This window comes from Lampetra planeri, chromosome 66 (assembly GCF_965212315.1).
Source record: "Lampetra planeri chromosome 66, kcLamPlan1.2.h2, whole genome shotgun sequence".
NCBI classification, from domain to species: domain Eukaryota; kingdom Metazoa; phylum Chordata; class Hyperoartia; order Petromyzontiformes; family Petromyzontidae; genus Lampetra; species Lampetra planeri.
The window spans coordinates 864,733-1,003,826 of NC_136172.1; the positions used below are offsets into that span (position 1 = coordinate 864,733).

The window sequence follows — 139,094 nt, forward strand, 5'->3', positions numbered from 1 at the left end:
TGGAGCCTCGAATGCTCGCGGGTGGCCTTCGTGTGGGGTCGTCTTGTAGCCACGGTAACGAGGAGGGCTCCTTTCTGCAGGCGGCGCGGGCTCTGGCTGCTGGTGCGTCCTCTCCCTCCTGGCGCCGGTGGTCGCCTGGACGGCCGTAGGGCTTTGTCTGCTGCTGCTGCTGTGGCGAGGGGCGGGCGAGGTAACGATGCAGCTGCCTCCATCGTGTCTGAGTGTGGCGACTGCCGCCCCTCTCCCCAACTCCAGCCTGTCTGTCACCTTCCGCTGCTACCTGTTTGTGGTTTGTTCAGGGAACAGCTCGAGATGGATCTTGGGTCCTGACAGGGTGGTTCCAGCAGCAGGTTGTACGCGCCAGGGAGTTGAGCCGATTGGTTTTCCGCTTTGGTTCAGGCAAAGCGCGAAAACCAATTGAACCGGTTACAGTTCACTTGGTTCAAAACGGTCTCGTAAGGTTGCGAAAAGCAGGGTAACCACGTTCACATTTGAACTTTTGCTCAAAATTAGCTACGTAAATTCAGATAAAATTACAAATGACAACTTCTCGGCAATGTGCAATGTTGATGTAGTGACCCAGACCAAGACCAAGGGGATTGAGCTCACTGCTGGTTTTATTGTCCCGTAACCTCCACCGCTCAAGAGCACTTCCAAGTCCCATAACCGGGAACAAGTCGCATGAGCAACAACTGAAGCAATGCCCGCTTCACAGCCCTCTTCAACAGTAGCTATATCCAACACACAATTACACTGAACATAGCGCCAGCTTGCACAGCACGCTTCAAGGGTCGGTGTATTCAGACAGTCGGTTTCAATTAACACCGCACGGTCCTGCACAGTGCTGGGTGGAGTTTGCGTCTCTCTCCGTGGTCGCGTGGTCGCGTGGATTTTTTCTCTCCGGCTCCTCCGATTTTTTTTTCCTCCAAATTAGAAACGTGCATTGAGGTTAATTTGATTATTTTGCTGCTGTAAATTTCCACATGATGAGCCACTTTGTTGAGCTCGCATTTGTCGCCAGGAGGCTTCTGAAAAATAAGTGAATACCCCAGTGGGCTTTGTCTGGTAAGATAAAAAAGAGTTTAGTTTAACTTGTTTGTTTTCAAGTGATTTGTTTACCTTTCCTATACTATGCACTCCTGTCGTGTTTGTGTTTTGTTTGTTGTTGTAACGTTCTTACCCGTCCCTACTGGGCATTGCTGAACAACAGATTTCTAGCTCACCGGATTGTCCTCCAGTATAAATACATATTAATTTTGGAGCTTTCGTGACTGCAGGAATTATTCTTTGGTTCTTTCGGTAAAGTCACGTATAGAGATAATATAATACATTAAATAATAGCATACTACGACGTTTCGATTGCAACACAGGCAATCATCATCAGGTATAAAAGAAATAGCAACAAAAATCTTATATGTCTGTCTATAGTTTTCTGGTTAGATTTTTGTTGCTATTTCTTTTATGCCTGATGATGATTGCTTGTGTTGCAATCGAAACGTCGTAGTTTGCCATTATTTAATTTATTATTTTATCTTTATTCGTGACTTTACCGAAAGAACCAAAGAATAAATACATATTTTGATTCTCCCCGTACACCCCCTTTGATTCTCAGCACACCAACCCCCCCCCACCCCCAGCTGAAGGCCACCTCCTGTTGCCATTGTTTAGAAACCGTAAATACTTGTCTTTCTCCCCACCACCACCCCCCATCTATCACTGCCGCTTGGGTTCACGACTTGTACCCCCATGGGTCGCTAACATTTACATCTTCATTTGATTGCTGGCCGTGCACGCGTTGATTCACGGCCTGCACTTCCACGCCTGCGGGAACGCGCAGAGCGCGACATTCAGACGAAGCAACAGGCATCGCGCAGGGCGCAGCAAACGCGGCGGTATAAGCCCTGTTGACTTACCCACAAAGCGGAACTTATTTTATAAACCTCAGGAGGGATGATGGGCTGAGTAAACCCCCAACCAGGATGTGAACTCGTCACTTTCCGACCGCGCTCCCGCTAAGCCACCCGCGTTGAAAGGTGAAGGAGCAGCCCTGGCACTGCGTGCTCACGCCACTGCTGGCGGAAGGGACTCCATTCGAGGGAGCCGTCTCGGGTATTTGGTTTACTCTCTAAGATAGCGGACGTGTTGCTCGAGGTGGGCTCACCCACACGTTACCCCACCACACGCGACCTGCCGATCGACCAACTGTGATCTTCGCATTCACACCACCGCCAAAGTTTGCCAATTGCGTTGCTTTGCTGGGAGATGGAAAACGAACGAGCGACCTCTGGATTGCAAGTCCAGCGTGCAAACCCTGGCACCCAGAACATCTCCCTGAGCCAGCTGAGGGAGCGTAGCCAATGTACCATCGAGTGTACGAAAGTGAAACTGGCCAATAAAAACAGATTGTAAATATTACATGAAAAATTATTTACCATTTAAACCTTTTTAAACTGATATATTAATTTTGTTTTAGGGTTTCATTCAAGTGCAGATAGTTTAATTTAGCATATGTGTTTTATTTTGGTTCATGAAAAGTGTTTGATACCAGTTTCCCGTTCCGGTTCAAATTAAAAACTCACCTCATTGGGAGCCCCTCTGCCTGAAGGCCGTGATCAAGCTGAGCCCTGACACGTGCGGTCACTGTGCTGAGCATTGTCCCTGAGCCCCCCAGACCAATTCTGATTTAAATGTCACCTCTGTACCGGATGATGTATCTACATTAATCTATCAATGACTGTAAGTGCGACATTGTTAAGTTTCTCTTCAGTATAGGACAGTACCCGAAGGTGCGTTTCGTATCGTGGCGATGTGTCTGCCTCTGTGCAGGGTGGCGCTGGCGCCCATGACATGGCTCGGCCCGTCCATGGCACGGACACGGAGGGCATTCGCATGGAAGTGGCAACTCCAGCCACGGACCTCCGTTCATCACCAGATTAGGACAGCAAGGCGTCGAGAAAATCTCCTGGGGCTGTTCGTTAACACAGGGTGGTTCATTGGTAGCTAAATCAAGTCTTGCATTGACACATTAACAGTTGGATAATTTGAATTAAATTCGGATAAAAAATATAACAAATAGAAATGTAAGTCTCAAGTGTAGATTTCAATAAACCCGGATTAGACTGGGGCCTGGGGGTTTTTTCTGCCCTGCTTTGACAAGAGTTCAGGGATCTTTATTGGAGCAGCAGTTGCACCACAAGCGAACCACTGCAGAAGGTCCTCTAGACATCGTCATTAGCATTGTTTTATGCAAACGTTTCCAGCAGCGTCTTTCAACCATGATTGTGCTTTTGTTTTGTTTTATTGAAAAGACGAATATTAATCATGTTTACTACAACCGAGCTTGCTGAGAAATTGTGATAATTGTGCATAACTTGACAATGTATTTGTAGCAGCCAGAAAGCCGAATGTTACAGTATCTCGTCGGACGGTGATTGGTCTGCCCAATGTAAGCGACCCTCTTGTCTCGTTGCCCACACCGGGCCTCTTGTTGAGTAGGAGCGCAATTTGAGGGGGGTGGAGTGTGGCAGTCAGAGAGGGGATAGCTTTGGGGGCAGGGCGTCTCCTGCTTGGGGAGGGGTTCAGATTGATAGGGGGGGTGGAGCTTGGATAAACGGAAACCGGTGACAGAGATGAAGGGGGAGGAGGAGGGAGAGACGCGAGGGGGCGGAATTTTGCGGGTTCCGTTCCACGTCTTGATCGACGCGTCTGTTGCGCTGCGCTGCAGACTTGAGACCACGCCGACCACGGTGAAACTCCTCGTTCACGGCAAGAGAGTCGGCCGTGTCGTTGTGTCATCCCTGCAACCCTCGTCTCGGAGCCAGGAGTCCTGGTGACAACAACTTGCTGGCCTGTGAGCGTGATCGACTGGGGTTCTGCTGTTGACTGCTGGACTGGTCGCCAGTGTATCATCCCAGCAACCCTCGTCTCGGAGCCAGGAGGACCACCCGCCGCTGCCGTGAGAGTTGCCCTCCGCGAGTGCTGGGGACTGCGGGGCGTCGGCAGCTGGGACACTCGCGGGGAAGAGGGGGGGAGGTGACTGCCGGAGGGCCGTGAGGTTGTCCCTGGAACGTTTTGTTTAATCTGTTCCAGAACTGGGGAACACTTCACAGGTACCCTGGACGGTTGCTCCGCAAGTGTCTCCCGTCAGCGTTTGTGTTTGAGCAGATCCGTGAAAGCGGTATCGTCAGATTGTTGTTTGATTGTATTGTTTGTTGTTGCTGCTTTGAGGGTGATGTGGGTTGCTATCATGGCTGGTGATATTTTCACTCCACCGGAGAAGTAGCAAACTTGTTGTTGTTAAACTCCATGATTTTGTAGATTACTGGCCGTGATCCTTGTTATACTCCGCACACGGTCATCGGGGGCGTCGCGTGAAACAGGGGCCCCACCATAAACTAAACCACAGCGGTGCGAGTACTGAGAGCTCGGGTTTCGATTATAGACCGAAACCTCCAAAGCTCATGTCGCAAATGAACGCACCATTACAATATTCGGCCTGATTAGCGCTTGTGCATTCATATTAAAGTTGTAGGGACCTCTCACAGCACTGACAATATTCTAATTTTATTCCACCGATGTACATGTTTTCTCTTTACAGCTTTTTTTGTTATAATCCCAATGTTTTCCTTTGGACATGGATTTTGCGTAAGCGGAGATCTAACATGCTGAGTGGCAGAATTTATGTTAAGCAAAAAACTACAAATATGATGCAACTCTGTTGACGCAAACATGGATATGCGAGCTTTATTGTATTCTGCTGAAAAATAAATCAAATGTGATGGTCAAGTCCCTGTTTCAATTAAATACATTTCTAGTTGTAAAAGCAACAGCCAGGCCTCGCCTTGTGTGACCGAGCAGTAAGGACACTGAACGCCTCAACGGGGTCTCAGCGTGACCTCGGCCTCCGGGTGACCCGGCCCCCTACGAGATGCGGGTGAACGAGGCACTCGTGGCTGCGGGCTCTGCCATCGCAAGCGCGTTCCTGCTCCTAGACACAGAGAGGGCGAACGTCACCACGAGCATCACGACGCGTTACACACGCAGCGTGCATGGAGGACGTGGCACGGGTGGGCAACGTTAAAACTGAAAGTTCAGAAGGGAGAAGTGGTAAAGAGTTGCAAAGCTGCATCCTCACTCACGCTGTGCACGCCGTCCCTCCCGAACCCCGCGTCTCCACTGGGTCCACGAAGAGCTGCGATCTCAGCGGGACACTGCCAGGAGACTCCTCTCCTGCAACCAGACAAGTTGATTCGAGTGCTTGTGTCTGTTGAGGCTGTGTCTTGTGAATCTGTCTTTGTCTAGTGAAGCTGTATAGTGAGCCTGTTTGTGTGTATTGAGCCTGGCTGTTAACGATGAGTCTGTCTAGTGAGCCTGTAGCGTGAGCCTGTTTGTGAGGCTGATGTGTGAAGTGAATCTGTGCAGCAAGCCGGTCTGTGTCTAGTGAGTCTCTCTGTATACCGTGAGCGTGTGCAGTGAGTGGCGACGTGGGGTGTCCATAGTGGAGCCTCCGCGGTTTCGGTGTTTGTCAGCAGCTCGAGTGGCGCGTCCTGTCTGCGTTGTGGACAGGAATTCAACGCGCCCGTTGTTTTTCCTCCTGCATCATAGCAGATACACGAGTTATGTTGCCGTACATTGCACAAAACACAGAACACGTTTACCAATAACGCTACATTGAAGGGGAATAATGTATCTATTATGAAAAAAAATGTATTGTTATTTTATTCATCTTTTGCACCACTGTTAAGGCACGGTGGGTGACATCAGAACAGTCGCTGCAAGAAACAGTGGAAAGAAAAAGTGGTCTAGAATCGGGAAGCCGAAGCAAACCGCAGCAGACTCGCCACACTTCCACACTGCCCACGCCTTCTGCAAACCCCTCACCCCGCGTTTCCCAGCAGGTGCAGGGAGAGAGCTCTGGTCACTCCAGATTCCTCTCTTCACATGTGTAGTGGTGATACGCGCTGGGTGTGTACGTCATGTGCCAGCGCGTATGTACGTGTGTGTGTGGTGACGCGCGCTGACGGGGAGGAGCAGGCGCCAGTGCGCGGGTGGGGGTAGTGCTGCTGATTGGCTGTGTGCCGGTGACGCGCTGAGAGGGAGTGATCGGGTGGCAGCGCGGTGTGATTGGTCGAGGAGTGGAAACACGCGCTGGGCGGAAACGGATCGTAGAGATAGCGCGTGGTGATTGGGTAACTGAGGAGCGGTGCCGACGTTGAGGTCCGCATCCGCTCCGTCTCCCGGGAGGAAGAGATATATAAGATGATGCACAGAGGAGTAGGGGGGGCAGAAGTGGAACCATCTAAGAATGAAGACGAAGGTGCAGAGATAGAGCCCGGAGAGGAGAGTAATGGAGAGTAGAGGAGAGTAAGGTATAAGTGTGTAGCCAGAGAGAGAGAACGGTCTACACGAGCTGAGTGATGTGTAGTGTGTAGCCAGAGAGAGAGGAAGGTCTACACGAGCTGAGTGATGTATAGTGTGTAGCCAGAGAGAGAGAAAGGTCTACACGAGCTGAGCGATGTATAGTGTGTAGCCAGAGAGAGAGAAAGGTCTACACGAGCCGAGTATGCATACGGTGTAGCCAGAGAGAGAGAAAGGTCTACACGAGCCGAGTATGCATACGGTGTAGCCAGAGAGAGATGTAAAGTCTACACGAGACAAGTAAAGAGTGTAGCAGAGGCGTAAGGTCTACACGCGACGAGTGAAGAGTGTAGCAGAGGCGCAGAGTCTACACGAGACGAGAGAAGAGTGTAGCCGAGGCGCGGAGTCTACACGAGGCACAGAGAGCCAGCAGCACAGAATCTACGAGAGTCAAGAGAAGCGTAGGGCGGAGAGAAGAGGTCACGAGTTGTACCGTTGTATGGTGACCGCATTGTGAAGAAGAGAGGCCACGCGTTGTATCGTTACAAGTCAAGATTTAATAAAAGAAGTGTGTTCCCGTCAAGGAGTTTCCTGCCGTCATTTTCCAATACTTCATCTGGCGTCAGAAGTGAAACGGGCTTCCAAGCATGGAGACAAGGAAGACCCGTAGGACCCACGGGATTGACCGCGAGGAAAACCTGGACGACTCGGGGCCGCTGGTGGCGGGGGGCGAGGAGGAAGACTTGCCCACGCTACAGGATCCGTCGACGGCGCCGGCCGAGCGACCGGGGACCGAGGCCGTGCTTCGTGAGGCGCACTCCCGACTGGCGGAGCTGCTGCTCGCCGCCGCGTCCATCTTGGCGGAGATCAGCTCGTCGGGAGGAGCGGGGACGGTGGGGGACATTTTACAAGGTCGCCCCGCAGATTCCCGCCAAAACGAATGGGGGATTCCCGCCATTGCGCCTGGGCCTACTTTTGGCGGGAACGGCGAGCGCCACGTGGTGGTGGGTTCCCAAGCACGCGCATCGACGTCATCAGCGCGCGAGGGGGTCCGCCATTTTACGTCTGCCGCTGGAGCCGCCATCTTACACACCGACGGAGAGGCGGAGAGGAACCACGAGGCGGATGACTTCATTTTTCAGCAGCGTCTGCCCACGTTGTCAGCCTTCAAGGCGGAAGGCGGAGACTGGGGCAAATTTCAGCGAAGGTTTTTGGCGCATCAAGAGATGTCAGCGTGGTCCGATGCTACGGCGCTGCGGGCGTTGCCTGCCCTGCTGGACGACGACGCGCTCGCGGCCTTCAGGTCTGCACGGAAGTCGGACCGCTCCACGCTGAAGGATGCGCTGGGTTTGTTGGCCAGGGTCTACGGACCTCCCTCGGCGTGCCGCCATCATTTCTACGCAAGACGGAAAGCGGCCACGGAGACCGCGCTGGCCTATCGCACGGCGTTGCTGGCTCTTGCTGATGCTGCGTTCCCTCGGATGGACGAGGAGGGCCAGGACGCGATGGTTTTGGAGCAGCTGCTTAAGTTGGCGCAGGACCTGGGGGTCCCTATCAACACAGCTGACGAGATTGATATTTCTTCTTTGAGAGTCGCCACGAGTATTCAAGCGCACGAGGCCCTACAACGGAAACAAGGAGTTGGTTGCAACGCTGCTGTCGTCGCAGCTCCGGGTTCGGTGGTCACCGAACCCCAAGTCGTCAGCCCACGAGAGGAGGCGTTCGCCACGGGACGACCAGGGGACTGGAGGCCGGGGGCTCGGTCGCCTCTGCGATCGGGCCGAAAGTCGGAGCAACCAAGATCTACTCCGACCCTCGTCACGTGCTATAACTGCGGCCTCCGGGGCCACGTGGCGTCCGGGTGCCGCGCTCCGCGTCAGCGCGCCATGGGTGCTCGGCTGGACGACGACCGAGATCCCAAGTCATCTCTACAATCCCCGGCAAGTCGCGGCACCTCACACGCTCGGCCTGTTTATTCGGCACACATGGGACGCCGCGTTGCGGCGGAGGAGGGCCGGTTAAGGGTCAGGGATTCGGTTCGGCGAGGGGGGTTCGGCCGGGACCAGGGAGACATTGAATGGGCGGAATTGGGGCATAGAATTGTGGCTGCTTCGGCGGGTTCGTCCGTTGTTACGGGATCTATTGATGGGGTCGAGATTAGGGTGTTAGTGGACACGGGGGCATCGGCAACTATTATATCGGACCTCATTTATGATATTCTCCCAGTCCAATGTCGTCCGCTGCTTCCAGTGGATGTGCCATTTTACGCCGCTAATGGGGGATCATTGGGCATTATCGGTCAGATTAGGGCGTCCATTTGCATTGGAAATATCAAATTGTCGGGACCCGTTTTCGTTTCGTCTTCTTTGGCGGTTCCGTGTCTTTTGGGCACTGATTTTTTGGCTAAAATGCCCATTAAAATTCTTATCGATCAACGATGCATTGAACTGCCATCGGGTCGCCGGATTGCATTTTTGACGAGCCCTACTGACATTCGGACGGCGTGCGCTACGATACAAGCGGTGGCGACACAGACCGTGCATGTGCCCCCGGGTTCACAGATGTTGATTCCCCTCCGGTTGCGGAAACCATGGGTGAGGGAGGCTTCGGAACAAAGTATGCTTTTGGGTCCTTCTAACAAGGCTGTCGGGGGTCTTGATTTATCGGTGGCTCACACTTTGGTGCGGGCTGACAGGGATCCGTTTGTGATGGTTTTGAACGCGGGGTCGCGGCCAGCTGTCATTCCACAGGGCACCGTGCTGGCTCACGCGGCGCGGGTCCCTGTGGATGATGGGTTGGTTGCGCAGGTGGGCTCGAGCCCCGCGCGGAACGTTGAGCCAAGGGAAGACCTTGAGTGGGTCCATTCGCTATGCGCCGCCTCGGACGATTTGTCGGCGGCGCAGTCGGGTGCGCTGCGCGAGTTGCTCATATAATTCTCTGATGTGTTCAGTAAACATGAGTATGACATTGGGTGCACGGATTTGTTGCACCACCACATTGAAACGGGCGATGCGGCGCCGGTCAAGCTAAATCCCTTCCGACTGAGTCCCGTGGAGAAGGAACATGTTCAGTCGGCTGTTAACGAAATGCTAGAAACCGATATTATTTCGCCCTCCTCTAGCCCGTGGGGAGCGCCTATTGTGCTGGTTAAGAAGCAGGACGGGTCCCTGCGATTCTGCGTTGATTTCCGTCGCCTGAATAAGATCTCTGTGGCTGACGCGTATCCGCTCCCCAGGATGGATGAGTCCCTCGATGCATTGTCTGGTGCGCGATATTTTTCGACTCTTGATTTGTTATCGGGGTTTTGGCAGTTGCCGCTCGACGAAGAGTCGAAACCTAAGACAGCATTTCGGACTCCAGGGGGGCTGTTCCAGTTTAACCGGTTACCCAGGGGACTTCACTCCTCTCCAGCGACGTTTCAGCGACTTATGGAGTTGGTTTTGTCGGGCTTGCAGTGGGATACATGCTTGATTTATATGGACGATGTCATTGTTTTCAGTAAAACGTTTGAAGAACACCTCCAGCGATTGAGAGGGGTGTTCTTGCGAATGCGATCGGCTAAGCTGAAATTTAAACCGGCCAAATGTCACCTCCTTCGGAAGTCGGTTAGATACTTGGGTCACATTGTCGATTCTTCGGGGATCTCCACCGATCCCGCGAAGACGGATTGTGTCGGTTCGTGGCCGACACCTACGTCCGTTTCCGACGTGCGTAGTTTCATCGGGTTTGCTTCTTATTATCGGCGGTTCGTTGAGCACTTCGCCACTATTGCAAAACCCTTGCACGCTCTAACGGCGAAGGGAGTGAAGTTCAAATGGGGACCGGAGGAGGAGGCCGCGTTTCGCTCCCTCCGGGACGCCTTGGTGGGTGCCCCACCCTTGTGTTATCCCGATTTTGCGAGTCCCTTTTTGCTTTACACGGATGCTAGCAACACGGGCATTGGGGGGGTGCTATCCCAAGTCGTTGGGGGTGTCGAAAGAGTTGTCGCCTACGGTAGTAGGGTGTTGTCTCCGGCGGAGCAGCGCTACTGCGTCACCCGTCGCGAGCTGCTTGCCATTGTCTTTTTTGTGCAGCAGTTTAGGCCATATCTCTATGGTCGTCACTTTACGGTCCGAACGGACCACGCGGCGCTACAGTATTCATTGAGGGTCGCCCAACCCTCGGGCCAGTTGTCGCGTTGGTTGGAAGTCCTCCAGGACTATCAGTTTACGACTACGTACCGTAAGGGGTTGCGACACACAAATGCCGATTGCTTGTCGGGGTTGTTGCCTTGTGATGAATGCGCGTGTTTGTCGGGATCGGCGCGCTGTAAACCGACGCTTGCGGGGGGGATGGGGGCACTGGCTGCGACAGCGGGCGCACCGATCGTGGATGATTCCACTGCCTCTCAGGGTCGGGACTCGCTGCTCTCGTTGTCGCTCAGCGAATGGGGCCGTCTCCAGATGGCGGACAGCTCGCTGCTAGCATTGCGCCGCAAGGTTGGGGGTCCCGAGGGGGACCAGGAGCGTACCGGCTCCTATGTACTTAAGCAGGGCATGTTATTGAGATGGGACAGTTTGTCCCGGCGGAACGCACTCGTGGTGCCTTCCGCTGTAAGGGGGAGGGTTGTCTTGGCGGCACACGAACGCCTCTTGCATTTGGGAGTTAACAAGACGCTTGCCCTGCTTCAGCGTGACTATTACTGGCCGGGAATGGGAAGTGATGTGGTAAATATTCTGAAGGGGTGCGTTGAGTGCGCCAGGCGTAAACCACCGCCCGTGGCAGCTAATCCACCGCTGCAATCTATTCAGGTCTCGCGTACTAACGAGCTCGTTGCACTCGATATTTTGGGGCCCTTCCCAGTCACGCCGAGAGGGAATAAATATTTGTTAGTGGGGGTCGAATACTTTACCCGATGGCCTATGGCGTGGCCTCTCGCTAACCAGTCGGCAGCGGCTGTGACGGACGCCTTCGTCCAGGGCTATGTCCTGGACAAGGGGGCTCCCGAACGCCTGCTGACCGACCAAGGTAAAAATTTTTCGAGTAAATTGTTGCAAGAGGTGTGCGATCTGTTGGGTGCCAAGAAGGTGCGTACCTCCCCGTACCACCCGCAGACAGACGGGAGGGTGGAGAGACTCCACAAAACTTTGACTTCCATGCTGTGCCAGCAGGTGTGCGAGGCACATGTAGATTGGGACCTGCAGGTCCCGGGAGTCCTTGCCGCGTATAGAATGGCCCCCCATGCAGCTACGGGGTTTTCCCCATTTTATTTGATGTACGGTCGGGAAGCTGACCCGCCAATGGAAACGCAACTTGGCCTGTCCGCTCCACGAACTAATTCTAAATTGGCAGAACATATTAAGTTTAATATTCACAAGCTGACAGAGGCGAGGGAGGCCGCACGGCTTAATTCGCGGGCTCGCCAAATTGCTAATGAACGGTTGCGGGCACGGAAGGTGTCCGGGCACGATTGGAAACCAGGTGACAGGGCCTGGCTGCATTGCCCTCAGGCACCCTTGGCTACGTCGCCTAAATTGTTGAGACCGTGGAGGGGACCCGTGGAGGTCGTGCGCGTTGCACGACCCCAGTGCGTTCAGATAAAGTGGGGAAAGCGCCGTTGGTACGTTCACCCCTCCCGACTGAAACCGTTCTCGCCTCCATATGGCCTCCCCTTGTGTCGTCATGGCCGAGCGTGTGACGTGACCGGCGACCCACAGGGGGAAATGTCTCTGCCTGATCCACGCGTATTTTCGCCTGATCTGCTCCCAGGTGTCTCGGATCTGACAGCTGCCGACCACCGGCGGCCGGATCTCCGCGGCGGGGCCGGTCCTTTCAGGCCCGTTCCGCGCCGTCTGGAGCAGCCGGAACCGTCGGACGGTCGTCAGTGTCCCGCCCCATACGACGGACCAGCCAGACGGACTCGCGCCAAGTCGTGCTACTTTGCGCGACCCGCCTCGTGAGGAGTCGGGGCTGTTGGTGCGCCTCGTCACTGCGTGTAGTCGCAGGGGCGCGGGGCGCGTTCGTTTTCTGGAATTTGCTTGTATTGTGTTGTTGTTGACTTTTCGTGTTCATTGTTAATTTGTACATAGTTGTTCTTGTTGTTGTTGTTCTTGTTGTTATGTTACGGGGCACACTGGGGGGTTACGGGGTTTTTTTTTGGTTGGTTGTCATCTTATCGTAGCGGTTGGTTGTTGTTAGCAGCCGGGCCGGCTGCGAGCTATGTGGGAGGGGGTGATGTAGTGGTGATACGCGCTGGGTGTGTACGTCATGTGCCAGCGCGTATGTACGTGTGTGTGTGGTGACGCGCGCTGACGGGGAGGAGCAGGCGTCAGTGCGCGGGTGGGGGTAGTGCTGCTGATTGGCTGTGTGCCGGTGACGCGCTGAGAGGGAGTGATCGGGTGGCAGCGCGGTGTGATTGGTCGAGGAGTGGAAACACGCGCTGGGCGGAAACGGATCGTAGAGATAGCGCGTGGTGATTGGGTAACTGAGGAGCGGTGCCGACGTTGAGGTCCGCATCCGCTCCGTCTCCCGGGAGGAAGAGATATATAAGATGATGCACAGAGGAGTAGGGGGGGCAGAAGTGGAACCATCTAAGAATGAAGACGAAGGTGCAGAGATAGAGCCCGGAGAGGAGAGTAATGGAGAGTAGAGGAGAGTAAGGTATAAGTGTGTAGCCAGAGAGAGAGAACGGTCTACACGAGCTGAGTGATGTATAGTGTGTAGCCAGAGAGAGAGGAAGGTCTACACGAGTTGAGTGATGTATAGTGTGTAGCCAGAGAGAGAGAAAGGTCTACACGAGCTGAGCGATGTATAGTGTGTAGCCAGAGAGAGAGAAAGGTCTACACGAGCCGAGTATGCATACGGTGTAGCCAGAGAGAGAGAAAGGTCTACACGAGCCGAGTATGCATACGGTGTAGCCAGAGAGAGATGTAAAGTCTACACGAGACAAGTAAAGAGTGTAGCAGAGGCGTAAGGTCTACACGCGACGAGTGAAGAGTGTAGCAGAGGCGCAGAGTCTACACGAGACGAGAGAAGAGTGTAGCCGAGGCGCGGAGTCTACACGAGGCACAGAGAGCCAGCAGCACAGAATCTACGAGAGTCAAGAGAAGCGTAGGGCGGAGAGAAGAGGTCACGAGTTGTACCGTTGTATGGTGACCGCATTGTGAAGAAGAGAGGCCACGCGTTGTATCGTTACAAGTCAAGATTTAATAAAAGAAGTGTGTTCCCGTCAAGGAGTTTCCTGCCGTCATTTTCCAATACTTCACATGTTCTCACGTCTCTCGCTCTGGTGTCCTCCTTTCCTCAATCTCTTCTTAATATCTGCTCCCTCCATGACGTGGTAGACTCCTCTATCTCCAGTGCACGAGGAGTTGTCCTGGGTGACCCCTAAGCTCAAATCTTGCTCTTTCAACACAAAGCCAACTAATGCGGGCATCTCTCACTCCCTCGGAGGCATTTCATCGCTCCTCATTTCCACGTGGGACATGTCTCCATTTGTCACTTGTACTTTGTTCAACACACATCACTGTGATGCGACTTCATGTCTCGTGTGCCCCTTGTGTCTTGTGCTCTCAGAGGCTGCAGGCAATGTTTGGGGAGTAAACTATGGACAGTTGGTGGTGACTGCAACAGAGGGAGCAGAGGTGGAACTCCATTGCGCGTTCTCGTTCCGCTCGGGACAAGGACCCATTGCACGATTGAGGTGGATGAGAGATGGCACTGCAGCCACAGCAGATAACATCGTCTACAGCCTCACGCCAACAGAGGTGGCTGTGAGCTACAGAGGCCGGACCTCCTTGAGCAGAGATCTCTGCAGCGGTAGCTGCACTCTCAATATCAAGAATTACACAGTCTCAGATGCCACCACCTACTACTTCAGATTTGAGTTGAAGACCCAGGCATCCACTGGGACAATAGAAGCTCTGCATCATGTAAAATGTACGACTACAGCTGCAGGATAAAATAATATTAAGGTCACATGGGCTCTCATGTTACTTGCATAATAATTTACATGCATTTCTTAGAATATGGATTCGACCCGCTTTCATATTTTAGGAATATTCACTTAAATGCTTTATGCATTTTATTTAATTTATATTTTGTAATTTGCTTTATTTTTCTCTATCTTGTACTCCTATCGTTTATTTGTATTGTTTGCCGTTGTAAATTGGTGACCTACCTGCCCCTCCTGGACATTTTTCTAAAAGAGATTTATAGCTCATCAGATTCCTCCACTCTAAATAGTGAATCTGATTCTGATATTCAGGGGAAGGAGTAATCAGTGGGATGTCTTATGCACTTCAATGGCGCGACATCTCCAATTGCCCCACGTAGTTTCCTGAATGCGACTGTGGTCGCTGATGCCGGAATCCACGGCCACTGGGTCCTGCAGGGGCAGACGCGGTACAGGAGAAGTTCACCGCCATGTGTACGGTCACTGTGTGCGTCTCTCACAGTCGGTGTTGAGTTGACTGCTGCCTATGTGAGCTACGGACACTCGGTGGGGGTGCGGCAGGGAGACCGCGCGCTGCTGCCCTGCGCCTTCTGCTTCGTGTGTAGCCGCAGTGACCACATCGTGCTGGACTCCTGCCTCATTAACGATGCCTTTGACAATGAAGTATTGGAAAATGACGGCAGGAAACTCCTTGACGGGAACACACTTCTTTTATTAAATCTTGACTTGTAACGATACAACGCGTGGCCTCTCTTCTTCACAATGCGGTCACCATACAACGGTACAACTCGTGACCTCTTCTCTCCGCCCTACGCTTCTCTCGACTCTCGTAGATTCTGTGCTGCTGGCTCTCGGTGCCTCGTGTAGACTCCGCGCCTCGGCTACACTCTTCTCTCGTCTCGTGTAGACTTTGCACCTCTGGCTACACACTCTTCGGTACCCGTCTCGTGTAGACCTTACATCTCCGGCTACACACTCTTCAGTACCTATCTCGTGTAGACCTTACACTCTCTCTCTGGCTACACCGTATGCATACTCGGCTCGTGTAGACCTTACACTCTCTCTCTGGCTACACCGTATGCATACTCGGCTCGTGTAGACCTTCCACTCTCTCTCTGGCTACACACCATACATTACTCAGCTCGTGTAGACCTTTCTCTCTCTCTGGCTACACACTATACATTACTCAGCTCGTGTAGACCTTTCTCTCTCTCTGGCTACACACTATACATTACTCAGCTCGTGTAGACCTTTCTCTCTCTCTGGCTACACACTTATACGTTACTCTCCATTTCTCTCCTCTCCGGGCTCTATCTCTGCACATTCGTCTTCATTCCTAGATGGTTCCACTTCTGCCCTCTACTCCTCTGTGCATCACCTTATATATCTCTTCCTCCCGGGAGACGGAGCGGATGCGGACCTCAACGTCGGCACCGCTCCTCAGTTACCCAATCACCACGCGCTATCTCTACGATCCGTTTCCGCCCAGCGCGTGTTTCCACTCCCCGACCAATCACACCGCGCTGCCACCCGATCACTCCCTCTCAGCGCGTCACCGGCACACAGCCAATCAGCAGCACTACCCCCACCCGCGCACTGACGCCTGCTCCTCCCCGTCAGCGCGCGTCACCACACACACACCCGTACATACGCGCTGGCACACGACGTATACACCCAGCGCGTATCACCACTACAACAAGAACAAATGCAAAGAACATCGTCTACAGCTCAGTGTGGGATTTTAGCCCCAAGAACGAGTACAGGGGGAGAGTGGCGCTGGTGGGGAGTCTGAGCTCGGGGAGCTGCTCCCTGGAGATCAGAGATGCGAGGAGGGGAGACTCGAGGACATATTTCTTATGCGCCAACATCGATGGAACTACGTTCAGGGGCACAGAAGTAAGTATAGTTAGAGGTATGGACCCAATTGAGACGCGGGTTTCGGGAGAGACGGCGTGCACAGCGTGAGGGAGGATGCAGCTTTGCAACTCTTTACCACTTCTCCCTTCCGAACTTTCCCGTTTTAACGTCGCCCACCCGTGTCACGTGCCCCATGCGCACTGCGTCCGCAACGTGTCGCGCAACGCGTGTTGACGTTCCCCTCTCTGTGTCTCGGGGCAGTAACGCGCTGGCGATGGCAGAACCCGCAGCCACGAATTCCTCATTCACCCGCATCTCATAGAAGGCCGAGCACACGCAGCGAACCCGTTGAGGCGTTCCGTGTCCCCACTGCTCGGTCACACCATGCGAGGGAGTCCTTGCTGTTGCCTTTACAACTTGAAATATATTTAATTTGCACGGGGCCGTTACTGTTAAATTGTACTTATTTTTCATCAGAATAATACAATAAAGCGCGCACGTCCATGTTTGCGTCAACAGAGTTCATCATGTTTGTAGTCATTCGCATAACATGAATTCCACAACTCAGTATGTTACAACTTCGCTTCTGTTGAATCCACGTCCAAAGGAAAAACATTGGGATTATAACAAAAAAACAGTAAAGCGAAAATATGTTAATCAATGGAAGGAAATTTGAATATTGTCAGTGCTGCAAGTGGTCCTTACAACTCTTATATTAATGTGGGAGCACTAATCAGGCTCAATATATTGTCAAGTCAAGCACAATTATCACAATTTCTTAGCAAGCTCGGTTACAGTAAAAACATTAATATTAGGCTTTTCGATTTAAAGCTTTCATAACTGCAGGGATTCATCTTATTGGTTCTTTCAGTAAAGCCACGTAGAAGGGAAATAATACAATAATTATTATGTTTTATTTTTATTATTTTATTACTTCCCTTCCACGTGATATCTGTCTGCTTATATATCTGTCTATAGTTTTCTGGTTAGATTTTTGTTGCTATTTCATTTATACCTGATGATGATTGCTTGTGTTGCAATCGAAACGTCGTATGCTATTATTTAATTTATTATTTTATCATTATACGTGACTTTACCGAAAGAACCAAAGAGTAATTCCTGCAGTCACGAAAGCTCCAAAATTAAGATTTTACCAAAAGAACCAAGAAGATTAGGCTTTTCAACAACAAAAAACGAAAGCACAATCATGGTTGAGAGATGCTGCTGGAAATATTTGTATAATACAGTGCCGATGACGATGTCTAGAGGACCTTCTGCAGTGGTTCGCTTGTGGTTCAACTGCTGCTCCAATAAAGATCCTTGAACGTTGTCAAAGCAGGGCAGACAACCTCCCAGGCCCCAGTCTAATCTGGGTTTATGAAATCTACACTTGAGACTTACATTTCTATTTGTAATATTTTTTCCTCCGAATTAAATTCAAATTATCCAACTGTTAATGTGTCAATGCAAGACTTGTTTTAGCTACCAATGAACCACCCTGTGTTAACGAACAGCCCCAGGAGATTATCTCGACGCCTTGCTGTCCTAATCTGGTGATGAACGGAGGTCCGTGGCTGGAGTTGCCACTTCCATGCGAATGCCCTCCGTGTTCGTGCCATGGACGGGCCGAGCCTTGTCATGGGCGCCAGCGCCACCCTGCACAGAGGCAGACACATCGCCACGATACGAAACGCACCTTCGGGTACTGTCCTATACTGAAGAGAAACTTAACAGTGTCGCACTTACAGTCATTGATAGATTAATGTAGATACATCATCCGGTACAGAGGTGACATTTAAATCAGAAATGGTCTGGGGGGCTCAGGGACAATGCTCAGCACAGTGACCGCACGTGTCAGGGCTCGGCTTGATCACGGCCTTCAGGCAGAGGGGCTCCCAACAAGGGGAGTTTTTAATTTGAACCGAAAACCGAAACAGGAAACCGGTATTAACCACTTTTCATGAGCCGAAATAAAAATTTTTAACTATCTGCACTGGAAGGAAACCCCAAAACAGGATTAAGTTAGCAGTTTAAAAAGGTTTACATGATACATAAAAATGTAATATAGTGTTTCTTGGCCGGTTTCACTTTTCGTACACTCGATGGCACATTGACCATGCTCCCTCAGCTGGCTCAGGGAGATGCTCAATGTGCCAGGATTTGCACGCTGGACTTGCAATCCAGAGGTCGCTCGTTCCTTCTCCATCTCCCAGCAAAGCAACGTAATTGGCAAACTGTAATTAACTCGCCGCAATCACCTCCATCTGGCAGTGATGTAAATGGGAAGATCGCAGTTAGTGGATCGGCCGGTCGCGTGTGGTGGGGTAAAGTGTGGGTGAGCCCACTTCTAGCAACACGTCCGCTCAGTCTTAGAGAGTAAACCAAATACCCGAGACGGCTCCCTCGAATGGAGTCCCTTCCGCCAGCAGTGGCGTGAGCACGCAGTGCCAGGGCTGCTCCTTCACCTTTCAACGCGGGTGGCTCAGCGGGAGCGCGAGCTTCTCGCGGTCGGAAAGTGACGAGTTCACATCCTGGATGGGGGTTTACTCAGCCCATCATCCCTCCTGAGGTTTATAAAATAAGTTCCGCTTTGTGGGTAAGTCAACAGGGCTTGTACCACGAGAGACTCGTCCCGAACCGTGGTGATGTGCCGCGTTTGCTGCGCCCTGCGCGATGCCTGTTGCTTCGTCTGAATGTCGCGCTCTGCGCATTCCCGCAGGCGTGGAAGTGCAGTCCGTGAATCAACGCGTGCACGGCCAGCAATCAAATGAAGATGTAAATGTTAGCGACCCATGGGGGTACAAGTCGTGAACCCAAGCTAGAGTGATAGATGGGGGTGGTGTTGGGGAGATAGACAAGTATTTACTGTTTCTAAACAATGGCAACAGGAGGAGGTCTTCGGCTGGGGGGGGGGTGAGCATCAAAGGGGGTGTACGGGGAGAATCAAAATATTGACTTATACTGGAGGACAATCCGGTGAGCTAGAAAGCATTTTTTTCAGCAATGCCCAGTAGGGACGGGTAAGAACGTTACAACAACAAACAAAACACAAACACGACAGGAGTGCATAGTATAGGAAAGGTAAACAAATCCCTTGAAAACAAACAAGTTAAACTAAACTCTTTTTTATCTTAGCAGTCAAAGCCCACTGAGGTATTAACTTATTTTTCAGAAGCCTCCTGGCGACAAATGAGAGCTCAACAAAGTGGCTCATCATGTGGAAATTTACAGCAGCAAAATAATTAACCTCAATGCACGTTTCTAATTTGGAGGGGAAAAACCGGAGCCTTAGAGAAAAAATCCACGCGACCACGGGGAGAGGGGAGAGACGCAAACTCCACCCAGCACTGTGCAGGACCGTGCGGTGTTAATTGAAACCGACTGTCTGAATACACCGACCCTTGAAGCGTGCTGTGCAAGCTGGCGCTATGTTCAGTGTAATTGTGTGTTGGATATAGCTACTGTAGAAGAGGGCTGTGAAGCGGGCATTGCTTCAGTTGTCGCTCATGCGACCTGTTCCCGGTTATGGGACTTGGAAGTGCTCTGGAGCGGCAGAGGTTACGGGACAATAAAACCAGCCCTGAGCTCAATCCCCTTTGTCGTGGTCTGGGTCGCTACATCAACATTGCACATTGCCGAGAAGTTGTCATTTGTAATTGTATCTGAATTTACCAGCTAATTTTGAGCAAAAGTTCAAATGTGAACGTGGTTACCCTGCTTTTCGCAACCTTTCGAGACCGTTTTGAACCAAGTGAACTGTAACCGGTTCAGTTGGTTTTCGGCTTTACCTGCACCAAACTGGAAAACCAATCGGTTCAATTCCCTGGCGCGTACAACCTGCTGCTAGAACCACCCTGTCAGGACCCAAGAGGCATCTCCAACTGTTCCCTGAACAAACCACAAACGCGAAGCAGCGGAAGGTGACAGACAGGCTGGAGTTGGGGAGAGGGGCGGCTGTCACCACACTCAGACACGATGGAGGCAGCTGCACCGTTACCTCGCCCGCCCCTCGCCACAGCAGCAGCAGACAAAGCCCTACGCCCGTCCAGGCGACCACCGGCGCCAGGAGGGAGAGGACGCACCAGCAGCCAGAGCCCGCGCCGCCTGCAGAAAGGAGCCCTCCTCGTTACCGTGGCTACAAGACGACCCCACACGAAGGCCACCCGCGAGCATTCGAGGCTCAAGGCGGACAGCGAGTGCGGTGGCGAAGCAGCAGCTCCCTGTGGCTGGCCAGGGGAGAGGGGCGCGTGCAGCGCGGTGCCTCTCCCGTGCAGCCGCAGCCCTCACGGCTGCACGTGGCTCTCCCCGTCACGGCCTGGGCGGCGTGGAGCCGGTGGCTTCCTGTGCCAGCCCCTCACCACGTGCCTCGCCACAAGTCACGTGCTTTTGCCGCCACGTGTTTTGTAAAGAGCTACAACATTATCAGTGTTGTGCTGCTCGGTTGGCCCGTGTCACAAGAATGGAATGAGCCCCCTTAGCCTGCTAGATTAATATTGTACACTTCACAATTTGGATATTTTACGATGAAATAAGAACGCGATAAAAACCTAAAATGTGCAAAACCCATATGATTTATGCAGTCATTTAAACTGAGAAATCTCTGTTAAACACGCCCTTCACTCATTCGCTGAGGTTAACCTTCACACTGCACAGACTTAAATTGAGCGAAGTCATTAATGAGGGCAATCCTGAGTGAGTAAATTCTGGAATGAGCACCTTGAATGTCAAATACGGCCTCGGTCTCGCCGACCTCGTTTGCCGCCACACACGTAACAATGTGTTCCTGTGATCGATTCATAACCACGGAGCTCCGAGTCAGGGTTCTATCCCCATGCTGGGTCTGGTTCCATTCTGATGCATCGCTCCCCACGGTTCTCCAGGTGATGGTGGCAGGAGGATTCGCCTTCACCTCACAGAGGATGCAGAGGTCACCCCCACACGTCTCGTCCTGAGACAGGTTCACCACCACCGGTGCATCTGCCAACAGAGGAGAATCCGACAGTCATTGTCTTGACAACTGGATGGGAGTGGAGAGGGAGCCTCTCATTACTCCATTGTGCAACCACACAGGGCTCAGTGAGTGGGGCTTGGTGACCTTACAGACGGAGTCATCTGTCAAGGCTCTATCTGACAGACTCACAGCATTTACTGTCTGCCCAGCAGGGTTGTTCTGTGCTGGCACTGAGGAGCTTTGCATCTCATGTCATCTGGCCCTGTGTGCAGACTAAAGACCACTGTTCAGTTTCTTTCACATGCAGCAGCGATGATCGCCTGTGTTATCTCACCTCAAGTAATTAAGTGGCTTACACTCACTGGAGGGCATCACACAAAGCCAGCAATTACTGTGCCACCCATAGCACGACACAGTGGCACAGTCTGTACACGAATATAAACACAAGGGCAACAACTACTGCTGGAGACTCACACTTGACGTCCAGGATGAATTCTTGGACCATCGTTGAGGCTAGGTCGCCTCCCGAGGCTTCACAGCGACATTTCCTTCCATCGTCCTCGGCTGATGAGGTGAAGCTGAGCCGGCTCGTCACGGTGAACGTCCCATCTGGAGATCGACTCCGGGAGGTTGAGTTTGTCCACTTGTTAAACTGAGTTTGTCCACTTGAGTTTGTCCACTTGACGACGTCGTCCAAGACCCAGCGGATGGCGACGGAGTCCATGGGGACCACGGCGTCCACGCTGCAGCCCAGGGTGGCCGGGACGGTGGCACGGAGCTCTGACTGGGCCCGTAGAAAGGCTGAACACCAGGGGCATGGGTTACTGACATGAGTTGACATGGGCAGGTAGAGTGATATTAACAGTCCAGAACATCATCCACAATGCACAGAGGCTGTGAATGAAAATACAATATCCCAAATATTACTAAAATATTGGAATTTAAATATATATGTGACTGTTATATTTGTAGTGACTGGGAATGTCACTGTGTGGTGCCGGGCTTGCGAGGCCACGGTGGATAATATGTTGTCATTATGAGCAATCCGGTTACTGGGCGTAGTACCAGCCCTAGCGGGGCTTGGGTGAGCGCTGGTTAGTGCGGAAGCACCATGTACAGTGTGCGGTGTGGGCTCCCGGTGAGGGAGCGAGAGGGAGTGTCAACCAGCCAGGGTTACGTTGGGGCATGATACGCTAGTTGGCCTGCCGACACATGACCGGATGATATTGAAGGGGAGCCACCGGTGGAGGGGGTCCGGTGGGTGGTCACGTGGTATAGAAGAGCTCTCCGGAGCCTTCGGGAAAGGGCCAGAGAGATCTAGAAGGTGGGCGGGGCGAGTGGCGGAGCCAGCCCCAGCCGGGGCCGATATAACAGGGCCCTGTGAGGGGCTCGAGGTTTTTGCCTGTTGGTGAGAGAAAATCCACGTCGGGTTGAAGAAGCCTCTAGCCACGTGGTCTGGGACCGAGATTGTGGTCTAGACCGGAAGAGCGGGACCATCGTAGTTCTGCCGTAGCGTGGCTAGAATGTAGTTCACCACCCGAGTGTAGGTTACATTATGTTATGTCGTTGTTAATAAAAAGTGTTGCTCCCAAGACAACGTCTGCGACTCAGTTGGACTCAATACATATTGTTACTGAAGTACAAAACTGGGTGAACACAACAACCGAACCTCACATCACCGCACACACAGGAACCAAACAGCATCAACAATGATCTTTCAGCAAAAACAGTAATCACACATCACACACAGTAATCACACACAGTAATCACACAACACACAGTAATCACACATCACACAAAGTAATCACACATCACACACAGTAATCACACAACACACAGTAATCACACAACACACACAGTAATCCCACAACACACACAGTAATCACACATCACACACAGTAATCACACATCAACACAGTAATCACACAACACACACAGTAATCACACATCACACACAGTAATCAGACATCACACACAATAATCACACATCACACACAGTAATCACACATCACACAGTAATCACACATCACACACAGTAATCACACATCACACACAGTAATCACACATCACACACAGTAATCACACAACACACAGTAATCACACATCACACACAGTAATCACACATCACACACCACACACAGTAATCACACATCACACACAGTAATCACACATCACACACAGTAATCACACATCACACACAGTAATCACACATCACACACAGTAATCACACATCACACACAGTAATCACACATCACACACAGTAATCACAAACAGTAATCACACAACACACACAGTAATCACACAACACACACAGTAATCACACATCACACACAGTAATCACACATCACACACAGTAATCACACAACACACACAGTAATCACGCAACACACACAGTAATCACACATCACACACAGTAATCACACATCACACACAGTAATCACACAACACACACAGTAATCACACAACACACACAGTAATCACACAACACACACAGTAATCACACATCACACACAGTAATCACACATCACACACAGTAATCACACATTACACACAGTAATCACGCAACACACACAGTAATCACGCAACACACAGTAATCACACAATACACACAGTAATCACACATCACACACAGTAATCACACAACACACACAGTAATCACACATCACACACAGTAATCACACAACACACACAGTAATCACACAACACACACAGTAATCACACAACACACACAGTAATCACACAACACACACAGTAATCACACAACACACAGTAATCACACATCACACACAGTAATCGCACAACACACACAGTAATCAAACATCACACACAGTAATCAAACATCACACACAGTAATCACACATCACACACAAGAATCACACAACACACACAATAATCACACATCACACACAGTAATCACACAACATACACAGTAATCACACATCACACACAGTAATCACACAACACACACAGTAATTACACATCACACACAGTAATCACACAACACACACAGTAATCACACATCACACACAGTAATCACACAACACACGCAGTAATCACACAACACACACAGTAATCACACATCACACACAGTAATCACACATCACACGCAGTAAATCACACATCACACACAGTAATCACACATCACACACAGTAATCACACAACACACGCAGTAATCACACATCACACGCAGTAATCACACAACACACACAGTAATCACACAACACACCCAGTAATCACACATCACACACAGTAATCACACAACACACACATAAATCACACAACACACACATTAATCACACAACACACACAGTAATCACACATCACACACAGTAATCACACAGCACACACAGTAATCACACATCACACACAGTAATCACACATCACACACAGTAATCACACATCACACACAGTAATCACACAACACACACAGTAATCACACATCACACACAGTAATCACACATCACACACAGTAATCACACATCACACACAGTAATCACACATCACACACAGTAATCACACATCACACAGTAATCACACATCACACAGTAATCACACATCACACACAGTAATCACACAACATACACAGTAATCACACAACACACACAGTAATCACTCATCACACACAGTAATCACACAACATACACAGTAATCACACAACACACACAGTAATCACACAACACACACAGTAATCACACATCGCACACAGTAATCACACAACATACACAGTAATCACACAACACACACAGTAATCACACAACACACACAGTAATCACACATCACACACAGTAATCACACAACACAAACAGTAATCACACAACACACACAGTAATCACACAACACACACAGTAATCACACAACACACACAGTAATCACACAACACACACAGTAATCACACAACACAAACAGTAATCACACAACACACACAGTAATCACACAACACACACAGTAATCACACATCACACAGTAATCACACATCACACACAGTAATCACACATCACACACAGTAATCAGACATCACACACAATAATCACACATCACACACAGTAATCACACATCACACAGTAATCACACATCACACACAGTAATCACACATCACACACAGTAATCACACATCACACACAGTAATCACACAACACACAGTAATCACACATCACACACAGTAATCACAAACAGTAATCACACAACACACACAGTAATCACACAACACACACAGTAATCACACATCACACACAGTAATCACACATCACACACAGTAATCACACAACACACACAGTAATCACGCAACACACACAGTAATCACACATCACACACAGTAATCACACATCACACACAGTAATCACACAACACACACAGTAATCACACATCACACACAGTAATCACACAACACACACAGTAATCACGCAACACACACAGTAATCACACAATACACACAGTAATCACACATCACACACAGTAATCACACATCACACACAGTAATCACACATCACACACAGTAATCACACATCACACACAGTAATCACACAACACACAGTAATCACACATCACACACAGTAATCACACAACACACACAGTAATCACACATCACACACAGTAATCACAAACAGTAATCACACAACACACACAGTAATCACACAACACACACAGTAATCACACATCACACACAGTAATCACACATCACACACAGTAATCACACATCACACACAGTAATCACAAACAGTAATCACACAACACACACAGTAATCACACAACACACACAGTAATCACACATCACACACAGTAATCACAAACAGTAATCACACAACACACACAGTAATCACACATCACACACAGTAATCACACATCACACACAGTAATCACGCAACACACACAGTAATCACGCAACACACACAGTAATCACACATCACACACAGTAATCACACATCACACACAGTAATCACACAACACACACAGTAATCACACAACACACACAGTAATCACACATCACACACAGTAATCACACATCACACACAGTAATCACACATCACACACAGTAATCACACATCACACACAGTAATCACACATCACACACAGTAATCACACATCACACACAGTAATCACACAACACACACAGTAATCACACATCACACACAGTAATCACACATCACACACAGTAATCACGCAACACACACAGTAATCACACATCACACACAGTAATCACACATCACACACAGTAATCACACAACACACACAGTAATCACACAACACACACAGTAATCACACATCACACACAGTAATCACACATCACACACAGTAATCACACATCACACACAGTAATCACGCAACACACAGTAATCACACAACACACACAGTAATCACACATCACACACAGTAATCACACAACACACACAGTAATCACACATCACACACAGTAATCACACAACACACACAGTAATCACACAACACACACAGTAATCACACAACACACACAGTAATCACACAACACACAGTAATCACACATCACACACAGTAATCGCACAACACACACAGTAATCAAACATCACACACAGTAATCAAACATCACATACAGTAATCACACATCACACACAAGAATCACACAACACACACAATAATCACACATCACACACAGTAATCACACAACATACACAGTAATCACACATCACACACAGTAATCAAACATCACACACAGTAATCACACAACACACACAGTAATTACACATCACACACAGTAATCACACAACACACACAGTAATCACACATCACACACAGTAATCACACAACACACGCAGTAATCACACAACACACACAGTAATCACACATCACACACAGTAATCACACATCACACGCAGTAAATCACACATCACACACAGTAATCACACAACACACGCAGTAATCACACATCACACGCAGTAATCACACAACACACACAGTAATCACACAACACACCCAGTAATCACACATCACACACAGTAATCACACAACACACACATAAATCACACAACACACACATTAATCACACAACACACACAGTAATCACACATCACACACAGTAATCACACAGCACACACAGTAATCACACATCACACACAGTAATCACACATCACACACAGTAATCACACATCACACACAGTAATCACACAACACACACAGTAATCACACATCACACACAGTAATCACACATCACACACAGTAATCACACATCACACACAGTAATCACACATCACACACAGTAATCACACATCACACAGTAATCACACATCACACAGTAATCACACATCACACACAGTAATCACACAACACACACAGTAATCACACATCGCACACAGTAATCACACAACATACACAGTAATCACACAACACACACAGTAATCACACAACACACACAGTAATCACTCATCACACACAGTAATCACACAACATACACAGTAATCACACAACACACACAGTAATCACACAACACACACAGTAATCACACATCGCACACAGTAATCACACAACACACACAGTAATCACACAACACACACAGTAATCACACAACACACACAGTAATCACACATCACACACAGTAATCACACAACACAAACAGTAATCACACAACACACACAGTAATCACACAACACACACAGTAATCACACAACACACACAGTAATCACACAACACAAACAGTAATCACACAACACACACAGTAATCACACATCACACACAGTAATCACACATCACACACAGTAATCACACATCACACACAGTAATCACACAACACATACAGTAATCACACATCACACTCAGTAAACACACATCACACACATTAATCACACAACACAAACAGTAATCACACAACACACACAGTAATCACACATCACACACAGTAATCACACAACACACACAGTAATCACACATCACACTCAGTAATCACACAACACAAACAGTAATCACACAACACACAGTAATCACACATCACACACAGTAATCACACAACACACACAGTAATCACACATCACACTCAGTAAACACACATCACACACAGTAATCACACAACACACACAGTAATCACACAACACAAACAGTAATCACACATCACACACAGTAATCACACAACACACAGTAATCACACAACACACACAGTAATCACACAACACACAAGTAATCACACAACACACACGGTAATCACACAACACACACAGTAATCACACATCACACTCAGTAAACACACATCACACACAGTAATCACACAACACAAACAGTAATCACACATCACACACAGTAGTCACACAGCACACACAGTAATCACACAACACACACAGTAGTCACACAGCACACACAGTAATCACACATCACACACAGTAATCACACAACACACACAGCAATCACACATCGCACACAGTAATTACGCATCACACACAGTAATCACACAACACACACAGTAATCACACAGCACACACAGTAATCACACAACACACACAGTAATTACCCTACATTGCTGGGGTCACAAAAAAGATCTCCAAAATCCTGATTAAACACAAGATCCAGGTCCGATTCAACACAGTACATAAAATCCGTGATCTGGTACCGTCTGTAAAAGATGTGGTTCCAGACATACAGTACCCTGGTGTCTACAAACTAAGTTGCCTCTGTGGTAGCAGTTACATTGGGGAAACCAAACGACATGTCTCGGACCGCATCCGTGAACATAAAGCAGACCTGAAACACGGTAGGACAAACACCTCAGCCGTGGCAGATCACTGTTACAACTCAGTGGGCTCTCATGACATTGACTTCTCCAAGACAGAGGTTCTCTGCAAGCCATCTGGCTATCATGAGAGATTCGTACATGAGGCGATCCACATTTACAAACACAGAGACAATTTTAACCGAGAAGATGGATTCTGGCTTAGCAATCACTGGAAGGACGTAATACACCATTTTGATACACATTAGGGTGGGTAGAATAATACATAGTGTTATATTAAAAATGTATAAGGTATAGGGTGGTTTATAGCAATACAGTATGTAATTTAATGTTGGTTTTGCCTATGGAAGTATATAGTACGGTATAGACGCGTGTGATGTAAGAGAATAAAGTTTAGATGGAAGCATATTATATAATTTTTTACAACGTAGAATTTTTCATGTATTACTTACTGTTAGTAACTCAGCTTATTGTAGAGTATAGTAAGTTTACTGATGATGCTATGTAGTTTATACTTTAGTTTGTCATGCAGTTTATACTGTAGTTTTTTACGTGGTTGTTTAGTAACTACAGCTACATACTATTAACATTCCTTTCCTTTGTTAATGCTCCCCCCCTTCCCCCCCCCCTTTGATGCTGCTAATCCTGCATAATGCACGGGCATAGTATTGATTTGGAACCCCCCCCGCCCACCTCCTACGCATTTTCCATATGCTGAATTCCTCTTGATATGCAAATTATTTTGTGTAGGCGCTCTTCTTCCCACCTCCCCCCCCTCTAACCCAGCTTAAATATACGCTCCAAGCTTGGGGTGTTTCATTCTTCGCCTGAGGATGGCTGCTTGCGTTGTGGCCGAAACGTCGTGAGAATTGTTTTATTATGTTTTATTTTTATTATTTTATTACTTCCCTTCTACGTGACTTTACCGAAAGAACCAAGAAGATGAATCCCTGCAGTCACGAAAGCTTTAAATCGAAATTTAACCGCCTCTACGGGGAGGGTTTCCACATAACTTTGAGATCCTTCAACAAGCTCCGGGACAAGAAGGCTCAGCTAATCGAGTCTCTCACCTTTCTGAAGAGATGCCGCGACTCTAAGGTAATACCGAACGCATTTACACTAACATCTGCTGCTGTAACTTCTTCTAATGCGAAACGAATTCTGTCTAGAACTAGCTTAGCTCTTATCTCAGAGAAAATCAGACTTACGCGCACCGAACTAGATCAGTTAGACAAGACACTCTACAAATCACACTTATCCTTGAGTGCAACAATGTCCACATCGGATTGGGAACATGTGGAAAAAATGACTGCCTCTTCAGCTGCCGCTATGTCGACTAAATGTAAGGACAACTTGATTTCCAAATTCAACCGCCTCTCAAACAAGAAACCGGACCCACACATTGAAAAGCTAGATGTTAACAAAGTCGTAATTAATCGCAGTAACAGTCCTATTTCTGAAGGTTTGAAATCCGTTTTAGCTAAAGGACTAAACTTTGCAGTCACACCTAGACACATACCAGTTAATGATATAATTGCTCGAGTAGATGTAGCTCTCAAGGGCTTGAGTCACATCGCTGCAGACGTAGCAAGATCGGAAATCTCTGTAACCCTCAAAAACGCTAAGATGCCAGCTAGCAACATCAGCAAAGATGAGCGTTTTGAATTAGCTCAATTAAAAAAGAGGGATGACATTGTCATCCTCTCAGCCGACAAAGGCAATGCCACTGTCATCATGGACAAAATAGAATACAACAACAAAATTCAAGAACTACTCACCGATGGCAGCTATACAAAAATAAAAAGAGACCCCACCAACAGCCTCGTCTCCAAAACCAACAACATCATTTCTGCTTCAACCGCATTAATTGATCAGACCAAACAGTTCTCGTTGAAACCTTCTGCAGCCAGGCCACCAAGATTGTACGGCTTGCCAAAGATACATAAAGAAGATACACCTCTTCGTCCCATTGTCTCTACTATCAACTCCCCCACTTACAAACTGGCTCGTTTTTTGTCCGAAATCCTACGGCCTTTCACTGGAAAAACCACCTCTGCAGTACTAAACTCTACTGACCTGGTATCAACAATCAAGGGGATTGCCCTGTCCCCAGACGACCTGCTTGTCAGTTTTGATGTGGTTTCCTTGTTCACCAAGGTGCCTGTGCCTGACACCATCGCAATCATTGAAGACTTGATTCATCAAGGACTGAATGCTGGGGTACCCCCCCTGGTGAGACACTGCTTAACCAATACATACTTCACCTGGAATGGAACCTTCTACAAGCAAATTGAGGGCACCCCAATGGGCTCCCCCTTATCTCCGGTTGTAGCCAACATCTTCATGGAGAAATTTGAGACGGACGCCATCCAGACTGCCACTCTACGCCCGACCTTATGGAAGAGGTACGTAGACGACACTTTTGTCATCTGGCCACATGGCCGGCCTGCTCTAGACCAATTTCTCGACCATATCAATTCCATACACCCAGCCATCAGATTCACCATGGAAGTCGAAAATGATGGCAAGCTACCCTTTTTGGATGTCCTAATCAAAAGGAGACCTGATGGTTCAATGAGCCACTCTGTCTACAGGAAAGCCACCCACACGGATGCTTATCTAAAACCGGATTCCCACCACCATCCATCCCAGAAGAATTCCCTCATCAAGACTCTATATCATAGAGCCCAATGCATCTCCGACCATGAACACATTTCCAGTGAACTCAAACACGTACGCCAAGCTCTTAAGGCTAATGGTTACTCCGACTACACAATCCGCAAAGCCATCACTCCAACCACCAAGAAGGATCCTGTTGAGGAGCCTTTCAAGACCATCACCTTACCCTACATTGCTGGGGTCACAAAAAAGATCTCCAAAATCCTGATTAAACACAAGATCCAGGTCCGATTCAACACAGTACATAAAATCCGTGATCTGGTACCGTCTGTAAAAGATGTGGTTCCAGACATACAGTACCCTGGTGTCTACAAACTAAGTTGCCTCTGTGGTAGCAGTTACATTGGGGAAACCAAACGACATGTCTCGGACCGCATCCGTGAACATAAAGCTGACCTGAAACACGGTAGGACAAACACCTCAGCCGTGGCAGATCACTGTTACAACTCAGTGGGCTCACATGACATTGACTTCTCCAAGACAGAGGTTCTCTGCAAGCCATCTGGCTATCATGAGAGATTCGTACATGAGGCGATCCACATTTACAAACACAGAGACAATTTTAACCGAGAAGATGGATTCTGGCTTAGCAATCACTGGAAGGACGTAATACACCATTTTGATACACATTAGGGTGGGTAGAATAATACATAGTGTTATATTAAAAATGTATAAGGTATAGGGTGGTTTATAGCAATACAGTATGTAATTTAATGTTGGTTTTGCCTATGGAAGTATATAGTACGGTATAGACGCGTGTGATGTAAGAGAATAAAGTTTAGATGGAAGCATATTATATAATTTTTTACAACGTAGAATTTTTCATGTATTACTTACTGTTAGTAACTCAGCTTATTGTAGAGTATAGTAAGTTTACTGATGATGCTATGTAGTTTATACTTTAGTTTGTCATGCAGTTTATACTGTAGTTTTTTACGTGGTTGTTTAGTAACTACAGCTACATACTATTAACATTCCTTTCCTTTGTTAATGCTCCCCCCCTTCCCCCCCCCCCTTTGATGCTGCTAATCCTGCATAATGCACGGGCATAGTATTGATTTGGAACCCCCCCCGCCCACCTCCTACGCATTTTCCATATGCTGAATTCCTCTTGATATGCAAATTATTTTGTGTAGGCGCTCTTCTTCCCACCTCCCCCCCCTCTAACCCAGCTTAAATATACGCTCCAAGCTTGGGGTGTTTCATTCTTCGCCTGAGGATGGCTGCTTGCGTTGTGGCCGAAACGTCGTGAGAATTGTTTTATTATGTTTTATTTTTATTATTTTATTACTTCCCTTCTACGTGACTTTACCGAAAGAACCAAGAAGATGAATCCCTGCAGTCACGAAAGCTTTAAATCGAAATTTAATCACACATTGATCACAGTAATCACACAGCACACACAGTAATCACACAACACACACAGTAATCACACAACACACACAGTAATCACACATCACACACAGTAATCACACAACACACACAGTAATCACACATCACACATCACACACAGTAATCACACAACACACACAGTAATCACACATCACACACAGTAATCACACAACACACACAGTAATCACACATCACACACAGTAATCACACATCACACACAGTAATCACACAACACACAACACTAATCACACAACACACACAGTAATCACACAACACACACAGTAATCACACATCACACACAGTAATCACACAGCACACACAGTAATCACACAACACACACAGCAATCACACAACACACACAGTAATCACACAACACACACAGTAATCACACATCACACACAGTAATCACACAACACACACAGTAATCACACAACACACACAGTAATCACACATCACACACAGTAATCACACATCACACACAGTAATCACACAACACACAACAGTAATCACACAACACACACAGTAATCACACATCACACACAGTAATCACACATCACACACAGTAATCACACAACACACACAGTAATCACACATCGCACACAGTAATCACACAACACACACAGTAATCACACAACACACACAGTAATCACACATCACACACAGTAATCACACAACACACACAGTAATCACACAACACACACAGTAATCACACAACACACACAGTAATCACACAACACACACAGTAATCACACAACACAAACAGTAATCACACAACACACACAGTAATCACACAACACACACAGTAATCACACAACACACACAGTAATCACACAACACAAACAGTAATCACACAACACACACAGTAATCACACATCACACACAGTAATCACACATCACACACAGTAATCACACATCACACACAGTAATCACACATCACACACAGTAATCACACAACACACAGTAATCACACATCACACACAGTAATCACACAACACAAACAGTAATCACACAACACACACAATAATCACACATCACACACAGTAATCACACATCACACACAGTAATCACACAACACATAGTAATCACACATCACACACAGTAATCACACAACACACACAGTAATCACACATCACACTCAGTAAACACACATCACACACAGTAATCACACAACACACACAGTAATCACACAACACACACAGTAATCACACAACACACAAGTAATCACACAACACACACGGTAATCACACAACACACACAGTAATCACACATCACACTCAGTAAACACACATCACACACAGTAATCACACAACACAAACAGTAATCACACATCACACACAGTAATCACACAACACACAGTAATCACACAACACACACACAGTAATCACACAACACACACAGTAATCACACAACACACACAGTAGTCACACAGCACACACAGTAATCACACATCACACACAGTAATCACACAACACACACAGCAATCACACATCGCACACAGTAATTACGCATCACACACAGTAATCACACAACACACACAGTAATCACACAGCACACACAGTAATCACACAACACACACAGTAATCACACATTGATCACAGTAATCACACAGCACACACAGTAATCACACAACACACACAGTAATCACACAACACACACAGTAATCACACATCACACACAGTAATCACACAACACACACAGTAATCACACATCACACACAGTAATCACACAACACACACAGTAATCACACATCACACACAGTAATCACACATCACACACAGTAATCACACAACACACAACAGTAATCACACAACACACACAGTAATCACACAACACTCACAATAATCACACAGCACACACAGTAATCACACAACACACACAGCAATCACACAACACACACAGTAATCACACAACACACACAGTAATCACACATCACACACAGTAATCACACAACACACACAGTAATCACACATCACACATCACACACAGTAATCACACAACACACACAGTAATCACACATCACACACAGTAATCACACAACACACACAGTAATCACACATCACACACAGTAATCACACATCACACACAGTAATCACACAACACACAACAGTAATCACACAACACACACAATAACCACACATCACACACAGTAATCACACAGCACACACAGTAATCACACAACACACACAGCAATCACACAACACACACAGTAATCACACAACACACACAGTAATCACACAACACACACAGTAATCACACATCACACACAGTAATGACACATCACACAGTAATCACACAACACACACAGTAATCACACAACACACACAGTAATCACACATCACACACAGTAATCACACATCACACACAGTAATCACACAACACACACAGTAATCACACATCACACACAGTAATGACACATCACACAGTAATCACACAACACACACAGTAATCACACATCACACAGTAATCACACAACACACACAGTAATCACACAACACACACAGTAATCACACATCACACACAGTAATCACACAACACACACAGTAATCACACATCACACACAGTAATCACACAACACACACAGTAAGCACACAACACACACAGTAATCACACATCACACACAGTAATCACACATCACACACAGTAATCACACAACACACACAGTAATCACACATCACACACAGTAATCACACAACACACACAGTAAGCACACAACACACACAGTAATCACACATCACACACAGTAATCACACAACACACACAGTAAGCACACAACACACACAGTAATCACACATCACACACAGTAATCACACATCACACACAGTAATCACACATCACACACAGTAATCACACATCACACACAGAAATCACACAACACACACAGTAATCACACATCACACACAGTAATCACACAACACACACAGTAATCACACATCACACACAGTAATCACACATCACACACAGTAATCACACATCACACACAGTAATCACACAACACACACAGTAATCACACATCACACACAGTAATCACACATCACACACAGTAATCACACAACACACAGTAATCACACATCACACACAGTAATCACACAACACACACAGTAATCACACATCACACACAGTAATCACACATCACACACAGTAATCACACAACACACACAGTAATCACACAACACACACAGTAATCACACATCACACACAGTAATCACACAACACACACAGTAATCACACATCACACACAGTAATCACACATCACACACAGTAATCACACATCACACACGGTAATCACACATCACACACAGTAATCACACAACACACACAGTAATCACACATCGATCACAGTAATCACACATCACACACAGTAATCACACATCACACAGTAATCACACATCACACACAGTAATCACACAACACACAGTAATCACACAACACACACAGTAATCACACATCGATCACAGTAATCACACATCACACACAGTAATCACACAACACACACAGAAATCACACATCACACACAGTAATCACACATCACACACAGTAATCACACAACACACACAGTAATCACACATCACACACAGTAATCACACAACACACACAGTAATCACACATCACACACAGTAATCACACAACACACACAGTAATCACACATCACACACAGCAATCACACAACACACAACAGTAATCACACAACACACACAGTAATCACACAACACACACAGTAATCACACAACACACACAGTAATCACACATCACACACAGCAATCACACAACACACAACAGTAATCACACAACACACACAATAATCACACATCACACACAGTAATCACACATCACACACAGTAATCACACATCACACACAGTAATCACACAACACACACAGCAATCACACAACACACACAGTAATCACACAACACACACAGTAATCACACAACACACACAGTAATCACACAACACACACAGTAATTACACAACACACACAGTAATCACACAACACACACAGTAATCACACAACACACACAGTAATAACACAACACACACAGTAATCACACAACACACACAGTAATCACACAACACACACATTAATCACACAACACACACAGAAATCACACAACACACACAGTAATCACACAACACACACAGAAATCACACATCACACACAATAGTCACACATCACACACAGTAATCACACATCACACACAGTAATCACACAACACACACAGTAATCACACAACACACACAGAAATCACACAACACACACAAAAGTCACACATCACACACAGTAATCACACATCACACACAGTAATCACACAACACACACAGAAATCACACAACACACACATTAATCACACAACACACACAATAATCACACAACACACACAGTAATCACACAACACGCAGTAACCGAACATCACACACAGTAATCACACATCACACACAATAATCACACATCACACACAGTAATCACACATCACACACAGTAATCACACAACACACAGTAATCACACATCACACACAGTAATCACACAACACACACAGTAATCACACATCACAAACAGTAATCACACATCACACAGTAATCACACATCACACACAGTAATCACACATCACACACAGTAATCACACAACACACACAGTAATCACACATCACACACAGTAATCACACATCACACACAGTAATGACACAGCACACACAGTAATCACACAACACACAGTAATCACTCAACACACACAGTAATCACACATCACACAGTAATCACTCTTCACACACAGTAATCACACATCACACAGTAATCACTCTTCACACACAGTAATCACACAGCACACACAGTAATCACACAACACACAGTAATCACTCAACACACACAGTAATCACACATCACACAGTAATCACTCTTCACACACAGTAATCACACATCACACACAGTAATCACACATCACACAGTAATCACACATCACGCAGTAATCACATATCACACACAGTAATCACACATCACACACAGTAATCACACATCACACAGTAATCACTCATCACACAGTAATCACATATCACACACAGTAATCACACATCACACACAGTAATCACTCATCACACAGTAATCACACATCACACACAGTAATCACTCATCACACAGTAATCATACATCACACACAGTAATCACACATCACACACAGTAATCACACAACACACACAGAAATCACACATCACACACAGTAATCACACATCACACACAGTAATCACACAACACACACAGTAATCATACATCACACACAGTAATCACACAACACACACAGTAATCACACATCACACACAGTAATCACACAACACACACAGTAATCACACATCACACACAGTAATCACACAACACACACAGTAATCACACATCACACACAGTAATCACACATCACACACAGTAATCACACAACACACACAGTAATCACACAACACACACAGTAATCACACAACACACACAGTAATCACACAACACACACAGTAACTACACAGCACACACAGTAATCACACATCACACACAGTAATCACACATCACACACAGTAATCACTCATCACACAGTAATCACACATCACACACAGTAATCACACATCACACACAGTAATCACACATCACACACAGTAATCACTCATCACACAGTAATCACACATCACACACAGTAATCACTCATCACACAGTAATCACTAATCACACACAGTAATCACTCATCACACACAGTAATCACACAACACACACAGTAATCACTCTTCACACACAGTAATCACACATCACACACAGTAATCACACCTCACACACAGTAATCACACATCACACACAGTAATCACACATCACACACAGTAATCACACATCACACACAGTAATCACACATCGATCACAGTAATCACACATCACACAGTAATCACACATCACACACAGTAATCACACATCACACACAGTAATCACACAACACACACAACAATCACACATCACACACAGTAATCACACATCACACACAGTAATCACACATCACACACAGTAATCACACATCACACACAGTAATCACACAACACACACAGTAATCACACATCACACACAGTAATCACACATCACACACAGTAATCACACATCACACACAGTAATCGCACATCACACAGTAATCACACATCACACACAGTAATCACACAACACACACAGTAATCACACATCACACACAGTAATCACACATCACACACAGTAATCACACATCACACACAGTAATCACACAACACACACAGTAATCACACATCACACACAGTAATCACACATCGATCACAGTAATCACACATCACACAGTAATCACACATCACACACAGTAATCACACAACACACACAGTAATCACACATCACACACAGTAATCACACATCACACACAGTAATCACACATCACACACAGTAATCACACATCACACACAGTAATCACACAACACACACAGTAATCACACATCACACACAGTAATCACACATCACACACAGTAATCACACATCACACACAGTAATCACACATCACACACAGTAATCACACATCACACACAGTAATCACTCATCACACAGTAATCACACATCACACACAGTAATCACACATCACACACAGTAATCACACATCACACACAGTAATCACACATCGATCACAGTAATCACACATCGATCACAGTAATCACACATCGATCACAGTAATCACACAACACACACAGTAATCACACAACACACACAGAAATCACACAACACACACATTAATCACACAACACACACAATAATTACACAACACGCAGTAATCACACAACACGCAGTAACCGCACATCACACACAGTAATCACACATCACACACAATAATCACACATCACACACAGTAATCACACATCACAAACAGTAATCACACATCACACAGTAATCACACATCACACACAGTAATCACACATCACACACAGTAATCACACATCACACACAGTAATCACACAACACACACAGTAATCACACATCACACACAGTAATCACACATCACACACAGTAATCACACAACACACACAGTAATCACACATCACACACAGTAATCACACATCACACACAGTAATCACACATCACACACAGTAATCACACAACACACAGTAATCACACATCACACACAGTAATCACACATCACACACAGTAATCACACAACACACACAGTAATCACACATCACAAACAGTAATCACACATCACACAGTAATCACACATCACACACAGTAATCACACATCACACACAGTAATCACACAACACACAGTAATCACACAACACACACATAAATCACACAACACACACATTAATCACACAACACACACAGTAATCACACATCACACACAGTAATCACACATCACACACAGTAATGACACAGCACACACAGTAATCACACATCACACACAGTAATCACACATCACACACAGTAATCACACAACACACACAGTAATGACACAGCACACACAGTAATCACACATCACACACAGTAATCACACATCACACACAGTAATCACACAACACACACAGTAATCACACAACACACACAGTAATCACACATCACACACAGTAATCACACAACACAAACAGTAATCACACAACACACACAATAATCACATATCACACACAGTAATCACACATCACACACAGTAATCACACAACACACAGTAATCACACATCACACACAGTAATCACACAACACACACGGTAATCACACAACACACACAGTAATCACACATCACACACAGAAATCACACAACACACACAGTAATCACACAACACACACAGTAATCACACATCGATCACAGTAATCACACATCGATCACAGTAATCACACAGCACACACAGTAAACACACATCACACACAGTAATCACACATCACACACAGTAATCACACATCGATCACAGTAATCACACATCGATCACAGTAATCACACAACACACACAGTAATCACACATCACACACAGTAATCACACATCACACACAGTAATCACACATCGATCACAGTAATCACACATCGATCACAGTAATTACACATCGATCACAGTAATCACACATCGATCACAGTAATCACACATCGATCACAGTAATCACACATCGATTACAGTAATCACACAACACACACAGTAATCACACATCGATCACAGTAATCACACATCGATCACAGTAATCACACAACACACAGTAATCACACATCACACACAGTAATCACACATCACACACAGTAATCACACATCACACACAGTAATCACACAACACACACAGTAATCACACATCGATCACAGTAATCACACATCACACACAGTAATCACACATCGATCACAGTAATCACACATGGATCACAGTAATCACACAACACACACAGTAATCACACAACACACACAGTAATCACACAACACACACAGTAATCACACAACACACACAGTAATCACACATCACACACAGTAATCACACATCGATCACAGTAATCACACAACACACAGTAATCACATATCACACACAGTAATCACACATCACACACAGTAATCACACATCACACACAGTAATCACACACAGTAATCACACAACACACACAGTAATCACACAACACACACAGTAATCACACATCACACAGTAATCACACAACACACAGTAATCACACAACACACACAGTAATCACACATCACACACAGTAATCACACATCACACAGTAATCACACAACACACACAGTAATCACACAACACACACAGTAATCACACAACACACACAGTAATCACACAACACACACAGTAATCACACATCACACAGTAATCACACAACACACACAGTAATCACACAACACACACAGTAATCACACATCACATAGTAATCACACAACACACACAGAAATCACACAACACACACAGTAATCACACAACACACACAGTAATCACACAACACACACAGTAATCACACATCGATCACAGTAATCACACAACACACACAGTAATCACACAACACACACAGTAATCACACATCACACACAGTAATCACACATCACACACAGTAATCACACAACACACACAGTAATCACACAACACACACAGTAATCACACAACACACACAGTAATCACACAACACACACAGTAACTACACAGCACACACAGTAATCACACATCACACACAGTAATCACACAACACACACAGTAATCACACAACACACACAGTAATCACACATCACACACAGTAATCACACAACACACACAGTAATCACACAACACACACAGTAATCACACAACACACACAGTAATCACACATCACACAGTAATCACACAACACACACAGTAATCACACATCACACACAGTAATCACACATCGATCACAGTAATCACACAACACACACAGTAATCACACAACACACACAGTAATCACACATCACACACAGTAATCACACATCGATCACAGTAATCACATAACACACAGTAATCACACACCACACAGTAATCACACAACACACACAGTAATCACACATCGATCACAGTAATAACACATCACACACAGTAATCACACATCGATCACAGTAATCACATAACACACAGTAATCACACACCACACACAGTAATCACACAACACACACAGTAATCACACATCACACAGTAATCACACAACACACACAGTAATCACTCATCACACACAGTAATCACACAACACACAGTAATCACACAACACACACAGTAATCACACAACACACACAGTAATCACTCATCACACACAGTAATCACACAACATACACAGTAATCACACAACATACACAGTAATCACACAACACACACAGTAATCACACATCACACAGTAATCACACATCACACACAGTAATCACACATCACACACAGTAATCACACATCACACACAGTAATCACACATCACACACAGTAATCACACAACACACACAGTAATCACACATCACACACAGTAATCACACATCACACAGTAATCACACAACACACAGTAATCACACAACACACACAGTAATCACACATCACACACAGTAATCACACATCACACAGTAATCACACAACACACACAGTAATCACACAACACACACAGTAATCACACAACACACACAGTAATCACACAACACACACAGTAATCACACATCACACAGTAATCACACAACACACACAGTAATCACACAACACACACAGTAATCACACATCACATAGTAATCACACAACACACACAGAAATCACACAACACACACAGTAATCACACAACACACACAGTAATCACACAACACACACAGTAATCACACATCGATCACAGTAATCACACAACACACACAGTAATCACACAACACACACAGTAATCACACATCACACACAGTAATCACACATCACACACAGTAATCACACAACACACACAGTAATCACACAACACACACAGTAATCACACAACACACACAGTAATCACACAACACACACAGTAACTACACAGCACACATAGTAATCACACATCACACACAGTAATCACACAACACACACAGTAATCACACAACACACACAGTAATCACACATCGATCACAGTAATCACATAACACACAGTAATCACACACCACACAGTAATCACACAACACACACAGTAATCACACATCGATCACAGTAATCACACATCACACACAGTAATCACACATCGATCACAGTAATCACACATCACACAGTAATCACACAACACACACAGTAATCACTCATCACACACAGTAATCACACAACACACACAGTAATCACACAACATACACAGTAATCACACAACACACACAGTAATCACACATCACACACAGTAATCACACAACACACACAGTAATCACTCATCACACACAGTAATCACACAACATACACAGTAATCACACAACATACACAGTAATCACACAACACACACAGTAATCACACAACACACACAGTAATCACACAACACACACAGTAATCACTCATCACACACAGTAATCACACAACATACACAGTAATCACACAACATACACAGTAATCACACAACACACACAGTAATCACACATCACACACAGTAATCACACAACACACACAGTAATCACTCATCACACACAGTAATCACACAACATACACAGTAATCACACAACACACACAGTAATCACTCATCACACACAGTAATCACACAACATACACAGTAATCACACAACACGCAGTAATCACTCATCACACACAGTAATCACACATCACACACAGTAATCACACAACACACAGTAATCACACATCACACACAGTAATCACACAACACACACGGTAATCACACAACACACACAGTAATCACACATCACACACAGTAATCACACAACACACACAGTAATCACACATCGATCACAGTAATTACACATCACACACAGTAATCACACAACACACACAGTAATCACACAACACACACAGTAATCACACATCACACACAGTAATCACACATCACACACAGTAATCACACATCGATCACAGTAATCACACATCGATCACAGTAATCACACATCGATCACAGTAATCACACAGCACACACAGTAAACACACATCACACACAGTAATCACACATCACACACAGTAATCACACATCGATCACAGTAATCACACATCGATCACAGTAATCACACAACACACACAGTAATCACACATCACACACAGTAATCACACATCACACACAGTAATCACACATCGATCACAGTAATCACACATCGATCACAGTAATCACACATCGATCACAGTAATCACACATCGATCACAGTAATCACACATCGATCACAGTAATCACACATCGATCACAGTAATCACACAACACACAGTAATCACACATCACACACAGTAATCACACATCACACACAGTAATCACACATCACACACAGTAATCACACATCACACACAGTAATCACACATCACACACAGTAATGACACAGCACACACAGTAATCACACATCACACACAGTAATCACACATCACACACAGTAATCACACAACACACACAGTAATCACACATCACACACAGTAATCACACATCACACACAGTAATCACACAACACGCAGTAATCACACATCACACACAGTAATCACACAACACACACAGTAATCACACAACACACACAGTAATCACACATCACACACAGTAATCACACAACACACACAGTAATCACACAACACACACAGTAATCACACAACACACACAGTAATCACACATCACACACAGTAATCACACAACACAAACAGTAATCACACAACACACACAATAATCACATATCACACACAGTAATCACACATCACACACAGTAATCACACAACACACAGTAATCACACATCACACACAGTAATCACACAACACACACGGTAATCACACAACACACACAGTAATCACACATCACACACAGAAATCACACAACACACACAGTAATCACACATCGATCACAGTAATCACACATCACACACAGTAATCACACAACACACACAATAATCACACAACACACACAGTAATCACACATCACACACAGTAATCACACATCACACACAGTAATCACACATCGATCACAGTAATCACACATCGATCACAGTAATCACACATCGATCACAGTAATCACACAGCACACACAGTAATCACACAGCACACACAGTAAACACACATCACACACAGTAATCACACATCACACACAGTAATCACACATCGATCACAGTAATCACACATCGATCACAGTAATCACACAACACACACAGTAATCACACAATACACACATTAATCACACAACACACACAGAAATCACACAACACACACATTAATCACACAACACACACAATAATCACACAACACGCAGTAATCACACAACACGCAGTAACCGCACATCACACACAGTAATCACACATCACACACAATAATCACACATCACACACAGTAATCACACATCACAAACAGTAATCACACATCACACAGTAATCACACATCACACACAGTAATCACACATCACACACAGTAATCACACAACACACACAGTAATCACACATCACACACAGTAATCACACATCACACACAGTAATCACACAACACACACAGTAATCACACATCACACACAGTAATCACACATCACACACAGTAATCACACATCACACACAGTAATCACACATCACACACAGTAATCACACAACACACAGTAATCACACATCACACACAGTAATCACACATCACACACAGTAATCACACAACACACACAGTAATCACACATCACAAACAGTAATCACACATCACACAGTAATCACACATCACACACAGTAATCACACATCACACACAGTAATCACACAACACACACAGTAATCACACATCACACACAGTAATCACACAACACACAGTAATCACACAACACACACATAAATCACACAACACACACATTAATCACACAACACACACAGTAATCACACATCACACACAGTAATCACACATCACACACAGTAATGACACAGCACACACAGTAATCACACATCACACACAGTAATCACACATCACACACAGTAATCACACAACACACACAGTAATCACACATCACACACAGTAATCACACATCACACACAGTAATCACACAACACGCAGTAATCACACATCACACACAGTAATCACACATCACACACAGTAATCACACAACACACACAGTAATCACACAACAAACACAGTAATCACACATCACACACAGTAATCACACAACACAAACAGTAATCACACAACACACACAATAATCACATATCACACACAGTAATCACACATCACACACAGTAATCACACAACACACAGTAATCACACATCACACACAGTAATCACACAACACACACGGTAATCACACAACACACACAGTAATCACACATCACACACAGAAATCACACAACACACACAGTAATCACCCATCGATCACAGTAATCACACATCGATCACAGTAATCACACAGCACACACAGTAAACACACATCACACACAGTAATCACACATCACACACAGTAATCACACATCGATCACAGTAATCACACATCGATCACAGTAATCACACAACACACACAGTAATCACACATCACACACAGTAATCACACATCACACACAGTAATCACACATCGATCACAGTAATCACACATCGATCACAGTAATTACACATCGATCACAGTAATCACACATCGATCACAGTAATCACACATCGATCACAGTAATCACACATCGATTACAGTAATCACACAACACACACAGTAATCACACATCGATCACAGTAATCACACATCGATCACAGTAATCACACAACACACAGTAATCACACATCACACACAGTAATCACACATCACACACAGTAATCACACATCACACACAGTAATCACACAACACACACAGTAATCACACATCGATCACAGTAATCACACATCACACACAGTAATCACACATCGATCACAGTAATCACACATGGATCACAGTAATCACACAACACACACAGTAATCACACAACACACACAGTAATCACACAACACACACAGTAATCACACAACACACACAGTAATCACACATCACACACAGTAATCACACATCGATCACAGTAATCACACAACACACAGTAATCACATATCACACACAGTAATCACACATCACACACAGTAATCACACATCACACACAGTAATCACACAACACACACAGTAATCACACAACACACACAGTAATCACACATCACACAGTAATCACACAACACACAGTAATCACACAACACACACAGTAATCACACATCACACACAGTAATCACACGTCACACAGTAATCACACAACACACACAGTAATCACACAACACACACAGTAATCACACAACACACACAGTAATCACACAACACACACAGTAATCACACATCACACAGTAATCACACAACACACACAGTAAGCACACAACACACACAGTAATCACACATCACATAGTAATCACACAACACACACAGAAATCACACAACACACACAGTAATCACACAACACACACAGTAATCACACAACACACACAGTAATCACACATCGATCACAGTAATCACACAACACACACAGTAATCACACAACACACACAATAATCACATATCACACACAGTAATCACACATCACACACAGTAATCACACAACACACAGTAATCACACATCACACACAGTAATCACACAACACACACGGTAATCACACAACACACACAATAATCACACATCACACACAGAAATCACACAACACACACAGTAATCACACAACACACACAGTAATCACACATCGATCACAGTAATCACACATCGATCACAGTAATCACACAGCACACACAGTAAACACACATCACACACAGTAATCACACATCACACACAGTAATCACACATCGATCACAGTAATCACACATCGATCACAGTAATCACACAACACACACAGTAATCACACATCACACACAGTAATCACACATCACACACAGTAATCACACATCGATCACAGTAATCACACATCGATCACAGTAATTACACATCGATCACAGTAATCACACATCGATCACAGTAATCACACATCGATCACAGTAATCACACATCGATTACAGTAATCACACAACACACACAGTAATCACACATCGATCACAGTAATCACACATCGATCACAGTAATCACACAACACACAGTAATCACACATCACACACAGTAATCACACATCACACACAGTAATCACACATCACACACAGTAATCACACAACACACACAGTAATCACACATCGATCACAGTAATCACACATCACACACAGTAATCACACATCGATCACAGTAATCACACATGGATCACAGTAATCACACAACACACACAGTAATCACACAACACACACAGTAATCACACAACACACACAGTAATCACACAACACACACAGTAATCACACATCACACACAGTAATCACACATCGATCACAGTAATCACACAACACACAGTAATCACATATCACACACAGTAATCACACATCACACACAGTAATCACACATCACACACAGTAATCACACAACACACACAGTAATCACACAACACACACAGTAATCACACATCACACAGTAATCACACAACACACAGTAATCACACAACACACACAGTAATCACACATCACACACAGTAATCACACGTCACACAGTAATCACACAACACACACAGTAATCACACAACACACACAGTAATCACACAACACACACAGTAATCACACAACACACACAGTAATCACACATCACACAGTAATCACACAACACACACAGTAATCACACAACACACACAGTAATCACACATCACATAGTAATCACACAACACACACAGAAATCACACAACACACACAGTAATCACACAACAGACACAGTAATCACACAACACACACAGTAATCACACATCGATCACAGTAATCACACAACACACACAGTAATCACACAACACACACAGTAATCACACATCACACACAGTAATCACACATCACACACAGTAATCACACAACACACACAGTAATCACACAACACACACAGTAATCACACAACACACACAGTAATCACACAACACACACAGTAACTACACAGCACACACAGTAATCACACATCACACACAGTAATCACACAACACACACAGTAATCACACAACACACACAGTAATCACACATCACACACAGTAATCACACAACACACACAGTAATCACACAACACACACAGTAATCACACAACACACACAGTAATCACACATCACACAGTAATCACACAACACACACAGTAATCACACATCACACACAGTAATCACACATCGATCACAGTAATCACACAACACACAGTAATCACACATCACACAGTAATCACACAACACACACAGTAATCACACATCGATCACAGTAATCACACATCACACACAGTAATCACACATCGATCACAGTAATCACACATCACACAGAAAATCACACAACACACACAGTAATCACTCATCACACACAGTAATCACACAACACACAGTAATCACACAACACACACAGTAATCACACAACACACACAGTAATCACTCATCACACACAGTAATCACACAACATACACAGTAATCACACATCACACACAGTAATCACACATCGATCACAGTAATCACACATCGATCACAGTAATTACACATCGATCACAGTAATCACACATCGATCACAGTAATCACACATCGATCACAGTAATCACACATCGATTACAGTAATCACACAACACACACAGTAATCACACATCGATCACAGTAATCACACATCGATCACAGTAATCACACAACACACAGTAATCACACATCACACACAGTAATCACACATCACACACAGTAATCACACATCACACACAGTAATCACACAACACACACAGTAATCACACATCACACACAGAAATCACACAACACACACAGTAATCACACAACACACACAGTAATCACACATCGATCACAGTAATCACACATCGATCACAGTAATCACACAGCACACACAGTAAACACACATCACACACAGTAATCACACATCACACACAGTAATCACACATCGATCACAGTAATCACACATCGATCACAGTAATCACACAACACACACAGTAATCACACATCACACACAGTAATCACACATCACACACAGTAATCACACATCGATCACAGTAATCACACATCGATCACAGTAATTACACATCGATCACAGTAATCACACATCGATCACAGTAATCACACATCGATCACAGTAATCACACATCGATTACAGTAATCACACAACACACACAGTAATCACACATCGATCACAGTAATCACACATCGATCACAGTAATCACACAACACACAGTAATCACACATCACACACAGTAATCACACATCACACACAGTAATCACACATCACACACAGTAATCACACAACACACACAGTAATCACACATCGATCACAGTAATCACACATCACACACAGTAATCACACAACGATCACAGTAATCACACAACACACACAGTAATCACACAACACACACAGTAATCACACAACACACACAGTAATCACACAACACACACAGTAATCACACAACACACACAGTAACTACACAGCACACACAGTAATCACACATCACACACAGTAATCACACAACACACACAGTAATCACACAACACACACAGTAATCACACATCACACACAGTAATCACACAACACACACAGTAATCACACAACACACACAGTAATCACACAACACACACAGTAATCACACATCACACAGTAATCACACAACACACACAGTAATCACACATCACACACAGTAATCACACATCGATCACAGTAATCACACAACACACACAGTAATCACACATCGATCACAGTAATCACACATCACACACAGTAATCACACATCGATCACAGTAATCACACATCACACAGAAAATCACACAACACACACAGTAATCACTCATCACACACAGTAATCACACAACATACACAGTAATCACACATCACACACAGTAATCACACATCGATCACAGTAATCACACATCGATCACAGTAATTACACATCGATCACAGTAATCACACATCGATCACAGTAATCACACATCGATCACAGTAATCACACATCGATTACAGTAATCACACAACACACACAGTAATCACACATCGATCACAGTAATCACACATCGATCACAGTAATCACACAACACACAGTAATCACACATCACACACAGTAATCACACATCACACACAGTAATCACACATCACACACAGTAATCACACAACACACACAGTAATCACACATCACACACAGAAATCACACAACACACACAGTAATCACACAACACACACAGTAATCACACATCGATCACAGTAATCACACATCGATCACAGTAATCACACAGCACACACAGTAAACACACATCACACACAGTAATCACACATCACACACAGTAATCACACATCGATCACAGTAATCACACATCGATCACAGTAATCACACAACACACACAGTAATCACACATCACACACAGTAATCACACATCACACACAGTAATCACACATCGATCACAGTAATCACACATCGATCACAGTAATTACACCAGTAATCACACATCACACACAGTAATCACACATCGATCACAGTAATCACCACATCGATCACAGTAATTACACATCGATCACACAGTAATCAACACATCGATCACAGTAATCACCATCGATCACAGTAATCACACATCGATTACAGTAATCACACAACACACAGTAATCACACATCGATCACAGTAATCACACATCGATCACAGTAATCACACAACACACAGTAATCACAGCATCACACACAGTAATCACACATCACACACAGTAATCACACATCACACACAGTAATCACACAACACACAGTAATCACACATCGACAGTAATCACACATCACACACAGTAATCACACAATCGATCACAGTAATCACACATGATCACAGTAATCACCAGTAATCACACAACACACACAGTAATCACACAACATCACACAGTAATCACACAACACTCACAGTAATCACACAACACACAGTAATCACATATCACACACAGTAATCACACATCACACACAGTAATCACACATCACACACAGTAATCACACATCACACACAGTAATCACACAACACACACAGTAATCACACAACACACACAGTAATCACACATCACACAGTAATCACACAACACACAGTAATCACACAACACACACAGTAATCACACATCACACACAGTAATCACACGTCACACAGTAATCACACAACACACACAGTAATCACACAACACACACAGTAATCACACAACACACACAGTAATCACACAACACACACAGTAATCACACATCACACAGTAATCACACAACACACACAGTAATCACACAACACACACAGTAATCACACATCACATAGTAATCACACAACACACACAGTAATCACACATCACACACAGTAATCACACATCACACACAGTAATCACACAACACACACAGTAATCACACAACACACACAGTAATCACACAACACACACAGTAATCACACAACACACACAGTAACTACACAGCACACACAGTAATCACACATCACACACAGTAATCACACAACACACACAGTAATCACACAACACACACAGTAATCACACATCACACACAGTAATCACACAACACACACAGTAATCACACAACACACACAGTAATCACACAACACACACAGTAATCACACATCACACAGTAATCACACAACACACACAGTAATCACACATCACACACAGTAATCACACATCGATCACAGTAATCACACAACACACAGTAATCACACATCACACAGTAATCACACAACACACACAGTAATCACACATCGATCACAGTAATCACACATCACACACAGTAATCACACATCGATCACAGTAATCACACATCACACAGAAAATCACACAACACACACAGTAATCACTCATCACACACAGTAATCACACAACACACAGTAATCACACAACACACACAGTAATCACACAACACACACAGTAATCACTCATCACACACAGTAATCACACAACATACACAGTAATCACACATCGATCACAGTAATCACACAACACACACAGTAATCACACATCACACAGTAATCACACATCACACACAGTAATCACACATCACACACAGTAATCACACATCGATCACAGTAATCACACATCGATCACAGTAATTACACATCGATCACAGTAATCACACATCGATCACAGTAATCACACATCGATCACAGTAATCACACATCGATTACAGTAATCACACAACACACACAGTAATCACACATCGATCACAGTAATCACACATCGATCACAGTAATCACACAACACACAGTAATCACACATCACACACAGTAATCACACATCACACACAGTAATCACACATCACACACAGTAATCACACAACACACACAGTAATCACACATCGATCACAGTAATCACACATCACACACAGTAATCACACATCGATCACAGTAATCACACATGGATCACAGTAATCACACAACACACACAGTAATCACACAACACACACAGTAATCACACAACACACACAGTAATCACACAACACACACAGTAATCACACATCACACACAGTAATCACACATCGATCACAGTAATCACACAACACACAGTAATCACATATCACACACAGTAATCACACATCACACACAGTAATCACACAACACACACAGTAATCACACAACACACACAGTAATCACACATCACACAGTAATCACACAACACACAGTAATCACACAACACACACAGTAATCACACATCACACACAGTAATCACACGTCACACAGTAATCACACAACACACACAGTAATCACACAACACACACAGTAATCACACAACACACACAGTAATCACACAACACACACAGTAATCACACATCACACAGTAATCACACAACACACACAGTAAGCACACAACACACACAGTAATCACACATCACATAGTAATCACACAACACACACAGAAATCACACAACACACACAGTAATCACACAACACACACAGTAATCACACAACACACACAGTAATCACACATCGATCACAGTAATCACACAACACACACAGTAATCACACAACACACACAATAATCACATATCACACACAGTAATCACACATCACACACAGTAATCACACAACACACAGTAATCACACATCACACACAGTAATCACACAACACACACGGTAATCACACAACACACACAGTAATCACACATCACACACAGAAATCACACAACACACACAGTAATCACACAACACACACAGTAATCACACATCGATCACAGTAATCACACATCGATCACAGTAATCACACAGCACACACAGTAAACACACATCACACACAGTAATCACACATCACACACAGTAATCACACATCGATCACAGTAATCACACAACACACAGTAATCACACATCACACACAGTAATCACACATCACACACAGTAATCACACATCACACACAGTAATCACACAACACACACAGTAATCACACATCGATCACAGTAATCACACATCACACACAGTAATCACACATCGATCACAGTAATCACACATGGATCACAGTAATCACACAACACACACAGTAATCACACAACACACACAGTAATCACACAACACACACAGTAATCACACAACACACACAGTAATCACACATCACACACAGTAATCACACATCGATCACAGTAATCACACAACACACAGTAATCACATATCACACACAGTAATCACACATCACACACAGTAATCACACATCACACACAGTAATCACACAACACACACAGTAATCACACAACACACACAGTAATCACACATCACACAGTAATCACACAACACACAGTAATCACACAACACACACAGTAATCACACATCACACACAGTAATCACACGTCACACAGTAATCACACAACACACACAGTAATCACACAACACACACAGTAATCACACAACACACACAGTAATCACACAACACACACAGTAATCACACATCACACAGTAATCACACAACACACACAGTAAGCACACAACACACACAGTAATCACACATCACATAGTAATCACACAACACACACAGAAATCACACAACACACACAGTAATCACACAACACACACAGTAATCACACATCGATCACAGTAATCACACAACACACACAGTAATCACACAACACACACAATAATCACATATCACACACAGTAATCACACATCACACACAGTAATCACACAACACACAGTAATCACACATCACACACAGTAATCACACAACACACACGGTAATCACACAACACACACAGTAATCACACATCACACACAGAAATCACACAACACACACAGTAATCACACAACACACACAGTAATCACACATCGATCACAGTAATCACACATCGATCACAGTAATCACACAGCACACACAGTAAACACACATCACACACAGTAATCACACATCACACACAGTAATCACACATCGATCACAGTAATCACACATCGATCACAGTAATCACACAACACACACAGTAATCACACATCACACACAGTAATCACACATCACACACAGTAATCACACATCGATCACAGTAATCACACATCGATCACAGTAATTACACATCGATCACAGTAATCACACATCGATCACAGTAATCACACATCGATCACAGTAATCACACATCGATTACAGTAATCACACAACACACACAGTAATCACACATCGATCACAGTAATCACACATGGATCACAGTAATCACACAACACACACAGTAATCACACAACACACACAGTAATCACACAACACACACAGTAATCACACAACACACACAGTAATCACACATCACACACAGTAATCACACATCGATCACAGTAATCACACAACACACAGTAATCACATATCACACACAGTAATCACACATCACACACAGTAATCACACATCACACACAGTAATCACACAACACACACAGTAATCACACAACACACACAGTAATCACACATCACACAGTAATCACACAACACACAGTAATCACACAACACACACAGTAATCACACATCACACACAGTAATCACACGTCACACAGTAATCACACAACACACACAGTAATCACACAACACACACAGTAATCACACAACACACACAGTAATCACACAACACACACAGTAATCACACATCACACAGTAATCACACAACACACACAGTAATCACACAACACACACAGTAATCACACATCACATAGTAATCACACAACACACACAGAAATCACACAACACACACAGTAATCACACAACAGACACAGTAATCACACAACACACACAGTAATCACACATCGATCACAGTAATCACACAACACACACAGTAATCACACAACACACACAGTAATCACACATCACACACAGTAATCACACATCACACACAGTAATCACACAACACACACAGTAATCACACAACACACACAGTAATCACACAACACACACAGTAACTACACAGCACACACAGTAATCACACATCACACACAGTAATCACACAACACACACAGTAATCACACAACACACACAGTAATCACACATCACACACAGTAATCACACAACACACACAGTAATCACACAACACACACAGTAATCACACAACACACACAGTAATCACACATCACACAGTAATCACACAACACACACAGTAATCACACATCACACACAGTAATCACACAACACACACAGTAATCACACATCGATCACAGTAATCACACATCACACACAGTAATCACACATCGATCACAGTAATCACACATCACACAGAAAATCACACAACACACACAGTAATCACTCATCACACACAGTAATCACACAACACACAGTAATCACACAACACACACAGTAATCACACAACACACACAGTAATCACTCATCACACACAGTAATCACACAACATACACAGTAATCACACATCACACACAGTAATCACACATCGATCACAGTAATCACACATCGATCACAGTAATTACACATCGATCACAGTAATCACACATCGATCACAGTAATCACACATCGATCACAGTAATCACACATCGATTACAGTAATCACACAACACACACAGTAATCACACATCGATCACAGTAATCACACATCGATCACAGTAATCACACAACACACAGTAATCACACATCACACACAGTAATCACACATCACACACAGTAATCACACATCACACACAGTAATCACACAACACACACAGTAATCACACATCGATCACAGTAATCACACAACACACACAGTAATCACACATCGATCACAGTAATCACACATCACACACAGTAATCACACAACACACAGTAATCACACAACACACACAGTAATCACACAACACACACAGTAATCACTCATCACACACAGTAATCACACAACATACACAGTAATCACACATCACACACAGTAATCACACATCGATCACAGTAATCACACATCGATCACAGTAATTACACATCGATCACAGTAATCACACATCGATCACAGTAATCACACATCGATCACAGTAATCACACATCGATTACAGTAATCACACAACACACACAGTAATCACACATCGATCACAGTAATCACACATCGATCACAGTAATCACACAACACACAGTAATCACACATCACACACAGTAATCACACATCACACACAGTAATCACACATCACACACAGTAATCACACAACACACACAGTAATCACACATCACACACAGAAATCACACAACACACACAGTAATCACACAACACACACAGTAATCACACATCGATCACAGTAATCACACATCGATCACAGTAATCACACAGCACACACAGTAAACACACATCACACACAGTAATCACACATCACACACAGTAATCACACATCGATCACAGTAATCACACATCGATCACAGTAATCACACAACACACACAGTAATCACACATCACACACAGTAATCACACATCACACACAGTAATCACACATCGATCACAGTAATCACACATCGATCACAGTAATTACACATCGATCACAGTAATCACACATCGATCACAGTAATCACACATCGATCACAGTAATCACACATCGATTACAGTAATCACACAACACACACAGTAATCACACATCGATCACAGTAATCACACATCGATCACAGTAATCACACAACACACAGTAATCACACATCACACACAGTAATCACACATCACACACAGTAATCACACATCACACACAGTAATCACACAACACACACAGTAATCACACATCGATCACAGTAATCACACATCACACACAGTAATCACACATCGATCACAGTAATCACACATGGATCACAGTAATCACACAACACACACAGTAATCACACAACACACACAGTAATCACACAACACACACAGTAATCACACAACACACACAGTAATCACACATCACACACAGTGATCACACAACACACACAGTAATCACACATCACACACAGTAATCACACATCGATCACAGTAATCACACAACACACAGTAATCACATATCACACACAGTAATCACACATCACACACAGTAATCACACATCACACACAGTAATCACACAACACACACAGTAATCACACAACACACACAGTAATCACACATCACACAGTAATCACACAACACACAGTAATCACACAACACACACAGTAATCACACATCACACACAGTAATCACACGTCACACAGTAATCACACAACACACACAGTAATCACACAACACACACAGTAATCACACAACACACACAGTAATCACACAACACACACAGTAATCACACATCACACAGTAATCACACAACACACACAGTAATCACACAACACACACAGTAATCACACATCACATAGTAATCACACAACACACACAGAAATCACACAACACACACAGTAATCACACAACACACACAGTAATCACACAACACACACAGTAATCACACATCGATCACAGTAATCACACAACACACACAGTAATCACACAACACACACAGTAATCACACATCACACACAGTAATCACACATCACACACAGTAATCACACAACACACACAGTAATCACACAACACACACAGTAATCACACAACACACACAGTAATCACACAACACACACAGTAACTACACAGCACACACAGTAATCACACATCACACACAGTAATCACACAACACACACAGTAATCACACAACACACACAGTAATCACACATCACACACAGTAATCACACAACACACACAGTAATCACACAACACACACAGTAATCACACAACACACACAGTAATCACACATCACACAGTAATCACACAACACACACAGTAATCACACATCACACACAGTAATCACACATCGATCACAGTAATCACACAACACACAGTAATCACACATCACACAGTAATCACACAACACACACAGTAATCACACATCGATCACAGTAATCACACATCACACACAGTAATCACACATCGATCACAGTAATCACACATCACACAGAAAATCACACAACACACACAGTAATCACTCATCACACACAGTAATCACACAACACACAGTAATCACACAACACACACAGTAATCACACAACACACACAGTAATCACTCATCACACACAGTAATCACACAACATACACAGTAATCACACAACATACACAGTAATCACACAACACACACAGTAATCACACATCACACAGTAATCACACATCACACACAGTAATCACACATCACACACAGTAATCACACATCACACACAGTAATCACACATCACACACAGTAATCACACAACACACACAGTAATCACACATCACACACAGTAATCACACATCACACACAGTAATCACACAACACGCAGTAATCACTCATCACACACAGTAATCACACATCACACACAGTAATCACACAACACACACAATAATCACATATCACACACAGTAATCACACATCACACACAGTAATCACACAACACACAGTAATCACACATCACACACAGTAATCACACAACACACACGGTAATCACACAACACACACAGTAATCACACATTACACACAGAAATCACACAACACACACAGTAATCACACAACACACACAGTAATCACACATCGATCACAGTAATCACACATCACACACAGTAATCACACAACACACACAGTAATCACACAACACACACAGTAATCACACAACACACACAGTAATCACACATCACACAGTAATCACACAACACACACAGTAATCACACATCACACACAGTAATCACACATCGATCACAGTAATCACACAACACACAGTAATCACACATCACACAGTAATCACACAACACACACAGTAATCACACATCGATCACAGTAATCACACATCACACACAGTAATCACACATCGATCACAGTAATCACACATAACACAGAAAATCACACAACACACACAGTAATCACTCATCACACACAGTAATCACACAACACACAGTAATCACACAACACACACAGTAATCACACAACACACACAGTAATCACTCATCACACACAGTAATCACACAACATACACAGTAATCACACAACATACACAGTAATCACACAACACACACAGTAATCACACATCACACACAGTAATCACACATCACACACAGTAATCACACATCACACACAGTAATCACACATCACACAGTAATCACACACAGTAATCACACATCACACACAGTAATCACACATCACACACAGTAATCAACCATCACACACAGTAATCACACATCACACACAGTAATCACACAACACACACAGTAATCACACATCACACACAGTAATCACACATCACACACAGTAATCACACAACACGCAGTAATCACTCATCACACACAGTAATCACACATCACACACAGTAATCACACAACACACACAATAATCACATATCACACACAGTAATCACACATCACACACAGTAATCACACAACACACAGTAATCACACATCACACACAGTAATCACACAACACACACGGTAATCACACAACACACACAGTAATCACACATCACACACAGAAATCACACAACACACACAGTAATCACACAACACACACAGTAATCACACATCGATCACAGTAATCACACATCACACACAGTAATCACACAACACACACAGTAATCACACAACACACACAGTAATCACACATCACACACAGTAATCACACATCACACACAGTAATCACACATCGATCACAGTAATCACACATCGATCACAGTAATCACACATCGATCACAGTAATCACACAGCACACACAGTAAACACACATCACACACAGTAATCACACATCACACACAGTAATCACACATCGATCACAGTAATCACACATCGATCACAGTAATCACACAACACACACAGTAATCACACATCACACACAGTAATCACACATCACACACAGTAATCACACATCGATCACAGTAATCACACATCGATCACAGTAATCACACATCGATCACAGTAATCACACATCGATCACAGTAATCACACATCGATCACAGTAATCACACATCGATGACAGTAATCACACAACACACAGTAATCACACATCACACACAGTAATCACACATCACACACAGTAATCACACATCGATCACAGTAATCACACATCACACACAGTAATCACACATCGATCACAGTAATCACACAACACACACAGTAATCACACATCGATCACAGTAATCACACATCACACACAGTAATCACACATCACACACAGTAATCACACATCACACACAGTAATCACACATCACACAGTAATCACACATCACACACAGTAATCACACATCACACACAGTAATCACACAACACACACAGTAATCACACATCGATCACAGTAATCACACATCACACACAGTAATCACACATCGATCACAGTAATCACACATCGATCACAGTAATCACACAACACACAGTAATCACACAACACACACAGTAATCACACAACACACACAGTAATCACACAACACACACAGTAATCACACATCACACACAGTAATCACACATCGATCACAGTAATCACACAACACACAGTAATCACACATCACACACAGTAATCACACATCACACACAGTAATCACACATCACACACAGTAATCACACAACACACACAATAATCACACAACACACACAGTAATCACACAACACACACAGTGATCACACATCACACAGTAATCACACAACACACACAGTAATCACACATCACACACAGTAATCACACATCACACAGTAATCACACAACACACACAGTAATCACACAACACACACAGTAATCACACAACACACACAGTAATCACACATCACACAGTAATCACACAACACACACAGTAATCACACAACACACACAGTAATCACACAACACACACAGTAATCACACAACACACACAGTAATCACACATCGATCACAGTAATCACACATCGATCACAGTAATCACACAACACACACAGTAATCACACAACACACACAGTAATCACACATCACACACAGTAATCACACATCACACACAGTAATCACACAACACACACAGTAATCACACAACACACACAGTAATCACACAACACACACAGTAATCACACAACACACAGTAATCACACAACACACACAGTAATCACACATCGATCACAGTAATCACACATCACACACAGTAATCACACATCGATCACAGTAATCACACATCACACAGTAATCACACAACACACACAGTAATCACTCATCACACACAGTAATCACACAACACACACAGTAATCACACAACACACAGTAATCACACAACACACACAGTAATCACACAACACATACAGTAATCACTCATCACACACAGTAATCACACAACATACACAGTAATCACACAACATACACAGTAATCACACATCACACACAGTAATCACACATCACACACAGTACTCACACATCACACACAGTAATCACACAACACACACAGTAATCACACAACACACAGTAATCACACAACACACACAGTAATCACACAACACACACAGTATCTACACAGCACACACAGTAATCACACATCACACACAGTAATCACACAACACACACAGTAATCACACATCACACACAGTAATCACACATCACACACAGTACTCACACATCACACACAGTAATCACACATCACACACAGTAATCACACAACACACACAGTAATCACACAACACACACAGTAATCACACAACACACACAGTAATCACACATCGATCACAGTAATCACACATCACACAGTAATCACACAACACACACAGTAATCACTCATCACACACAGTAATCACACAACACACACAGTAATCACACAACACACAGTAATCACACAACACACACAGTAATCACACAACACATACAGTAATCACTCATCACACACAGTAATCACACAACATACACAGTAATCACACAACATACACAGTAATCACACAACACACACAGTAATCACACATCACACAGTAATCACACATCACACACAGTAATCACACATCACACAGTAATCACACATCACACACAGTAATCACACATCGATCACAGTAATCACACATCGATCACAGTAATCACACAACACACACAGTAATCACACATCACACACAGTAATCACACATCACACACAGTAATCACACATCGATCACAGTAATCACACATCGATCACAGTAATCACACATCGATCACAGTAATCACACATCGATCACAGTAATCACACATCGATCACAGTAATCACACATCGATGACAGTAATCACACAACACACAGTAATCACACATCACACACAGTAATCACACATCACACACAGTAATCACACATCACACACAGTAATCACACATCACACACAGTAATCACACAACACACACAGTAATCACACATCGATCACAGTAATCACACATCACACACAGTAATCACACATCGATCACAGTATACACACAACACACACAGTAATCACACATCGATCACAGTAATCACACATCACACACAGTAATCACACATCACACACAGTAATCACACATCACACACAGTAATCACACATCACACAGTAATCACACATCACACACAGTAATCACACATCACACACAGTAATCACACAACACACACAGTAATCACACATCGATCACAGTAATCACACATCACACACAGTAATCACACATCGATCACAGTAATCACACATCGATCACAGTAATCACACAACACACAGTAATCACACAACACACACAGTAATCACACAACACACACAGTAATCACACAACACACACAGTAATCACACATCACACACAGTAATCACACATCGATCACAGTAATCACACAACACACAGTAATCACACATCACACACAGTAATCACACATCACACACAGTAATCACACATCACACACAGTAATCACACAACACACACAATAATCACACAACACACACAGTAATCACACAACACACACAGTGATCACACATCACACAGTAATCACACAACACACACAGTAATCACACATCACACACAGTAATCACACAACACACACAGTAATCACACAACACACACAGTAATCACACAACACACACAGTAATCACACAACACACACAGTAATCACACATCGATCACAGTAATCACACATCGATCACAGTAATCACACAACACACACAGTAATCACACAACACACACAGTAATCACACATCACACACAGTAATCACACATCACACACAGTAATCACACAACACACACAGTAATCACACAACACACACAGTAATCACACAACACACACAGTAATCACACAACACACACAGTATCTACACAGCACACACAGTAATCACACATCACACACAGTAATCACACATCACACACAGTAATCACACATCACACACAGTACTCACACATCACACACAGTAATCACACATCACACACATTAATCACACAACACACACAGTAATCACACTACACACACAGTAATCACACATCACACACAGTAATCACACAACACACACAGTAATCACACAACACACACAGTAATCACACAACACACACAGTAATCACACATCACACAGTAATCACACAACACACACAGTAATCACACATCGATCACAGTAATCACACATCACACACAGTAATCACACATCGATCACAGTAATCACACATCACACAGTAATCACACAACACACACAGTAATCACTCATCACACACAGTAATCACACAACACACACAGTAATCACACAACACACACAGTAATCACTCATCACACACAGTAATCACACAACACACACAGTAATCACACAACACACAGTAATCACACAACACACACAGTAATCACACAACACATACAGTAATCACTCATCACACACAGTAATCACACAACATACACAGTAATCACACAACATACACAGTAATCACACATCACACACAGTACTCACACAACACACACAGTATCTACACAGCACACACAGTAATCACACATCACACACAGTAATCACACAACACACACAGTAATCACACATCACACACAGTAATCACACATCACACACAGTACTCACACATCACACACAGTAATCACACATCACACACATTAATCACACAACACACACAGTAATCACACTACACACACAGTAATCACACATCACACACAGTAATCACACAACACACACAGTAATCACACAACACACACAGTAATCACACAACACACACAGTAATCACACATCACACAGTAATCACACAACACACACAGTAATCACACATCACACACAGTAATCACACATCGATCACAGTAATCACACAACACACAGTAATCACACAACACACACAGTAATCACACAACACACACAGTAATCACACAACACACACAGTAATCACACATCACACAGTAATCACACAACACACACAGTAATCACACATCGATCACAGTAATCACACATCACACACAGTAATCACACATCGATCACAGTAATCACACATCACACAGTAAACACACAACACACACAGTAATCACTCATCACACACAGTAATCACACAACACACACAGTAATCACACAACACACAGTAATCACACAACACACACAGTAATCACACAACACATACAGTAATCACTCATCACACACAGTAATCACACAACATACACAGTAATCACACAACATACACAGTAATCACACAACACACACAGTAATCACACATCACACAGTAATCACACATCACACACAGTAATCACACATCACACAGTAATCACACATCACACACAGTAATCACACATCACACAGTAATCACACATCACACACAGTAATCACACAACACACACAGTAATCACACAACACACACAGTAATCACACATCACACACAGTAATCACACATCACACACAGTAATGACACAGCACACACAGTAATCACACATCACACACAGTAATCACACATCACACACAGTAATCACACAACACACACAGTAATCACACAACACACACAGTAATCACTCATCACACACAGTAATCACACAACATACACAGTAATCACACAACATACACAGTAATCACACAACACACACAGTAATCACACATCACACAGTAATCACACATCACACACAGTAATCACACATCACACACAGTAATCACACATCACACACAGTAATCACACATCACACACAGTAATCACACAACACACACAGTAATCACACATCACACACAGTAATCACACATCACACACAGTAATCACACAACACGCAGTAATCACTCATCACACACAGTAATCACACATCACACACAGTAATCACACAACACACACAATAATCACATATCACACACAGTAATCACACATCACACACAGTAATCACACAACACACAGTAATCACACATCACACACAGTAATCACACAACACACACGGTAATCACACAACACACACAGTAATCACACATCACACACAGAAATCACACAACACACACAGTAATCACACATCACACACAGTAATCACACAACACACAGTAATCACACATCACACACAGTAATCACACAACACACACGGTAATCACACATCACACACAGTAATCACACATCACACACAGTAATCACACATCGATCACAGTAATCACACATCGATCACAGTAATCACACATCGATCACAGTAATCACACATCGATCACAGTAATCACACATCGATCACAGTAATCACACAACACACAGTAATCACACATCACACACAGTAATCACACATCACACACAGTAATCACACATCACACACAGTAATCACACAACACACACAGTAATCACACATCGATCACAGTAATCACACATCACACACAGTAATCACACATCGATCACAGTAATCACACAACACACACAGTAATCACACATCGATCACAGTAATCACACATCACACACAGTAATCACACATCACACACAGTAATCACACATCACACACAGTAATCACACATCACACAGTAATCACACATCACACACAGTAATCACACATCACACACAGTAATCACACAACACACACAGTAATCACACATCGATCACAGTAATCACACATCACACACAGTAATCACACATCGATCACAGTAATCACACATCGATCACAGTAATCACACAACACACAGTAATCACACAACACACACAGTAATCACACAACACACACAGTAATCACACAACACACACAGTAATCACACAACACACACAGTAATCACACAACACACACAGTAATCACACAACACACACAGTAATCACACAACACACACAGTAATCACACATCACACACAGTAATCACACATCGATCACAGTAATCACACAACACACAGTAATCACACATCACACACAGTAATCACACATCACACACAGTAATCACACATCACACACAGTAATCACACAACACACACAATAATCACACAACACACACAGTAATCACACAACACACACAGTAATCACACATCACACAGTAATCACACAACACACACAGTAATCACACAACACACACAGTAATCACACATCACACAGTAATCACACAACACACACAGTAATCACACAACACACACAGTAATCACACAACACACACAGTAATCACACATCACACGGTAATCACACAACACACACAGTAATCACACAACACACACAGTAATCACACAACACACACAGTAATCACACAACACACACAGTAATCACACATCGATCACAGTAATCACACATCACACACAGTAATCACACAACACACACAGTAATCACACAACACACACAGTAATCACACATCACACACAGTAATCACACATCACACACAGTAATCACACATCGATCACAGTAATCACACATCGATCACAGTAATCACACATCGATCACAGTAATCACACAGCACACACAGTAAACACACATCACACACAGTAATCACACATCACACACAGTAATCACACATCGATCACAGTAATCACACATCGATCACAGTTATCACACAACACACACAGTAATCACACACAGTAATCACACATCACACACAGTAATCACACATCGATCACAGTAATCACACATCGATCACAGTAATCACACATCGATCACAGTAATCACACATCGATCACAGTAATCACACATCGATCACAGTAATCACACATCGATCACAGTAATCACACAACACACAGTAATCACACATCACACACAGTAATCACACATCACACACAGTAATCACACAACACACACAGTAATCACACATCGATCACAGTAATCACACATCACACACAGTAATCACACATCGATCACAGTAATCACACAACACACACAGTAATCACACATCGATCACAGTAATCACACATCACACACAGTAATCACACATCACACACAGTAATCACACATCACACACAGTAATCACACATCACACAGTAATCACACATCACACACAGTAATCACACATCACACACAGTAATCACACAACACACACAGTAATCACACATCGATTACAGTAATCACACATCACACACAGTAATCACACATCGATCACAGTAATCACACATCGATCACAGTAATCACACAACACACAGTAATCACACAACACACACAGTAATCACACAACACACACAGTAATCACACAACACACACAGTAATCACACAACACACACAGTAATCACACATCACACACAGTAATCACACATCGATCACAGTAATCACACAACACACAGTAATCACACATCACACACAGTAATCACACATCACACACAGTAATCACACAACACACACAATAATCACACAACACACACAGTAATCACACAACACACACAGTAATCACACATCACACAGTAATCACACAACACACACAGTAATCACACATCACACACAGTAATCACACATCACACAGTAATCACACAACACACACAGTAATCACACAACACACACAGTAATCACACATCACACAGTAATCACACAACACACACAGTAATCACACAACACACACAGTAATCACACAACACACACAGTAATCGCACAACACACACAGTAATCACACATCGATCACAGTAATCACACATCGATCACAGTAATCACACAACACACACAGTAATGACACAACACACACAGTAATCACACATCACACACAGTAATCACACATCACACACAGTAATCACACAACACACACAGTAATCACACAACACACACAGTAATCACACAACACACACAGTAATCACACAACACACACAGTAACTACACAGCACACACAGTAATCACACATCACACACAGTAATCACACAACACACACAGTAATCACACAACACACACAGTAATCACACATCACACACAGTAATCACACATCACACACAGTACTCACACATCACACACAGTAATCACACAACACACACAGTAATCACACAACACACACAGTAATCACACATCACACACAGTAATCACACAACACACACAGTAATCACACAACACACACAGTAATCACACAACACACACAGTAATCACACATCACACAGTAATCACACAACACACACAGTAATCACACATCACACACAGTAATCACACATCGATCACAGTAATCACACAACACACAGTAATCACACAACACACACAGTAATCACACAACACACACAGTAATCACACAACACACACAGTAATCACACATCACACAGTAATCACACAACACACACAGTAATCACACATCGATCACAGTAATCACACATCACACACAGTAATCACACATCGATCACAGTAATCACACATCACACAGTAATCACACAACACACACAGTAATCACTCATCACACACAGTAATCACACAACACACACAGTAATCACACAACACACAGTAATCACACAACACACACAGTAATCACACAACACATACAGTAATCACTCATCACACACAGTAATCACACAACATACACAGTAATCACACAACATACACAGTAATCACACAACACACACAGTAATCACACATCACACAGTAATCACACATCACACACAGTAATCACACATCACACAGTAATCACACATCACACACAGTAATCACACATCACACAGTAATCACACATCACACACAGTAATCACACAACACACACAGTAATCACACATCACACACAGTAATCACACATCACACACAGTAATCACACACCACACACAGTAATCACTCATCACACAGTAATCACACATCACACACAGTAATCACACATCACACACAGTAATCACTCATCACACACAGTAATCACACATCACACACAGTAATCACTCATCACACACAGTAATCACACAACACACACAGTAATCACTCTTCACACACAGTAATCACACATCACACACAGTAATCACACATCACACACAGTAATCACACATCACACACAGTAATCACACATCACACACAGTAATCACGCATCACACACAGTAATCACACATCACACACAGTAATCACACAACACACACAGTATTCACACATCACACACAGTAATCACACATCACACAGTAATCACACAACACACAGTAATCACACAACACACACAGTAATCACACATCACACAGTAATCACACAACACACACAGTAATCACACAACACACACAGTAATCACACAACACACACAGTAATCACACAACACACACAGTAATCACACATCGATCACAGTAATCACACATCGATCACAGTAATCACACAACACACACAGTAATCACACAACACACACAGTAATCACACATCACACACAGTAATCACACATCACACACAGTAATCACACAACACACACAGTAATCACACAACACACACAGTAATCACACAACACACACAGTAACTACACAGCACACACAGTAATCACACATCACACACAGTAATCACACATCGATCACAGTAATCACACATCACACAGTAATCACACAACACACACAGTAATCACTCATCACACACAGTAATCACACAACACACACAGTAATCACACAACACACAGTAATCACACAACACACACAGTAATCACACAACACATACAGTAATCACTCATCACACACAGTAATCACACAACATACACAGTAATCACACAACATACACAGTAATCACACAACACACAGTAATCACACATCACACAGTAATCACACATCACACACAGTAATCACACATCACACAGTAATCACACATCACACACAGTAATCACACATCACACAGTAATCACACATCACACACAGTAATCACACAACACACACAGTAATCACACATCACACACAGTAATCACACATCACACACAGTAATCACACACCACACACAGTAATCACTCATCACACAGTAATCACACATCACACACAGTAATCACACATCACACACAGTAATCACTCATCACACACAGTAATCACTCATCACACACAGTAATCACACAACACACACAGTAATCACACATCACACACAGTAATCACACATCACACACAGTAATCACACATCACACACAGTAATCACGCATCACACACAGTAATCACACATCACACACAGTAATCACACAACACACACAGTATTCACACATCACACACAGTAATCACACATCACACACAGTAATCACACATCACACACAGTAATCACACATCACACACAGTAATCACACATCACACACAGTAATCACGCATCACACACAGTAATCACACATCACACACAGTAATCACACAACACACACAGTATTCACACATCACACACAGTAATCACACATCACACAGTAATCACACAACACACAGTAATCACACAACACACACAGTAATCACACATCACACAGTAATCACACAACACACACAGTAATCACACAACACACACAGTAATCACACAACACACACAGTAATCACACAACACACACAGTAATCACACATCGATCACAGTAATCACACATCGATCACAGTAATCACACAACACACACAGTAATCACACAACACACACAGTAATCACACATCACACACAGTAATCACACATCACACACAGTAATCACACAACACACACAGTAATCACACAACACACACAGTAATCACACAACACACACAGTAACTACACAGCACACACAGTAATCACACATCACACACAGTAATCACACAACACACACAGTAATCACACAACACACACAGTAATCACACATCACACACAGTAATCACACATCACACACAGTACTCACACATCACACACAGTAATCACACATCACACACATTAATCACACAACACACACAGTAATCACACAACACACACAGTAATCACACATCACACACAGTAATCACACAACACACACAGTAATCACACAACACACACAGTAATCACACAACACACACAGTAATCACACATCACACAGTAATCACACAACACACACAGTAATCACACATCACACACAGTAATCACACATCGATCACAGTAATCACACAACACACAGTAATCACACAACACACACAGTAATCACACAACACACACAGTAATCACACAACACACACAGTAATCACACATCACACAGTAATCACACAACACACACAGTAATCACACATCGATCACAGTAATCACACAACACACACAGTAATCACACATCACACACAGTAATCACACATCGATCACAGTAATCACACAACACACAGTAATCACACAACACACACAGTAATCACACAACACACACAGTAATCACACAACACACACAGTAATCACACATCACACAGTAATCACACAACACACACAGTAATCACTCATCACACACAGTAATCACACAACACACACAGTAATCACACAACACACAGTAATCACACAACACACACAATAATCACACAACACATACAGTAATCACTCATCACACAGTAATCACACAACACACACAGTAATCACACATCGATCACAGTAATCACACATCACACAGTAATCACACAACACACACAGTAATCACTCATCACACACAGTAATCACACAACACACACAGTAATCACACAACACACACAGTAATCACACATCACACAGTAATCACACAACACACACAGTAATCACACATCGATCACAGTAATCACACATCACACAGTAATCACACAACACACACAGTAATCACTCATCACACACAGTAATCACACAACACACACAGTAATCACACAACACACAGTAATCACACAACACACACAATAATCACACAACACACACAGTAATCACACAACACACACAGTAATCACACAACATACACAGTAATCACACAACATACACAGTAATCACACAACACACACAGTAATCACACATCACACAGTAATCACACATCACACACAGTAATCACACATCACACAGTAATCACACAACACACACAGTAATCACACAACACACACAGTAATCACACATCACACACAGTAATCACACATCACACACAGTAATCACACACCACACACAGTAATCACTCATCACACAGTAATCACACATCACACACAGTAATCACACATCACACACAGTAATCACTCATCACACACAGTAATCACTCATCACACACAGTAATCACACAACACACACAGTAATCACTCTTCACACACAGTAATCACACATCACACACAGTAATCACACATCACACACAGTAATCACACATCACACACAGTAATCACACATCACACACAGTAATCACACATCACACACAGTAATCACACAGCACACACAGTAATCACACAACACACAGTAATCACACAACACACACAGTAATCACACATCACACAGTAATCACTCAACACACACAGTAATCACACAACACACACATTAATCACACAACACACACAGTAATCACACATCACACACAGTAATCACACAGCACACACAGTAATCACACAACACACACAGTAATCACACAACACACACAGTAATCACACAACACACAGTAATCACTCAACACACACAGTAATCACACATCACACACATAAATCACACAACACACACAGTAATCACACATCACACACAGTAATCACACATCACACACAGTAATCACACAACACACACATAAATCACACAACACACACAGTAATCACACATCACACACAGTAATCACACAGCACACACAGTAATCACACAACACACACAGTAATCACTCAACACACACAGTAATCACACAACACACACATAAATCACACAACACACACAGTAATCACACATCACACACAGTAATCACACATCACACACAGTAATCACACAACACACACATTAATCACACAACACACACAGTAATCACACATCACACACAGTAATCACACAGCACACACAGTAATCACACAACACACACAGTAATCACACAACACACACAGTAATCACACAACACACACAATAATCACACAACACACACAGTAATCACACAACACACAGTAACCACACATCACACACAATAATCACTCAACACACACAGTAATCACACAACACACAGTAATCACACAACACACAGTAACCACACATCACACACAATAATCACACAACACACACAGTAATCACACAACACACAGTAATCACACAACACACACAGTAATCACACAACACACAGTAATCACACAACACACAGTAATCACACAACACACACAGTAATCACACAACACACACAGTAATCACACAACACACAGTAATCACACAACACACAGTAATCACACAACACACACAGTAATCACACAACACACACAATAATCACACAACACACAGTAACCACACATCACACACAATAATCACTCAACACACACAGTAATCACACAACACACACAGTAATCACACAACACACAGTAATCACACAACACACAGTAATCACACAACACACACAGTAATCACACAACACACACAGTAATCACACAACACACAGTAATCACACAACACACAGTAATCACACAACACACACAATAATCACTCAACACACACAGTAATCACACAACACACACAGTAATCACACATCACACAGTAATCACACAACACACAGTAATCACACAACACACACAGTAATCACACATCACACAGTAATCACACATCACACACAGTAATCACTCAACACACACAGTAATCACACAACACACAGTAATCACACAACACACACAGTAATCACACAACACACAGTAATCACACATCACACACAGTAATCACACATCACACACAGTAATCACTCAACACACACAGTAATCACACAACACACAGTAATCACACAACACACACAGTAATCACACATCACACAGTAATCACACATCACACACAGTAATCACTCAACACACACAGTAATCACACAACACACAGTAATCACACAACACACAGTAATCACACAACACACAGTAATCACACATCACACACAGTAATCACACATCACACACAGTAATCACACAACACACACATAAATCACACAACACACACAGTAATCACACATCACACACAGTAATCACACAGCACACACAGTAATCACACAACACACACAGTAATCACACAACACACACATTAATCACACAACACACACAGTAATCACACATCACACACAGTAATCACACAGCACACACAGTAATCACACAACACACACATAAATCACACAACACACACAGTAATCACACAACACACACAGTAATCACACAACACACAGTAACCACACATCACACACAATAATCACTCAACACACACAGTAATCACACAACACACAGTAATCACACAACACACACAGTAATCACACATCACACAGTAATCACACATCACACACAGTAATCACACAACACACACAGTAATCACACATCACACAGTAATCACACATCACACAGTAATCACACATCACACACAGTAATCACACATCACACAGTAATCACACATCACACACAGTAATCACTCAACACACACAGTAATCACACAACACACAGTAATCACACAACACACACAGTAATCACACATCACACAGTAATCACACAACACACACAGTAATCACACATCACACAGTAATCACACATCACACACAGTAATCACTCAACACACACAGTAATCACACAACACACAGTAATCACACAACACACACAGTAATCACACAACACACAGTAATCACACATCACACACAGTAATCACACATCACACAGTAATCACTCAACACACACAGTAATCACACAACACACACAGTAATCACACAACACACACAGTAATCACACAACACACACAGTAATCACACAACACACAGTAATCACAAAACACACACAGTAATCACAAAACACACAGTAATCACAAAACACACACAGTAATCACACAACACACAGTAATCACAAAACACACAGTAATCACACAACACACACAGTAATCACACAACACACAGTAATCACACAACACACACAGTAATCACACAACACACACAGTAATCACACAACACACACAGTAACCACTCGGTGCTCTGCACCAGGGCGCCTCTCCTCGGCTTCCTCTGAGCAGTGGCCTCACCGCTCAGTTCTGCACGAATTCCATGAATCACAGGGAACCTTCAACCCCAACTCTAGCTCAGGGTAATTGGATACCCCCTGTGTGTTAGTTGGTGAAAGAGTTCGTAGTTTGTAGACCGAGTGAATTAAATGTCATGTGTCACTACGCTGGGGAGTGATCACTTACAGAAAACCTGCAGCTCCGTCCATGAATATTGGCTGTTTGTGTTGGAGCTCGTCACTTCACATCCGTACCAGCCCACGTCTTTTACAGCCACAGCTTTCAAGGTCATCTGACTTCTCCTCTCGGACAAACTCTCGAACTGACCATCTGATCGGTACTTCCACCACTTAAAGATGACTGCTTGCTGGGGGCTCGTACTACTGCAGTTCAGAGTGGCTCGTGTCCCCACTTTCTTGATCAGTCTCTTGCTTCCCTCAGTCTTGGGAGTGAATGACCTGTTAAAGACTGAAACAAAAATATTTTACGATAAGAACCATGTATGTTGAACTTCCTTTGCACCATACGTAGCCAACCGTGCTAATCGGAGGCACGGTATCATGGTTATGATACCCCATCATAATTACAATGATGGTTATGATGGGGTATAAATGTATCACAAGTCGCAGCTCTATATGATGAATGCTCACACTGGACTCACAGGGAAGGACCAGTAATAATACTATCCTCTATTTAGCTAGGAAAGCCTCCCTGAGTCACAAGACTTTTATAATTGGACCCTCACATTGAGATATTTGGCCAACTCCACGAATGATATTTTGGCAATTGAGAGGAAATCGTGCGTACGTGGGTGAAACACTCATAGCTCCGCACTGATAGATTCAGCAATCTATAGCAGTGTAGTGTTGTAAATAGCAGATGAATAAACTCATTTAAGGCACACACTGGTTTATTGTCTTTCTTTCGACACGGTCCCTACACACACGGAGGGATTCAGGATTCCATAGCAGTGCTGCCATCTCCTGGCCTGCTGGCAGCCAGTGTGCACAGAGAGCTCAGCACTGGGGGCCCACGGCCCCACGTGTCGGTAGGGCCAGTCCTGTGAGCTCAGCCTCGCGCTCTGCCCAGACGCAGCAGCACATCCACGAACCCTGAGCTCGTGGTGGTGAAGGCGTCTGGTCTGGCAGGGCGGTGGGGATCGACAGTGAGTGGACGCAGGGCTCAGCACGCGGCTGTGTTCAGCCCCACGTGGTCTGCACCACGTGGGGCGTGGTGGGCGGGGCTGCAGGCGGTCACGTGGAAGAGGCCCTTTTGGGTGCACTTTGTAAATGTTCACTCGTCTCAGTGTTTCCAGATGAGAGGGTTTACCTCTGTACCTTGACGTCTCATTGTGGTTAATGAGTGTAAAGAGGGTTTGTAAAGAACACTGTCGTTGTGAAGGGGTTTCCTTTACTTCTAATAATCGACTATAACCGCCATTTGAACAGCAAGGATGCCTTGTTTGCTGGGCTTGGTACCTCAGAAATTCAATGAATACCCGACATCTGCTTTTAAATCACAGGGTTCAATACAAGTTCACTTTCACCCACAATTTAGTGATTAACCTTTCAATTCCGTGGGCTTAGACATTCTGACCCAGTCTCCTGGAGGTGAGAGAGGAGGCGAGGGGCAGGGTACAGACTGTGGAGCTCACACAACGGGAACTTTCCTAGTGGCAGAACAATGTCCAACTGCGGGCGGATCTCGCATCGCCCACATTCGCCTCTAGACATAAACACGAGTTTTCATTTGTTGACCATTTACGGGATAATGCCTCTTAAGTGGTTTAGTGTTAGGAAAAGAGTCATGAAACGTTCCGTACCTGTTATTGTGATGCCTGCACGGCTACCGAACTTAGTTCCATCGATGATAGCGCGGATGAAATATGTCCTCGAGTCTCCCTTCCTCACGTCTCTGATCTCCAGGGAGCAGCTCCCCGAGCTCATGTTCCCCACCAGCGCCACTCTCTCCCTGTACCCCTCTATGGAGCTGGTGTTGCTCACTGAGCTGTAGACGATGTTATCTGTCTTTGTCTCGTCATAGGCATCGTTAATGAGCCAGAAGCCCCGCACGCTGTGGTCACTGCGACTCCACGAGAAGCAGAAGGCGCAGGGCAGCAGCGCCCGGTCTCCCTCCCGCACCGCCACCGAGTGTCCGTAGCTCACCAAGGCAGCATGCCACACAGCACCGCCTGTGAGAGACGCACACAGTGCCCGTACACATGGCGGGGAACTTCTCCTGTACCGCGTCTGCCCCTGCAGGACCCAGTGGCCGTGGATTCCGGCATCAGCGACCACAGTCGCATTCAGGAAACCACGTGGGGCACTTGGAGATGTCGCGCCAGTGAAGCGCCTAAGAGATCCCACGGATTACTCCTTCCCCTGAATATCAGAATCAGATTCACTATTTAGAGTGGAGGAATCCGATGAGCTATGAAGCTATTTTAGACAAGTGTCAATTAGGGGCAGGTCACCAACTTACAATGGCAAACAATGGAAAATTATAGGAGTATAAAATAGAGAAACGGTAAGCAAGTCACGAAATGTAAATAAATACAAATACAAAAAGTATTTAAACAAGAGAGCTCATGTGAGCTTAATATTATTTTATCCTGCAGCTGTAGTCGTACATTTCACACGAAGCTGAACTCCTGGTGTCCCAGTGTACGCATCGGTCTCCAAATCAACTTTGAAGTAGTAGGTGGTGGCATCTGAGACTGCGACATTCTTGATCTTGAGAGCGCAGCTACGGCTGCTGAGATCTCCGCTCAAGGAGGTCCGCCCTCTGTAGCTCACAGCCACCTCTGTTGGCGTGGAGCTGTAGACGATGTTATCTGCTGGGTCTTCTTTGCCATCTCTCATCCACCTGACTCGTACAACGAGTCCTTGTTCTGAGGGGAATCTGAAAGTGCAGGGGAGTTCCACCTCTGCTCCCTCTGTTGCAGTCACCACCATCAGCCCATAGTTTACTCCCCAGGCATAGCCTGCAACCTCTGAGAGCACAAGACACAAGGCGCACACGAGACATGAAGTCGCATCACAGTGATGTGTGTTGAACATCTGTGGCGTAGTAAGTAGGCAACTGTGCTAATAGGAGGTGCGTGATCACGTGCACACAGACAGAGTCCTCGTGACGAGTGGACACACGTCCCACGTGCACACGAGTAGCGGTGAAATGCCTCCGAGCGAGTGAGAGATGCCCCCATGAGGTGGCTCCGTATTGAGAGAAGAGCACTGGGGCTTAGGGGACACCCAGGACAACTCCTCATGCACTGGAGGCAGAGGAGTCTGCCACGTCATGGTGAGAGCGGAGATGGGGAACAGATGGAGAGAAAGAGGAGTAGAGGGAGATATGTGAGAAGATGTGAAGAGAGGTATCTGGAGAGATGGGGGAGTGTGTGAGCAAAAGAGATTAGTGAGGAGTCACCGTTCAGATGGAGGCTTCCACTGAGAAGGCACAGGAGGAGGCTGGTCTGGAACACTCCCATCATGCCTGCAACACAGACAGGCTCACTACACAGACAGGCTCACTACACAGACAGACTCACTACACAGGCAGGCTCACTACACAGACAGACTCACTACACAGACAGGCTCACTACACAGACAGGCTCACTACACAGACAGGCTCACTACACAGACAGGCTCACTACACAGACAGGCTCACTACATAGACAGACTCACTACACAGACAGACTCACTACACAGACAGGCTCACTACACAGGCAGGCTCACTACATAGACAGGCTCACTACAGAGACAGGCACACTACATAGACTGGCTCACTACACAGACAGGCTCACTACACAGACAGGCTCACTACATAGACAGGCACACTACATAGACAGGCTCACTACAGAGACAGGCTCACTACACAGACTGGCTCACTACACAGACAGGCTCACTACACAGACAGGCTCACTACACAGACTGGCTCACTACACAGACAGGCTCACTACACTGAGAATCTCCCTGTTGTATATATGCCTTTTCCAAAAACGTATATTCAGAGTGCTATTGCCTATTTTTGATATAAAAAAATGCAGTGACCAATACCTGTGAACTCCTCCCTCGAGACAACAAAAGGCCTTAATGACTGCGGAAAGTACTAAAACTGTAATAACGACACTTAGGGGCAATTGAGAGTATCTGTGTCCACAGGCCATTAGATGACTGCTTGAGGAAGGGGAGAGAAGCCGGGCATTGATGTGACTTGGGAAATGACTTCCATAAATTAGAACAGACAGACACACACGTACACCGGACACACGGTCACAATCAAAGGGACAGTTGTTCCGTCGCGAGAGGAAACCGACCAATCACAGGCCGAGGAGCGAAATCAAAGGCATTCCGGTCCTTTGTGAGAAGACGAGACGGAGGCGAAACATTTAGGATATAAGAAAGAAGCCGAACCACCCAAATTAGTCTTGCAACGGCAAGCTCCGGAGTGTGGTCACTGTGATACTGGGTCTGTCAGAGCAATGACAGACTGAGTATCGCTGGAAATTGTATTCTACATGCATCCTTATGTGTTGAGTTGCTTGCAGAGTCAAGGACTGCGAGAAGTTGTATTGCAATAAGCTATCAGAGTTGGGAGAAGCTAAGAGGTGAGCGAATACATTTTCATATAATACTGCGATTAGCCAAGAGTTGCGAGAAACTAAGAGGTGTTCGACTACATGTTATGAGTTGTGGAGAGTGAGGCGCAGACGACGAGCAGCTCGCAGCAGGAGCCCTCCTGGACAATGGGGAGAGGCACCAAGGGTGGTCGCGCAAAGCAGCTGCTACTCACAGGACCAGCGGCTCACGACTAACCACGAGCGCGCTGACTCGGAAGCCCCGAGCCCACTCCAGCAAAGGTCGAGCTCAAGGATCGACAGTGCCTGGTGCCAAGGGGGGTGACGCGCTGCAGCCCAGCGGACGAGCTGCGAGCGCTCTCTGGCGACGGGACCATCGCGCACATCGACGCAGACGAAGCCGGACCCATCATCACCCATTATCATTATCATCCTGCAGCCGGCACGGGCACCGCCGCCATCGTGAGCAGCGTGCCGCCCACTCAGGGGCCGTCCATAAATGACGTCACGCGATTTTTGACGATTTTTGACCCGCCCCCCCCCCGTCGTCACAAAAAGTCAGACCCCCCCCCCCTCAAATATGACGTCGCAAAGCTCTGCCCCCCCCCCTCACAAAAAATTAATATGCTTCAAATCGCTTTAAACTAGTATACTTGTAGTGCGTATTTAATGTGGCGCTGCACTCTGATGTTGTAGGAGAAAACATTTATTAAAAAGTCAATTTAATTAAGTAGAACGTGTTGTCTGTATTTATTTAAAGTAGCGCATTTTGATGTGACGTCACATTTCTCAACCCCCCCCCCCCCTCGTCACACATCGTCACAAATGTCTGACCCTCCCCTAGGTGCGGGACGTTATTTATGGACGGCCCCTCAGCAACCACCCCAGTGGTGGAGAGAGACTGACGGCGCAGCCGAGAGCGCCGTGTGTTCGTCTCGCACAGACGCCGACCCAGCGCCCCTGCTGGGGACCTGAGGTATTGTCGCTACACGGAACTCGGCACCGCGGAAGCCACCGACTCGTCAGAGCCGCAGTTAGCAGGAAGAGGAGGTGGCAGAGGTCGCAAACGGGTTTTGATTCCTTACCCGTACCCGGCCGCACCAGGGTCGCAAACGGGTACCCTACCCGATACCCGGCTACCCGTACCCGGCCGGGTATCGGGTAGGGTACGGGTACCCGATTGCGACCTCTGGGATGAAGCCATGTTGCAGGCGCGGGTGGGTTGATTCTAGGAACTTGAATTGTGAGAAGAAACAAGACGTTGGGAAATGAGTGACAAACGGTGACTCACCAGTGACTCACGGCCTACCCGTACCCGTACCCGGCCGCATCAGGGTCGCAAACGGCTACCCGTACCCGGCCGGGTACGGGTAGCCGGGTATCGGGTAGGGTACGGGTATCGGGTACCCGGTTGCGACCTCTGGTAGGTGGACAACTCAAACCATACTGCCCGCTATAATTATTGGACAACGTTGTGACTGTCCTCCTACACACACACACAACGCACATATCGGCACGAATTAGATTGTTACAAAAAGTTTTTTTGTGTTTTGAAAAGGATTGCCATCCCAAGGTGTTCTGTCCCTTGAGTTGCATGAATAGGTCGTTTAGAAGTATTTTATCCATTCCTTTTCTTTAATTGCATAATCTTAACAATTCATTCATTGATGTCCCATTAGCCAATTGATAAGTATCTGTTAACCAAACCTACACATTCACAAGTACACTATTGTTTTGGGACATTTCTTTAATTTCAGAATCTTACCAATGAATTAATTGATGCCTACTTTTGCCATTGGGAATGTTTCTTTAGCGCGGTTCCAAATGAATATTGTAATTTTAAGGACCTTATCCTATTGTCGTGTATTGTCGTGCCACTCTGAGGAGTTAGCCGATTGTTCTGTTGCTCAGTTTTAACAACGTAACCATTGAGGGTTAATTGTACGGCTCGATGAGTAGGACAGCTACAGAAGTACTGTGGTGGCAATTCCGATCATAAGTGTGTTCGCATATTAGAGTGTTTTTAGATATTAAAGTTGCTTAACACAGAAGAGTCTGAGTGGTTTCTTCCTAAGTTAATGCATAATAATCTTCATGCATAATAAGAACTGTATCCTGCGGCGAGATCTGAATCCTGAGACCGGACATAATTACACTAAAACATATAATCAGTAAAAGTTAAAGCGATAATTATTGTAGTACCACGATTGGTAATGCACCCCGAGACAACGAAGCCGAGCCAATAATAAGAATAATAATACACGTAACTACACACACACTAATTGATCATAATGCAAACTATTAATCGAGTCTAATTTGCATATTTGCATACATTTAATGATTTTATAAATTTGAATAATTTCATATTTTATCATTCATCTTTTTTTTTTCAAAATACAATATATACAACATCACTACACACACATGCTCACTACACTGACTGGCTCACTACACAGGTATGCTCACAACAAATACTGGCTCACTACACAGACATGCTCACGACACAAAAAGGCTCACTACGCAGAAAGGCTCGCTCACGACTAAGGAATGCTGACCCCACAGACATGCTCACAAGATAGACATACTCAATACACAGACAGGTTCACTACAGACAGGCTCACTACACAGGCTTGCTATACATAAACCTTCACACATCTTACAAAATCTTCCTCGGTACATTCATCGGCTTACTTTTGTATATGTTCCTTACATTCCTACACGTTCACCATACATAGCCTACTCAACTTGCCTGGTAGGTGGCGGAGGGAATGGTATTGGAGTTGGAGGTGGTGGCTCTGGAAGAGGCGGTCTTGTGGAAGGGGCAGGTTCTGGAGGACGTTGTTTTGGAAGAGATGGCTCTAGAGCAGGCGGTGTGGGTCTAGAAGTCGTCCTTCTGGATGAGGTGGTCCCGTGTCTTCCAGGGTCCCGTCTGGCCGTGTACGGAGAGACCAGAACTCTCACTGCACCCACGGCTAGATGCGGGTTGAAGGGGTAACAGAAGGCGTCGGCAGTGGGGCAATGGGGCCAGGCAGTCTCGTTTTGCTTCACGATTCTCCACCACTTCTTCTTTCCACTTTTCCCCCCGTGCCGCAAGCCGCATGCAGTGTGTGCATAAACACAGCAATGAGCACAGTCCTCTTGAAATACCCTCCTCTCAGCAGAAGAGTAACGCGTGTGGCGTCACTACTTGCAGCTGCGAGGGTTTCTTTCGACCCTGGGCAGGCGCCGTGCCCAGGTCACCAGGAGGGATCAGGTCACGCTGTGATCCTGTGAACCACGAAGGGTCAAACGGGTCTCCTTAATAGACTCCTCCACAAGAGGTCCCCGGCCTTGGCCTCACTGAGTAACAGAGTCACACAGTAAGGCCTCTAGTGGCTGATACTGTCTTGCAATGCTGTCAAAATAAATGCACCAATTGTAAAACCCTGGCACAAACCATGAGACCATGGACCTCAATCACATTTCATAAATACGTGTTATTTATTTGCAGATTGTCCGACATCCCCCATTTAGGGAAAGCCTCTCCAGTGTTGCCGCTTGTTCGAATTGGAGAGACCAAGTACTAGGAAAGCACTTGCAAATGGCAACATCACCCCTCGCACTTTCCTTTTTTCGCCAGCCAGTCCAGGCCTCCCGGCATACTGAAGCTGGCTTCTCTATATTTCTTGGGACGTCGAATTGAATCCAGGCCCGTTTTTCCCTTGTGGCGGCAGCGGCAAGAACGTCAATGCTAATTATATCCTATGCAACGGTCGTAAAGCTTGGTACCACAAACGCTGCACTAATTTAGCCCGCATCCGCAGTTCAAATTCCGGCTGGTTCTGCAAATATTGTACATCATCCACTCCAACAACTCCACCTTGCACAACTACACTAGCACCACCACCTCATCCACCGCAACCACCGTTTCAACCACAACAAAAGTCTACAACATAAACGACCTAAAAATTCTTCAAATAAACATCAACGGCATCAGCAACAAATATCTTGAACTAAGCACCTTTCTACAACAAAACGCCATTAATATAGCAGCCATCCATGAAACAAATTTTAAATCCACTTCTCAACCGCCCAACTTTCAAAATTTAACTTTTCTCCGTCGAGACCGACCAACAGCTGGTGTCGGTTTAGCTTTTTTCATCTATAACAGCATTGAATTTGAAGAAATTTAAATCCCAATGCCTCCTTCTGATATCACCATTGAAGTGGTGCATTGAAAAATTATAATACTCCGATTGATGCTCCTGCTGTTGTGGAGTGATTCATGTGTAATGTAGTAACTCGGCGGGAGACGACTTCACGGGTAACACACTCTTTATTTTACCAAACTCGTTCACAGGTGACTAACACCCACTTAGTATCTCGGGTGACAAACACCCACTTAGTATCTCGGGTGACAAACACCCACTTAGTATCTCGGGTGACAAACACCCACTTAGCTACCCTGGCGACTAACGCCCACTGAGCTACTCGGGTGACCAACACCCACTTAGCTACCCTGGCGACTAACGCCCACTGAGCTACTCGGGTGACCAACACCCACTTAGCTACTCGGCGACTAACGCCCACTGAGCTACTCGGGTGACCAACACCCACTTAGCTACTCGGCGACTAACGCCCCTGAGCTACTCGGGTGACCAACACCCACTTAGCTACCCTGGCGACTAACGCCCACTGAGCTACTCGGGACACTCCCTGCCCGGGGTGTCCGTCTTGACTGTGGGTCCCCAGCCCGACCCACGTGGGCGTCGGACCCCGGGTCCCACAGTCTCGCCTCCGAGCCACACAGGGCCCCGGTCCCTACAAGGACGGCGGGACTAGGGGTCTCGGGGCACTAGGTCTTCAGCTCCGTCTTCTGGTCTTCAACTGGGTAACTCTCCCCAAGTGCTCTCGCGCGTCCCCCTTTATACCCCACCTGCGGACGTCGCTGCGAGCACCCATCCTATTCGACCAATCACTGGGCGCTGGCTACGATCCTGTTTTCCCACATCTCAGCGTGCCTCACCACCCACGCCGCGCCGCCCCGTCATCTGTCACTCCCGGCGCGCGCGTCCACACCACGCCCACAACGCGTGCCCAACCCCGCACCCCGCGCCGCCCCGTGATCCATCACTGTCACAGTCGGCGCACGTCAACACCACCACTACATCACCCCCTACCACATAGCTCGCAGCCGACCCGGCTGCTATAAAAATATACAAACCCCCCTGTGTGCCCCGTAACACAACACAACAACAAGAACAACAACTAACGTAACAACACAACACGACGCGAACACTACCATCCGCAACCATCAACCAATGCCACCGCGACAATAGAACAATATATACAATCCGGCGAGTGACAATAGCAATGTGTATGCAGAAATAAAAATAAATGGAAATTTTTTTTCTTTTTTTTTCTCTCGACTCGTGCAGCGTCCCATTCTTTCCGAGCGTCCCTACAACGGGACATTACCCCGGCAGAGGGGAACACCGGGCGAGCTCGGTGTCGAAAAAAAATGTCTTCATGAAAATGTTTGTGCCCTAGCCCGAGTCCGCCTTGCCGGTCCGTCGTACGGCACAAGACGCGGTTGAACGTCCGGTGGTGCCGGCAGTTCAGGAAGACATTGGCCAGGCATCGAGGACCCGTGCGTGCCGCGGGGTTCAGGTTCCCGACGGTCAGCAGCCGTCAAGCCCGAGGCACCTGGGGGTGGGTCAGGTGGAGACACGTGAGGATCAGCCTGCGACACCTCCCTCCCCGAGTCGACGGTCACATCACACGCCCGGTCGTTACGGCACAGAACGGGGTCACACGGTGCCGCATAGGGCTTCAGTCGGGAGGGGTGCACGTACCAACGGCGTTTTTCCCATTTAATCTGTATACTCTGGGGTCGTGCAACCCGCACAATTTCCACCGGTCCCCTCCAAGGTCTCAACAACTTGGGGGACGTAGCCAACGGTGCATGTGGACAATGCAGCCAGGCCTTATCGCCTGGTTTCCAATCATGCATATGCACCCTCCGCCCATGCAATCTCTCGTTCGCGATTTGCCGAGACCGCGAATTCAACCTCGCCGCCTCCCGCGCTTCAGTCAATTTGGCGATATTAAATTTGATGTGGTCTGCCAATTTTGATTTTGCACGTGGCTGGGAAATCCCCAGTTGGACGTCCATGGCCGGATCGGCCTCCCGCCCATACATAAGAAAAAATGGGGAAAACCCCGTCGCCGCATGAGGGGCCATTCGATAGGCCGCGAGTACCCCCGGCACCTGTAAGTCCCAATCAACCTGATCGTCGCAGACCTGTTGGCACAACATAGACGTAATCGTCCTGTTCAGACGCTCAACCATCCCGTCAGTCTGCGGGTGGTAGGGGGAAGTACGCACTTTCTTTGTACCCAACAGGTCGCACACCTCGCGCAACAAAACGCTCGAAAAATTCTTTCCTTGATCCGTCAGCAAGCGTTCGGGGGCGCCCTTGTCCAAAACATAACCCTGGACGAAGGCGTCCGCCACCGCTGCAGCCGACTGGTTGGCGAGTGGCCATGCCATGGGCCATCGGGTGAAGTATTCTACGCCAACCAGCAGGAACCTATTTCCCCTTGGTGTAGCAGGAAAGGGCCCCAAGATGTCCAACGCAACCAATTCGTTTATGCGCGAAACTTGAATGGATTGCAGCGGTGGATTAGCTGCCAATGGTGGCGGTTTTCTTTTGGCGCACCCTACGCATCCCTTAAGAATATTCGCCACGTCGTTACCCATCCCCGGCCAATAATAGTCTCGTTGGATTAGGGCGAGCGTTTTGTGAAAACCCAGATGCATGAGCCGTTCATGAGCTGCCAGAACGACCCTACCCCGCATAGCAACAGGCACAACGAGCACATGACGCCGGGACATGTTGTGCCACTTCATCAAAAGGCCCTGTCTGCACACCCAGGAACCGACCCGCGCATCCCCTACCTCGGGAGCGCCAACTTTTCGACGTAGCGTAAGTAGGGAGCTGTCGGACATTTGGAGACGGCCCCACTCAATGAGGGGCAACGACAACAGCGAATCCCTCCCCGTGGGGGCGTCGACTCCCGGGGTGTCAGTGGCGGCGAGCGCAACTCCCGGGGTGTCGGCGACCGGGGGTTTGCACCGCGCCGATCCCAACAAACATGTGCAGTCCGTGCACGGTGGCAACCGCGACAAGGCGTCCGCATTTGAGTGTCGCAATCCCTTGCGGTAAATCGTCGTGAATTGGTAGTCCTGAAGGACCTCCAACCATCGGGACAATTGGCCCGATGGCTGTGCCACGCGCATAGCGTATTGTAGAGCCGCATGGTCCGTACGGACCGTAAAATGACGGCCGTAAAGATACGGCCTGAATTGCTGTGTAAAAAACACAATCGCTAACAATTCACGACGAGTCACGCAATAGCGTTGTTCGGCGGGGGAAAGAACTCTACTACCGTAGGCGACCACCCGTTCAACCCCCCCGACCACCTGTGAGAGCACCCCCCCGATACCCGTGTTGCTGGCATCTGTGTCAAGCAAAAACGGTTGTGTGAAATTGGGGTAACACAAGGGGGGAGCCTGCACCAAGGCGTCACGAAGGGAGCAGAACGCAGCCTCCTCTTCCGCCCCCCAGTGAAACCGCACACCCTTAGCCGTCAAAGCGTGCAGGGGCCTGGCTATGGTGGCAAACTGCTTGACAAAACGACGGTAATAGGAGGCGAAACCAATAAAACTGCGAACCTCCGTGACCGAGGTTGGCGTTGGCCATGAGCTGACGCAGTGCGTCTTAGCAGGGTCCGTCGAGATCCCTGAACGACTCACAATATGGCCCAAATACCTGACCGATTCCCGAAGCAGAAAACATTTAGCCGGTTTAAATTTAAGCTTAGCGGAACGCATCCTGAGGAACACCGCTCTCAGTCGCTGGAGGTGCTCCTCAAAAGTCCGACTGAAGACGATGATATCGTCGAGATAAATCAAACAGGTATCCCATTGGAGGCCCGACAAAACCAATTCCATGAGTCTCTGGAACGTGGCGGGAGCGGAATGTAAGCCCATGGGCAAACGGTTGAATTCAAATAGGCCACCAGGTGTCCGGAAAGCGGTTTTAGGTTTAGACTCGTTATCGAGTGGCAATTGCCAAAATCCGGAAAGCAGATCGAGTGTGGAAAAAAACTGTGCTCCCGCCAAGGCATCCAGCGACTCATCCATCCTGGGGAGCGGATACGCATCCGCCATCGAGATTTTGTTTAAGCGGCGGAAATCGACACAAAACCACAAGGACCCGTCCTGTTTTTTAACTAGGACAATAGGAGCACCCCACGGACTAGAAGAGGGCGAAATGATATCGGCCGCCAACATATCATTAACCGCCGATTGCACATGCTCCTTCTCGGCTGGGCTGAGCCGGAAGGGATTCTGACGAATAGGGGCCGCGTCCCCTGTAGCTATGTGGTGGCGCAACAGGTCAGTGCAGCCGATATCGTACTTATGTTTGCTGAACACGTCAGCAAACTCGAGTAGCAAACCCCTCAATGCTCCCAATTGCACCTTGGACAAGTTAGCAGAACCGGCACACAACGAGTCCAACCACTCTGTCCCCTCATCACTTGGAGGATGCGACTCGACAGTGAAATCTGCTTGAGCCACGAGCCATTCCTCAACGGGTAGCGGCGCGGCGTGAGCCAGCACCGTTCCCTGCGCAATTACGGCCGGCCGCGACCCCGTATTCAGGACCATTACGAACGGCTCACTGTCCCCTCTCACCATGGTTTGAGCAACCGCTAAGTCGAGGCCCCTTCTGGCCCTGTTAGACGGCCCCAACAGCACCCCCTGTGCCTCCGCACCCACCTCGAGTGGTTTCCTCAACCGAAGGGGTACCAACATTTGCGATCCCGGGGGCACCCGTACAGTCTGAGTTGCCAGCGCCTGCACCGTCGCACAAACCGTGCGTATTTTGGTAGGGCTCGTCAAGAACGCAACCCGCCGACCTGACGGAAGCTCAATGCAGGCCTGATCTATGAGAATTTTGATGGGCATTTTGGACAAAAAGTCCGTACCTAGCAAACAGGGAACGGCCAGCGATGATGATACAAAAATAGGGCCCGCCAATTTGATGTCACCAATGCAAATAGTCGCCCGAATCTGGCCGATGATCCCCAGGGATTACCCATTCGCCGCATAAAATGGCACGTCCACTGGCAGAAGGGGTCTACTTTGGACGGGAAGAATGTTATAAATAAGGTCCGAGATGATAGTGGCCGACGCACCCGTGTCCACAAGCACCCGGACCTCAACCCCGTCAATAAACCCCGTTACCACGGACGACCCGGCCGACGCAGCCACTATCCTGTGGGCCAATTCGGACCACTCGACTGCTTGCGGGCCGTGTACGGACCCCCCTCGCCGAAGTGAACCCCCGGCACCCAGCCGCGAACCCCCCACCGCCAAGCGGCGACCCGAATGTGCCGTGTTTGTGGACCGAGCGTGTGAGGTGCCGCGACTTGCCGGGTTTTGTTGGGATGACTTGTGGGCCTGGTCGTCGTCCCGACGTGGTCCTGTGGCGCGCTGACGCGGGGCCCGGCACCCGGCTGCGATGTGACCCCGAAGGCCGCAGTTGTAGCAGACGACGAGGGACGTCGTAGGTTTTGGTTGCTCCAGCTGCTTGCGGGATGAATGTGTGGGCGAACGACCTCCCGTTCTCCACTCCCCCGGACGCGATGCAGCGAAGGCCTGCTCCTGATCCGCAGCTGGCTGAGGTTCGGCGATCGTGGCGGCCAGTGCCGCGTTCCCCGCCCATTTGCAGACGACCCCCGGCTTGCGTTTGAGGACCTCGTACGCGTGAATGCTCGTGGAGATCGCCATGGAGCAGATATCCATTTCGTCCGCCACATTGATGGGGACCCCCAACTCGTGGGCCAACGCCAGCAGCTGCTCCGTCACCATGGCGTCCTTCCCCTCCTTGTCCATGCGAGGAAAAGCTGCGTCCGCCAAGGCGAGCAGTGCCATGCGATAGGCGAGCGTCGTTTCTCCAGCCACCTTCCGCCGATCGTAGAACTGGTGGCGACAGGTGGAGGGCGGTCCGAACACCTTCGCCATCAGGTGTAGTGCAGCCTGGAGCGTAGAGCGGGACGACCTTGCAGCAGATGTGAAGGCTGCAAGCGCGTCGTCGTCGAGCATCGCTGGCAACGCACGCAGGGTAGTGGTGTCGGACCACCCCGACATTTCCTGATGAGCGAGGAACCTTCGTTGGAAGGCTCCCCAGTCGCCCCCATCCGCCTTGAACGCCGACAGCGCGGGCAATCTTTGCTGGAGGACCCGATCGTCGTCGACGTCGGAGAGATTTTCCCGCGCTCCGCTGTAGTTGTGTAAAATGTCGGCTCGGTTGTCAGGCGCAAAATGGAGAGCTCCGGCGCGCGCTGATGACGTGGGCTGCGCTGAGCGGAGGTCTCCGGCCACGTGGTGTCCGTGCTTCCCGCCAATCGATGGCGGCCCCTCAAAAACGGCGGCAACTTCCAGACTTTTGGCGCGAAGCGCCTTTTGGCGGGATCCCTCCAACGTCGCTTTCTCCACCAACCCCGCAGCCGTTTTTCCGCTCGCCGGAACGGAGATGTCCGCCAAGACAGCGGCGGCGGCGAGTAGCAACTCCGCCAACCGGGAGTGTGCGTCTTGGAGGCTGGTGTCGGAGGCGAGCGGAGCGTCGGCCATCACCGCGAAGTGCTGCATCGGCGGCAACTCCTCGTCCTCTCCTCCCGAGGTTGGTGTCCCCGGTACGCCGTCGTCGTCCCGACCTCGCTCGTGGGTACGGGTAGTCTTCCTCGTGTCCATTCTTCTTGAAGACAGGTTTACTTCTGACGCCAGTTGTAATGTAGTAACTCGGCGGGAGACGACTTCACGGGTAACACACTCTTTATTTTACCAAACTCGTTCACAGGTGACTAACACCCACTTAGTATCTCGGGTGACAAACACCCACTTAGTATCTCGGGTGACAAACACCCACTTAGTATCTCGGGTGACAAACACCCACTTAGCTACCCTGGCGACTAACGCCCACTGAGCTACTCGGGTGACCAACACCCACTTAGCTACCCTGGCGACTAACGCCCACTGAGCTACTCGGGTGACCAACACCCACTTAGCTACTCGGCGACTAACGCCCACTGAGCTACTCGGGTGACCAACACCCACTTAGCTACTCGGCGACTAACGCCCCTGAGCTACTCGGGTAACCAACACCCACTTAGCTACCCTGGCGACTAACGCCCACTGAGCTACTCGGGACACTCCCTGCCCGGGGTGTCCGTCTTGACTGTGGGTCCCCAGCCCGACCCACGTGGGCGTCGGACCCCGGGTCCCACAGTCTCGCCTCCGAGCCACACAGGGCCCCGGTCCCTACAAGGACGGCGGGACTAGGGGTCTCGGGGCACTAGGTCTTCAGCTCCGTCTTCTGGTCTTCAACTGGGTAACTCTCCCCGAGTGCTCTCGCGCGTCCCCCTTTATACCCCACCTGCGGACGTCGCTGCGAGCACCCATCCTATTCGACCAATCACTGGGCGCTGGCTACGATCCTGTTTTCCCACATCTCAGCGTGCCTCACCACCCACGCCGCGCCGCCCCGTCATCTGTCACTCCCGGCGCGCGCGTCCACACCACGCCCAAAACGCGTGCCCAACCCCGCACCCCGCGCCGCCCCGTGATCCATCACTGTCACAGTCGGCGCACGTCAACACCACCACTACACATGTAGCCAGCTATGGCTGCAGGGTTTTGGTAGTACATGTTGTTTATACCATTTATTGTGAAAATTTCGTCACAGTTCTTATGATTGCTTTTTCATTGCTTTCATAGCTTTATTTTGGTGATTTCGAAAAGTGTATTGGTTTAGCCATGTTTGTTTGTTGTAGTACAGAGTTAGACTAATGGCATTAATCTAAGTTGTCTTGTGGTTGTTGTTGTTGTTTGACTTGCATCCCACTGGGATTTTTGCACACAGCGTTGGTGTACGGTGTTTTTTCTGCAATATTTTGTCGTCTTTTCTTGGATTTTCTGTTTGCACTTAGTCACATATTCACTTTAAGATGTTTTTTGTTCATGTTATTGTTTTTTGTTTGTTGCAGTTTGTTGTGTCTATACCCCCTTTTTATTTTTTCAAATATTTTTTTTTAAAGAATTATCCTGCCAACATATATAATTAATTATTTTTAATAGACACGGGGCAACTTGGGAACGAACACGCTCCCACAATTCCACAGATGCGCGCATACCTCACCTCAAAGGGCTAGAGGGCATGAAAGAGGGCAATAAATGTCATAAAAACTCCCCTAATTTCACACAAGAGGAACAAGGGAGAGGGGAATTGCAGGGCGGGTTAAGATGACATCCTTTCGTTAAAAAGCCTTACAAAAAAACCCTTTGATAAATACAAAACCAGGCCCCAAAATATATAATTATATTCTTAACAAAGGAAACAACATTGACGACAAAAAGCACAGACGGGTTTTGAACCATGTTAGATAAACAAAGTTACCAACTTAGCCATGAAGATTAAGCAAACAATATCTATCCTCACTCCAATTGGAAACCAGACTACAGTCGGCACCAGGGTCGCGACCCATCATTGTTAATTAAATACTGACATTATTTACCTTTAAATAATTTCTACACGGCCGGGCCGAAGCATCAAAAAATAATTATGGCATCAGGGTCGCTCCAAAACAAAAATCCCTAGCCGGGATATCAGATTAAATAATCACAAGAAGTCAAATAATAAGTACGGAATTAAAGTGGATCTCCGAGAGGAGCTAAGGGCGGAGAAGTCTCTCATAATTAACCAAACACAACACCCCATGAGAAGCGAGCAACACGGCCGTCTTTGTCTTTCCGAGAGGATCTCCACACGCAGGCACAAAGCCAGGAAATGGCCCCATAAAGATCGTAGCGCGCGGGCAACGACTCGAGAAAGGAAATTAATAAATATAACACGCGCAGGGCGTTCCAACCACGGAGAATAGCCGTCTTTGTCTCCCCGCAACACGGACAGCAGGATTTGCACACGCGAGCAAATAACATTTCCATGGGAGATCGGGTCACGATGAAACACCGTGAACACGGTTTCGGCATAACTTGGGTCGCTTGCAATCAAATCATAATGGAACTAAGCAGCAAATAAGTCGCATTTCATCTTCCAAACCAAAACAACTTAAGCTGTGTGAGACAAAAGATATAACGCCCAGAGCAAGGGAGGAGATCATTAAGCTCGCTTAACGCGTAGGTTTTTCGCGACGAATAATTCATAATCGAAACATGGATTAGGATATCTTTGTATAACTCGATGCGAACGCGGATCGTCGGTCTGGTTAATGGATAACTTAGGTGGCGCCGTCGCGAGGCCCCCACCCCTCCTTCCAGAATTACACAGCTGGTCTTCAAAGCTAATGAACACGCATGCGACACACACGGACGGACACACACACGGACGAAGATGGGTTCGCCCCCACAGGAAGGTTTTATGACAGTCTTTGAACAACTGGGAAAAACTGAGTGAATTTTCCCGATATAAGCAGAGGCAAAATCCATTCAAAAGAGATCTTCAGGGCTCTGGCCCCCACCACAGATCGTCAGGGGCTCTGGCCCCCATCTCGTCTCCGGGCCACGGTCCCCATCACAGATCTCCAGGGCTTCGGCCCCATCACCGATCTCTACGGGGCTTCGGCTCCATCTCTTCTCGTTGCCGCCAACGAAGAAGCTCTTTCGTCATCCAGAAGGACGAGGTTCGCGGGGTGGCGACGTGCATCGCCTGCCGCACACGAGTAAACGAGCTCAGCCTTGCCGTGCAGCAACAAGCCGAGGTCTGCACCACCTGAGAAGAATCGCTACCCTGAGTCACCGAGCTGCGAGTGAAGCTGACGGAGACTCCAGCTATCACTCCCGAGCCAACAAAGACCCAACGTCCCCCCTGCAACGAACGAAGCATCGCTCATCGTCAGAGTGACGACCAGCGAACAACCCGCAGAAAGGGCGGAAATCGCCAAGCGTCGACCAAGCGAGCAAAACAGAGAGCGTGAAGCAGTGGAGAAAGCCTGATCGAACGGCTGTAAGGAGGAGGACAGCGCCATCGCATGCGCCGCGTGTTTAATACGCACACCCAGATCAACCAGCATCAACAAAAACCGACTCGTCATCCCGCAGTGGAGAAAGAGAGTCAAGGTCTTCCGAACGAGCGCCGCCGTCAGAGCCGAGAGAGCGCGCCACCGCGCCGTCAGCTACCGAGGACCGCCAAGCGCCGCCACTCAACTCCCTGCGGAGAAAGTCGCGTCTGCAATCCGCACGGGCTGTGAGGAAATCTCCGAACAGGGTAGTATCACCTCCTCCCCTCACAGACTCAAGGAAGCACACAGAAAATATATCTTGTCAAACCGGTTTCTTTGTCATAGAGTTTCGCCGAAGAATTAATTCAAACAGAGCCAGATTCGCTCTCCCACACACACGCCCTCACCCACCATTGTCTCAAACATTCCGTTACCAGATTTAATCTTGCCAACGAATCGATTGAAATATGCTTCGCTTTCGGGGTACAATAAGTGCTTTTATTGCCGCCATATGAAGTGTGTCATGCTTGTTTTCAAACTCGGCCAGTCGCCGATTGTGATCGATACATGGGGGAACTAATGAGATGCAAAGAGTAGAAAGGTAGAGGTTACGATTGTTAGAAGAGTTATCCTTCAGTTTAGTTAATTGCATAATCTCACTAATGAATAAGAGTTTTTAGTCATTCATTTTCGTTAATTGCATAATCTTGCTCATGAATTTATGGACGCATGTTTGACCTGCATGCTAGAGTGTCATGTGTTTGTTTAGAATTAAAATTGCTTAACACCAATTGTTCGAGTGCTTTATTCCAAGTCCATGCAAAACTGTCTTATTCTTGAGAACTGTATCCTGTGATGAGATCTGAAACTGGAGACCTAAAATAACATAAACACACTAAGATAATCGGTAAATGTTTAATCAATGATAATCGAGTTATCCTGATTGATATAACTCTGGATAAACGAAACTAAACTTAATTATCATAACTGCTCACATTAACATAGTTGCAAGCATCCGCATAAATTACTACGATTATCTCCGTGATTATCATAATTTATGCATAAAATTACTCACATTATAATAATGTATGCATATTAATACTCACATTAACATAATTAATGCTATTTGCGCATTTTTTTGAAAATTATTAATTTTTATTATTTTTATCAAAATTTCATAACCCAACACATACAACAAGTTGCACCCGATTCAAGAGCCGAATGGCTCACAGGGCTATACCTAATAAATTAACTTGAACTTGAACTTGAAGTCTTAAGCGTCCGTATCAAATCCCATCTAGGCCCATTCACTGTAATCAACGTTTACATCCCACCTACCAGTTCTTGCCCTCGCAACTATCAGTTCAATATAAATCAACTTTTACCAAACAACGACTCAATTGTTATTGGAGATTTCAACGCCCGCAACAAACTTTGGCACTCTTCCCTTTCAGATGCACATGGCAACCTCATTGCAGATATCTTGAACGGCTCCCCCTATGGGGTGCTCAATGAAAAGATGCAAATCAGAGTTCCGTCATCTGGCCCTTCATCCTTACCAGATATCTCAATAGCGTCAGGAAACCTCCTTTCATCAACAGACTGGCAAGTCTTTACGGCCCTTGGATCCGACCACCTACCAATTGTGTTGACCCTCAATGCCGCCAAGCCTTCACAAACTCCTAAAAATCGCTTGTATTACAACTTTAAAAAAGCCAACTGGCCACTTTTTACTTCAGAATCAGAAGCATTATTCGTCGACAACATCAACCATATCCACACATCTGCACATAACTCTGAAAAGATTTTCAGAAACATCATCGCAACGACCACCAAGCACACCATCCCGGCGGGTTGCTACAAGCAACACCTTCCCTGCCTCCCTAAAGAAGCCTTAACGCTAATAAACCTACGAAATACTCTGAGGAATAAAAATCCTACATCACCACAAATCACGGCCTTCTATATTGAAATCACAAAGCTAATCAATCAAGCCAAAACAGAACGCTGGCACGAGTTTGTTGAATCTTTTGACCATCGCCAAAACTCATCAACACTTTGGAAGACCATTAAAGCTTCGACGGACTCTCCAAACAAATCCGTCATAAACAACAATAACATTGCCAAACACTTCAACAAACGTTTCTCATCAGTCGTTAATAAATCCGATCGTCAAAAAATCCGTAAAATCAAGGAACTACCTCTAAACGGCGCCCCCCCAATTGACCCTTGAAGAGGTGAAACTAGCTATCAAAAAAGCCAAAAAAATTCCGCAATTGGCCCATGGGGCATAGCTATGCCCCATCTCAAACACCTCGGCCCCCTTGGCATCAAGTTTCTCGCCTCCACCATCAACGCCTCACTACAGTGCAACCTCATTCCGGCCATCTGGAAATCATCGACAATGATACCATTTCCAAAACCCGGCAAAGACCTAAATCAAGCAATGTCCTACAGGCCGATTTCCCTACTTTGCCCATCAATCAAGATTTTAGAGGCCCTCATCTTTCTAATCATCACCACCCTCATGGTGCACCTAGCCTGGCACTGAAGTCCCGTGACCTCCTCCTCCCTCATGGTGCACCTAGCCTGGCACAGAAGTCCCTTGACCTCCTCCCCCCTCATGGTGCATCTAGCCTGGCACAGGAGTCCCGTGACCTCCTCCCCCCTCATGGTGCACCTAGCCTGGCACAGAAGTACCCTGACCTCCTCCCCCCTCATGGTGCACCTAGCCTGGCACAGCAGTCCCGTGACCTCCTCCCCCCTCATGGTGCACCTTGCCTGGCACAGCAATCAAACCATGGCATTGCCTGCATCTGCCCCGTGACCTCCTCTTGCACCTAGCCTGGCACAGCAGTCAACCAATGACACTACCTTGGTCTGTCCAGTGACTTCTTCCTGTACCTAGCCTGGCACAGCATTCAACTCATGGCACCTGCTCAGCCTGTCCCATGACTTCCTCCTGCAACTAGCCTGGAACACCAGTCAACCCATGGCACCTGCTCGGTCTGTGCCATAACTTCCTGAGTCTGCGCCTAGCCTGGCATAGCAGTCAACCCATGGCACTACCTGGGTCTGTCCCGTGACCTCCTCCTGCACCGAGCCTGGCACAGCAGTCAACCCATGGCACTACTTGGGTCTGTCCCGTGACCTCCTGCTGCACCCAGCCTGGCACAGCAGTCAACCCATGGCACCTGCTGGGTCTATCCCGTGACCTCCTCCTCCTGCACCTAGCCTGGCACAGCAGTCAACCCATGGCACCTGCTGGGTCTGTCCCGTGACTTCCTCCTCCTGCACCTAGCCTGGCACAGCAGTCAACCCATGGCACCTGCTGGGTCTGTCCCGTGACTTCCTCTTGCGGATTTTTGTCCCGCCATGGGATGGATGTAGGCTGAGCTTACAGTGCAAACGTAATTCAGTAACCATTAAGTCCTCGCTTAACGCGGTTTTTGCTTAACGTGGTACTTTTGAGGTACGCATCTACCACATTAAACGAGGGATTACTTTAGATGTATATCGACTGTGTAGGCTTGTAAATCCCATACTGTTGAGACTCCAAGAAGTGTGGCATGACCCGTGGTGAGCGGGCTAACTGGAATGGTCCCATTGTGTGGTTGGTCATTTGGATTGGAGCTCTGTCTCAGGCTACTCTTAGGTTTTTTCGGTAAAGTCATGTAGGTAAACAATAAAATTAATAAAAGCAATAATATAAATAAAATAATAAATCACGACGTTTCGGAAGCAACACAAGTCTCCGTCCTCAGGTGGGACCGTCACAGCTAAATTTACTGTATCAAGTGAGGAAAAATCCAAGAGACAAGCTCTTAAATACAAGTTGAGAGGGAGGGGGGGAGGGGCTTATCTGAATGTGAATGGAATGGTGGGGGGGGGCGAAAAGAGAACAATTGGTGCACCTCAACTTGGGGTTGCGGCCGATGTTGGCTGACAATTCCAAAATACAAATAGCAGTACTGTTGTAATAAAAGACTTGACCACGATGTCTGGCTCAGTGTCCTTTATTTGGTTCGTACTGTATTTCCCACACGGCTGTCTCCTATTTGTTCAGTCCCCACAGTGCTGGCTCCGATGTCGCTCCAGTCACCATCAGCAGCCCCGCTGCTGTTCCTTGTCGCTCTCGTAGCACCACAGCAGCTCCGCTGCTGTTATTCTCACACAGCCCCCCCTGGCTGTCCTTGCTGCAACTCTTCTCTCTCTCCCAGCCACTCCGCAGCTCTGACAGCCTCGTGCTGTCTCCTTCTTGGTTGCTCCTGCAACTCCTGGCAGCCACACCGCTGCCTCTAACACACAGCCTTACTGGCCGTACTTCTCTGTAGCTTCACACCACCAGTAGCTCCCTACTCCCCGGGGTTGGCTCCCGATGGCCGACGGTGCCCCCCTCCTCTTGTTCGCCCGCGTGGCCTCACTCTTTTCCATTCACACCCCGACTGCCTTTTCCTTCCGGTTTACCCCTTTAAGGACCTGAACCTTCCTCCCACGTGACATGACTCCACCCCCCCGTGACGTCACATCCGGAAGGTCGCTTACGCCCGCATTACACCACCCTCCCCCGTAGAGAAATCCCAGCCGACCTCGGCTGAACAATACCAAACCGTAATGCGGCGAACGACCTACCCCCTTAAAGGACACTAAGCATGCAATATAACAACAAGAACAACAACACAAGTAACATCAACGAACGTACAAGAAGCATGCAATAAATACAGCGGTAAGAACAAGAACAATAACACAACATACAATCAACGAAACGTAAGCGATTTGGAACGTGTGCGGGACGCCGGCCCGTCCCGGACGGTCGGCGGCCCACCTGCAGAATGGGAACGCGATGGAACTCGAAGAATGACAGGGGGTAATTCCCCTGTCGCGGCTGGAAGTCCACCAACGTCCCGTGTCCCTGAAGAATTAGTCTTGGCCGTGTCCCGCGACTGTGCCTGCAGCGGGGTCGGAAGGGCTGCAGGGCTCGAGGGTCCCGCAGACCTGACAGGCGCCCTCCGAGCGGGCCCCCCGTCCCCCGCGGTGTCACGGCCGGCCTGTCTGTTTCGGAGGTTCTTTGGTCGGCTTGTCCGGTGTTGTGGCCTCCTGCTGCGGCGGACCCGGGAAGCGGGCCCAGCAATCCTTTGCGTAGTGGCCCCTCCGCCCGCAGCGGAAGCAGTCGACATCGTTGCGCCGAAGCGCAGGCCTTGCATCCCGACGGCTCCGTCCCGGTGGCGTAGCGCGCGGCCCCGGCCATGGAGCGGAGGCGGCCGTCAGCTCCTGAGGGCCCCGCTCCTCCGGAACGTAGACCGCCTTCGTAGGGTCCCACCCCAGCGCGCCCCCCTCTTTGACGGGCCCCCCCGTCCACGCCGCCACTTGCTTCCAGCGACGGAGATTAAATTGCGCATCCAGACACTTTGCTGCCGCCCGAGAAGTAAGCTTCTCATGCCCACACACAGGCATGGGGATCCCCAGATCCCGAGACAACTCCAGCATTTTACCTAATATGAGAGGCTCGAGCAGGTCCTGTGGCGTCTCAGGATAGGCTGCCATGGCCAGCTCCAGCACCGCACCCCTGAACGCCACGGGCGATTCCTCAGGTGCTCGTTGTCGTTGAGCGAATCGCCGATGCGCGTCGTCAGGTGGCTCATAAGCGTCGGCCATTTCTTCAAAAACTCCACATAGGGTCTTCTTCTTATCGGTCGTTATAGAACGGAAAAATCGAACAGATTCGTCGTCCAGCAGAGTCGGCAACACCTCCAAAGCCTCCGCATCGGACCATCTTGCTGAACGAACCGCTGCCAAGAATCGGCAGGCGAAAGCGCTCCAATCGCCCCCGATGGAGAATTCTTTAACTGTGGTAAGGTGGCGACTCCGACTCCTCTTCACGCCGTCCTCCAATGGTGGTTGTTCTGGAGGCAAATTCAAAATGGCGTCGGCCCGCGGCGTGGCCAAGATGGCGGTTTGGCGCCGCGGAGCGCGCAAGATGGCGGCTTCTTGCCGCGTGGTCAATGGCGGCGGCAGGGCAGGCAACATGGCGGCCCGTGGAGCACCTTCCGCTTCCTCCATCGTCCTTGGCGTGACGAGATGACAAAGTTGCGCCAGGACGTCCTTTAGTGCCTCCAGTTGTTCCGCCATCTGTTGCCATCTTCGATCAGCGTCCGATGATGTTGACGGACCCGCCATCGCGCCAACATCTTCCACTCCCGTCCCCGTGCTCGCTTCAGCAGGGCTCTCCTCCACCACCCCAGCAGGATCCATGGTTGGAGGGAAATCGTCGTCGTCGGACGAAGAAGCCGATGCTGGCGCCGGAGTAATTTTCTTCCTTACTTGTTTCGACATGCCGTTTCACTTCTGACACCAGTGTAATAAATGACTTGACCACGATGTCTGGCTCAGTGTCCTTTATTTGGTTCGTACTGTATTTCCCACACGGCTGTCTCCTATTTGTTCAGTCCCCACAGTGCTGGCTCCGATGTCGCTCCAGTCACCATCAGCAGCCCCGCTGCTGTTCCTTGTCGCTCTCGTAGCAACACAGCAGCTCCGCTGCTGTTATTCTCACACAGCCCCCCTGGCTGTCCTTGCTGCAACTCTTCTCTCTCTCCCAGCCACTCCGCAGCTCTGACAGCCTCGTGCTGTCTCCTTCTTGGTTGCTCCTGCAACTCCTGGCAGCCACACCGCTGCCTCTAACACACAGCCTTACTGGCCGTACTTCTCTGTAGCTTCACACCACCAGTAGCTCCCTACTCCCCGGGGTTGGCTCCCGATGGCCGACGGTGCCCCCCTCCTCTCGTTCGCCCGCGTGGCCTCACTCTTTTCCATTCACACCCCGACTGCCTTCTCCTTCCGGTTTACCCCTTTAAGGACCTGAACCTTCCTCCCACGTGACATGACTCCACCCCCCCGTGACGTCACATCCGGAAGGTCGCTTACGCCCGCATTACACTGTTAAACGCTGGGGATGTCAACACTCGGTAAAGTAGAATAGTACCTGTCAAATAAGATGGTACAAATATGTGTCTCAGCCTTATAAAGAACGAGCAGATACAGTGTTACAATATTGCTTCATTTAATTAATAAAATATATACAGGGAACCCCAAAAAGTCAGGATACAGAGGGTTAGCATAGATATTTGAACAAATAAAATATGGTTATTTAAATTATTTTAACAAATGCTAAATCTGACTTCTATTAACAGTAACGCATGTGTAGTAAATTATTGGAGACCACTTGTAGAGGCAACGCGTTTATTCAATAACGCTTAACAGCAACAGTTCCAGCCTTCACTCAGGCAACAGTTTTAGCCTTCACTCAGGCAACAGTTTTAGCCTTCACTCAGACAACAGTTCCAGCCTTCACTCAGGCAACAGCCTTTTTCTAATTACCACCTGGGGATGTACAGCCTCCGGACGAGCGTGCCCTAACACCGGGCTAGAGCTCTCAGGTCCTCCGGCTACGAGTGACCTAGGGGAGGCTATGCTGACCCGACCCAGCCAAGGCACGGGTCCCGACCACTGGCTTCCTCAGACCCGGCCCTTACAAAGACCTCAGGCCGGGGGTCCCTAGGGTCTCACCACTGGCCCACAGCATCCCGGCCCTTACAAGGACAGTGGGGCTAGGGGTGCCAGGGTCCTATGCTAGCTGGTCTTATGGCTTCTGTTTTGGACTGGCCCCGAATCCGTTGAGAGGTCCGGTTTTTATACACTTCCCAGGTGTGTCAGCCTCTGGCCCCGCCTCTCTTCCAGAAGGTTCCAGGAGGGGGGTCCCGGGGGATCCTAGGACACCCCGCAGCCCCCTCCTGCTGTTGGGCTGGGGAACGTAGCAACCCCCCTGCCGGTACGAGGTACTGCCCCTGATGGGCCCTGTCTGCTACTGCAGGAAAGTGCAGCCGATCTACATCGCTACACATGCATGAATTATCTTTTGAAAGGAATTCGGGAATTTGTTTACATTACAGGTGTAAAGGTATAATATTTGAACATGCGTCAATAATACTCTTTGGTTCTTTCGATAAAGTCACGTAGGTGTAAATAAAATCAAATAAATCACGATGTTTCGATCGCCACGCAAGCAACCTTCATCAACCGCTGACAGCGGACAACTGCTGAGAGATATTAATAATGATGAATAATGATAATCGATAGAAGATAGATATTCACTGTGCGCGGTATAACTTTATTTTGCTTAGTCGGGATTTGGGGCTGATATCATGATGGGTTTTTTTCTATTTCTGTACCGTTTGTTCTGTTGTAATGTGCTCTAATGCTTACTTTGTTGAGGGCAATATTTGTGCTTAAAATAAATATTGATTGGTTGAGTATTAATTTAAAAAACAAATGAAAATGTTTAATGCCAGTGTTAAAATAAATTAAATCACCATATGTGTCCTGACTTTTGGTCCACATTGTATAAACATTTCCGCTGTACTACTCCTAACAAAAGCAATCAAAAAGACAATCGGCCAACTAGGCCTTCACAGACCGGTATCATCCACATGTTAACATTCACTCTGAATCATGAGTATGAAATGAAGCAAATTACAATACAAAAAAAATTGAATGAAGTAAAAAAATCTAAACTTCTAATTAACAATGTATGCAATTACTTAGTAACAGCCCCAAACCGCAATCACTTTATTACTTTCTGACAACGTCGCATGTGATGATGGAGATCGATTTTGGGCCAGCATGGAAAAGTTGACCAAACACCCCGTAAAGGGGCTCCATGGAGCTGCCTGTACAGGAGGCCCATCTGCTGGCAGTGGCAAGAGCGAGCAATTGCAGAAGCATGCAATGCAATACAAGTATCTATTTGTGGCTTTGACCATCAACGCACTCTGCTCTAAAAGCAGATTTTAATGAATACTTAATGTCAGTAAATGCAACTTGGTGATTAACGCGAGAGTGACTGCTTGCTGCTGGTAACGCTTCACCCTAAGAAAACTCGAGTAAACTCTCACATCGCTCAAGTCTAATTGAAAAATAATTTCAAACAACATCAAGCACAGAGTACATATTGTATTTGCTTATCTGGTGTCGATGAAACATATAAGTAAGCTTACACCACAGAATAAATGTATATATAATCAATGTATATGCAATGTATTCGTAATCATAGCGATGTAGCTCATGGGTCGGTATCAACGTAGGTGGCAATCTATTTGGATGTTTTTCAAGTCCCTAAATATCTGTATCTTACATACGTCAAAACGATCATCCATACTGACACATTTTAAATAGTGATTCAACTTACATATGTCAATATGGACATGCATTTAGAAAAACGAGTCAACCAGTTGGTCATCTTTATTAAATACATTAATCCGAACATGCATGAATACAGATATAGTGTCTCAAACCTGAACATATTGAAGCCTGTGCACGCCGGTCAACGTGAGATCTGAAAGTTGGTTACTGCACTCTTTTAACATGTTTGTGTTACTTCTTTCGCACCTTATGTAGCCAACCGTGCTGATCGGAGGTGCGGGAGAAAAATAGCAAACAGTTATAGATAAAATAGATTTTTAATTTTGATTTAAAAGTGCTTGGCTCCAGTTGCTTCCTACTATTATGTTTCGAGGGGGGGGGGGAGATGCAATGTCTTATAACAAATGCTAAATGTGGTCTATTTCGGTGCAGGTTTAGTGACACATCTGGAATTTTATGAAAGTATTATAACGATATTTGCTGACATTTCAGTTTACACTCTTTAATGTTGCCATGTTCAGTTGGTATCGATTAAGTATGGTACATGGACTACAAGCATGCAGTGGTGAATGTACATTTGAATCATACTTGCATATGTTCGAATTATGATTATAAGAGACATATATAGCAGTAAGAACGATATTCGAGGGAGGACGGTCCACATTTTTTCAGCCTTTCAATAGCCTCTGACACTGTATTATTGAGTGAGTCCAGATCCTCTGGGGAATCCCGACAACGTGCACATTGTCATGCAGACACTCTGACACGTGAAAGAGTGAGACGGGAGTACTTAACTTACAGCAAATCAGAGTCAGGGTGAGGGCCATAGCAAGCCGGATAGGCGGCCATTTCCAAGAACTGAGACCACCTATTAATTAATAATAATTCATCATGGATAATGCACATTCTATCCAAAGATCACAGTGCGCCACGGTGTATGTAAAGTAAAAATGGACAGAATCCAGGGTGAATATGCAAGTGCTGGTGGTCAAAGCGCCTAGTTTTTGAAAGATTCGTTTTCAGAGAGTTTAAAGCTGCTGAATCCGAGATATTCATGCTTTGGCGTTTGCTTTGTCCTTGTACTGTTCACCTTTTAAGGTTATTTAGTCTCTAACACCTGGTGTAAGCCAATCAGTTTCAAGGACAATACATGAAAACAAATATGTTTGCACGTTTCAGCATACGTCTGTGTGGTTCATGCAGAGTTGATGATGCCATGAAATACCTGTCGAGTGGTTCAACATTTTAATACCTCCCGAATTTTTTCGAGGAAGGGAAACGCCTTTGTTATGTTTTAGGATTTGAATCTGCTCACAAATTCCGACCATCTGATATTCGATGGCAGAGCATTCCACAACCTTGTCGTCATGTACGTGTAGTGACATAGAATCGGTCACTTGGCAGCATAGCGCTGGCTGCTGGCAGGGAAGGGGATCTGCAGCTTGCAGCAGCCCTGACCGACAGCAGGGCACGTTATAGACCAGAGAGGGATGTAGGGGAAAGGTTATGGAAGGGACACGTGGAGAACCCGCTAGTAGGTTCCAGAAGGGGGGCGTGGCCGGGGCGGAGCCAGGCCACGCTGACAGTATCACAGGGGCCCCAGGAAAAAATCTCGGGGCTGTCGTTTGGAATTAGATCCCCGTTGTTGCTGTTGAAGATCGTCGTCATCGTCCCTGTCGTCTTGTCGCCTTCGTCGCTGTCATCTTCACCGGTAGTTGGCTGTCTTGGTTCAGCGCCGTCAGTGTCAAATGGCTGATGTTGTGAATAGCCTAGCAACTCACTTAGAGTTGTGTATAAACAAGAGAGAGAAAAGTGTGTACCAGCGTAGGGTGTGTATTGTGCAAAGGGTGCTCGAATTAATAAAATAACTGCCTCCAAGAACTTACGTCTCCAAATCAGTCACTACACACGCAAAAACCCTGGCGCCTTAGGCATATAGTCGAGGCTTCGGAACACTCAGCATAGAGGAGATGTGCAAATCTTAGGGTCTCGATGGAACGTGCCACTGAATAAGGTCTCGTAAATAAGGGGCAAGGTCGTATACGTCAACAACAAAACCTTAAAGTCGACCTGATATCTGACCGGTAGCTGTTGCAAGGCTGGCCATATTTGTTTAAGGGCTCTGGTAGCCTTGCAGATGGCCTATACAGCCATAATAATGGTAAAAAAGCAAAACATCACGACTTTCATGTTTTTATTATTTCTTTGTCGTAAGGCAGAATAACATATTATATTATTAAGTGTGCGATTTTGCAGACATACTACCGATTGGAGTAATGTATTGTATTCCATACTATGGATAGGCATGTGTATTGTAACTATAGTCTGCACATGTTACGTTTCTTGAACCCTAAAATGTGATGTCACACCTGTGGTGGAAACTTCGAACTGGCTTGTTATATGTTTATTAAAACGTGTCTAAAGTAGCTGATTGCTTCACTCACTCGCCTCCTCCCATACACGTGGTCGGGGGTTTGATTCCAGGCTCAGGACTCCTGTTTGTGTGGAGTTCGCATGTTTCTCCCTGTAGTTGCCACAGTTGGCTTTCTCCGGGACCTCCGGGACCTCCGGTTTCTCCTGCTGCCTTAAATTCCGACTGAGCCAGCAGGAGTGATAAGGGTCCATGTCAATACAATTTTTTCCCACAATCACCTACACTGACCTGCGGATTTTGAGTGCTATCAGCGTATATTTAAGCTGGGTTGGAGGGGGAAGGGCGCCTTGACAGAGGAATTTGCATATCAACATAGGAATTTAGCATATTTATGGAAAATGCAGATATGGGATTAGTCACTACTTGTGGAATGCGTAGGAGATGGGGGGGGGGGTCTCAAAGTCATATTATGCCCGTGCATTATGTAGGATTAGCAGCAACAAAGGTAGGTAGTAGGGTTAGCAGTAATAATGGGAAGGAATTTTAATAGTAAGGAGCTGCAGCAGCCTAACCACCACGTAAAAACTTAAATATAAACTACATCAATATCATCAATATACTAAATATACTCTCCAATATGCTGAGCTACTAACAGTAAGTCATACCTTACAATTCTATGTCGACAAAAAATATAAAATGCCTCCAGCTAAACTTTTAACTTACATCACACGGATCTACCCCGTACTATGTACTGCCATAGACAAACCCAACATTAAATAATATACTGCATTACTATACACCACCCTATACCTTAGACTATACATTGTAATATTACACTATGTATTATTCTACCCACCCTACTGTCTACCACACTGCTGTATATTCACTATACAATTACGATATTATATATTACCTTATACATTATATTAAACATTACACTTTTATACTATTTATTATACAATCTGCTATACACTATACCATTGATCGTCGCGTGAAAGGTACTAAGAGGAAGCAATGAAATATGTCAATGGGAGAGTGGTGAAAAGAGACTTGCAGCGGAGCAAAGACTCCATTCCCTGCGGAGAACACAAAATATATATAGTCAATGTCAGTAAGTGGACTGCGGTCTGAAAGTCACCGTAAACGTGAACACAATCAGTTAAGATCCAAAATGGTTTATTATGTCCTTCCAATGATTGCTCAGCCTTTGTGTGTAGTGAGCGTGTTTGCTCCGTGATCCTGGTTGTGTAGTGAGCCTGTCTGTGCAGTGAGCCTGTCAGGGTAATGAGCTTATCAGTGTAGTATGTCGGTCTTTGGATTTAGCAAGTCTGTGTAGTGAGCCTGTGTGTGTAGCGAGCGTGTTTGTATCGTGAGCCTGGCTGTGTAGTGATCATGTCTGTGTAATCATCCTGTTTGCGTAGTATGCCTGTCAGTGTAGTGAGCCAGCCAGTGTAGTGAGTCTGTCCGTGTTGCAGGCATGATGGGAGTGTTACAGACAAGGCTCTTCCTGTGTCTTCTCGCTGGAAGCCTCCATCTGAACGGTGACTCCTCACTAATCTCTTTTGCTCACACACTCCGCCATCTCTCCAGACACCTCTCTTCACATCTTCTCACGTCTTTTCCTCTGTTGCACTCATTCCCTCTGTAAAGGAGAGCCGACACAAGATTGCAGGGGTTTCGTCTTTTAATCCTTTTCTCCCATCCACACCTGTCCCCAGCCGTCCCAATCTCGTACCCGCCAAAGGCCCCTTCTTCTCGCCCGTTCTCCTCGATTACCCCTCTCACTAACCCTCCTATTGGTGGGAATCCTTCCCCTGACACCCCTACACCTCCATCTGTGCTCTTGCCATAACGCGATAAACTCCTCTATCTCCAGTACATGAGGAGTTGTCCTGGGTGACCCCTAATCCCCAATCTTCTTCTCTCAACGAAAAGCCCAGTAATGAGGGCATCTCTCTCACTCGGAGGCATTTCCTCGCTACTCATGTCCACGTGGGACGTGTCTCCGCTTGTCACGATTACTTTGTTCAACATAAATACGTCACTGTGATGCGACTTCATGTGTCATGTACCCCTTGTGCTGTCAGAGGCTGAAGGCAATGATTGGGGAGTAAACTATGGGCAGTTGGTGGTGACTGCAACAGAGGGAGCAGAGGTGGAAGTCCCTTGCATGTTCTCGTTCCCCTCGGGACGAGGACCCGTTGTACGACAATGGTGGACGAGAGATGGCACTGCAGCCACAGCAGATAACATCGTCTACAGCTCCACGCCAACAGAGGTGGCTGTGAGCTACAGAGGGCGGACCTCCTTGAGCAGATATCTCAGCAGCGGTAGCTGCGCTATTATGATCAAGAATGTCGCAGTCTCAGATGCCACCATCTACTACTTCAAATTTGAGTTGAAGACCTAGGGCTACACTGGGACACCTGGAGTTCAGCTTCGTGTAAAATGTAGGACTGCACCTGGAGGATAAAATGATATTAAGATCATATGTGCTATTTTGCTACTTGCGTGGTAATGGATTTATTAGAAAATGAAATCGACCATCTTTCATCTTATCGGAATATTAAGTTATATATTTTTTGTATTTATATTCTATGACCTGCTTACCTTTTCTCTATTTTTTACTCTAATCGTTTTGTTATATTGTTTGATGAGAAAATTGGTGACCTGCCCTTACTGGACATTTGGGGAAAAGCGATTCATAGGTCATCAGATTCCTCCACTCTAAATACAGATTCTGACATTCCGGGGAAGGAGTCAGTAGTGGGATGTATTAGGCACTTAAATGGCGCGACATCTCCAAGTGCCCTACGTAGTTTCATGTAGGGCCAGACACGGTACAGAAGATGTTCACCGCCATTTGTACAATCTGTGCGTCTCTCACAGGCGGTGCTGGGTTGACTGGCCCCTTGGTGAGCTACGGGCTCGCGGTGAGGGTGCGGGAGGGAGACCGGGCGCTACTGCCCTGCGCCTTCTGCTTCCCGTGGAGCCGCATTAGCTACAAAGTGCAGGGCTCCTGGCTCATTAACGATGCCTTTGACGAGACAAAGACAGAGAACATCGTCTACAGCTCAGTGAGCAACACCAGCCCCATAGAGGGGTACAGGGGGAGAGTGGCGCTGGTGGGGAGTCTGAGCTCGGGGAGCTGCTCCCTGGAGATCAGAGACGCGAGGAAGGGAGGCTCGAGGACATATTTTTTCCACGCCAACAGCGATGGAACTAAGTTCAGTGGCGATGCAGGAATTACAATTACAGGTGTAGTAGAGTTACCCACTCGATATTCACAAACTCGGAGAGCAAATCGTTAACAAGGTTTTCCCGCTCAAACTAACGGTCAGGGTCTCACAAGCTGTGAGAGCTGACCGTAAACAAGGTTTTCCCGCGCGACCAAACGGTCAGGGTCAGATAGGGTGAATTGGGATCGAAAAGCATATTGGGAACGACCAATCACAGGGTTCCACAAGGTGGCCGGGGATTGGACAACCCGGCCACGAGCAAGTATAAAGCCAGAGCGCTCAGAGCTCTCGGGGAGTTGAACCACACGAAGACCCAAGACAGCGGAAGAAGCTTAGGACCCTGGACCAAGCCCTCCAGCCCTTATCAGGGCTAGGGTTCAGTGTAACCAGTGGTCGGGAGACATCTCCCTAGGTCCAGTCAGAGGACACTGAAAGAGCGGGATATTGAGTAGCCTGTAGGGTACGGGGGCTTGTACGTTCTGAGTGTAACGGGTGAGGGGACCGTATATCCCTCAGTGCATAGGGACCGTGTTAATAAAAGTGTGTGCTACAAAAGACGTTGAAGAGTCCGTCTGTAAAACACTACAGTGGCGTCAGAAGATGGAGACAAGACGAACGAACCGCACGCGAAGTCCCGATGATGCAAGCTTCGACTCACCTGTGGGTGCTGCGGCGGCGCTGAAGATGTTGGCGTGTTGCCAACCGCCCCACCACCAGCTGTGCAGCCGATCGCCGCGAGCGACGGCACCCAGGCTGCTCACGCCCGCCTCGCCCAGCTGCTGCATGCTGCAGCAGCCATCCTGGAGCAACTTACCCTGGGGGCTGCGGGCGGGGAGGATGACTCTCTCGCTGCACTCATCTCCATTCCCAAGCGACAAAGGGCGACACTACAAGCAGCACTTCAGCGGCTGTCTGATGTCTACGGACCTCCTTCCGCCACACGCCACCAGTTCTATGAGAGACGGTGCAAGCCAAGGGAGTCGCCATTGGCGTTCCGCACCGCGCTACTCGCCATGGCAAGAGCGGCTTACCCCCGCATGGACGATGAGGCTATTGACGCACTCGTCCTTCAGAAGCTGCTGGAGATGGCGAGGGGGCTGCGCCTTGTCATCCAGGCCGTGGATGACGAGGACATGTGCTCACTGCGAGCTGCCCGGAGCATTCATGCTCACTTAATGCTGGACCAGGACGAGACCATCACCGCATCGGCTACGACATCGGTGCCTGCCAGCAGGGACAACGCTCGCTCTCCTGATCGAGTCTTCTCGACGTTCAGCGCGACGCCCCAGCGATCACCGGATCGCACCAGTCGCCGCAACGACTGGGAGCGGGGACGGCCCTTACCCCGCGGCGACGCGACGTGTTTCAACTGTGGCCGCCGAGGCCACTTTTCTTCCGACTGCCGTGCACCTCGCCGCCGCTCCGCCGGATCCCGAGACCGGGACTACAGAGCTTCCAGAGCAGCGCAGCATAACCAGGCAAGTCGCGGCACCCCACAAGCTCGGCCCTCATACACACCACAACACACCATTGACTCCGCTCGGAACACGGCGTATGACACGCGGCGTTTGGCCGACTCTTCGCGACCACTGCGACCCGGGCAGTGGTCAGAGCTGGCCCATAAAGTGGTTGCAGCAACGGCGGGTTCCTCGGTGGTTGTTGGTTCGATCGAGGGGGTGGAAGTGCGCGTGCTTGTCGATACCGGTGCATCGGCCACTATCATCTCCGAGTTAATTTACAACATACTGCCCGGCCGATGTCGTTCATTGGAAAAGGTTTCCATTCCGTTTTTCACCGCTAATGGAAGTTCCCTAGGGATTCTCGGGCAAATTCGGGCTCAAATTGCCATTGGCGATATTAAATTGGCCGGACCTGTTTTTGTGTCTTCTTCCCTTGCGGTGCCGTGCCTTCTGGGAACTGATTTTCTTGCCAAAATGCCCATTAAAATCCTTATTGATCAGGGATGTATTGAACTTCCCTCGGGCCGCCGGATGGCATTTTTACCCGCGGCCACGCATTCACGGACGGAAAATGCTTCCGTACAGGCTTTTGCGGCTTGCGCTGTACGCATTCCGCCACAAATGCTCGTACCCTTACGGTTAAAGAAACCGCTCGCTCCCACCACCTCGGTAAATGGCATTTTATTAGGACCCTCCAACACAGCAGTTAACAGCCTTTCGTTGGTGGCCGCACAGACTCTTGTAGCGGGCGACAGGGAGCCATTTATACAAGTTTTGAATGTCGGTCTGTCAGACACCGTCATTCCACAGGGGACAGTGCTCGCTCATGCGACAGTGGCGCCCCTGGGGACCGGGGTTGTCGGACACGTAGCGAACAGTCAGCAGCCTCTCCCTCATAACGTTGACGAGGGATGGATTGACGCTCTCTGCGTGGATGCCGGCGATTTATCCGGGTCACAGCAGAGTAAATTGCGGGCTCTTTTGCGGGAATTTTCGGATGTGTTCAGCAAATCACAATTTGATATTGGCTGCACCAAGCTGCTGCGTCACCACATTGACACTGGTGACGCTGCCCCTATCCGCCAAAACCCGTTTCGGCTCAGCCCTGCGGAGAAACAGCATGTTAAATGGGCAGTTGACGACATGCTGGCGGCTGATATCATTTCTCCTTCCAACAACCCCTGGAGTGCCCCGGTAGTGCTGGTCAAAAAGCACGATGGCAGTCTTCGATTCTGTGTAGATTTTCGGCGCCTAAATAAAATTTCTGTGGCTGACGCATATCCTCTTCCACGTATGGATGAGTCATTGGATGCTCTGTCAGGGGCGCGTTATTTTTCCACTTTGGACCTTCTGTCAGGGTTTTGGCAACTCCTCCTCGACGAAGCATCAAAGCCAAAGACTGCTTTTCGGACACCACAGGGCCTTTTCGAGTTTAATAGATTGCCCATGGGGCTCCACTCGGCTCCAGCGACGTTTCAGAGGCTCATGGAGCTGGTCCTCGCTGGGCTCCAGTGGGACTCATGCCTTATCTATCTTGATGACGTTATCGTCTTTGGCCGCACGTTCAACGAACACATTGAACGGTTGCGCGCTGTTTTCGAAAAGATGCGAGCTGCGGACCTTAAATTCAAACCGCAGAAGTGCCACCTTCTGCGTGAGTCTGTGCGCTATCTAGGCCACATAGTCAGCCGCTCGGGTATTTCCACAGACCCTGAAAAGACTAAATGTGTCAGCCAATGGCCTACCCCCACCTCTGCTGGGGATGTTCGCAGTTTTATCGGGTTCGCGTCGTACTACCGACGTTTTGTGGCTGGTTTCGCTACAATCGCCAAGCCACTACATGCTCTTACAGCGAAAGGGCTGAAATTTCATTGGGGAGACGCGGAACAGGCCGCATTTGACTCCTTACGGAATGCTCTTGTAGCAGCACCGCCCCTTGCTTACCCCGATTTCGCAAAGCCATTTATTCTGGACACCGATGCCAGTAACACCGGGATCGGCGGGGTGCTGTCCCAAATCGTTGATGGCGTTGAGAGGGTGGTTGCCTATGGAAGCAGGGTTTTGTCCCCTGCAGAGCAACGTTATTGCGTAACCTGACGCGAGCTGCTGGCCATTGTTTACTTTATACAACAATACAGGCCATACCTGTACGGTCAACGGTTTACCGTGCGCTCCGATCACTCTGCGTTACAATACGCTTTGCGCATTGACCAACCGTCTGGCCAGCTCTCCCGATGGCTTGAAGTCCTCCAGGACTACAATTTTATGGTGATTTACCGTAAGGGTACACAGCACAGTAATGCGGACGCGCTATCTCGCCTCCCGTCAGAACAATGCGCCTGTTTCACGGGTTCTGGCCGGTGCAAACCGCAAATAGTACGCCCGGTTGCACCTCCTGAAACGGTTTCTGCTGCCCTTCCTTCCGATCCTGCGCCGGGTGTGGACCACCAAAATCCGCCAGCAAGTTACGACTTGCTGGGGATAACGTTGGATGAATGGGGTCGGCACCAAATGAACGACGCGTCATTGTTGCCTTTGCGTCGTCGCGCATGTGATTCGTCCTCACATTCAAGTAAATCGAACTCTTTTGCCATGCGCCGCGGTCTGCTCATGCATTGGGATGCTGATTTTTGCCAGTACAAAATTGTAGTGCCATCGGCTTTGCGTTGTTCGGCTGTGTGCGCAGCACATGAGCAATTGTCGCACCTGGGTGTGCACAAAACCATTGGCTTGCTAAAACTACAATTTTACTGGCCGGGCATGCTCCGCGACGTAACTGATATTTTAACGGGCTGCACCCAATGTGCGCAACGTAAACCTCCAGCGAAGCCGGCATGCCCACCGCTGCAGCCCATCACGGTATCCCGTGTGAACGAGCTGGTTGCTCTCGACATTTTGGGGCCTTTCCCTACGACGCCTCGTGGTAACAAGTACCTTCTGGTTGGGGTGGAGTATTTTACACGGTGGCCTATGGCCTGGGCCCTCCCCAACCAGTCGGCAGCAGCCGTGGTGGACGCCCTTGTTCAAGGCTATGTGCTGGACAAGGGCGCTCCAGAACGGTTGCTGACCGACCAGGGAAGAAATTTTTCAAGTACCCTGCTGAGTGAGGTATGCCGCCTGTTGGGCACTAAGAAGGTGCGCACTTCGCCCTATCACCCCCAAACAGATGGCATGGTGGAGCGGTTGCATAGAACCCTCACCTCTATGCTATGCCATCAGGTTGACGAATCCCACGTAGACTGGGACCTGCAGATCCCAGGGGTCCTTGCTGCTTACCGCATGGCGCCACATGCAGCGACAGGGTTCTCCCCATTTTTCCTAATGTATGGCAGGGAGGCCATTCCCCCCGCTGATGTGCGGCTTGGGATAGAGCAGCTCCCACAGTCATCGAAGCTCACTGACCATTTGCGGTTCAACCTGCAAAAGCTGTCTGAGGCTCGTGATGCGGCGATTGAAAATTCTGCTTCCCGCCAGCGGGCAAATTCGAGGTTGCAGGCCCCTCGCACGTCCGTGCATCAGTGGGTTCCAGGTGATATGGCGTGGCTTCATTGCCCCCAGGTGCCGGTGTCCACATCGGCTAAACTCCTAAAACCATGGCGAGGTCCGGTTGAGGTGGTCCAGGTAATGCGCCCACAGTGTGTTAAGATACGTTGGGGACGACGGCGCTGGTTCGTGCACCCCTCTCGTCTGAAGCCATTTATTGCTCCGCGCGGCTCTGCGTCACACTCAAAACACGAGGGCCGAGCGTGTGATATGCCCGACGAGCTGGATGTCGCCCCGTTGGTACCTAATCCACAGCGCAGACGTCTCATTCCTCCCACAGTTGATGCGGGACTGAGGGAGCCGTGCGAGCCACGAGTCTCTGCACGAAGGCCCCGTGAGCCGCCCAACATGTTTGCCAGGATGCCTGACCCGTCTACAACAAGAGTCTCTGCAGAGACCTTCTGACCCACCCAACATGTTTGCCAAAATGCCTGACCCGCCCAACATGTTTACCAGGATGCCTGACCTGCCCAACATGTTTGCCAGGCTTCCCGACCCGTCTGCTCCAAGGGTCCACGCAGAGAGGCCTCCTGCCCCTGCTGACAGTTTTGCCAGGACGCCTGGTCAGCCTGCAGCCCGGAAAGGGGCACCCATCCCCTACGACGGGCCCGCGAAATACACACGGGCTAGATCGCGTCGCTTTTCTTGATTGCCCATCGTTTTTTTTGCGGCAGCTGGATGCTGCATGCGTTGTGCGTCGCGAATGTCGTTATTTGTGATTGGTTCTGACCATGTACATATGTTGCGTTGTTGATGGGGGGGGGGGGGTATTTATAGTGGGTGTTCCTGTTCTTGTTGGATGTTCCTGTTCTTGTTGGTTGTGGCACACACACACTTTGATTCATTGGTGGGGATTTTCTGCTTGTAACAGCCGGGACGGCTGAGGCTTCCGAAGGGGAGGGTGATGTAGTAGAGTTACCCACTCGATATTCACAAACTCGGAGAGCAAATCGTTAACAAGGTTTTCCCACTCAAACTAACGGTCAGGGTCAGATAGGGTGAATTGGGATCGAAAAGCATATTGGGAACGACCAATCACAGGGTTCCACAAGGTGGCCGGGGATTGGACAACCCGGCCACGAGCAAGTATAAAGCCAGAGCGCTCAGAGCTCTCGGGGAGTTGAACCACACGAAGACCCAAGACAGCGGAAGAAGCTTAGGACCCTGGACCAAGCCCTCCAGCCCTTATCAGGGCTAGGGTTCAGTGTAACCAGTGGTCGGGAGACATCTCCCTAGGTCCAGTCAGAGGACACTGAAAGAGCGGGATATTGAGTAGCCTGTAGGGTACGGGGCTTGTACGTTCTGAGTGTAACGGGTGAGGGGACCGTATATCCCTCAGTGCATAGGGACCGTGTTAATAAAAGTGTGTGCTACAAAAGACGTTGAAGAGTCCGTCTGTAAAACACTACACAGGTATGGAACCTTTCATGGCTATTTTCTTAACAGTAAATAACTTAAGAGGCACCATTGGAACCTCATTTGCCAGTAATAAATATGATAATTGTTTTTTTACCCTTCTATCTGGCAACAAAACTGACACCTTTTTTTACAAGGAGTCATGTTTGCATAGACCACAATACTTTTGGCGTCATCTGGTCCAACCCATGTGAGACTAGGCTCTAAGGAAAGCTGTCTCGGGTGTGGACCAATCAACATCAAGGACAGTGCACATTATCAGAGTTGTGTTTTTTGTTTGCATTATGACTGCAGGTATTGTGGTCTATGCAAACATGACTCCTTGTAAAAAAGGTGTCAGTTTTGTTGCCAGATAGAAGGGTAAAAAAACAATTATCAACTTAAGAGGCATTACACTGGAAATGTTAAACAACTGCAAACTCGTGTTTATATTTAGAGGCGAATTGATGTGATACGAGATTCCACGGCAATGTAACGTTCTGCCAAAACGAGACGCGCGTTGTGTGAGCTCCACAGCCTGTACCGTGGCATTCCCCTCTTCTATTCTATAATTGAAGTTTTCGTTACTGCAATAATCCATACTCTTTGGTTCTTTCGGTAAAGTCACGTAGGTAGAAAATAATAGATCACGTTGTTTCGATCGCAACACAATCGACCGTCATCAGGCGAAACAATCACAGCAGGAAACTGCTGAACCAAAGAGTATGGATTCCTGCAGTCACGAAAGCTTCAAATCAAGATTTTAAATGCGTTTTTAAACCTGCCACCACCCGACACAGCCAATTAGTAAGATTTGTCAAGTAAACAAAACAATCCAATTCGTTACTAGTGTAATAAAAGACTTGACCACGATGTCTGGCTCAGTGTCCTTTATTTGGTTCGTACTATATTTCCCACACGGCTGTCTCCTATTTGTTCAGTCCCCACAGTGCTGGCTCCCATGTCGCTCCAGTCACCATCAGCAGCCCCGCTGCTGTTCCTTGTCGCTCCCGTAGCACCACAGCAGCTCCGCTGCTGTTATTCTCACACAGCCCCCCTGGCTGTACTCGCTGCAGCTCTTCTCTCTCTCTCGGTCACTCCGCAGCTCTGACAGCCTCGTGCTGTCTCCCTCTTCGTTGCTCCTGCAACTCCTGGCAGCCATACCGCTGCCTCTAACACACAGCCTTACTGGCTGTACTTCTCTGCAGCTTCACACCACCCAGTAGCTCCCTACACCCCGGGGTTGGCTCCCGATGGCCGACGGTGCCCCCCCTCCTCTCGTTCGCCCGCGTGGCCTCACTCTTTTCCATTCACAACCCGACTGACTTCTCCTTCCGGTTTACCCCCTTAAGGACCCGAACCTTCCTCCCACGTCACATGACTCCACCCCCCCGTGACGTCACATCCGGAAGGTCGCTTACGCCCGCATTACACCACCCTCCCCCATAGAGAAAACCCCAGCCGACCTCGGCTGAACAATACCAAACCGTAATGCGGCGAACCGACCTTCCCCCCTAAAGGACACTAAGCATGCAATATAACAACAAGAACAACAACACAAGTAACATCAACGAACGTACGAGAAGCATGCAATAAATACAGCGGTAAGAACAAACAATAACACAACATACAATCAACGAAACGTAAGCGATTTGGAACGTGTGCGGGTCGCCGGCCCGTCCCGGACGGTCGGCGGCCCACTTGCAGAACGGGAACGCGATGGAACTCGAGGAATGACAGGGGGTAATTCCCCTGTTGCAGTTGGAAGTCCACCAACGTCCCGTGTCCCTGAAGAATTAGTCTTGGCCGTGTCCCGCGACTGTGCCTGCAGCGGGGTCGGAAGGGCAGCAAGGCTCGAGGGTCCCGCAGACCTGGCAGGCGCCCTCCGAGCAGGGCCCCTCGTCCCCCGCGGTGTCACGGCCGGCCGGTCTAGAACAGGTACGACAGGCGCTCTAGCAAGATCAATGGACGCAGGCAGGGGCGAGTCAGCAGCAACAGACCCCGGCAAGGCAACATTGGGAGATGACGCATCATGTAGGGGAGCAACATATGGTTTCAATCGCGACGTATGCACAAACCAGCGATGAGATCCAATCTGAACGCGTGCCGACTGTGGGTTGGGAACCTCAATGAGGCGTACGGGACCATGCCAAGGCTTGTGCATTTTAGGAGAGGTTCCCGGCCGTACCTGCGGACAATGGAGCCAGTCCAGGTCCCCAACCTTCCAGGGGCACTCCCCCTCAGACCGTCGAGCATACCGCTCGTTCCGGGCCTGGGCTTTGGCCGTAGCCACGCGGGCATTCTCCCGCGCCTCCGTGACCCGTCGGACCGTGTCCTGAATGTATTCAGGGAGTGGTTTACGAGGTCCCTTCAACCCAGTTCCCAATTGCACATCCACCGGCGGCACGTTTTCCCGACCATACATAAGGTAAAACGGCGAATACCCTGTAGCAGCATGGGGCGTCATCCTGTACGCCGAAAGCACTCCGGGGATGTGCAGATCCCAATCTGATTGTTGTTCACTCACAGTATGGCAAAGCATGGCAGACAATGTCCTGTTCAGCCGTTCAACCATACCATCCGTCTGCGGATGGTATGGGGATGTCCGTACTTTCTTAGTCCCAAGGCCCGCGCACACTTCTGCCAATAATTTAGAAGAGAAATTTCGGCCCTGGTCCGTGAGGAGTCTCTCAGGCGCCCCCTTGTCCATAATGTACCCAAACAAAAAGGCGTCGGTAATGGCCGCGGCCGATTGATCGGGCAACGGCCAGGCCATCGGCCAACGGGAGAGGTACTCAACCCCTACCAGCAAATATTTATTACCCCTTGCCGAAGGTGGGAAGGGTCCCAATATGTCCAGTGCCACCAATTCATTGACTCGGGACACCTGAATCGACTGGAGAGGCGGCACGTAAGGATGTTTAGGCGGCTTACGTCGGGCGCACTCAGGGCACGCGCGCACGTGCCCTACGACATCTGTCGCCATGCCGTGCCAAAAATAATGACGTTGCAACGTCAACAAGGTCTTCTGCACCCCTAAATGTAAGAGTGTGTCACAATGGAGAGTTCTAATCAACTCGAATCGCAAGGACGTTGGTACCACCAGATGCCAGCGTTCCTGGAACCCCTCCCGCCACATAAGCAGACCATCTCGGAGAGCGGTTTGCGGCCCCACAGCCGTACTCGGACTCCCATTGTCCCTCATAGACTGCTTCCGCAAGGACAACAACGACTCATCCATCATCTGTTCCCGAATCCAGACAGACCGCGGCAGATTCAAAACCCCGTCAGTCGGTCCCGGTTCCATCGGAGTATCCGACTTCTCGACGGCCAACGTAAGCGGCTGAGGGGGGTTTAGAATCGGCGAACACCTATGCGTCCCCGACGCACATTTACAAGGGGCGCGCCCTGGTAATCTGGAAAGTGCGTCAGCGTTCGCATGGCGCACTCCCTTCCGATGTTGAATTTGGAAGGAAAATTCCTGTAGCGTGTCCAACCAACGTGCCAACTGTCCGGATGGCTGGTCCATTTTAAGTGCATATTGCAAGGCCGCATGATCCGTACGCACAATAAAAGAACGACCGTAGAGGTACGGTCGAAATTGCCGTAGGAAAAAAACAACCGCCAAAAGTTCTCTGCGAGTGACACAGTAGCGGGTTTCCGCAGGAGACAAGACTCGGCTACCATACGCCACGACGCGCTCTACACCCCCTTTAGACTGTGATAATACCGCCCCAATACCTGTGTCACTCGCGTCCGTATCAAGAATGAACGGGTGATCAAAATCGGGATAGTCCAATGTTGGGGCCATAGCCAATAGATCACGCAGACTCCGAAAGGCCGCCTCTTCCGGCTGTCCCCAAACAAACTTCCGTCCTTTACCCGTAAGGAGATGCAAGGGCCTCGCAATCGTCGCAAAACCCGGCACAAATCTTCGGTAATACGGGGCAAATCCCAAAAACCGCCGAACATCCCCCACGGTGGCCGGAGTCGGCCAATCCCGGACGCACGCCGTCTTTTCCGGATCCGTGGACACCCCTTCAGCACTCACAATGTGCCCCAAATAACGGACGGACCGTTGCAGTAGGTGGCATTTCTTTGGTTTGAATTTCAAATTCGCAGAGCGCATCCTCGTGAACACTGTCTCCAGCCGCGTTAAATGTTCCTCAAATGTGCGGCTGAAGACAATAATATCGTCCAAATATATAAGACACGTCTCCCACTGCAACCCCGTCAAAACGAGCTCCATCAATCTTTGAAATGTAGCAGGGGCCGCATTCAATCCCATCGGGAGGCAGTTGAATTGAAATAACCCCTGCGGCGTACGGAATGCGGTTTTCTCCCGTGAGGACTCGTCAAGGGGAAGCTGCCAAAATCCCGAAGAGAGGTCCAGTGTGGAAAAGAACTTAGCCCCCGACAATGCGTCAAGGGAGTCGTCCATACGCGGCAGGGGGTACGCATCTGCCACCGATATCTTATTCAATTTTCGGAAATCCACACAAAATCGCAATTTGCCATCCTTTTTCTTAACCAAGACCACAGGAGCGCCCCATGGGCTGTTAGATGGCGATATAATGTCCACAGCCAACATGTCTTCCACTGCCCCCCGAACGTGTTCTCGCTCCGCAGGACTCATCCGATGCGAATTTAATCGAATAGGGGCAGCGTCGCCCGTATCAATATGATGGGAAAGCAACGATGTGCGGCCCAAATCCAAATCATCGGAGCTGAACACATCCGAATACGTCAACAACAATTTACGCAGCGCACCACGTTGCTCCATGGACAGGGAAGAATTTTCGTCACATAAGTCAGCAATCCAACGATTATCCGAACCCCTTGGCTCGGAAACACCAGCAACCACTCCCCGGCTATGCGGACAATCGTGCGTCGCAAACGCCGTAGTGGCATGTGCCACAACCGTACCGGCCGGGACGCGGACGTTTTCCACCCCCGCATTGAGCACCTGTAAAAACGGTAATTGATCCGGCCGGACGATGGTCTGTGCTCCAACTAACGCCAACCCGGTTGTTATCGTGGCGGACGGTGACAACAAGACCCCTACTGCTCCTAGCCGATCAGGCAGGGGCTTCCGATACCGCAAAGGTATAAGCATCTGTGAACCAGGTGGGATGTCCACAGATGCAACGGACAGCGCCTGCACTTGTACGGCCGAAGCAGGTCGCCCCCAGGGCGACGGCAGAAACGAAATTTGACGTCCCCCCGGCAATTCAATACAATTCTCATTGATTTTGATGAAAATGGGCATCTTAGCCAAAAAATCGGTGCCTAATAAACAAGGGACCGCCAAAGATCTTGATATTAACACAACGCCCGAAGCCGACACATCCCCAATAGATATCTTAGCATCCACCTGGCCCACGATACCCATGCTACCCCCGTTCGCAGCGACGCACGACCCATAAACCGGACGCACAGCCCCCGGCGGAATGCCCAACAGATGGAAAATGACATCCGATATAATAGTCGCAGACGCTCCGGAGTCGACCAAAATGTGCACGTCCACCCCTTGTATAGACCCCGGTACAGTGGACGACCCCGTAGCGGCCGCGACGACTCTCCGTGCCAATTTGCGCCACTGCGTCACCGAGCGACAAGGCCCCGTCGATGGCCCTTCTTTAACAACAACATTAGGATCGCGCAACGAAGGTGGTGGGTGAGGTGCAAAGCCTTGCCGGGTGTCTGGTGCGTGCCGACATGCCTGTTTCGGAGGTTCTTTGGTCGGCTTGTCCGGTGCTGAGGCCTCCTGCTGCGGCGGACCCCGGAAGCGGGCCCAGCAGTCCTTTGCGTAGTGGCCCCTCCGCCCGCAGCGGAAGCAGTCGACATCGTTGCGCCGAAGCGCAGGCCTTGCATCCCGACGGCTCCGTTCCGGTAGCGTAGCGCGCGGCCCCGGCCCGCCGCGTCCCGACCATGGAGCGGAGGCGGCTGTCAGCTCCTGAGGGCCCCGCTCCTCCGGCACGTAGACCGCCTTCGTAGGGTCCCACCCCAGCGCGCCCCCCTCTTTGACGGGCCCCCCCATCCACGCCGCCACTTGCTTCCAGCGACGGAGATTAAATTGCGCATCCAGACACTTTGCTGCCGCCCGGGAAGTGAGCTTCTCATGCCGACACACAGGCATGGGGATCCCCAGGTCCCGAGACAGCTCCAGCATTTTACCTAATATGAGAGGCTCGAGCAGGTCCTGTGGCGTCTCAGGATAGGCTGCCATGGCCAGCTCCAGCACCGCACCCTTGAACGCCACGGGCGATTCCTCGGGTGCTCGTTGTCGTTGAGCGAATCGCCGATGCGCGTCGTCAGGTGGCTCATAAGCGTCGGCCATTTCTTCAAAAACTCCACGTAAAGTGTTCTTCTTATCGGTCGTTATAGAACGGAAAAATAGAACAGATTCGTCGTCCAGTAGAGTCGGCAACACCTCCAAGGCCTCAGCATCGGACCATCTTGCTGAACGAACCGCCGCCAAGAATCGGCAGGCGAAAGCGCTCCAATCGCCCCCGATGGAGAATTCCTTAACTGTGGTAAGGTGGCGACTCCGACTCCTCTTCACGCCGTCCTCCAATGGTGGTTGTTCTGGAAGCAAATTCAAAATGGCGTCGGCCCGCGGCGTGGCCAAGATGGCGGTTTGGCGCCGCAGAGCGCGCAAGATGGCGGCTTCTTGCCGCGTGGCCAATGGCGGCGGCAGGGCAGGCAACGTGGCGGCCCGTGGAGCACCTTCAGCTTCCTCCATCGTCCTTGGCGTGACGAGATGACATAGCTGCGCCAGGACGTCCTTGAGTGCCTCTAGTTGTTCCGCCATCTGTTGCCATCTTCGATCAGCGTCCGATGATGTTGACGGACCCGCCATCGCGCCAACATCTTCCACTCCCGTCCCCGTGCTCGCTTCAGCAGGGCTCTCCTCCACCACCCCAGCAGGATCCATGGTTGGAGGGAAATCGTCGTCGTTGGACGAAGAAGCCGATGCTGGCGCCGGAGTAATTTTCTTCCTTACTTGCTTCGACATGCCGTTTCACTTCTGACACCAGTGTAATAAAAGACTTGACCACGATGTCTGGCTCAGTGTCCTTTATTTGGTTCGTACTATATTTCCCACACGGCTGTCTCCTATTTGTTCAGTCCCCACAGTGCTGGCTCCGATGTCGCTCCAGTCACCATCAGCAGCCCCGCTGCTGTTCCTTGTCGCTCCCGTAGCACCACAGCAGCTCCGCTGCTGTTATTCTCACACAGCCCCACTGGCTGTACTCGCTGCAGCTCTTCTCTCTCTCTCGGTCACTCCGCAGCTCTGACAGCCTCGTGCTGTCTCCCTCTTCGTTGCTCCTGCAACTCCTGGCAGCCACACCGCTGCCTCTAACACACAGCCTTACTGGCTGTACTTCTCTGCAGCTTCACACCACCCAGTAGCTCCCTACTCCCCGGAGTTGGCTCCCGATGGCCGACGGTGCCCCCCCTCCTCTCGTTCGCCCGCTTGGCCTCACTCTTTTCCATTCACAACCTGACTGACTTCTCCTTCCGGTTTACCCCCTTAAGGACCCGAACCTTCCTCCCACGTCACATGACTCCACCCCCCCGTGACGTCACATCCGGAAGGTCGCTTACGCCCGCATTACACTAGTACAGCACACCGGTGTGTTGGAGAGTAAACCATATATGGAGGCATGGCAATGCAGTGCCTGGCCTTCTGGGCACACTGGCTACCAGGAGGCCAGGAGATGGGTGGTACTGCTATGGATTGCTGAATCTATCAGTGCAGAGCTATGGGTGTTTCACCCACGTATGCATTTTTCCTCTCACTTCCCAAAATATAATTCATGGATGTGGACAAACATTTAAATGTGAGGTTTCAATTCATTGAGGCTTTCCAAGCGAAATAAAGGATGTTATTATTACTGTCCCATCATATGATTCCAGTGTGAGCATTCAATAGGGAGATCTGTGACTTGCAATACATGTATACCCCATCATAACCATGATGGTTATGACGATGATACCGTACCTCCAATTAGCGTCGTTGGCTATGTACGCTGGAAAGGAAGTTTAGCATACATGTTTTTTGTTGTAACAACTTTTTGTTCAGTCTATAACAGGTCATTAATTCCTGATACTGAGGGAAGCAAGAGACGGAGGGAGAAAGTGGGGACACGAGCTACTCTGAACTGCAGAACCACGAGCTCCCAGCAAGCAAACAACTTTAAGTGGTGGAAATACAGATCAGATGGTCAGTACGAGAGGTTGTCTGAGACGAGAAGTCACCTGACCTTGGAAGCTGTGGCTGTAAAACACGTGGGCTGGTATGAATGTGAAGCGTGGAGCTCAACAACAAACAGCGAATATTCATGGACGGAGCTGCAAGTTTTCTGTAAGTAATCACCCCCTAGCTTGGTGACACGTTACATTAAAGATACTCTTATCGACAAACTACGAACTGTGCCACCAACTAACGGAGGGCATGCAATTAGCCTGACTAGAGTTGGGATGAATGTTCCCTGTTATTCATGGTATTTGTGCAGAACTCAGCAGTGAAGCCACTGCTCGAGCAAGCCGGGGAGAGGCTCCCTGGTGCAGAGCACCGAGCGGTGCACCTCATTTCGTGTGGCACACAAACGCGCCACTGACGTTGTGTTCATGGTGCGTGTCAGCTGCTTCGGGACAGCGAATTGACTTGCAGGCACCATCGATATTTACCCGCTATCATTATAACACTTGCTAGTTGATCTAATATTAGATTTTTGAATGGATAGTGCAGCGCCTTATGTAGGCGCAGCTTTCTTGTACCAAAAATAAGCTACGCCTTAACTTGTGGGAGCAATACGTCTGACACGTGTTCGAGGTGTCTTGAATCAAACGGTTTCTTTATTTCTTAGTTGCACAAAAACGAGCGATGTCTAAAGGTATATCTTCGCCTGTTCACGTACTGTATCACGTTGTTGCACGGTCAAAGACTGTGTGCACTCGCTCCCTGCCCGGCTCTTCTCGTAACTTCCCGTTTATAATCTAGATTTGAAGTTTTCGTTTATACTCTAAAACCGGAAATGACGTCATGTGTTCAACCAACGGAGCGTCTAACCTAGGCCTCGGCAAGGTAAGGTATAAGTGTAAAAACAACGAGCCTACCTTTACCCTACCTTAAACCTTACCACAATACAATCACTCTACCCTACCCTTTTACCCTTTAGCAGGTAAGGTCAAAGGTAAAAAGCAACGAGCGTACCTTTACCCTACCCTTTACCCTTACCCCTTGGCATGTCGACACCTTTACTTTACCTTTACCCTTTTACCCGGTAAAAAGGGTAAATTACCTTACCTTGCCGAGGCCTAGTCTAACCACAGGGGGGTTTCTAAACAGTTGAAATATTCCAAATCAAATATAACCAGTCTGTCCAAAAAATGTATGTCAGATGTACATCAAATGTATACACAGAAATAATACATTCACTTTCTGTCTCATGGCTCTCACACCTTGCTCTCAGTGTGTACCACTGCCTCTGTGCGTTGTGGGTGATGCCCTAAACTGCCGACCTGAACCCACCTTAACGTCACCGTGCCCCCTGCCCCAGCCATTCCCACGCGTGTGGCGCTCACCCCAGCCCCGCTGGAGTTGCGCGCCACCGAGCCGGCCACCCTGCACTGCAGCGTGGACGCCGTGTTCCCCATGGACTCCGTCACCGTCCGCTGGATCCTGGTCGATGCCGTAAAGTGGACAAACTCAACCTCCCAGAGTTGATCTCCAGACGGGACGTTCACCGTGACGAGCCGGCTCAGCTTCACCCCGTTAGCCGAGGACGATGGAAAGAAATGTTGCTGTGAAGCCTCGGGAGGCGACCTGGTCTCAACGATGGTCCAAGAATTAATCTTGGTCGTCAAGTGTGAGTGTCCAGCAGTGGTTGTTGCTCGTGTGTCTAGATTGGTGTAGAAATTGTGCCACTGTGTGGTGCTGTAGTGACAATGTTACGAGCAGTACAGAGATTACTGGCTGTGTAATGTCCTCCAGTGACTGGAGGTCACTTAATTAATTTAGGTCAGATGATACATGTGAGCACAGCTGCTTTCTATGAAGGAAACTTAATATGGGGTTTGATCTACAGTTGACTCCCCCTGCAAGGTCACCAAGACCCACTCGCTGAGCCCTGTGTGGCTGCACAAGAGAGTGGGTTGAAGGTCCCTCTTCTCTCCCATCCAGCGGTCGGGATGTTCTCTGCTCAGTGTTCAGGGTGCTTGTCTGGGCTCTCCGAGAGTCACAATCATTGTCACAATGACTGTCGGATTCTCCTCTGTTGACAGATGCACCGGTGGTGGTGAATTTATCTCAGGATGAGAAGTGTGGGGGTGGAGGCAACCTGTGCATCTTCTGTGAGGTGGAGGTTAATCCTCGTGCCACCATCACCTGGAGGACTATGGAGAGTGATGCGTCAGAATTGATCCAGACCCAGGATGGAAATGGAACCGTTACCTTGAGCTCCTTAGTCATGAAGCGGTCACAGGAACAGAATGTGACCTGTGTGGCGGCAAACGAGGTTGGCGAGACCGAGACCGTGTTTCACATTAAAGGTGCTCATTCCGGAATTCACTCACTCAGGGTTTTGATCCTTCCTCGTTTAACTCACTGAGGGTTTCACTCACTCACGATTGCTCTCATTCGTGACTTTACTCAATCTACCTCCGTGCTGTGTGCAGGTTAACCTCGGGGAATAAGTGAACGGCGTATTTAACATAAATTACTAAGGTTAATTTGCTGCCAAAATATGTGCGTTTATGCACAATTTTAGGTTTTCATAAGTTTTTTAAATTGTATTTCAGAAGAGCCAAACTGTGCAGTTTAAAATATTAACCTAGCAGGCATTAGGGGCCTAATTCCATTCTTGTGGCAAGGACAAACCGAGCAGCACAACACTGATAATGTTGTAGCTCTTTACAAAACACGTGGCGACAAAAGCACGTGACTTGTGGCGAGGCACGTGGTGAGGGGCTGGCACAGGAAGCCACCGGCTCCACGCCGCCCAGGCCGTGACGGGGAGAGCCACGTGCAGCCGTGAGGGCTGCGGCTGCACGGGAGAGGCACCGCGCTGCACGCGCCCCTCTCCCCTGGCCAGCCACAGGGAGCTGCTGCTTCACCACCGCACTCGCTGTCCGCCTTGAGCCTCGAATGCTCGCGGGTGGCCTTCCACGTGGGGCCGTCTTGTGGCCACGAGTGGCACCACGGTAACGAGGAGGGCTGCTTTCTGCAGGCGGCGCGGGCTCTGGCTGCTGGTGCGTCCTGTCCCTCCGGGCGCCGGTGGTCGCCTGGACGGCCGTAGGGCTTTGTCTGCTGCTGCTGTGGCGAGGGGCGGGCGAGGTAACGATGCAGCTGCCTCCATCGTGTCTGAGTGTGTCACCTTCCGCTGCTACCTGTTTGTGGTTTGTTCAGGGAACAGCTCGAGATGGATCTTGGGTCCTGACAGGGTGGTTCCAGCAGCAGGTTGTACGCGCCAGGGAGTTGAGCCGATTGGTTTTCCGCTTTGGTTCAGGCAAAGCGCGAAAACCAATTGAACCGGTTACATTTCACTTGGTTCAAAATGGTCTCGTAAGGTTGCGAAAAGCAGGGTAACCACGTTCACATTTGAACTTTTGCTCAAAATTAGCTACGTAAATTCAGATAAAATTACAAATGACAACTTCTCGGCAATGTGCAATGTTGATGTAGTGACCCAGACCAAGACCAAGGGGATTGAGCTCACTGCTGGTTTTATTGTCCCGTAACCTCCGCCGCTCAAGAGCACTTCCAAGTCCCATAACCGGGAACAGGTCGCATGAGCAACAACTGAAGCAATGCCCGCTTCACAGCCCTCTTCAACAGTAGCTATATCCAACACACAATTACACTGAACATAGCGCCAGCTTGCACAGCACGCTTCAAGGGTCGGTGTATTCAGACAGTCGATTTCAATTAACACCGCACGGTCCTGCACAGTGCTGGGTGGAGTTTGCGTCTCTCGCCTCTCCCCGTGGTCGCGTGGATTTTTTCTCTCCGGCTCCTCCGATTTTTTTTTCCTCCAAATTAAAAACGTGCATTGAGGTTAATTTGATTATTTTGCTGCTGTAAATTTCCACATGATGAGCCACTTTGTTGAGCTCGCATTTGTCGCCAGGAGGCTTCTGAAAAATAAGTGAATACCCCAGTGGGCTTTGTCTGGTAAGATAAAAATTAGTTTAGTTTAACTTGTTTGTTTTCAAGGGATTTGTTTACCTTTCCTATACTATGCACTCCTGTCGTGTTTGTGTTTTGTTTGTTGTTGTAACGTTCTTACCCGTCCCTACTGGGCATTGCTGAACAACAGGTTTCTAGCTCACCGGATTGTCCTCCAGTATAAATACATATTCATTTTGGAGCTTTCGTGACTGCAGGAATTATTCTTCGGTTCTTTCGGTAAAGTCACGTATAAAGATAAAATAATAAATTAAATAATAGCATACTACGACGTTTCGATTGCAACACAGGCAATCATCATCAGGTATAAAAGAAATAGCAACAAAAATCGTATATGTCTGTCTATAGTTTTCTGGTTAGATTTTTGTTGCTATTTCTTTTATACCTGATGATGATTGCTTGTGTTGCAATCGAAACGTCGTAGTATGCTATTATTTAATTTATTATTTTATCTTTATACGTGACTTTACCGAAAGAACCAAAGAATAAATACATATTTTGATTCTCCCCGTACACCCCCTTTGATTCTCAGCACACCAACCCCCCCCCCCAGCCGAAGCCCTCCTCCTGTTGCCATTGTTTAGAAACCGTAAATACTTGTCTATCTCCCCACCACCAGCACCCCCATCTATCACTGCCGCTTGGGTTCATGACTTGTACCCCCATGGGTCGCTAACATTTACATCTTCATTTGATTGCTGGCCGTGCACCCGTTGATTCACGGACTGCACTTCCACGCCTGCGGGAATGCGCAGAGCCGAGCATTCAGACGAAGCAACAGGCATCGCGCAGGGCGCAGCAAACGCGGCACATCACCACGGTTGGGGACGAGTCTCTCGTGGTGCAAGCCCTGTTGACTTACCCACAAAGCGGAACTTATTTTATAAACCTCAGGAGGGATGATGGGCTGAGTAAACCCCCAACCAGGATGTGAACTCGTCACTTTCTGACCGCGAGAGGGTCTCGCTCCCGCTGAGCCACCCGCGTTGAAAGGTGAAGGAGCAGCCCTGGCACTGCGTGCTCACGCCACTGCTGGCGGAAGGGACTCCACGAGAGGGAGCCGTCTCGGGTATTTGGTTTACTCTCTAAGACTGAGCGGACGTGTTGCTAGAAGTGGGTTCCCCCACACTTTACCCCACCACACGCGTCCTGCCGATCGACCAACTGCGATCATCCCATTTACACCACCGCCAGATGGAGGTGATTGCGGCGAGTTCAATAAAGTTTGCCAATCACGTTGCCTTGCTGGGAGATGTAAAACGAACGAGCGACCTCTGGATTGCAAGTCCAGCGTGCAAACCCTGGCACCCAGAACATCTCCCTGAGCCAGCTGAGGGAGCGTAGCCAATTGTGCCATTGAGTGTACGAAAGTGAAACTGGCCAATAAAAACAGATTGTAAATATTACATAAAAAAATATTTACCATTTAAACCTTTTGAAACTGATATATTAATTTTGTTTTAGGGTTTCATTCAAGTGCAGATAGTTTAATTTAGCATATGTTTTTTATTTTGGTTCATGAAAAGTGTTTGATACCAGTTCCCCGTTCCGGTTCAAATTAAAAACTCACCTCATTGGGAGCCCCTCTGCCTGAAGGCCGTGATCAAGCCGAGCCCTAAACGTGCGGTCACTGTGCTGAGCATTGTCTCTGAGCCCCCCAGACCATTTCTGATTTAAATGTCACCACTGTACCGGATGATGTATCTACATTAATCTATCAATGACTGTAAGTGCGACACTGTTAAGTTTCTCTTCAGTATAGGACAGTACCCGAAGGTGCGTTTCGTATCGTGGCGATGTGTTTGCCTCTGTGCAGGGTGGCGCTGGCGCCCATGACAAGGCTCGGCCCGTCCATGGCACGGACACGGAGGGCATTCGCATGGAAGTGGCAACTCCAGCCACGGACCTCCGTTCATCACCAGATTAGGACAGCAAGGCGTCGAGATAATCTCCTGGGGCTGTTAGTTAACACAGGGTGGTTCATTGGTAGCTAAAACAAGTCTTGCATTAATTGACACATTAACAGTTGGATAATTGGAATTTAATTCGGAGGGAAAAATATAACAAATAGAAATGTAAGTCTCAAATGTAGATTTCAATAAACCCGGATTAGACTGGGGCCTGGGGTTTTTTTCTGCCCTACTTTGACAGAGTTCAGGGATCTTTAATTTATTATTTTATTTTTAGACGTGACTTAACCGAAAATAACCAAAGAATAATTCCTGCAGTCACGAAAGCTCCTAAATTAAGATTGAGGTCCTCTAGACATCGTCACTATATTATACTCTATTATACAAACGTTTCCAGCAGCGTTTTTCAACCATGATTGTGCTTTTGTTTTGTTTTATTGAAAAGACGAATATTAATCATGTTTACTACAACCGAGCTTGCTGAGAAATTGTGATAATTGTGCATAACTTGACAATATATTTGTAGCAGCCAGAAAGCCGAATGTTACAGTATCTCGTCGGACGGTGATTGGTCTGCCCAATGTAAGCGACCCTCTTGTCTCGTTGCCCACACCGGGCCTCTTGTTGAGTAGGAGCGCAATTTGAGGGGGGTGGAGTGTGGCAGTCAGAGAGGGGATAGCTTTGGGGGCAGGGCGTCTCCTGCTTGGGGAGGGGTTCAGATTGATAGGGGGGGTGGAGCTTGGATAAACGAAAACCGGTGACAGAGAGGAAGGGGGAGGAGGAGGGAGAGACGCGAGGGGGCGGAATTTTGCGGGTTCCGTTCCACGTCTTGATCGACGCGTCTGTTGCGCTGCGCTGCAGACTTGAGACCACGCCGACCACGGTGAAACTCCTCCTCGTTCACGGCAAGAGAGTCGGCCGTGTCGTTGTGTCATCCCTGCAACCCTCGTCTCGGAGCCAGGAGTTTTGGTGACAACAACTTGCTGGCCTGTGAGCGTGATCGACTGGGGTTCTGCTGTTGACTGCTGGGCTGTTCGCCAGTGTGTCATCCCAGCAACCCTCGTCTCGGAGCCAGGAGGACCACCCGCGCTGCCGTGAGAGTTGCCCTCCGCGAGTGCTGGGGACTGCGGGACACTCGCGGGGAAGAGGGGAGGTGACTGCCGGAGGGCCGTGAGATTGTCCCTGGAAAGTTTTGTTTAATCTGTTCCAGAACTGGGGAACACTTCACAGGTACCCTGGACGGTTGCTCCGCAAGTGTCTCCCGTCAGCGTTTGTGTTTGAGCAGATCCGTGAAAGCGGTATCGTCAGATTGTTGTTTGATTGTATTGTTTGTTGTTGCTGCTTTGAGGGTGATGTGGGTTGCTATCATGGCTGGTGATATTTTCACTCCACCGGAGAAGTAGCAAACTTGTTGTTAAACTCCATGATTTTGTAGATTACTGGCCGTGATCCTTGTTATACTCCGCACACGGTCATCGGGGGCGTTGCGTGAAACAGGGGCCCCACCATAAACTAAACCACAGCGGTGCGAGTACTGAGAGCTCGGGTTTCGGTTATAGACCGAAACCTCCAAAGCTCATGTCGCAAATGAACGCACCATTACAATATTTTGCCTGATTAGCGCTCGTGCATTCATATTAAAGTTGTAAGGACCTCTCACAGCACTGACAATATTCTAATTTTATTCCACCGATGTACATGTTTTCTCTTTACAGCTTTTTTTGTTATAATCCCAATGTTTTCCTTTGGACATGGATTTTGCGTAAGCGGAGATCTAACATGCTGAGTGGCAGAATTTCTGTTAAGCAAAAAACTACAAATATGATGCAACTCTGTTGACGCAAACATGGATATGCGCGCTTTATTGTATTCTGCTAAAAAATAAATCAAATGTGACGGTCAAGTCCCTGTGCAGATTAAATACATTTCTAGTTGTAAAAGCAACAGCCAGGCCTCGCCTTGTGTGACCGAGCAGTAAGGACACTGAACGCCTCAACGGGGTCTCAGCGTGACCTCGGCCTCCGGGTGACCCGGCCCCCTACGAGATGCGGGTGAACGAGGCACTCGTGGCTGCGGGCTCTGCCATCGCAAGCGCGTTCCTGCTCCTAGACACAGAGAGGGCGAACGTCACCACGAGCATCACGACGCGTTACACACGCAGCGTGCATGGAGCACGTGGCACGGGTGGGCGACGTTAAAACGCAAAGTTCAGAAGGGAGAAGTGGTAAAGAGTTGCAAAGCTGCATCCTCACTCACGCTGTGCACGCCGTTCCTCCCGAACCCCGCGTCTCCACTGGGTCCACAAAGAGCTGCGATCTCTCCGGGACACTGCCAGGCGAGGTCCTGGAGACTCCTCTGCAGCAACCAGACAAGTTGATTCGAGTGCCTGTGTCTGTTGAGGCTGTGTCTTGTGAATCTGTCTTTGTCTAGTGAAGCTGTATAGTGAGCCTGTTTGTGTGTATTGAGCCTGTCTGTTAACGATGAGTCTGTCTAGTGAGCCTGTAGCGTGAGCCTGTTTGTGAGGCTGATGTGTGAAGTGAATCTGTGCAGTAAGCCGGTCTGTGTCTAGTGAGTGTGCATATTGTGAGCCTGTGCAGTGAGTGGCGACGTGGGGTGTCCATAGTGGAGCCTCCGCGGTTTCGGTGTTTGTCAGCAGCTCGAGTGGCGCGTGCTGTCTGCGTTTGGACAGGAATTCAACGCGCCCGTTGTTTTTCCTCCTGCATCATAGCAGATACACGAGTTATGTTGCCGTACATTGCACAAAACACAGAACACGTTTACCAATAACGCTACATTGAAGGGGAATAATGTATCTATTATATTTATTATGAAAACATTTTTATTGTAATTTTATTCATCTTTTGCACCACTGTTAAGGCTCGGTGGGTGACATCAGAACAGTCGCTGCAAGAAACAGTGGAAAGAAAAAGTGGTCTAGAATCGGGAAGCCGAAGCAAACCGCAGCAGACTCGCCACACTTCCACACTGCCCACGCCTTCTGCAAACCCCTCACCCCGCGTTTCCCAGCAGGTGCAGGGAGAGAGCTCTGGTCACTCCAGATTCCTCTCTTAACATGTTCTCACGTCTCTCGCTCTGGTGTCCTCCTTTCCTCAATCTCTTCTTAATCTCTGCTCCCTCCATGACGTGGTAGACTCCTCTATCTCCAGTGCACGAGGAGTTGTCCTGGGTGACCCCTAAGCTCAAATCTTGCTCTTTCAACACAAAGCCAACTAATGCGGGCATCTCTCACTCCCTCGGAGGCATTTCATCGCTCCTCATTTCCACGTGGGACATGTCTCCATTTGTCACTTGTACTTTGTTCAACACACATCACTGTGATGCGACTTCATGTCTCGTGTGCCCCTTGTGTCTTGTGCTCTCAGAGGCTGCAGGCAAAGTTTGGGGAGTAAACTATGGACAGTTGGTGGTGACTGCAACAGAGGGAGCAGAGGTGGAACTCCATTGCGCGTTCTCGTTCCGCTCGGGACAAGGACCCATTGCACGATTGTGGTGGATGAGAGATGGCACTGCAGCCACAGCAGATAACATCGTCTACAGCTCCACGCCAACAGGTGGCTGAGAGCTACAGAGGGCCGGACCTCCTTGAGCAGAGATCTCAGCAGCCGTAGCTGCACTCTCAATATCAATAATTACGCAGTCTCAGATGCCACCACCTACTACTTCAGATTTGAGTTGAAGACCCAGGCATCCACTGGGACAATAGAAGCTCTGCATCATGTAAAATGTACGACTACAGCTGCAGGATAAAATAATATTAAGGTCACATGGGCTCTCATGTTACTCGCATAATAATTTACATGAATTTCTTAGACTATGGATTCGACCCGCTTTCATATTTTAGGAATATTCACTTAAATGCTTTATGCATTTTATTTTATTTATATTTTGTAATTTGCTTTATTTTTCTCTATCTTGTACTCCTATCGTTTATTTGTATTGTTTGCCATTATAAATTGGTGACCTGCCCCTCCTGGACATTTTTCTAAAAGAGATTTATAGCTCATCAGATTCCTCCACTCTAAATAAAGATTCTGATTTTGATATTCAGGGGAAGGAGTAATCAGTGGGATCTCTTAGGCGCTTCAATGGCGCGACATCTCCAAGTGCCCCACGTGGTTTCCTGAATGCGACTGTGGTCGCTGATGCCGGAATCCACGGCCACTGGGTCCTGCAGGGGCAGACGCGGTACAGGAGAAGTTCACCGCCATGTGTACGGTCACTGTGTGCGTCTCTCACAGGCGATGCTGGGTTGACTGTTGCCTTTGCGAGCTACGGACACTCGGTGGGGGTGCGGGAGGGAGACCGCGCGCTGCTGCCCTGCGCCTTCTGCTTCCTGTGTAACCGCAGTGACCACATCGTGCTGGACTCCTGCCTCATTAACGATGCCTTTGACAAGAACAAATGCAAAGAACATCGTCTACAGCTCAGTGTGGGATTTTAGCCCCAAGAACGAGTACAGGGGAGAGTGTGGCGCTGGTGGGGAGTCTGAGCTCGGGGAGCTGCTCCCTGGAGATCAGAGATGCGAGGAAGGGAGACTCGAGGACATATTTCTTATGCGCCAACATCGATGGAACTAAGTTCAGGGGCACAGAAGGAAGTATAGTTAGAGGTATGGACCCAATTGAGACGCGGGTTTCGGGAGAGACCGCGTGCACAGCGTGAGGGAGGATGCAGCTTTGCAACTCTTTACCACTTCTCCCTTCCGAACTTTCCCGTTTTAACGTCGCCCACCCGTGTCACGTGCCCCATGCGCACTGCGTCCGCAACGTGTCGCGCAACGCGTGTTGACGTTCCCCTCTCTGTGTCTCGGGGCAGTAACGCGCTGGCGATGGCAGAACCCGCAGCCACGAATTCCTCATTCACCCGCATCTCATAGAAGGCCGAGCACACGCAGCGAACCCGTTGAGGCGTTCCGTGTCCCCACTGCTCGGTCACACCATGCGAGGGAGTCCTTGCTGTTGCCTTTACAACTTGAAATATATTTAATTTGCACGGGGCCGTTACTGTTAAATTGTACTTATTTTTCATCAGAATAATACAATAAAGCGCGCACGTCCATGTTTGCGTCAACAGAGTTCATCATGTTTGTAGTCATTCGCATAACATGAATTCCACAACTCAGTATGTTACAACTTCGCTTCTGTTGAATCCACGTCCAAAGGAAAAACATTGGGATTATAACAAAAAAACAGTAAAGCGAAAATATGTTAATCAATGGAAGGAAATTTGAATATTGTCAGTGCTGCAAGTGGTCCTTACAACTCTTATATTAATGTGGGAGCACTAATCAGGCTCAATATATTGTCAAGTCAAGCACAATTATCACAATTTCTTAGCAAGCTCGGTTACAGTAAAAACATTAATATTAGGCTTTTCGATTTAAAGCTTTCATAACTGCAGGGATTCATCTTATTGGTTCTTTCAGTAAAGCCACGTAGAAGGGAAATAATACAATAATTATTATGTTTTATTTTTATTATTTTATTACTTCCCTTCCACGTGATATCTGTCTGCTTATATATCTGTCTATAGTTTTCTGGTTAGATTTTTGTTGCTATTTCATTTATACCTGATGATGATTGCTTGTGTTGCAATCGAAACGTCGTATGCTATTATTTAATTTATTATTTTATCATTATACGTGACTTTACCGAAAGAACCAAAGAGTAATTCCTGCAGTCACGAAAGCTCCAAAATTAAGATTTTACCAAAAGAACCAAGAAGATTAGGCTTTTCAACAACAAAAAACGAAAGCACAATCATGGTTGAGAGATGCTGCTGGAAATATTTGTATAATACAGTGCCGATGACGATGTCTAGAGGACCTTCTGCAGTGGTTCGCTTGTGGTTCAACTGCTGCTCCAATAAAGATCCTTGAACGTTGTCAAAGCAGGGCAGACAACCTCCCAGGCCCCAGTCTAATCTGGGTTTATGAAATCTACACTTGAGACTTACATTTCTATTTGTAATATTTTTTCCTCCGAATTAAATTCAAATTATCCAACTGTTAATGTGTCAATGCAAGACTTGTTTTAGCTACCAATGAACCACCCTGTGTTAACGAACAGCCCCAGGAGATTATCTCGACGCCTTGCTGTCCTAATCTGGTGATGAACGGAGGTCCGTGGCTGGAGTTGCCACTTCCATGCGAATGCCCTCCGTGTTCGTGCCATGGACGGGCCGAGCCTTGTCATGGGCGCCAGCGCCACCCTGCACAGAGGCAGACACATCGCCACGATACGAAACGCACCTTCGGGTACTGTCCTATACTGAAGAGAAACTTAACAGTGTCGCACTTACAGTCATTGATAGATTAATGTAGATACATCATCCGGTACAGAGGTGACATTTAAATCAGAAATGGTCTGGGGGGCTCAGGGACAATGCTCAGCACAGTGACCGCACGTGTCAGGGCTCGGCTTGATCACGGCCTTCAGGCAGAGGGGCTCCCAACAAGGGGAGTTTTTAATTTGAACCGAAAACCGAAACAGGAAACCGGTATTAACCACTTTTCATGAGCCGAAATAAAAATTTTTAACTATCTGCACTGGAAGGAAACCCCAAAACAGGATTAAGTTAGCAGTTTAAAAAGGTTTACATGATACATAAAAATGTAATATAGTGTTTCTTGGCCGGTTTCACTTTTCGTACACTCGATGGCACATTGACCATGCTCCCTCAGCTGGCTCAGGGAGATGCTCAATGTGCCAGGATTTGCACGCTGGACTTGCAATCCAGAGGTCGCTCGTTCCTTCTCCATCTCCCAGCAAAGCAACGTAATTGGCAAACTGTAATTAACTCGCCGCAATCACCTCCATCTGGCAGTGATGTAAATGGGAAGATCGCAGTTAGTGGATCGGCCGGTCGCGTGTGGTGGGGTAAAGTGTGGGTGAGCCCACTTCTAGCAACACGTCCGCTCAGTCTTAGAGAGTAAACCAAATACCCGAGACGGCTCCCTCGAATGGAGTCCCTTCCGCCAGCAGTGGCGTGAGCACGCAGTGCCAGGGCTGCTCCTTCACCTTTCAACGCGGGTGGCTCAGCGGGAGCGCGAGCTTCTCGCGGTCGGAAAGTGACGAGTTCACATCCTGGATGGGGGTTTACTCAGCCCATCATCCCTCCTGAGGTTTATAAAATAAGTTCCGCTTTGTGGGTAAGTCAACAGGGCTTGTACCACGAGAGACTCGTCCCGAACCGTGGTGATGTGCCGCGTTTGCTGCGCCCTGCGCGATGCCTGTTGCTTCGTCTGAATGTCGCGCTCTGCGCATTCCCGCAGGCGTGGAAGTGCAGTCCGTGAATCAACGCGTGCACGGCCAGCAATCAAATGAAGATGTAAATGTTAGCGACCCATGGGGGTACAAGTCGTGAACCCAAGCTAGAGTGATAGATGGGGGTGGTGTTGGGGAGATAGACAAGTATTTACTGTTTCTAAACAATGGCAACAGGAGGAGGCCTTCGGCTGGGGGGGGGGGTGAGCATCAAAGGGGGTGTACGGGGAGAATCAAAATATTGACTTATACTGGAGGACAATCCGGTGAGCTAGAAAGCATTTTTTTCAGCAATGCCCAGTAGGGACGGGTAAGAACGTTACAACAACAAACAAAACACAAACACGACAGGAGTGCATAGTATAGGAAAGGTAAACAAATCCCTTGAAAACAAACAAGTTAAACTAAACTCTTTTTTATCTTAGCAGTCAAAGCCCACTGAGGTATTAACTTATTTTTCAGAAGCCTCCTGGCGACAAATGAGAGCTCAACAAAGTGGCTCATCATGTGGAAATTTACAGCAGCAAAATAATTAACCTCAATGCACGTTTCTAATTTGGAGGGGAAAAACCGGAGCCTTAGAGAAAAAATCCACGCGACCACGGGGAGAGGGGAGAGACGCAAACTCCACCCAGCACTGTGCAGGACCGTGCGGTGTTAATTGAAACCGACTGTCTGAATACACCGACCCTTGAAGCGTGCTGTGCAAGCTG

General features: G+C 46.9%; 1 protein-coding gene and 1 long non-coding RNA gene across 2 annotated transcripts; both read right to left on the reverse strand.

Moving 5' to 3' along the window:
• Positions 1-20,430: 20,430 nt before the first annotated feature.
• On the reverse strand, positions 20,431-77,674 carry LOC144737249 (uncharacterized). The gene is made up of 4 exons (XM_078619970.1): positions 77,324-77,674; positions 21,573-21,899; positions 20,864-21,124; positions 20,431-20,462 (listed from the first exon to the last, which is right to left on the reverse strand). The coding sequence occupies exons 1-4, from the start codon at positions 77,427-77,429 to the stop codon at positions 20,431-20,433; spliced, it is 726 nt and encodes a 241-aa protein (XP_078476096.1). The 5' UTR covers positions 77,430-77,674.
• Positions 77,675-79,836: 2,162 nt separating this feature from the next.
• Positions 79,837-82,228, reverse strand: LOC144737269 (uncharacterized). Its single transcript, XR_013588926.1, has 3 exons — positions 81,929-82,228; positions 80,564-80,629; positions 79,837-80,129 (listed from the first exon to the last, which is right to left on the reverse strand). It is a non-coding gene; the product is annotated as an uncharacterized LOC144737269 (long non-coding RNA).
• Between the last annotated feature and the right edge of the window lie 56,866 nt (positions 82,229-139,094).

Excerpts from the sequence above, each read along its gene's own strand:
- LOC144737249 (XM_078619970.1), bottom strand. The coding sequence starts at position 77,429 with ATGACCTTGAAAGCTGTGGCTGTAAAAGACGTGGGCTGGTACGGATGT. Across the intron at positions 21,900-77,323 it reads GACGGAGCTGCAGGTTTTCT|CCTTTCTACGGGCCCAGTCA; the intron begins GTAAGTGATCAC and ends CCTGGTGTTCAG. Across the intron at positions 20,463-20,863 it reads GGCCGTATTTGACATTCAAG|GCCGTGACGGGGAGAGCCAC; the intron begins GTGCTCATTCCA and ends CACGCCGCCCAG.